Source organism: Pongo pygmaeus, chromosome 23 (assembly GCF_028885625.2).
Source record: "Pongo pygmaeus isolate AG05252 chromosome 23, NHGRI_mPonPyg2-v2.0_pri, whole genome shotgun sequence".
In the NCBI taxonomy this organism is placed as follows: domain Eukaryota; kingdom Metazoa; phylum Chordata; class Mammalia; order Primates; family Hominidae; genus Pongo; species Pongo pygmaeus.
Window position 1 is genome coordinate 55,606,056 of NC_085931.1, and position 127,990 is coordinate 55,734,045.

At 54.2% G+C, this 127,990-nt stretch overlaps 1 protein-coding gene and 1 long non-coding RNA gene across 7 annotated transcripts; one reads left to right on the forward strand and one right to left on the reverse strand.

The window, feature by feature from the left end:
- Positions 1 to 44,747: 44,747 nt before the first annotated feature.
- On the reverse strand, positions 44,748 to 50,581 carry LOC134739224 (uncharacterized). The gene is made up of 6 exons (XR_010125831.1): positions 50,427 to 50,581; positions 49,680 to 49,765; positions 48,286 to 48,367; positions 46,429 to 46,465; positions 45,310 to 45,522; positions 44,748 to 45,062 (listed from the first exon to the last, which is right to left on the reverse strand). It is a non-coding gene; the product is annotated as an uncharacterized LOC134739224 (long non-coding RNA).
- Positions 50,582 to 50,701: 120 nt separating this feature from the next.
- On the forward strand, positions 50,702 to 120,684 carry PRR5 (proline rich 5). 6 transcript variants are annotated; one of them, XM_054469728.2, is made up of 10 exons: positions 50,702 to 50,900; positions 84,922 to 85,038; positions 96,891 to 96,971; positions 106,662 to 106,710; positions 109,699 to 109,756; positions 112,474 to 112,632; positions 114,958 to 115,049; positions 115,494 to 115,634; positions 118,016 to 118,151; positions 119,776 to 120,684. In XM_054469728.2, the coding sequence occupies exons 2-10, from the start codon at positions 84,932 to 84,934 to the stop codon at positions 120,249 to 120,251; spliced, it is 1,299 nt and encodes a 432-aa protein (XP_054325703.2). In that variant the 5' UTR covers positions 50,702 to 50,900; positions 84,922 to 84,931; the 3' UTR covers positions 120,252 to 120,684. The 6 variants fall into 6 exon arrangements, with proteins under 6 accessions (XP_054325703.2, XP_054325706.2, XP_054325707.2 ...); XM_054469729.2 differs by lacking the exon at positions 50,702 to 50,900 and adding an exon at positions 58,897 to 59,004; XM_054469731.2 differs by lacking the exon at positions 112,474 to 112,632 and having other exon boundaries at positions 50,708 to 50,900.
- The last annotated feature ends 7,306 nt before the right edge of the window (positions 120,685 to 127,990 follow it).

Sequence of the window (127,990 nt, forward strand, 5' to 3'; positions counted from 1 at the left end):
CCAAAAGCCCCCTTGTTTCAGAAAACCCACCTGTGGGGACAAGCCAGGTAGGTGTGGGCACAAGGGGACCTGCGGAGTCTCTCCTGGGTCTGAGGGAATGAGAAGTGGAGCCACATCACTCAAGGCTTTCACTTTTTCAAAGCTGGGAATAATTGTATTGATTTATAGGATAATAAAAATAACATTGTAAAAAAAATTCAAACAATACAGGAAAGTATACAAACAAAAGTAAGACTCACTGGCATCTCATCTTGGTGGTATCTCCCATCATTTCTCTGTGTGGTGTATCGAGGCATAAAGGCAGACGTGATTTAACAATAGGGTCATGCTCTCCACAGCCCTGCTCCCCCTTGGCCCTGCACAGAGACAGGTTTCTGGGTCAGCGACTTCACTCCATCACGCCATCGCTGCCTGGTGTCTGGTGGTGACTCACTGAGTGTCCCCTGAACTCCTGCTCAACGCCCAGGCGGGCACTGGGCTCCTGAGATCTGAGACTCCATGCCTGTCCTTGGGAAAGTGGGGGCTCGAAGGCATCTGGACCAGGAGACATTTGACTGGCACATCCATGACCCCAACTTCAGGACTGGAGTGCTCCACTTCATGAGAAAGGGGCAGCTTCCACAGGGTGGGGTTCCAAGGAAAGAGGGAGCCTGCTCAGCCAGGGAATCAGGGCAGGCTTCCGGGAGGAGGTCTTTTTTTGGCTGAGATTAGAAAAATGAGAAAGAGGCCTGGCATGGTGGCTCACACCTGTAATCCCAGCACTTTGGGAGGCCAAGGTGGGCAGATCACCTGAGGTCAGGAGTTTGAGACCAGCCTGGCCAACATGGTGAAACCCCATCTCTACTAAAAATACAAAAATTAGCCAGGCATGGTGGCAGGTGCCTGTAATCCCAGCTGCTTGGGAAACTGAGGTGGGAGAATCACTTGAACCCAGGAGGCAACGTTTGCAGTGAGCCAAGATTGCACGACTGCACTCCAGCCTAGGCGACACAGTAAGACAGAGTGAGACACCATATATATATATATATATATATAGAGAGAGAGAGAGAGAGAGAGACAGAAAGAAAGAAAGAAAGAAAGAAAGAAAGAAAGAAAGAAAGAAAGAAAGAAAGAAAGAAAGAAAGAAAGGAAGGAAGGAAGGAAGGAAGGAAGGAAAGAAAGAAAGAAAGAGAGAAAGAAGAAAAAAAGAAAAAGAAAGAAAGAAAAAGAAAGAGAAAGAAAGAAAGAGAGAAAGATTAGGAAATGGAAATAAAGTTGGGGGACAAGAAGAAGGAAACACAAAGAAGAAAAATGGGGTGGGCAGAGGCATAGAGGTGGGACTGTGCTGTCATCAATCGAGTCTTACCAGGTGGGGGCATCAGGGTGCCCTGACCCATCCTTCACAGAGAAGGCTGGAAGGAGGGGGTCGGGGGGCTGGGCAGCAGGAAAGTGGGAACGGCACGTGCAAAGCCCAGAGGCAAGAAGGAGGTCTTTTCAAGAAACTGCAGAGGGTTCCAAATGTCAAGGTGCTGGGTGTAAGGCGGCAGCCGATGGCAGCCACGCCACCAGGGCCCAGGCTGAAGAGCATCGCGGGGCTGAGTGAAGGCGGCTGTGGAGCCCGAGCGCCACCCCTTGTCCGTCTTCACGGTGCAGAGACAGAGAGTGAGCGGTGGGGGAGAAGCTCCTGAGCCAGAGGGCCCCCGCCTGCCCTCTCTGTGTGCTGGGGGGAAGGATGGGTGCTCTCCCACCACCTGCTGGGCCATCTGGGGTGGGGGTCCCAGGCTATGGGATGGAGCACAGGGCGCTAGACCCCTGGGCCCTGGGTGAGCCCCCGGTCTGAGATCACAATGGAGTGGTCTGGGCTGGAGAGACGGAGCCCGGAGGAGGCCCAAGCCTGCCTGGTGGTCTTCGAAGGTGCCAGGAGGAGGTGAGGTTTGGGCGGAGCTTTGGTGACAACCAGGGTGTAGCAAGGGGAGGGTGATATTCAGGATATTCAGTCCCTTCGGGGTTTCCCTGGCAGGCCTCTGCTGCCAGCTCAGCACCAGGCCCAGGCTGGTGGAGGCCACCAGAGACCACTCAGTAGACCCTCCAGAGTGGGGCTGAAGAGCCCCTCCGGATGCTGATAGTGGATGACAAACACAGACGGAGAAGGGGGGCCCCCAGGACAGAGGGGCACAGGGCCAGGAGGCAGGTTGCAGGGTCTGAGCCGGTTCTGCCCTGCCTGCCTGGGGACTGCCCACGTCCTAATCCCCAGAACCTGTGAGCATGACCTTATTTGGAGACAGGATCTAATTGCATCCTGGATTTTTTCTGGTGGGCCCTAAGTCCCATCACAGTGTCCTTGTAAGAGACAGAAGAGGAGAAGACACAGAGGGAGGCCCCGTGAGGATGGAGGAAGAATGAGAGGGACACGACCACAAGCTAAGGAACTGGGACCCCCAGGAGCTGGGAGAGGCAGGAAAGATCCCCCTGAGCCCTCAGAGGAGCCTGGCTCTGCCGACACCTTGATTTCGGACCTCTGGCCTCCAGAACTGCAATTGAATAAATGTCTGTTGTTTGAAGTCCCCCAGGCTGTGGTCATCTGTGAGTCCACAGAACTGACTTGGGGACCTTGGGTGGCAGCAGCTCCCCTGCACACGGCCCCACGGGTCCAGCGCTGCCCACACTCTGTCCCTCCCAAAGGCAGCCTGGGTGATGAGGGACGGCAGGGTGCTGTGGCCAAGGCCGTGTCAGCGTGCAACATGGAGGGCCCGAGGCTGCTCTTGAACAACACCCACTGCCTGACCCCACAGGCACCGTCAGAAGTCAGGCGCCCGGCAGCAGCACCAACGTACCCTGAGCCGCTGCCCAAGGGCCTGGCCTGGGCACACACAGAGGGGCCGGCTGGGCTTGCAGGCCTCTCAGGGCCATTTCAGGCTGGCCCCCATGCTGGCAAACCACAGAGAAGGCCCAGAGAGGGTAGGGGCCCTGTGGGATTTAGGGGGCTCAGAGAGCACACACTCTTCCAAGAGCCAGAAAGAACCCCAGACCCTGTGGGAACCGCACCCTCAGCCCCTCCCGGGCTGCAGCAGGTCTGGGGTCTGGGAGCACCTGGGCGGGAGGACGGCATCGCCTGCCAGCCGCAGGGCCTCCAGACGGCTCAGATGGGGAGCCAGCCCCAGTGTCGCTTGGAAGGAGGCAGTTCTAGGTGGTCCAGGTTCCCAGTGTCATGGAAACAACAGTGGCTGTTTGTTAAAAAGACGGCATCGTTGTTTTCATCATCATCGTTACTTGCTGGATGCTGAGCGCCGGAAGCCTCACTCACCCATCCCAGGGGGTCCTCTCCACACCCCATTGGGAGGCAGATGGGCAGGGACACACCGCTGGTGGGTGGGGACCAGCCTGGGACTCTGAGGGCCAACCCCCAGCTCCTATGGCAGTGATGGTGTCTCACGAGCAGAAGGCCCGGGAGATGAAAGGGATGGGAGTTCCCAGGGAGGCCCCTTCCCCTCCCTGAGCCTCAGTTTCCTCCTCTGTAAAATGGGGATGAGGCCGGCCAGTCCCATGGCAGGCAGGGCTGCTGGGAGCCGACCAGGCAGAGGGTAAGACTTTGTGGACAGCATTTCCCCAGACATTTGGGAAGGGGACTGCAGGGAACCGGCAGAGCCCATGACCAGAGGACCCCGCGCTGGGTTGAGTGCTCTGCCATCCTGTCTTGAGATTCTTAGTCATTGGTGAAGGAGAGCCCCCATTCAGGTTCACCTTGTCTGGGCCGGCTCATTATTTGGCTGGTCCTGGATGTGGGCAGCCCCAGGATGCAGCCCTCCTCCTCAGGCTGCCCCCACACACCCCCGGCCGGGACAGGCTGGCCACCTCCCCGCTGGGCCTCCCTCCTGGGAAACCTCCCTGACCTCCATCCCCCCCTCACCCCGGGCCTCCTTCCCACAGCCTGGGCAGGGGTCAGACACAGCAGGAAGGGTTTGCTGATGGGCTACATGGTGATCCTTGGGGAACACTGAGGGGCACAGGTGTGGCTTCCCCAGCCCAGCCCTAGGAGGGCCCACAGCTGGAATTTTCATCGTCCAGAACCGTCCTGGACGGCGCCCACGGACAGACCAGGTGTGAGGCAACCCCAGGAGGGACGGTGGCTCTCCAGTCTCTGCCCACAGGCGGCCTGATGGGATCTGTGGGGCACTGCTGCCACCTAGTGGTTGATGAAGAGAAGGCGGCACACACCCACCTGGGAAGAAGAATGTTGTTAGGGTTAGGGTTAGGGTTAGAGTTAGGGTTACCTTTACGGTTAGGGTGAGATGGGGACATCCAGTCAGGATAAGCATGGGGCACCAATGCAGAGGATACGTTTCCTGGATGCTTCAGACAACCCAACTTCCTTCCCTTCCCCACCACTGTTCTCCAATTAACTACTTATCAGCTCACCCTGTGGACAAGGTAATGAAGACGGTCGTACAGCCAGTGAGTGGCAGGGATCCCAGGAACTCCACGACCACCAGGTGGACATTCAAAAGGCAAATCGCATCCCTGAGGCCCCCACACTAAAAGCCAAGCTCGAGCCAGCTCTTTCCTCCTCAGGTGAAAGCTGTGAAAGCTTTCGGCTCCGTTGCAGGCTGCGGGGAGGAAGCGGCACCACCCTCTCCCTCCTGCCCTTCCTTCCTAGTGGGTGGTCCTAGTCTTCTGTCCCAGGTTTGCAAACGCAGCTTCCAATCCCCTTTCCCACGGGGAGCCCCTCCTGTGTAGAGAGACAGGAGCCTCCCTGGGCAGAGACCCCAGTTCTGCCTCCGAGATGCCCCCAGGTGACCTTCAGAAGTGCAAATGGACCTCCAGCCTCACCTCTTCAATGTGCAGCTGGCCAGTGAGCTAGTCAGAGAAGGAAGCCGGGCAGGGGGCAGGGACACTGTGCTTAACAGGCAGCCTCGGGGCCAGGTGCAGTGGCTCACACCTGTAATCTCCAGCACTTTGAGAGGCCGAGGCGGGCGGATCACCTGAGGTCAGGAGTTTGAAACTAGCCTGACCGACATAGAGAAGCCCCGTGTGTACTAAAAATACAAAATTTTTTTGGTAGAGCTGGGCGTGGTTGCTCATGCCTGTAATCCCAACTACTCAGGAGGCTGAAGAAGGAGAATGTCTTGAACCCGGGAGGCAGAGGTTGTGGTGAGCCGAGATCTCGCCATTGCACTCCAGCCTGGGCAACAGGAGCAAAACTCCATCTGGAAAAAAAAAAAGAGAGAGAGAGAGAGGCAGCATCGGTCGTTCGGACCTAGATTCACAGCCCAGCTCTGCCGCCTTCCCAGCTCTCCCTGCTCCGTCACCTCCCTGGGCCTTGTCCCTTCACCGTAAGACTGGGGCAGTGGTGCCTCTGCCCTGGGACGACCATGTGCATTCAACAGGAAATAGTCGTAGAGCTCCTGGCCAGGCTCAGTGTCCAAGGCGAGTCCTACAGGCCCCGCAGAGCCCATGCATGTGCCTGGAGGCACCACAGCCTGTGCTGGGAAGGAGGGGGAGGAGGAACATTCCACTGCCTCATCACTGCCCCAGAGGCACCAAGTCAATGCCCCCACCTGAGGCAGGGAGGAGACAGGGCACGAGGGGAGGAGCAATGGAGAACAGCCAGACGCCGGCTTGCCAGCAAGAATGGAGGCCAGTGCCTGGTGCAGCCACACCTGAGCTTTCTGACTGTTCATCCTGGAGATCTGCAAACTGCACCCCCCACAACAGCCCTAGGAGCCCCTCCTGAACCCCCCTCCATCTGCCTCCTCCTTGCCTCCCAGAGCCCCCTCTGCAGGTCAGACCATCTTGGTCTCTGGCCTGAACTTAAAACCGTTCATCAGAGCTGCTGCACCTCCGTGTGAACATCCTCTGCTCACGTCCGGGGTCCCCGTATAGGATCTAAACTCCTCCCAGGGGCTGGGGCTGGGGCAGCCTGCCTGCCTGCTTCCTGGACTTCCTCTCCCCGTCACCCACCCATCAAGGTCCTCTGCTCCTGGTGCCCTGAACCATGCTCAGGACCTCAGCTGGGCCTTTACACGGGCTGTGCCCTCTGTGGCAGCCTCTCCCATGCACCTGCCCACCTGTTACCTTCCCTTGGCCATGACCCACTCATCCTTCAGCCATACCAGAACCTCTCTGACCCATAGCCTTGCCTCCCCCTGACACTCTAGGCGAGGCCCTCCCAGGGCAGGCCCACCGGTTTCCCAGGGACAGGCCTTGTTGGCGTTTGCCAAATGGTGGTGCCCTGGCAGGCTCCTGCCTACCTGCCTTCTCTCCACCTCCACCAGTGGCAGCCCCCACCCACCCCATGACCCTTGCTTTGGGGTCCTGAGTCTCGATGAGGGTTTTAGGGCCCACCCAGGAAGCCTAACCCCAAATCCAAGCCCTTGTCACTCCATGCACATCTGCTGAATGACCCAGGGTCACAAAGACTACTGCATCCCATAGCCCAGCCCTGGAGCCTCAAGGGGAAGAAAGGCACCTACACAAGTAATGCTGTTGAACGAAGCCAAACTGATGAGAAGCAAACAGGATGTCCTTCCACAGGGGAATGGGTGAATAAACTCAGGCACAGCCAGACAATAAGATGTGATTCAGCGATTACAAGAAATGGGCTATGAATACCGTCTGGGAAATGAGGAGCGCCTCTGCCCAGCCGCCCACCATCTGGGAAGTGAGGAGTGCCTCTGCCTGGCCACCCCACCGTCTGCGAAGTGAGGAGCACCTCTGCCTGGCTGCCCACTGTCTGGGAAGTGAGGAGCACCTCTGCTCAGCCCCCCGACCCTCTGGGCCGCTGTGTAACCTTCCAAGTGTGAAGTGACAGCCTTGTGTGGGATCTTTCTGCCTTCCCCAAGTTTCCATTTTCGACATTAAAGTTTACTTAGAAAGAAAGAAGGAAAGAAAGAAAGAAAGAAAGGGGCTATGAAGCCATGAAAAGCCATGGAAGTGGCCAGGCACAGTGGCTCACACCTGTAATCCCAGCACTTGGAAGGCTGAGGCAGGTGGATCACCTGAGGCCAGGAGTTCGAGACCAGCCTGACCAACATCGCGAAACCCTGTCTCTACTAAAAATACAACAAAATAGCCAGGTGTGGTGGTGGGCACCTGTAATCCCAGCTACTTGGGAGGCTGAGGCAGAAGAATCACTTGAACCGAGGAGGCAGAGGTTGCAGTGAGCCAAGTTCGCACCATTGCACTCCAGCCTGGGCAACAAGAGTGAAACTCCATCTCAAAAAAAAAAAAAAAAAAAAAAGGCATGGAAGCACTCAAAATGCATCTCACAAGTGGAAGAAGCCAGTCTGAAAAGGCTACAGACAGTGTGATCCCAACTACACAACCCTGTGGGGTAGGGCAAACTACGGAGATGGTGAAAGGAGTGGAGGTTGCCAGGAATGAGAGGGAGACAGGGATGAGCAGGTGGGGCACGGGGATCTCAGGGCAGTAACACTGCCCTGGATGATGCTACCATGGGGGCCCTGTCCTTGCACAATGTCTAATGCCAAGAGGGGCACCTCATGGAAACTGTGGACTGTGGGTGGCCCTGATGTAGCCATGCGGGTCCACCAGGTGCCACAGATACACCCTCTGGTGTGAACAGTGATAGAGGGGAGGGTGTGCATGGTGGGGCCACGCGGTTGTGGAAAATCTCTGCACCTTTCAATCAATTCAACTCTGAACCTAGAACTGCTCTAAAAATAAAGTCTGTTAATTTTGTTAAGGCAGATTGAGAGGTGCCATTAAGGAGATGCAAGAAGTAGGGGGCCAGGAGTGTGTAGGGGACCCATCCTGTCTGGGAGACTCAGCAGTCACCCAGCCAAGCCAAGCTCAGTGTCTGTGTCTGCAGGGGGCACCCCTGACAGAGCCCCACGAGTGTCTTGGAAAGGGGAGGTCAGGAAAGGCCTTTGTAAGTTAGGGTCCTGGGTCTAAGTGGTTTGTGGAGACGGACTGGGACTGGGTGAACCTGGTGACACAGCAGAATGGCATTGGGGACACAGTGAGGCGTGGGTTTCAAGCATGACCTGGTGAGAGAGCAGTCATTTCACGAGCAAGCAGCTCACCCAGTGAGGTGAGCTATTGTTCAGATAAATGGATTCCAGGAAGTTCCTGAAACAAGAAAGTCCTTTGCGACTGTGTCTTCCTGAGCAAGGATTTTCTAGAATGGCCTGGTCATAGTATCACGTGCAGTTGTAACTCTCGGTTGGATGAGCTGTGGGCTGGCCGTTTGTTCTTAGGCCCTAGAGGATGGACCCAGGGACTGGCGAGGGCAAAACCTGAGGCTCCAAAGAGCTCAGAGGAGAGCAGGGAGTCAATCACATGAGGCCTCAGTTTTCCCATCTATAAAATAGACGGTGGCCTGCGCGGATTCATAGGGCCCTTCCAGCTCTTCTGGATGAGTCTGTTTGAATCCAGGCTCTGGGGAGGAGGGATGGGTGGGGGCTGGGAAGTCGCCCATGGGAGATCACAGTGGAGCCGTGACAGAGGCAGAGTTGGATTCAGATGTCCCAACGTCCAGTCCAGCCTGCTCCCTGGCCCCTCTCCCTGACCAAGAAGGGTGGGGAGCCAGGAGTGGGGCTGGGCCTTCCAGAGATGCAACCACCTCATCCCTCCCTACTGCCAACCAGTCCGAGACCCTGGTTCCTCTGCCTCTCTCGGCTCCTTGTCCCATGGCCAGCCCATGGCTATCACCTCATGGCCAGCCCCTGGCTGTCACCACCTCTCCTTGCATCCCCCTCAGCCTAACCCACTCCCTCAAATCCATTCCCTGTGCTGGGAAGACCCATCTTAGCAAAACTCAAGTCTGACCCTGTCACTCACCTGCTCAAAAACCCCCATGGCTCCCCATTGCCCTGTAGACAAAGACTCTCCTCACTGTATCAGAATCCTAGCTACCTGTGTTGTGTATACTGATTCCAAAATTCACATTGAAATGCAACGGGCCCAGAAAAACCAAATGATCTTGAAAAAAAAAATAGGAGGACTCATACTTCCCAACTTCAAAACTTACTGCAAAGCTACAGCTATCAAGATGGTGTGGTACTGGCATAATTAAAGACATATAGGTCAATAGAACAGAGTAAGAGTCCAGAAATAAACCTATACATACATATATGGCCAATCGATATTCAACGAGGGTGCCAAGACAATCAAAGAAGAATCATCTTTCAACAAATGGAGCTGAGACAACTGGGTATCCACACGCAAAAGAGTAAAGCTGGACCCCTACCTCACTCCATATACAAAAACTAACTCAAAATGGATCAAAGACAGCCATGGAAGAGTTGCCACTACAAAAAGCAGAAGAGGTCAGGTGCCAATCTTCATGACTTTGAATTAGGCAAGAGTTTCTTAGTTGTGACACCAAAAGCACAAGCAATGAAAGAAAAAACATAGAAAATGGATTTCATCAAGATGAAAAATTTGTGCTTTGAAGGACATTCATAAGAAAGTGATAAAACAGCTCAAAGAATAGAAGGAACTATTTGTAAATCACATATCTAATACAGATATAGTATTTAGACTATATAAAGAACTACTACAACTCAATAATTAAAAACAAAACAAATATCCACATTAAAAAGTGACCAAAGGAGGCTGGGCACAGTGGCTTACACCTGTAATTTCAGCACTTTCGGAGGCCGAGGTGGGGGGATTACTTGAGGTCAGGAGTTCGAGACCAGCCTGGCCAACATGGCAAAACCCTGTCTCTACTAAAAATACAAAAATTAGCGGGGCATGGTGGTGGGTGCCTATAATCCCAGCTACTTGGGAGGCTGAGGCAGAAGAATCACTTGAACCCAGGAGGTGGAGGTTGCAGTGAGCTGAGATCACACCACTGCACTTCAGCCTGGGTAATAGAGTGAGACTCTGTTTCAAAAAAAAGTGACCAAAGGATTTGAAGATACACTTCTCTAGACAAGATATACTCATGGCAACAGGCACATGAATAGGGGCCCAATATCACTAGTCATCAGAAAAAATGCAAATCAAACCCACAATGTCACAGCACTTCACAATCACAATGATGGCTATACCAAAAAAAAAAATGACAATAAGAAATTGTGGCAAGGATGTAGTGAAATTAGAGCCCTCATACATTGCTGATGGGAAGGTAAAATAGTGCAGGAGGTTTGAAGAAAAGCCTGGCAGTTCCTCAGAAAATTAAACATAGAGTTACAGCAATCTCACCCCAGATATCTACTCAAGAAAACAGAAACATATGTCCACACAAAAATGTACACTTGAATGTTTACAGCAGCACTATTCACAACAGCAAAATGTGGAAACAATCCAAATTTCCATCAACAGAAAACAGGTAAACATAATGTGGTATGCACATCCAACCATAAAAAACACTGAAGTCCTGACAAGTGACACATTGTGGGTCAACCTTCAAAATATGGTGCTCAGTGAAAGAAGCCTGACATGAAACGCCACAGATTCTAGGTTTCCATGTGTATGAAATGTCCAGAATAGGGAAACCTACAGAGACAGAAAGATTGGTGATCGCCAAGTTCTGGGGGTATGGGGGAAGGGGGAGTATCTACTAATGGGAACAGAGTTTCAGGGAGATGTAAATGTTCTGGAATTAGAGTGGTGGTTGCACAATCTTGTGAATATACTAAAAACCACATTGTGTGCTTTAAGAGGGTGAATTTTGTGGTATGTGACTTGATCTCAGGTTTTATCAAAGGCCCTCCAGACTCCTTAGCTGGCATTTGGAAGCCACCCCAGCAGGTCCCACAGCCTCTCCTGCCTCATCTCTCACTCAAACCTCCTAACCACATCCTCATCCTCTACCACCCTGGGAACCCTGTGAGGTCACACCCCACCCCCACTGAACAACCCCATCACAGCACTCATCACCCAGCATTGGGGTGGTGAAGTGTCCTCCACCCCACTGTGAGCTCCCCTGGGTCAGAGACCAGGCTGGCTACCCCTGTGTCTGCAGCACTCAGCAGGGGCCCCATAGATCCACAGAGCAGACATCAGACAAGGAGCAGACGTGGATGAATGGATAGATAGATGTTTGGATGGGTGATGGATAAATGAATGGATGGATGGGTGGATAGTTGGATGGGGGGATGGAAGATGACTGGATGAATGAATGGAAAATGGGTGGGTGGATCAGTGGATGGATGGATGAATGAATGATTGAACAGATAAGTTGATGGATGGATAGATGAGTGGATGGATGATGAATGGATAAATGAATGGATGGTTGGATATAGGTGGAAGGATGATATGTGGATGGGTGGATGGATACATAGTTAGCTGTGGGGGATGAGTGATGGTTAATGAATGGATGGATAATTGAACAGATGGATGGATGGATGGATGAGTAGATGGATGATGACTGGATAGATGCATGAATAGTTGGATTGGTGGGAGGATGATGGATGGATGGATGGTTGGATGGATGGGGGGATGGATATATGTGGATGGATAGATGATGGGTGGCTACCTGGATGAATGAATGGATGGATGGATGATTGAACGGATGGATGGATGGATGGATGATTGAACAGATGGATGGATGGATGGATGGATGGATGGTTTGATGGGGGGATGGATAAGCGGCTGGATGGGGGATGGATAAGTGGATGGATGGGGGATGGATGGATGCATGGATGGATGACTGAACAGATGGACAGATGGATGGATGGGTGGGTGGGTGGGTGGGTGGGTGGATAATGAAGGGATATATGGATATATGGGGTAGATGTGTAGATGGGTTTTCAGGAGCCTAGATCGTCCGACCATTGCCCCTGTTTTGGGACAAGGGAATGGCCACCACTCCTTTCATTCCTCTATCCTCTTTCTCCCTGCTGACTCTAATGGCTCCAGATTGGCCAAGGGCTGTAGGAGGGGATGGTCAGGCCTAGCGAGCTGGGTGAAGGAGGGTAAGAGTCAGTGCTGCACTTTGCCCTGGACTTCAAGCCAAGCCTTCCTTGCTAGGAGCTCTGGCAGTGAGAACAGGACCCCTGGGAGCACCTCAGAGCAGACAGGCCACTGCCCTAAGCCAAGTGGTGACAAGGGCCCTGGCCCAGGGAGAGAAAGGGAGAGAGGGCCCAGGCTTGGCTTCTCTGCTGAGCCCCAGGAAGGTGACAACTCAGCAAGGTATGGGCAGGGGAGTAGACAGATATGCCCCAAAGTGGGCCTATGCTGGCTGGAGCCTCACGAATATACAGCATCCCCCAGCAGCCTGCACACGTGCATATGCACATTCACGCACACACCATCCAGCCAAGGGGTGCACTGGCTGGATTGGACCAAAGCCACCCCACTGCTGTCTCAGAATAGATCCCACCACCACCTTCTGATGAGGCAGAGTTCCTTGTGGCCATTTCACAGAAAGGCAAACTGAGGCAAACAGACTGACTGGCTTGGTCTGAGCCTGGTTCCCCTGACCAGTACTCCCAGTCACTGATCTACAAAAGCCAAGAGTTGTTTCAAAGGGAACCTACAGCTGTCACTGTCGTCCTGGGGGTGCAACCTCATGGGTCACATCAGTGGTGGCAAAGCTCATTTTCCATTTCCTGCCCACACTCCTTCTGCAGAGGCTTCCTGAGTACCTATTCCATGCCCAGCACTGTGCCCCTCACCGGAGGTATATGAGGAACAAAATCTGGTCTGTGGGCTTGCAGTGGGGTCCCAGGGAACAGGCCTGTCACTGAGTCCTTGCTGACTCGAAAGTCAAGGTCATCTCCTTTCCACTGCGAGGAGGCCGGAAGGGACACATGGCTGATGCCTTTGCATCAGGGCAGGACCAGGGAGGACTTCCCAGAGGAGGTGTTTAGAACCTGAAACCCAAAGATGAAAAAGGAGGCATCCAGGTAGGGGGAGAGGGGGTGTGGCAGGGAGAAGGGGAGGAGAAGGGCTGAGGAGGCAGCGTGAGCTGGAAGCCTAGAGCATGTGGCGAAGGAAAGCAAGTTCCAGGCAACTCTACAGCCAGCATGGCAACTGAGGCCAGGCCAAGCCTGGGGGGCTTAGTGTCTAAAGACAAGATGAGAATCCCAAAACACTCAGGCTTTAGGAGGCAGCTTTGAAGCAATCAGGGTACTTTTCTGGTTTTTCATTTTTTGGGATTTGGTGTAACCAGGCTGGGCGCAGTGGCTCATGCCTGTAACCCCAGCACTTTAGGAGGACGAGGTGGGCAGATCACCTGAGGCCAAGAGTTCAAGACCAGCTTGGCCAACATGGTGAAACCCTGTCTCTACTAAAAATATATACACACAAAAAAAAACTAGCCAGGCATGGTGGTGCACACCTGTAATCCCAGCTACTCTGGAGGCTGAGGCAGGATAATCGCTTGAACCTGGGAGGCGAAGTTTGCAAGTGAGCCGAGATTGCACCACTGCACTCCACCCTGGTGACAGAGTGAAACTCCATCTCAAAAAAAAAAAAAAAGATTTGATGTAACCAGGGCTTAAAAGAAAAAGAGAGATTTGGCGTGGTGGCTCATGGCTGTAATCCCAGCACTCTGGGAGGCCGGGGCGGGCAGATCACCTGAGGTCAGGAGTTTGAGACCAGCCTGACTGACATGGAGAAACCCCGTCTCTACTAAAAATATAAAATTAGCTGGGCATGGTGCCGCACACCTGTAATCCCAGCTACTCAGGAGGCTTAGGCAGGAGAATCACTTGAACCCAGGAGGTGGAGGTTGTGGTGAGCCGAGATCGCACCATTGCCCTCCAGCCTGGGCAACAAGAGAGAAACTCTGCCTCAAAAAAAAAAAGAAGAAGAAAGAAAGAAGAAGAGAAAGACCTATGGCAATATATGAATTATTTGCAACCTGCTCCCCCTGCAACCCCCACCCAGACCTCTAAGGCAGCTGCTGCACTTCCTCACCCAGCGAAATCTGCAAATTGGGATACAGAGGCAGAGAGCAGCCAGAGAGGCTGAGGCGGTGATGTCCAGGACAGAGCTGAGTGGAGTGGAAGGGCTCAGGAGGGGCCCAGATGGAATGGGGTGAGGACAGCTAGGTTTCCGGAGCTAGGAGTAAGGGAGTGAGACTCCTAGGGCACCTGCGATAGGAGCAGAGCATGAGCGATGGGGAGATCATTTGTACATGTTTGGCTGCAGATTATGAACATCCATCCACATTATGGTGCTATCCCAGGAGTCTGCAGTAGAGTCTGAAGTAGATGGATGGATGGATGGATGGATGGATGGATGGATGGATGGATGGATGGATATAGGTGGATGGATGAATATAGGTGGATGGATGGATGGATGATGGGTGGATACCTGGATGGATGGATGGATGGTTTGATGGGGGGTTGGATATAGGTGGACGGATGGATGATGGTGGATGGATAGATGGATGATGGATGGATGACTGAATGATGGATGGATGGATGGATGGATATAGGTGGATGGATGAATATAGGTGGATGGATGGATGGATGATGGGTGGATACCTGGATGGATGGATGGATGGATGGATGGTTTGATGGGGGGATGGATATAGGTGGACGGATGGATGATGGTGGATGGATAGATGGATGATGGATGGATGACTGAATGATGGATGGATGGATGGATGGATGGATGGATGGATATAGGTGGATGGATGGATGGATATAGGTGGATGGATGAATATAGGTGGATGGATGGATGGATGATGGGTGGATACCTGGATGGATGGATGGATGGATGGATGGATGGATGGATGGATGGTTTGATGGGGGGATGGATATAGGTGGATGGATGGATGATGGTGGAAGGATGGTTGGATGATGGGTGGATGATTGAACAGATGGATGGATGAGTGGGTGGGTGGATAATGAAGGGATATATGAATGTATGGGTGGACATGTGGATGAGTTTTCAGGAGCCTAGAATGTCCAACCATTGCCCCTGTTTTGGGTCAAGAGAATGGCCACCACTCCTTTCATTCCTGTATCCTCTTTCTCCCTGCTGACTCTAATAGCTCCAGATTGACCAAGGGCAGTAGGAGGGGATGGTCAGGCTTTTCAGCCAGGCTGGGTGTGATGCCAGACCAGTAGTTCTTTTCATCTGTCATGAGGTGCTCTTGGTCAATGGGGTAAATGCATTTACATGTTCTTCCACTATAAAAATAATACCCATTTATTACTGGATATTTGGAAACTGCTAATTTGGAAAACTAGAAAGAACAGATAATTTTCCATATTGTCAACATCCAAAGATTTGTATCAATAAAAATTCAGTGCATTTCTTTCTGATCTTTTCCTAATCTCTGCATTTTATGTCATCTTAATAGCTTGTAGAATGTTTTGAGCATTGGTTGTTTTTTAAAATTTAACATGATTGCATAAACATTTCCCCATGCCTTTAAAAACTTACTGTAGGCTGGGCGCAGTGGCTCAGGCTTGGAATCCCAGCACTTTGGGAGGCCGAGGCAGGAGGATTGCTTAAGCCCAGAAGTTCAAGACCAGCCTTGGCAACGTAGGGAGACTCTGTCCCTACAAAATATTTTTTTAAAATTACCTGGGTCTGGTGGCTAGCACCCATCTGTGGTCCCAGCTACTCTGGAGGCTGAGGTGGGAGGACCACTTGAGCCAGGGAGGTCAAGCCTGCAGTGAGCCGTGATGGTGCCATTGCACTCCAGCCTGGGTGACAAAGGAATGCTCTATCTCAAAATAAGAAAATTAATTAATTAATTTTAAAAAATCATCATAAACCTAATTTTTTTTTTTTTTTTTTTTTTTGAGTTGGAGTCTCGCTTTGTCGCCCAGGCTGGAATGCAGTGGCGCAATCTTGGCTCACTGCAAGCTCCTCCTCCCGGGTTCACGCCATTCTCCTGCCTCAGCCTCCCGAGTAGCTGGGACTACAGGCGCCCGCCACCATGCCTGGCTAATTTTTTGTATTTTTAGTAGAGATAGGGGTTTCACCATGTTAGCCAGGATGGTCTTGATCTTCTGATCTCGTGATCCGCCCGCCTTGGCCTCCCAAAGTGCTGGGATTACAGGCTTGAGCCACCGCACCCAGCCCGTAAACCTAATTCTAATGGGTGCATCATATTCCAAAGAGAGGACGTATGAGAATTTCATGACTCACTTTGTTGGGCATTTTCACAGTGGGTATTTCCTGCTGCTCTAAATAGTGCTCTGACAAACAGTGTGGAGATTTTCCTCAATTTCGAGAGACTCCCTGAGTGTGAGTTTCCAGAAGTGGAATCATTGAGTCGACTCACTTCCTGAATGTACAGCCAAGCTGGCCTCCAGAAGTTCTGCAGAGATTTTCCATTCCCATCAGGGGGACGAAAGCCCCTGCCGCACAGTGCCTAGTACAAGGGACCCACGCGTACTTACTCGCCTACGATGTGGCGGACTTGAGGGGCCTCTCCGTGCCCAAGAGGCATTTCTGTGGCTGTGTTTTGTGGCCAGTGTTCCTCCCACCCCTGGGAACTGTCTCGTGGGCTTGGCTGGGGCTGTGAGCCGGGGAGTGGACACTGCTTGGATTGAGAAGCCGGCAGCCCCCAGCCTTGGCTCGTGCCTTCCTCATCTGCAAATGGAGAGACCGGGAGGCCATGAGACATCAGCGTGGACAGCGGGCATGGCTGGTGACCTGCCACTGCACTCTCGCCCCTCACAGCCCGCCGTCCGCTGGCAGGGCCGCTCGGGAGCACACGCTGTTCCTGGTGCAAAGCCACTGCTGCCTGTTCCGGGAACAGCAGAAGATCAAACGCCCCGGGCTCCTGGACTTCATTAAAAACGTATTTCTTTCTCTTTGCCCGCAAAAGTTTCCATGTAACCAGGGAAACCTTTTTTAAATTACACTCTTCCTCCAACAGCCATGCAGTCTGGGGCCTGAGAATGGGCGAGGCCCAGGATCTCTCAAGATCTCAGAATCTCTTCCTCCGCTGGAGCCCAGGGCCTCATCGGGGGATGTGCAGCTCAGCTTCCAGATGGGCAGAGACGCCACATGGAAGGAGGGCAATGGCCAGAACCCAGCCAGTCAGAGGGCACCCAGACAGCCCCAGAAGCCCCCAGCCACTGCGAGCCCTGCTAGACAGCTGGGACAGCCCAGGGAAGGTGCCGGGCGTTCATTAATTGGCTCATCTGCCCACTGGCTGACACTCTGCCAGGTCCTCTGTGCTTCGACAGAGCTGGGACGGAGGAAAGAGAAATAAATCAGGCAAAAATCCTTTGGCCAAGTCACTGTCAGTCTCTGGAGGGGGAGATGGCACCTGAAACATATAATTACATGCACGTCGCTGTTGAAAACACATTTTCTGAGTACTTACTCTGGGTCACTAACTATGCTGGGAGGTTCACATCATAAACATTCTATGAGCTGGGGACTGAATGTGTCCCAGGCCATGCCTGGCTGAGGCAGACAGAAGCCCAGCGAGGGCCACAGAATCCACCTGGGGCTCCAGGCCGCCAGCAGGAGCCAAAGCCAACCCAGGGTCCCAGGCCACCAACAGGGGCCAGAGCCAACCCAGGGTCCCAGGCCACCAGCAGGGGCCAGAGCCAACACAGGGTCCCAGGCCACCAGCAGAAGCCAGAGCCAACCCAGGGTCCCAGGACACCAGCAGGGGCCAAACCAAGACTAGGCTGCTCAGCCTGCCTGGCTCCACGATACTGCAATGGGGGCAAGCAGGAGGCCCAGGAGTTCCCTCAGGGTCACAAAGCGCCCCCCCCCCCCCCGAGCACTGGGATGGGGTCAGCCAGGAAACAGGACACAGCACCTGTCCCGGGGCCGGGGACGAGGGAGGAGGGGGTTGGGCAGAGCCAGCTCCGCGGACAGCCTGTGCAGGAAACAGCTGAGGGAAGCTGGGGCAAGACGGGGGCAGTATTGCCTCCACAGCCCACCCTCCCGTGGGAGCCAGGGCCAGGGCGGCGCTGCCACTGCTGAGGTTGGAACCACAGTGGCTGAGGCCACAATCCAGCTCTGGGTCTGCCGGCTCCCACCAGCCATCACTGTCAGAGCCCAGGGACCTCTCCTGTAGTGTAGGACTGTGGATTCCCGCCCCCGAATGTCATGGAGATTCCAGGTCCCAGAGGACAAGACAAGGCCAGCAGATGTTTCTCCCAAGACTGGGGGCAATTCTCAGACCTGGAGCTGAGTCAGCCCCATTCACCTGCTCACCAAGGGGACATGGCCAACACCTGGGCAGTTGACAGTGACCAGCAAACGAGTGAATGGAGGAACATGAGAACGCTCGAGTGAATGAGAGGAGGCAGAGCCCTGACCAGACTCTGGGAGCCCCAGGTCTGGCCGGTTCATGGCCTCACTGGAGACCTGCTGCAGGCCAGGAACATGGCGAGGCAGCAGATGAGGGGTACGGAGGGCAGACAGACGGCAAACTGCTCCCGGGGGTGGCTGTGTTCCTGTGGCCAGTCCCAGAGGATGAGAGGGAGATTTCTAGACAGAAGAGATGGTGGAGGACACAAAAATACAATTCCTGCCCCATGGAAGTACTGAGGCCAGCTTCTAAAGAAAAGGGGATGAGAACTGATGGGATTTCTTTCCTAACTGACTTCTGTATGTTCCAGATTCTTTTTCCAACCTTGGTTCAATTCCGAACTGAACCCTCAATTCCCCGGCCTCCAGGAACCCAGTTCCTAGGCCAACAGACCAGGGGAGGCAGCAGAGAACAGGACAAACAAGGGTAGACATGAAAGATCTTTCTTCAACCTCAATCCCAGAATGAACACTCAGGCAACTGCTGGGAGTAGTGAGCCCACCATCTCTAGAAGCAATCAAGTTGCTCTCGGATGCACAACAGCCAAGAAGCACAGGAAAGAATCTATAAGTGAAGGGGGGTGTTATTATATCAAGGTTTACCCCAAGGCCCCTCATCGGGAAGCCCCTTAGGAATGGTGCTGTGTCCAGGGTTCAGAGCCACCCAAGTCCTCCAGACAGACCAGAGGGGGGTGCCCCAGGAGACCTCTAGGCTCCAGAGAGCAGCAAGAAAGGGCTAAGCACCTGCTATATGCTGGCCACTGTGCCAGCCAGGAGTTTTCTCTCATATTATCTCAAATCATCCCAATATGCTGCAAAGCATGTATTTCTGTACCTTTTTTTTTTTTTAGACGGAGTCTTGCTCTGTCACCCAGGCTGGAGTGCAGTGGCGTGATCTCGGCTCACTGAAACCTCCGCCTCCCGGGTTCAAGCGATTCTCCTGCCTCAGTCTCCCGAGTAGCTGGGATGACAGGTGCCCGCCACCACGCCCAGCTAATTTTTTTGTATTTTTAGTAGAGCTGTGGTTTCATCATGTTGGCCAGGCTGGTCTCAAACTCCTGGCCTCCAGTCATCCGCCCGCCTTGACCTCCCAAAGTGCTGAGATTCACAGGCGTGAGCCACGACGCCCGGCCTCTGTTCCCATTTAACAGATGAGAAAACTGAGGGTCAGGGAGGTAAAAGGCTTGCCTGAAATCACACAGCTCCCTGGGAGCAGAGCTGGGATACGGAGCTAGAGTTGGCTGGCCCACAGCCTAGGGCCAGCTCTCCCCTTCAGCTGTCATTCAACTCGTTAAGTATTTATGAATGCTTGCCATGTGCTACGTCTTGGTCTGGGGTTTGGGTCATAATCCCTGATGACTGTTTTGAGTACCATAATCCTGAATGCTGAAATCCCAAAAGATCAAAATCCCTAAAGTCTAAATCCCTGAAGTCTAAAATTCCTAACATCTAATTGACTCCTCCAGTCATGACAGATTTGGGATTAGAGGTGATTAAGGCTTCTAAAAGTGAATGAATGGCAAGGTGTTACCAATAAAGTTTGTTTTTTCGATTCAGCCTAAGGCATTTGGTGGAAAATGCAGACAACTGGATGGGCCACTTGATATAGCAATCACAAAAACTTCAGCTTAAAAACGTGTCATTTGGCCCAGCGCAGTGGCTCACGCCTGTAATCCCAGCACTTGGGGAGGCCGAGGCAGGAAGATCACCTGAGGTCAGGTGTTCAAGACTGGTCTGGCCAACGTGGTGAAATCTCATCTCTACTAAAAATCCAAAAATTAGCCAGACATGGTGGCGGACGCCTGTAATCCCAGCTACTCGGGAGGCTGAGACAGAAGAATTGCTTGAACCTGGGAGGCGGAGGTTGCAATGAGCTGAGATCACACCATTGCACTCCAGCCTAGGCGACAGAGCAAGACTCTGTCTCAGAGAAAAAAAAAAAAAATGTCATTTGCCTGCCTTGGCATTCCTTCCAGCTGACAATATTCCAGGAGCTTTTATGTATTTATTTTTTTCTATTTCTAGTTTTTCTTTCTTCCTTTTATTTTTCTTTTCTTATGCCTCCAAGAGCTTTTAAAGAAATAGAGCCACATTTGCCTGAAGAAGCCACGGAAGTTTCTGACTGGTTTGAATATAATTATGTGCACAGTAGGATAGGAAGACATGTAGGGCTGGCTGGGCGTGGTGGCTCACACCTGTAATCCCAGCATTTTGAGAGGCCAAGGCAGGCAGATCACTTGAGGTCAGAAGTTCCAGACCAGCCTGGCCAACAAGGTGAAACCTCGTCTCTACTAAAAATACAAAAATTAGCTGGTCGTGGTGTCGGGCGCCTGTCACCCCAGCTACTCAGGCGGCTGAGGCAGGAGAATCACTTGAACCCGGGAGGCGGAGGTTGCAGTGAGCTGTGATTGTGCCACTGCACTCCAGCCTGGGCAGTACTGTGAGCACCAAATCTGTGGTCTGCATGTGAGTGCACGTGGAATGATAGAATGCCCATGTCTGTGTATGTCAAATGATAGAAAAATTTCATAAAGAGCAGAGCCATGTAGAAAATGAACGTGAACATATTCTCACAGGAGAGGCATGCCCTTAAAAAAAAAACGAAAAAAAAAAAGCAGCCGGGCGTGGTGGCTCACGCCTATAAACCCCAGCACTTTGGGAGGCCAAGGCAGGTGGATCACAAGTTCAGGAGTTCAAAACCAGCCTGGCCAATATGGTGAAACCCCGTCTTTCCTAAAAATACAAGAATTAGCTGGGTGTGGTGGCGGTAGCCCGTAGTCCCAGCTGCTCGGGAGGCTGAGGCAGGAGAATCGCTCGAACTCGGGACGTGAAGGTTGCAATGAGCCAAAATCGCGCCACTGCACTCCAGCCTGGGTGACAGAATCAGACTCCATCTCAAAAGAAAAAAGAAAAAAAAAAGTGGGTACTCATCAAGATGCAAGACTTCAAACTATAGTTAATAATTATGAAAGTTGGCCAGCTCTTACGGACTATCTCTGAGTAATAGCCCATAATCTATCCAAGTAATACATTTTTTCATATTGAGTCGTCTTTTTGGTTTGTTAGCTTTCTTTTTTCTTTTCTTTTTTTTGTTTAGGTTTTCTTTTCACTCACTCTTTCAAACTAGCAGCACTGTTTTTTACAATTTGTTATGCTATGGATTTAATCGTTGCATCATTTCCAATCCTGGAAGTATAAATTGCATAGAGACTTTTAGAGAGTTCTAATTCATTTTATGCATCTTTTGCAAATTTGACTCCACAAAAGTGCATTATCACAGCGTTGACTTTGTGTGTAAGCACTGTGTGTGTGTGTGTGTGTGTGTGTGTGTTATGTAAAAATGTTGAAACTTCCTCAATGAAGTGATGTCCTTTTTGTCCATCTGCACTTGGAAAAGGTAAAGTTTCTCCAGATTTCAACTCTTTGGGTGAGTGCACAGGCACTGGTGGCCCATCACAGATTTTGAACGGTCTTATCAAAAGACTTATGTTGTTCATCCAGGTATTCCAGATGACTGCGGTTATAAAGCTGGGTGCACACAATTACCCACCATAGTATTATGCGTTAGTACATTTTCCTTTTCCTTTCTTTTTTTGAGACAGAATCTCACTCTGTCACCCAGGCTGGAGTGCAGTGGCATGATCTCAGCTCACTGCAGCCTCTGCCTCCCAGGTTCAAGAGATTCTCCTACCTCAGCCTCCCGAGTAGCTGGGATTATAGGCACACGCCACCATGGCAGGCTACTTTTTTTGTATTTTTAGTACAGACAGGGTTTCGCTATGTTGGCCAGGCTGGTGTTGAACTCCTCACCTCAAGTGATCCACTCGCCTCAGCCTCCCAAAGTGCTGGGATTACAGGTGTGAGCCACCACTCCCAGCTGAATAGCCTGCTATTGACTGAAAGCCTTACTGATAACATAAACAGTTAATTAACACATATTTTGTATGTTGTGTGTATTACACGCTGTATTCTTACAATAAAGTAACCTAGAGAGAAGTAAATGTTTTAAGAAAACCGTAAATAAAAGAAAATATATTTACAATTCATTAAGTGGAAGTGGGTCATCATAAAGGTCTTCATCCTTGTCATCTTCATGTTCAGTAGGCTGAGGAGGAGGAAGAAGAAGAGGCGTTGGTCTTGCTGTCTCAGGGGTGGCAGAGGTGGAAGAAAATGCACGTATAAGTGGATCCAAGCAGTTCAAGTCCATGTTGTTCAAGGACCAACTGTAAGGTCACCTTCAGTTTCCAGGTGGCCAGGAATTTTTGGAGGACAAAAGTCAACACAGCATAAGTAAACAGCCTGGAACTATGGAGCTACTTTTCCTCTGCAGAGTAAACGACAGGCACGCTCACCACCTGCTATAAAAGATTCAGGTTCTCTGAGCTCAAGGCTTCTCTCCTACACAATCCCCTGAGTACAAAGCTGCCATTGAGCCCTATTTGTGTTATTCTTGGAAGTGGCCCATAACAATGCAGATACTCTGGCTCCCGCTGCTGCTATGGGTCATGAACTGTTTCTTGTTTCTGACCCAGAAGTCTCGTATCTTCTGCCAGAATTTATGGAAAGGAGGCAGGCTCTTTTCTTACCTTGCAAGTAGGGTACAATCTCATGTCCTTCACAGTTCTTGGTGAGTAGGACCTGTGGCTAAGGGAATGGCTTCATGACCTACAGAGGACAGTGTGAGAATCGTGGAGGTGAAACTCTAGGAGGAAAGAGAGGACAGGCAGCGAGGAGGAGTGGCAAGAGCTGTCTGGGAGGCTCTGAGGAGGGGACGAGGTCAGGGAGGGAGACGCTAAGGGGGCGTTGTCCCTGCTGGCTGTGTGGTGGGTGTGCAGAGCCCCTCCTGGCCTGGCCCACAGATCCTCAGCAGAGCTCACCCTGCTCACTGACGCTTTGTGCAGGGGACTGGGGGTGACCCTGAGAGGGGATGGGATCTGCCACCAGGTTGGCATGGGCGTGTGGGCAGGCAAGATAAGGGTGAGTGCCAGGGCCAGGGAAGAGCTGGCATCCCGCTGACATCCCACAGCTCATCTGATGGCTCTGTTAAAACTGAGGTGGGCCCAGAGCCCTGCCTGCTCCCTCCCCCAATGCCAGGGGCCCCTTCAGGATCCCCAGAGCTCCAGAGGCATGATTAGGAGATATCCGGACCTGACGACCTCGGTCTGACCTTGATGTTGAGGTTTTGGCGGTTAACCCCCTTGGGGGCAGAAAGGGTGGCTGCTCTAAGCCCGCCTCCCCATTTCCTTACAGGCTTCATAGAGTCGTTGAGTTTGACCCCAGCCAGGCTAATGGGTGCAAAATGCTTGGACGAATGGTCAACATGGAAGATGGAAAACTGCTGCCAGGAGCAGGGATGGCTTCATGTAGAGCAAGGGCTTCACAGTCGGCAGCTGCAGGTTCTGATGCTGCCTCTGTGAACCTCAGTTACCACGCTTTTGAAATGGGTCCGTGGAGGGGCAGGGCTCAGTGGTGGAACCAGTTTTCAAAACTTAAGAAGCTGGACTGTCAGGCCAGGCATGGGGGCCCATGCCTGTAATCCCAGCACTTTGGGAGGCCAAGGTGGGCAGATCACGAGGTCAGGAGTTCAAGACTGGCCTGGCCAGCATGGTGAAACCCCGCCTCTATTAAAAATACAAAAAAATTAGCCAGGCATGATGGCACCTGCCTATAATCCCCTATAATCCCAGCTGCTCAGGAGGCTGAAGCAGGAGAATTATTTGAACCCGGCAGGCAGAGGTTGCAGTGAGCCGAGATCTCGCCATTGCACTCCAGCCTAGGCGACAGGGCGAGACTCAGTCTCAAAAAAAAAAAAAAAGAAGAAGCTAGACTGTCTAGGCCCGACCCTCTCAGCCGACAGTGCAGAGAAGGGCAGGGCTTTCTCAAGGCCAAGTGAGTTAGAAGCAGTTAGGGTTAGGTCCAGCCTGAGAGTGGCCTCCCGAGCTAATCACCAGTTTCTGCCAATCAAAGTGAGGTCAGACCAGCAGATGGGGGAGAGGGAGGGGGAGGCAGTGGCAGAGCAGGGCCCAGCAGTGCAGGTGGGGCAGGGAAATGGGGAGCAAGCTGATTTTAAGCAAGCAGCATCCTTCAGCCACCTCCCCCAGGTGTCCTGTCTGACCACAGTTGGAACTCCCAGCCTTGGAGTCTACATCATTTCCTCTGATAGATTCCCATCATAGTCAATTTTTTTTTTTTTTTTTTTTTGAGACAGAGTCTCACTCTGTCGCCCAGGCTGGAGTGGAGTGGCGCGATCTCAGCTCACTGCAACCCCTGCCCCCCAGGTTCAAGCGATTTTCCCACCTCAGCCTCCCGAGTAGCTGGGATTACAGGCACCCACCACCACGCTGGCTAATTTGGATATTTTTAGTAGAGACGGGGCTTCACCATGTTGACTAGGCTGGTCTCAAATTCCTGACCTCAAGTGATCTGCCTGCCTTGGCCTCCCAAAATGCTGGGATTACAGGTATGAGGGTATGAGCCACTGCACCTGGCCAATTTTTTTTTTTTTTTTAGAGACAGGGTCTTGGCTCTGTCTCCCAGGCTGGAGTGTAGTGGCGTTATCACAGCTCACTCCAGCCTCAAACTCCTGGACTTCAAGCAGTCCTCCCACCTCAGCCTCCTGAGTAGCTGGGACTACAGGCATGCATCGCCACTCCCAGCTTTTTTATTATTATATTATTTGTAGAGATGGGGTTTCACCATGTTGCCCAGGCTGGTCTTAAATTCCTGGCCTCAAGCCATCCTCCTGCCTTGGTTTCCCAAAGTGCTGGGATTACAGGCAGGAACCACGGCCCCCGGACCCTCATCACAGTCTTAAGTGCCGTTGTTGCCTTTAAAAACCTGTTGAAAAGGGGCTACCTCTTCAACAGCGAGGGCAGGGACCCTGTGTCTAGCTCCCTGAACTGGCACATGTGAAGCAGTATGGATTTGTGATGCTGGGCTGGTGCCAGGGCTCGCCCATTCATTCTACCTTTGCCCACCAAGTACCCACCAGGTGCCAGTCCCTGCCCCAAGGCTCTGTGGCCAGAGTCTGATTTCATCCCTGTGACAAATGTTCAGCGTAGATAACGTTAGTCTATTTTACAGGTTATCTTTTTTCTTTTTTCCAGATGGAGTCTGGCTCTGTCACCCAGGCTACAGTGCAGTGGCACGATCTCAGCTCACTGCAACCTCCGCCTCCCGGGCTCAAGCGATTCTCCCATCTCAGCCTCCTGAGTAGCTAGGATTACAGATACGCACCATCACACCAGGCTAATTTTTGTATTTTTAGTAGAGATGGGGTTTCACCACATTGGCCAGGCTGCTCTTGAACTCCTGACCTCTGATGATCCACCTGCCTTGACCTCCCAAAATTCTGGGATTACAGGCGTGAGCCACTGCGCCCGGCTTAGTCTATTTTGCAAGTAAGGAGCCCGAGGCTCAGAGAGACAGGTCTGCAACTAGAAGGTGGCCATGTAGGTAAGTGGGGAAGGAAGGAATGAAGGAAGGAGGGAGGGAAGGAGGAGACAGGCAGGGCTCCAGTCCCAGGGATGGGAAACAAGGGCAGCGTCCTCACCAGGCGCAGTCCCAGTTGCCAGAGGCTCAAGGAAGGGGAGGACCTCAGAGGGCAGGGTGGGGGCTGCAGCAAGTCACACACACAGAGGAGAAGTGCTGTGTCTGCTTTTCCAGGAGGACAGCTTCAGCCTCAGATCCCCCAATTACTCAGAGGGGCCAATCCTACCCCTGGCTCACAGAGGTGGAGACCTGGGCCCCAGACCTCAGGCTGCACCACCCCACCCTCCCCAACTTAACATCCTCCTGACTAGCTTTCTGCTGATGGCTAGGAGGTTGTTCCCATCTGAGCCCAGGTCTCTCACTAATGCTGCTGACCCAAGGTTCATGGGGGTCCCCAGCCTCTAGCCTGAGGGGACAGCCTCCAGGGCCAAGGCTGGCTGACTCAGTGTGCATCTCAGGCCAGGCCTTCCTAGTCTCTGCTGCCTCATCCAATCCTCCCAGCTTTTCAGGCAGTAAACATCATTCCTCCCACCCCAGAATCGGGGGGAAATCCTGAGCCCAGAGACGTGGCATGACTTGCTTTAGACTGCAAGGAGAGAGACAGGCAAACAAGAAGTGGACACCCATTCGTGCCCTGATTCCTCCCCCAGGAATCTTTCTGCTACTCTGCTTGGCCTTTCTTGGTAAACAACCGGGCGTGTGAGTGAGCGGCGGCGTGCATGCCAGAGACAGATGGATGCAGTGAGTGTGCTAAGCCCCAGGCAGCCCCAGCACTGAACACCCAGATAAAGCTGCCAGGCCACCTTCTTCCTTCTCCGGGAGAACAGGTGTCAGTGGCCCAGGGACAGGAGCTGGACCAGAAGGGCTTTGGAGAGCCTCTGAAGGGAGGCCAAGAAAGGATGGAGGCAGAGAAGGAAGGACCCTGTGGGGAGTGGTGCCCACAGAACACCGCCTCGATCGAGGGCTGAGTAAGGAGAAGCATGTTGTTTGAATTAGAATGCTAATATGGGACAGACGTGGTGGCTCATGCCTGTGGTTGCAGCACTTTGGGAGGCCAAGGCAGGCAGATTGCTTGAGCTCAGGAGCTCGAGACCAGCCTAGGCAACATAGAGAGACCTCATCTCTACAAAGAAAAAAATCAGCCAGGCATGGTGGCACACGCCTGTAGTCCCAGCTACTTGGGAGGCTGAGGTGAGAGGGAGGATCACTTGGGCCTGGGAGGTAGAGACAGCAGTGAGCCGTGATCATGCCACTGCACTTCAACCTGAGTGACAGAGTGAGACAATGTCTCAAAAAAAAAAATTCAACAAATGTTAGTCTTAGAAAGATAGAAGACAGGGCCAAGTGCGGTGGCTCACGCCTACAATCCCAGCACTTTGGGAGGTCAAGAGGGGTGGATCACCTGAGGTCAGGAGTTCAAGACCAGCCTGGCCAACATGGTGAAACCCCACCTTTACTAAAAATACAAAAATTAGCCAGGCATCGTGGCACATGCCTGTAATCCCAGCTACTCCGGAGGCTGAGGCAGGAGAATCACTTGAACCCAGGAGGTGGAGGTTGCAGTGAGCCAAGATCGCACCATTGCACTCCAGCCTGGGCGACAGAACAAGACTCTATCTCAAAAAAAAAAAAAAAGAAAGAAAGAAAGAAAGAAAGATAGAAGACAGAAAAACAAATGAAAAAAATGTGAAAATAATGACTAAAAATGTTTCAAATGTAATTATCCACAATGCAAGTTTGCATCTAGCAAAAACATCAGCCCATGGATGTAAGTTTAGTAAAATTCAAATAATAAATACAAAGCAACCAACATAGACATATTTTAGCTAAGCTGCTGAAAACCAAAGCTAAGGAGAAGTCTTAAAGGCAGCTAGACAGAAACAGCATGTAACATACAGGAGAATAGCAACAAAAATGACAGCTTACTACTCATCAGAAACAAGAGAATCCAGAAGACAATGGAACAATATCTTTAAAGTACTGCAGGGGGTGGGGACAGCAGGGGACTGTCAGACTGGAATTTTAGATCCAGCAAAAAAGTCCTTTAAAAATACTGGCAGCCTGGGCGCAGTGGCGCACACCTATAATCTCAGCACTCTGGGAGACTGGGGCAGGAGGATTGCTTGACGGCAGGAATTCAAGGTTACAATGAGCTATGATTGCACTGTTGCATTCCAGCCTGGGTGAAAAAGCAAGACCCTATCTCAAAAATGAATACGTTCATTAATTAAAAATAAAGGTAAACTAAAGTCATTTCTGGTTAAATACAAGCTAACTTCTTCACTACCAGATGTAAACTAAAAGAACTTCTAGAGGGGCCAGGCACGGTGGCTCATGCCTGTAATCCTAGCACTTTGAGATGCCGAGGTGGGCAGATCACTTGAGGCCAGGAGTTTGAAACCAGCCTGGCCAACACGGTGAGACACTGTCTCTACTAAAAATACAAAAATTACCCGAGCATGGTGGCACATGCCTGTAATCCCAGCTACTCAGGAAGCTGCAGCAGGAAAATCGCTTGAACCCAGGAGGTGGAGGTTACGGTGAGCAGAAATCACACCATTGCACTCCAGCCTAGGCGACAGAGGGAAAGCCTCGCTCAAAGAAAAAAATTTAAAAAAAGGAACTTCTAGAGGAACTTGAAGAACTTCTAGAGGGTTGAAGGAAAATTATGCAAGATGAAAACTCAGATATGGAAAAAGGGATGAAGAGCAATGGAAATAAGTATATGGATAGATATAGAATACTATTTTCTTCTTTTCAATTTCTTTAAAAGACAATTGACTATATAAAGCAAAATAATAACAATGTATTGTGGGGGTTATAATATATTTTCAGGTAAAATATATATCAAAACAATAACACAAAGGACGAAGGAATTAGAGGATGATGTTGTAAGGTTCTCACATTTTCTATTAATTCAAGGTAATCTGTGATGAGTTAAAAATACACATTGCCAGCCAGGCGTGGTGGCTCACACCTGTAATCCCAGCACTTTGGGAGGCCAAAGCGGGCAGATCACAAGTTCAGGAGTTCGAGACCAGCCAGGCCAACATAGTGAAACCCTGTCTCTAGTAAAAAATACAAAAAATTAGCTGGGTGTGGTGGCAGTCACCTGTAATCCCAGCTACTCGGGAGGCTGAGGCACAAGAATCACTTGAATCCAGGAGGCAGAGGTTGCAGTGAGCCAAGATAGCACCATTGCACTCCAGCCTGGGCAACCGTGCAAGACTCTGTCTCAAAAAAAAAAAAAAAAAATACACATTGCCTTCTCCCTCCACGATTTCTCTACTCTCTTGAGTTACTTGACTCTGGGGGCTCCATTTGTCTGCCTGCAAGCTACACATTTCCCAGGACCACACCGCTGGCCTCTGCCATAAGCAGACTCCTTCTGATGGCCCTACTGCACAGGCAGGAACATCCTTCCCCTATCTTCAGAAAGTTTGGAGAGTGGAGAAGAGGGGAACGTGAACATGAAGAGGAGACTCCACCTGGAGCTGAAGCACCAGACCCCACCCGCTGTTCTAAAACTTGTCTTGGACAATTGCCAATCAAGTGATGGAGAAATTGAGGGCTTTACAGTTGAATTTCTGAACTTAGAGTTCCTCCATTTAATAACTGTAGGCTTGATTTCATTTTCAAATCTCTCCTGGCTGCCTTGACAATAGAGACTTTGGAGATCTGGACATGTTAGAAACTCACATATCTAAACTTGGATGGAAATACACTGAAAGATATCAGAACTTTAGAACCTTTGAAAAAGTTGGAACATCCAAAGAGCTTGGACCTCCCAAACAGTGAGGTTACTAGCCTGAATGAAGACTGGGAGAGTGTCTTCAAGCTCCTGCCTCAGCTGACCTACCTTGATCACTATGACCAAGAGGACCAGGAAGCCCACAACTCAGATGTTGAGGGGGATGATGTAGATGACAAAGAGGAGGATGAAGAAGGAGAAAATGAGGAAAATGAGGAGGATAAGGATAGTGAAGAGGAAGAGTTTGATGGAGACGAAGATGAAGATGAAAGTGAAGATGTAGACTGTGAAGAAGGTGATGATGAAAGTGAAGATGTAGACTGTGAAGAAGGTGAATATGAAAGTGAAGATGTAGACTGTGAAGAAGGTAAGATGAAAGTGAAGATGTAGACTGTGAAGAAGGTGAAGACGAAAGTGAAGATGTAGACTGTGAAGAAGGTGACGACGAAAGTGAAGATGTAGACTGTGAAGAAGGTGACGACGAAAGTGAAGATGTAGACTGTGAAGAAGGTGACGACGAAAGTGAAGATGTAGACTGTGAAGAAGGTGACGACGAAAGTGAAGATGTAGACTGTGAAGAAGGTGACGACGAAAGTGAAGATGTAGACTGTGAAGAAGGTGACGACGAAAGTGAAGATGTAGACTGTGAAGAAGGTGACGATGAAAGTGAAGATGTAGACTGTGAAGAAGGTGACGATGAAAGTGAAGATGTAGACTGTGAAGAAGGTGACGATGAAAGTGAAGATGTACACTGTGAAGAAGGTGAGATGAAAGTGAAGATGTAGATCGTGAAGAAGGTGAATATGAAATTGAAGATGTAGACTGTGAAGAAGGTGAAGATGAAAGTGAAGATGTAGACATGAAGAAGGTGATGATGAAAGTGAAGATGTATACTGCGAAGAAGGTGACGATGAAAGTGAAGATGTAGACTGTGAAGAAGGTGACGATGAAAGTGAAGATGTAGACTGTGAAGAAGGTGACGATGAAAGTGAAGATGTAGACTGTGAAGAAGGTGAATATGAAAGTGAAAATGTAGACTGTGAAGAAGGTGAATATGAAAGTGAAGATGTAGACTGTGAAGAAGGTGACGATGAAAGTGAAGATGTAGACTGCGAAGAAGGTGATGATGAAAGTGAAGATGTAGACTGTGAAGAAGGTGACGATGAAAGTGAAGATGTAGACTGTGAAGAAGGTGAATATGAAAGTGAAGATGTGGACTGTGAAGAAGGTGACGACGAAAGTGAAGATGTAGACTGTGAAGAAGGTAAGATGAAAGTGAAGATGTAGACTGTGAAGAAGGTGACGATGAAAGTGAAGATGTAGACTGTGAAGAAGGTGAATATGAAAGTGAAGATGTGGACTGTGAAGAAGGTGACGACGAAAGTGAAGATGTAGACTGTGAAGAAGGTAAGATGAAAGTGAAGATGTAGACTGTGAAGAAGGTGAAGATAAAGTCAGTGGGAAGGAAGAAGAATTTGGACATGATGAAGGGGTTGATGACGATGAATATAAAATACATAACAGATGGTGGGCCTAAACCGAACTATATCAGTAACTACATTAAATGTAAATGGAATAAATGCTCCAATTAAAAGGTGGTAATTGACTGAGCACAGTGGCTCACACCTATAACTGCAGCACTTTGGGAGGCCAAGGCGGGTGGATCACCTGAGGCCAGAAATTTGAGACCAGCCTGGCCAACATAGTGAAACCCCATCTCTACTAAAAATACCAAAAAATTGGCTAGGCACGGTAGCTCACACCTGTAATCCCAGCACTTTGGGAGGCCAAGGCAGGTGGATCACGAAGTCAGAAGTTTGAGACCAGCCTGGCCAACGTGGTAAAATCCTGTCTCTACTAAAAATACAAAAATTAGCCAGGCGTGGTGGTACATGCCTGTAATCCCAGCTGCTTGGGAGGCTGAGACATGAGAATCACTTGAACTTGGGAGGAAGAGTTTGCAGTGAGCTGCGATCCCACCACTGCACTTCAGCCTGGGTGACAGAGCAAGACTCTGTCTGTCTCAAAAAAATATAAAAGAAGCTATAAAAATAAAATAGGTCAGGCGTGGTGGTTCACGCCTATAATCCCAGCAATTTGGGAGGCCGAGGCAGGCAGATCACGAGGTCAGGAGATCGAGACTATCCTGGCTAACACAGTGAAACCCTGTATCTACTAAAAATACAAAAAATTAGCTGGGCATGGTGGTGGGCGCCTGTAGTCCCAGCTACTTGGGAGGCTGAGGCAGGAGAATGGCGTGAACCCGGGAGGCAGAGCTTGTGCTGAGCCGAGATGGCGCCACTGCACTCCAGCCTGGGTGACAGAGCAAGACTCCATCTCAAAAATAAATAAATAAAATAAATAAAAATTAAAATAAAATTGAGGCAGGAGGATCACTTGAGCCCAGAAGCTCAAGACCAGCCTGGGCAACATAGTGGGACCCCGTTTCTACAAAAATATTAAAATATTAGCCAGGTGTGATGGGGTACACCTGTAGTCCCAGCTCTTTGGAAGGATGAGATGGGAGGATCACTTGAGCTCAGGAGGTAGAGGCTGCAATGAGCCATGACCACACCACTGGATTCCAGCCTGGGTGACAGAGTTGAGACCTTGTCTCAAAAAAATAAATAAATAAAAATAAAAATTAGGCCAGGCACAGTGGCTCACATTTATAGTCCCAGCACTTTGGGAGCTGAGGCAGCAGATTGCTTGAGCCCGGGAGTTCAAGACCAGCCTGGGGAACACAACAAAAATCTGTCTGTACCAAAAATACAAAAAAGTAGGCAGGTATGGTGGCACATGCTTATAGTCCCAGCTACTTGGGAGGCTGAGGTGGGTGGATGGCTTGAGCCCAGGAGGTTAAGGTTTCAGTGAGCTGTGATCATGCCATTGCATGCCAACCTGGGCAACAGAGCAAGATTCTGTCTCAAAAAAAAAAAAAATAAATAAATAATTTGAATGTAAATTAGATTAAATTAAACCCAGTATAAGCAGAAGGATGGAAATAAAGATAAGAGAGAAAATGAATAAAATTACAAACAAAAAGATAGAGAAAATTGTGACAAAACCATGGCCCCTCAAAGATGTCCATGTCCTAATCTCTAGAGTCTGTCAACATGTTACGATTCATGGCAAAGAGGTATTAACATTGCAGGTTAAATTAAGGCTGCTAAAATAGGGAGATTGTCCTGAATTATTCGGGTGGGCCCAATGTAATCACAAGGTTCTTAAAAGCAGAAGTAGAGGCCGGGGCGGTGGCTCATGCCTGTAAACCCGGCACTTTGAGAGGTTGAGGCAAGTGGATCATTTGAGGTCAGGAGTTTAAGACCAGCCTGGCCAACATGGTGAAACCTCGTCTCTACTAAAAATACAAAAAAAAAAAAAAAAGAAAAATAGCATGCCTGTAATCCCAGCTACTGGGGGAGACTGAGGCAGGAGAATCACTTGAACCCGGAAGATGGAGGTTGCACAGAGCTGAGATCGCGCCACTGAACACTCCAGCCTGGGCAACAAAGCAAGACTCCTTCTCAAAAAAAAAAAAAAGTAGAAGTAGAGGCAAAAGAGGGCAATGATGAGATGTAAGAAAGATTCAGCTCACCATTGCTAGCTGTGAAGATGGAGGGAAGGGCATAGGAACCAAGAAATGTGGGCAGCCTCTAAAAGCTGAAAAAGACAGGGGAGGGATTCTCTCTGAGAGCCTCCAGAAAGGGACACAGCCCTGCAAACATCTTGATTTGAGCCAGTGAGGCCCATGTTAGACTTCTAACCTTCAAAACCATAGATAATAAATTTCTGTTGATTGAAGCTATTAAGTTTGTAGTTCTGTGTTACAGCAGCAATAGTAAACTAATACAAAAATGAACAAAACCCAATTGTTGGTTCTTTGGCTTTTTGAAAAGATTAACAAAATAACTAAAAACCTGATAACATTGTCCAAGTAAAAGAGAGAAAACACAAATTAACAATACTGAGAAAGAAAGAGGGGATATCATTACAGATTCTATAGACATTAAGAAGATAATAGGGGAGGCTGGGCGCAGTGGCTCACACCTGTAATCCCAGCACTTTGGGAGGCCAAGGCAGGTGGATCACCTGAGGTCAGGAGTCCAAGACCACCCTGACCAACGTGATGAAATCCCGTCTTTACTAAAAATACCAAAACATTAGCTGGGTGTGGTGGTGGGCGCCTGTAATCCTAGCTATTCGGGAGGCTGAGGCAGGAGAATTGCTTGAACCCGGGAGGCAGAGGTTGCAGTGAGCCAAGATCACACCACTGCACTCCAGCCTGGGCAGAAGAGCGAGACTCTGTCTTAAAATAAAATAAAATAAAATAAAATAAAATAAAAATAAAAATAAATTAAAAAAAGATAATAGGGGAACATTATTAACAACTTCACAGCAATAAATTTGACAACACATGTGAAATTAATAAATTCCTTGAAAAATGTAACTTATCAAATCTGACACAGGAGAAACTAAAAAATCTGAAGAGCCTTATATTTAGTAAGGAAATTTAGATTTGTAATTAAAACTACCTCACAAAGAAAACTTCAGGTTCTAATGGCTTTTCTAGCACACATTTTTTTTTTTTTTTTTTTTTTTTTTGAGATAGAGTCTCACTCTGTCACCCATACTGGAGTACAGTGGTGTGATCTCGGCTCACTGCAGCCTTTGCCTCCTGGTTCAAGCGATTCTCCTGCCTCAGCCTCCGGAGTAGCTGGGATTACAGGTGTGCACCACCACACCTGGCTAATTTTTGTATTTTTAGTAGAGATGGGGTTTCACCATGTTGGCCAGGTTGGTCTTAAACTCCTGATGTTAAGCAATCCACTTGCCTCACCTTCCCAAAGTGCTGGGATTACAGGCATGAGCCACCACGCCCAGCCTCTAGCACATATTTAAGGAAGAAATAATGTAACCAGTCTTATGGAAACAGGAAAGCAAGAAGGAGAGAAGGAAGGAAGGGGGGAAGGAAGGAAGGAAGGAAGGAAGGAAGGAGGGAAAGGGAAGGGAGGGGAGGGGAGGGAGGAAGGGATGGAGCGGAGAGAGGGAAAGGAAGGGGAGGGAAGGGGAGGGGAGGGGAGGGGAGAGGAGGGGAGGGGAGGGGAGAAAGAAAGAAAATTACAGATCAGTATCCCTCAACATATCCTCAACACAATTGTAGCCCATGGAATCCCCCAATATATACAAAGGGTGAAGAATCCTGGCCAAATGCGATTTCTCCCAGAAATGTAAGGTTACTTGAATATTTGAAATCAATCAGTGTGATTTGCCTCATTGATAGAATAAACAATTGATTTCAGGCCAGGTGCGGTGGCTCATGCCTGTAATCCCAGCACTTTGGGAGGCCGAGGTGGGTGGATCACGAGGTCAGGAGATCTAGACTATCCTGGCTAACACGGTGAAACCCTGTCTCTACTAAAAATACAAAAAATTAGCCGGGCGTGGTGGCGGGCGCCTGTAGTCCCAGCTACTTGGGAGGCTGAGGCAGGAGAATGGCGTGACCCTGGGAGGTAGAGCTTGCAGTGAGCTGAGATTGCGCCACTGCACTCCAGCCTGGGCGACAGACAGAGCAAGACTCCGTCTCAAAAAAAAAAAAGAATTGATTTCAATAGTTGCAAAAACAATGTTTTTAATCTTTCAGCAAATTAAGAATGGAAAGGAACTTCACCAACCGGAAAGAAACCTGAAGAAAACCTACAGCTAAAGTCAGTGAATGATGAGAGACTACAGGCTTTCCGCAGGGCTCAGGAACAAGGCAGGGAGGTCAGCTCTCGTCACTTCCACTCCACCTCATTTCAGAGGCCCTAACCAGTCTCTACGCACTGACAACTTGATCATCCATGCAGAAGACGCTAAGGAGTCTACAAAACACCACCCAGGGTTTGGCTCCAGTGAGGAAGCATTGAATTGGCACAGGGGGTGTCCAGGGTAGTCCTGGGAGGCCCAGGAAGGCTGAAAGGGGAAGAGCTTCAGAAGCTGCCTCCACCCAGAAGGCCACCAAGGATGCTGAGTTATTTTAAGGCAGGCCGAGCCTGGGTTCCCTACATAAGCGAGGCTTGTTCTGGTTGGGAAACCCGAGAGCAGCAATTGAAGACAGATTGTTGGCGGGACTGCCCGGCCGCCGACCTCATGGCTAATCCCACTCCCTGGTACAGGATGTTTGGGCTGAGTGCAGGGGCTCGCTGCCAGGTTCTCGGAGTGCACACTGGAGGGGTGGGGGGCAGGGGCTGGCTGCAAGGGAAAGGCCTCATCCCAGACTCCTTTTATCCCCATGTTATACCCCCTGTGGTGTGGGAGGGGCAGCAGGACAGCCAGAGCCATTCCCACGGGGAGGGGTGAGTGACTGTCCCCAGGAAGAGGGCCTCAGGAAGTGGAATCTGGCCCACATCGCAGCAGGTCGGGTTCTGCTGAGTTCATCCTCTCCAGCACCGCTGCCTTGGCTCAGGGCCTGGACCTAAGCCACAGACCCTCACAGGCAGGCAACCCCCCCACCCGGAACACTTGAGCAAGGAGGGCCAGAGGTTCCAGGCTCAAGGGAGGCTGTGGGATGCATACTGGTCCAGGAGCCCCAAACCTGAGATCTGCTCTTTGAGGGAAGCTTCTACCGAACTACTGGGAGGAGAGGGGAGGCCTCCAGCTCCAGCTGCAGCTCCCAAGACCCTTTCTGGGCTTCCAGTATTACAACCTTTGTCACACTTGTGGGTCTGGCTCTCCTGGCCTGGAAGGTCCCCAGGGCAGATCCAACTCCCACCTGCACCCCAGCCCCACACTCAGAGCCTAGCACCCAGCAAACACTCCTCAAACTGAACCAAAGCCTCAGCCGCTGTGGCCAGTGGGATCCGGTCCAGGCTGAAGACAGAAGGCAGCCTGGCTTTCCCCTGGGACAAGTCCCGGGAGCAGATGAGTCTGTGCTGAAGCCAGAGCCAGCAGGACAAGGCCAGGAGGCTGGCAGCTCTCTACTAGAGCTCCCACTCCTCCAGCCCAGCCTGGCAAGGGTGCCCACTACCCAGGGCTGGGTCTCCTCCCCCAGCGAGCCTGCCAGGTCCTGTCACCATGGGGATAGCAGCCACAGATGGTCAGCTGGACAACAGGCACGGCCACCAGCCTGGGGCACAAGCCGCTCACTCCTCTCCTGCCCTCTTCCCCACAGTCTGGGGACAGAAGGAGAAGGCTGCCTCTTGGGGGCCCCAAGAGAGGCTCCCCACTGCCAAAACCCTCCCTCCAGGGACCACCAGGAGCAGCCCTGTGGTGGACAGCTTAGACCTATCCCTGGTTGCAGCGAGAAAGAGCCCATGGCCATTGGAAGCACGGGGCAGCTCAATAAGGGGGGCTGGGAAGGGCTTGGTAGAGGGTTTGGGCTTGTGCTGTGCGATTTGGGGAAGGTGTAAGCTTGGGGACCCACTCTGGATTGAATGCTCTCAGGAAACTGGGCTAGTTCTCTGACCCGGGTGTTTCTTTGTGTGTGTATGTGTGTGTGTGTGTGTGTGTGTTTTGTTTTTTGTTTTTTTGTTTTTTTGAGACAGAATCTTGCTCTGTTGCCCAGGCTGGAGTGCAGTGGCATGACCTCAGCTCGCTGCAACCTCCACCTCCCAAGTTCAAGTGATTCTCCCACCTCAGCCTCCCAAGTAGCTGGAACTACAGGCGCCCGCCACCATTCCCACCCAGCTAATTTTTGTATTTTAGTAGAGATGGGGTTTCACCATGTTAGCCAGGCTGGTTGCAAACTCCTGACCTCAGGTGATCTACCCACCTTGGCTTCCCAAAGTGCTGGGATTATAGGTGTGAGCCACCGTGCCCGGCCTGATCTGGGGTCTTAGCAAACCTTGTCTATGTGGCAGGGAGCCCACAGTGAGGCTAAGACTGTGATTGGCGAAGCAGCTGTCCTCACTCCTGCTTGCTGAGACCCAGGGAGTTTGGACATTCGGTGGCTTGGACGATGCTCCTGCAGTTGCCTGTGCTCAGACACGATGACAGAGGGGTCTTGCTTTTGTCCTGACCCATCACAGTCCCGGAGTGGCCTCATCTGATGTTGTTGCTCCATGATGTTGAAATCTGTGTGGTCCACAGGAAGACAAGCTGGTGTTTGGAGAGGGAGGGCTCCCCAGAGAAGGGGGAGGGCCATGGGGTGCACAATGTGGGCCCTCCCCAGGGCCCCTCCAATGTTCAGGAAAATTACCAAACACGCTCGGGCAGGAGGGCTCAGGTGTGGGTGTGGCAGAGGGGTCAAACTCTGCCCTGAGGTCTCGGGGGGCTCTGGATCTCTTGTAGGGCTCAGGGGTGAGGCAGAGGGGCTGCCTGGCAGTGTAGGAGCCGTCAGAAACCCAGAAACCTGGGGGGATGGCTGGGAGCAGGAGTGGACTCTCCCCCATGAGAGGTCTGGGTGCACCCCAGGGAAAGGCCCTCCCAACCTTGTTTGTGAGAGTGGGCTCCATTCCCGTTCTGTGACACAGGGCAGTGCCCTGTGTTAGTCTGATTGCATTACTAGGAGGGAATACCTGAGACCGGGTCATGTATAAAGAGAAGAGGTTTAATTGGCTCACAGTCCAACAGGGTGTACAGGAAGCCTGGTGCCAGCAGCTGCTTCTGGGGAGGTCTCAGGAAGCTTCCAATCATGGTGAGAGGCAAAGGGGGAGCAGGCATCTCACCTGGCAAGAGTGGAAGCAAGAAGCCAAGGAGGGGGCATCCCAGAGTTTTAAACAAGCAGATCTCCTGTGAATCAACGAAACAAGAACTCACTCATCACCAAGGGGGTGGCTCTAAACCATTCAGGAGGGATCTGCCCCCATGACCCAATCCCCTCCCACCAGCCCCCAGCTCCCGCGCTAGGGATCGCTTTTCAACATGAGATTTGGAGACAAACACTCCAACCGTATCAGCCCCCGAGGTGGAGCTGGCACTTCCAGAGTCCAAAGGAGCCCAGAACCTCCTGAGAGAGACATAGCCGAGGGGCAAGCTCCCCCACCCGGACCAGCCCTGGGCTGGGAGCAGAGGGTGGGGTCCTCAGGCCTGGCTGGAGTCCGAGTCTCTTCTAGCTCCCACAGACTACTCTCACTCCACTTGCCAACCTGAGCTCAGCACACAGGTGTGGTGCACATACGTGGTACTCAGGTGTGATGCCCAGGAGTGATGCAGAGATGGGGCACACAGGTGTGGTGGACAGATGTGGTGCATAGGTGTGGTACACAGGAGTTACACACAGATGTGGTACACAGGTGTGGTGCACAGATGTGGCGCACAGGAGTGATGCACAGATGTGGTGGACAGGTGCACAGATGTGATGCACAGATGTGGTGGAGTGATGTGGTGCCCAGGTGTGGCGCACAGATGTGACACACAGGAGTGACGCACAGATGTGATGGAGTGATGTGGTGCTCAGGTGTGGTGCACAGATGTGACACACAGGAGTGATGCACAGATGTGGTGGACAGATGTGCACAGATGTGGTGGACAGATGTGCACAGATGTGGTGGACAGATGTGCACAGATGTGATGCACAGATGTGGTGGAGTGATGTGGTGCCCAGGCGTGGCGCACAGATGTAGCACACAGGAGTGATGCACAGATGTGGTGGAGTGATGCGCAGATGTGGTGGAGTGATGTGGTGCACAGGTGTGATGCACAGATGTGGTGCTCAACTATGAGGCACAGGTGATGCACTTATATGAATCTGCAAGGTATCTTTCACTCCCCAGATGTTCACCAAGCACCTACTGTGTGCCAAGCCCTGTGCTGTATACACAGAGCTGACACAGAGCTGAGAGCCAGGATCCTTGCTTTCAAGGACTTTCCACTCTAGAAGGGAAGAGAAGGAGGTGAGGAGGGCACAGCAACAGCTGCTCCTGCTTGTTATGCTCTGGAATTCAGCCCTGCGTGGCCAGGGCTGAGCACCTCCCTCCACCCCTGCATGTGAAGTGCTGCCACCAAGCTGAGCATCTGAGACCAAAGGTCATGTCTGAGAAGCTAAAACGCAAAAGAAAAGCAGAGCACACGATGGGGAAAATACACACAAATGTCATGTCGTTATTATTCAGAAAACTTTATTTCCCCTTCAAATCACAAAATGCTACACAGACACTACCTTTCTTTTTTTTATTATTATACTTTAAGTTTTAGGGTACATGTGTACAACGTGCAGGTGTGTTACACATGTATACACGTGCCATGTTGGTGTGCTGCACCCATTAACTCGTCATTTACATTAGGTATATCTCCTAATGCTATCCCTCCCCCCTCCCCCCCACCCCACAACAGGCCCCGGTGTGTGATGTTCCCCTTCCTGCACAGACACTACCTTTCAATCACAGGTCAGATCTGCAAGTCAAGAGGAAGGGCCCTTCAGCAGCTGCAGGAGGCGCGTTGGTCAGGATGGCAGGGGTGAGGCCTGAGAGTCGAGGTAGCAGGTGTTCCAGAAGCCCCAGGCAGAGGCTGAGAGCTGCTTCCCTGTCCAGCCTGTCATCAGAAACTGGCTTCTGATGTCATTTTCACCTCTCTCAGGAGACACTGCAGCCCTGTTTGGGACAGAGTCTCCATCTTCCTTACACACCCCTGGCTGGCAAGAGTGTCCCATGAAAGGTGCCCTGTGGGCACAAACGTGCGTAAAACTAAAGCACATGCTTCAGGCGGGTAAGCACCTCCAGGAGGATGGAGCAGTGTTTGCCTGGGGAGGAGCCCATAGGGGCTTCCAGGTTCCAGTTCTGCCACTGAGTGCTGGCGACGCTGGTGAGCTTGGGTGAGGTTTTTCCACATTATTCAAGTTCTTTTATACATATAATATTCTTTGTAACATTTTAAGCACTCTATGGAAGGAAAAATAATCTCGAAGCACCCGGGCAATCTCACAGCCCGGGAGCTCTGGATGGAAGGCCGTGGAACAGGGGTCCCACCCCGGGGCAGAGAGGCTGGGTGGCAGGAGTCCCAGGCTCCAGTCACAGCCTTGCTGGGTATCCTAGTTTCTGGTGGCCGCTCTAACAAATAGCCACAAACTTAGAGGCTTAAAACAACACAAATTTTGGCCAGGCATGGTGGCTCACACCTGTAATCCCAGTACTTTGGGAGGCTGAGGCGGGTGGATCACTTGAGGTCAGGAGTTCGAGACCAGCCTGGCCAACATAGGGAAACCCCATTTCTACTAAAATACAAAAATTAGCCGGGCGTGGTAATTCCAGCTACTCAGGAGGCTGAGGCAGGAGAATTGCTTGAACCTGGGAGGCAGAGGTTGCAGTGAGCTGAGATCACACTATTGCACTCCAGCCTGGGCAACACAGCAAGACTCCATCTCGAAAAAAAAAAAAAAAAAAGAAAGAAAGAAAGAAAAAAAAAAGAAAAGAAACCCATAAATTTCTTCTCTTACAGTTCTGGAGGCTGTGGTGTGGGCAGGGCTGTGCTCCTTCAGGGGCTCTAGGAGAGAATCTGGTCACTCATTGCCCTTCTGGCTTCTAGAGGCACCTGCATTCCTTCACTTGTGGCCCTTTCCTGTAGCTTCAAAGCCACAGAGGTGGCATCTTCCAATCTCTCTCTGTTTCCATTGTCAGTTCGCCCTTTTCTCACTCTGACCCTCCTGGCCACCTCTTATAAGGACCCTTATGATGACGTCAGGCCCCCTGGGAGAATGCAGCACCTTCTCCCTATCTCAAGACCCTGATTCACATCTGCAAAGTTCCTCTCGCCATAAGGAGCGCGGGAGGCCACATATTCACAGGCTACAGGGATCAGGACACGGACTTCTTTGAGGAGAGGGCCATCATTCTGCCTAACACATGGTGTGGCCCTGGGTTAGTCACTGCGCACTGCTGGGCCTGTCTCCCTGACTATGGTGACAGGGGACAGGGTAGGGTCCAGGGGTGCCCCCCAGCGCACAGAGCCCTCAGACAAGTCAGGTTTTCACTCAGTCCTTCAATGGCACCAAAGGCCCTCTTGGCCTAGGCTGCACAGGGGCAGTGGTGGGAGGTACCCAGACTCCCCCACCAGAGAACTACATTTCATACAGGGCTTTAGATTCACAAAGCTCTTTTCTTAGGTGCAGGCTATAAACAAAGGCTCATTAACGATGTTTTAATGGCTCCATCCCCCAATGGATAGGCAAATGAAAGGATAAACTTGTGAAATTAGCAAGTGCAATGGTCCCCATTGCAGGAGCAAGGAGCCTGGGGTCCCTCAAGAAGGGACTCAGCCTTAGTATTCGAGCTGCAGAGCCTGTGCCCTCTCCCTCCGATATATTGCCACGGTGCCCCCCTCACCCTCAGGGTGTCAGGACGGTCCTGGCACGTGGTGGGTGCTGGCCACATCTGCTCACTCAGAGAAGAAGCGAAGGAAATGTGAGGTCAGGCCGCCACTGTGGTTGGGGCAGGGGCCTCGCTTGAGCCTCCCAGCAGCTTCCCACAGCCTCACGTGACTAAGCAGCAGAAACACACACAGGCTGGGTTTCCTGCCAGGCCCCAGAGACACGCTCAGCTCTCACAGGGAGGAAGAGGCCAATGGGCTCGTGGTCACTCCCAGAGCTATGACAGGCACCCGTGTGCCTTCGAGGGGGTCCAGGTCTCAGCTGCCTTCTGGGTCACCTGAGGCATCTTCATGTTGACCCCAGTCCTGGGCCCCTCAGAGGAGAAGAGCTCAAAACCCTCTGAAAGCCAGCAGCATGGGCTCCAAGCCAGGGAGCCCGGGCTCAACCCTGGCTCTGTCAGGACTTGCTGTGTGGCCCTGGGCGTGATGTATAACCTCTCTGAACCTCAGTTTCCAATTCTGTAGAGTGGCAACAATACTGTCTATCTGTTGGACGGGCGCGGTGGCTCACATCTGTAATCCCAGCACTTTGGGAGGCTGAGGCGGGCGGATCACGAGTTCAAGAGATCAAGACCATCCTGGCCAACATGGTGAAACCCCATCTCTACTAAAAATACAAAATTAGCTGGGCGTGGTGGTGCACACCTGTAGTCCCAGCTACTCGGGAGGCTGAGGCAGGAGAACCCCTTGAACTCAGGAGGCAGACGTTGCAGTGAGCTGAGATCATGCCACTGCACTCCAGCCTGGTGACAGAACGAGACTCCATCTCAATAATAATAATAATAATAATAATAATAATAATAATATCTATCTGTTGCAGTCAGGGTCCCAGCAGAAGGAAGAGCTGACCAAGTGGTTCGTGTTCATAGAGGCGTGGGCAGGTTAGGGAGAGCCAGAGGCCAGCAAAAGAGGGAAGCTGCTACCAGCCCTGGGGCTGCAGAAGGGAGGGAAGGAAATGGTGCTTCCCCTGGAAGCCAGTGGAGCTAAAGCCTGGCAGAGCATCTGGGCACGAGCTGTGGTCAGCATGCAACCCGCGGGGACTGCGAGGGTCAGCAGAGGGCAAGAGGAGAAATGCCTCATTCTCTCCAGCTGATCTCCAGCCACTGCCTCCATGGGTCAAATGCAACCAGGTGGGGGACGCCGTCCACCAAGGTCAGCCTCAGGGAGCACAGAGTAGGCAGTGAATGGATCTGGGGAGCAGGGGGTGCTGCAAATGACATGGCCAGAACCACACACCATAGGGTCATGTATTCATTTACTCACTGATTCTTTCAACAAATACCTATTAGGCACCTTCTAATACCTGCCAAACACTGTTTCCAAACACCCAGAGATACTTTGGGGAAGAAAAGAGACAACTCTCCTCTCTCAGGGAATTCATGAATTTCTGAATAAACTACACCATAAAGAAATAACCGGCTGGGCGCCGTGGCTCACGCCTGCAATGCCAACACTTTGGGAGGCCGAGGTGGGAGGATCACCTGAGGTCAGGAGTTCAAGACCAGCCTAGCTAACATGGTGAAACCCTGTCTCCACTAAAAATACAAAAAATTAGCCAGGCGTGGTGGTGCATGCCTGTTATCCCAGCTGCTGGGAAGGCTGAAGCAGGAGAATTGCTTGAACCCACGAGGCAGAGGTTGCAGTGAGCCAAGATTGCACCATTGCACTCCAGCTTGGGCAACAAGAGTGAAACTCCATCAAAAAAAAAAAAAAAAGAAAGAGAGAGAGAGAAGGAAAGAAAGAAAGAAAGAAAGAAAGAAAGAAGGAAAGAAAGAAAGAAAGAAAGAAAGAAAAAGAAAGAAAGAAAGAAAGAAAGAAAGAAAGGAAAGAAAGAAAGAAAGAAAGAAAGAAAGAAAGAAAGAAAGAAAGAAAGAAAGAAAGAAAGAAAGAAAAAGAAAAGAAAAAAGAAAGAATCAGCCAGGCATGGTGGCTCATACCTGTAATCCCAGCACTTTAGGAGGCCGAGGTGGGTGGATCACCTGAGGTCAGGATTTCGAGACCAGCCTGGCCAACATGGTGAAACCCCTTCTCTAGAAAAAATATAATAATTAGCCAGGCGTGGTGGCATGCACCCTTAGTCCCAGCTACGTGGGAGGCTGAGGCAGGAGGATCACCTGAACCCAGGAAGGTTGAGGCTGCAGTGAGCTGTGATCACACCACTGCACTCCAGCCTTGGTAACAGAGTGAGATCCTGTCTCAGAAAAAGAGCTAATCAAGTGTAGAACAGAATGCCATGCCCAAGTACTAGGAAGAGAAACACAGTGAAGGGAACAGAGAGTGTGGGGGAGACCATCTTAGACAGTCAACCCAAACAACATATAGAGAGGGGCTCTCTAAAAGAAAATGACATTTTGGGGGAAATAGGGCATTGCAATGGGAATACCCGTGCCATGGTAAAGTATATGCGTGTGTAGGGAGGTAAAGGAAGACAAAGACATTTTTTTTAAAGACAGGGTCTCACTCTGTTGCCCAGGCTGGAGTGCAATGGCATGATCATAGCTCACTACAGCCTCAAACCCCTGGGCTCAAATGATCTTCCCAACTCAGCGTCCAGAGTAGCTGGGAATATAGGCATGCACCACTATGCCTAGCTAATTTTTTTTTTTTTTTTTGAGACGGAGTTTCTCTCTTGTTGCCCAGGCTGGAGTGCAATGGCACGATCTTGGCTCACTGCAACCTTCACTTCCTGGGTTCAAATGATTCTCCTGCTTCAGCCTCCTGAGCCTCCTGAGTAGCTGGGATTACAGGTGCCCACCACCACACCCAACTAATTTTTTTTTTTTTTTTGTATTTTTAGTGGAGACAGAGTTTCACCGTATTGGCCAGGCTGGTCTCGAACTCCTGACCTCAGGAGATCCACCTGCCTCGGCCTCCCAAAGTGCTGGGATTATAGGTGTGAGCCACTGCTCCCAGCTGCCTGGATAATTTTTTAACTGTTTTGTAAAGATGGAATTTTGCTTTTGTTTCCCATGCTGATCTTGAACTCCTGGCCTCAAGCGATCCTCCTGCCTCGGCCTCCCAAAGCACTGGGACTACAGGCAGAAGCCACCGTACCAGGCCAGGAAAACAAAGATTTTTATTTTTTCAAACTTTTATTTTAGGTTCAAGGGTACATGTGCAGGTTTGTTACATAGGTAAATTCATGTCATGGGGGTTTGTTGTACAGATTATTTTGTCACTCAAGTACAAAGCCTAGTACACATGCAATAGTTACCTCTTCTGACCTGCTTCCTGCTCCCACCTCCACCCTCAAGTAGGCCCCAGTGTCTGTTGCTCCCCTCTCTGCATCCATGAGTGCTCATCATTTAGCTCCCACTCATAAGTGAGAACATGTGGTATTTGGTTTTCTGTTCCTGCATTAGTTTGCTAAGGATGATGGCCTCCAGCTCCATCCATGTTCCTGCAAAGAAACACGTTCTTTTTGGTGGCTGCATAGTATCCCACGGTGTATACATACCACATTTCCTTTTTCTCCATTTTTTTTTTTTTTTTTTTTTTTTTTTTTGAGATGAAGTTTTGCTCTTGTTGCCCAGGCTGGAGTGTAATGGCGCGATCTCAGCTCACCGCAACCTCCGCCTCCCAGGTTCAGGCGATTCTCCTGCCTCAGCCTCCCAAGTAGCTGGGATTACAGGCATGCGTCAACACACCTGGGTAATTTTGTATTTTTAGTAGAGATAGGGTTTCTCCATGTTGGTCAGGCTGGTCTCGAACTTCCAACCTCAGGTGAACCGTCCGCCTCTGCCTCCTGAAGTGCTGGGATTACAGGCGCGAGCCACCACACCTGGCACCGCATTTTCTTTATCCAGTCTATCATTGATGGGCATTTAGGTTACTCCATGTCTTTGCTATTGTGAATAGTGCTGCAATGAACATAGACGCGCATGTGTTTTTATGGTAGAACGATTTATATTCATTTGGATAGATCCAGGATATACCCAAAGGGACCGCTGGGTCGAATGGTAGTTCTATTTTCAACTCTTTGAGGAATCGCCACACTGTTTTCCACAATGGTAGAACTAATTTATACTTCCACCAACAGCGTATGAGCATTCCTTAAACAAAGGTTTTTAAAGGAAAAATGAGAAGGATTACATAATTGTTTTGAGATAATTATCCTTGGCTACAAGGATTAATAACAAGGGTGGTGCCAGTCCCAGGCTGGACAGGCAGTTGCTGGGCAGATATCCTCACAGAAGTATTTTTGGTGTAAGGTTGTGACAGCCTTTGTGCAAGGGTGAAGTTTTTGCAGAGTCCTTTGCAATAGTTCTTTTTTTTTTTTTTTTTTCCTGAGACGGAGTCTTGCTCTGTCGCCCAGGCTGCAGTGCAGTGGGGTGATCTCAGCTCACTGCAACCTCTGCCTCCCGAGTTCAAGTAATTCTCCTGCTTCAGCCTCCCAAGTAGCTGGGACTACAGGCACGCAGCACCATGCCTGGCTAATTTTTGTATTCTTAGTAGAGACAGGGTTTCACCATGTTGGCCTGGCTGGTCTTGAACTCTTGCCCTCATGATCCACCCGTCTCGGTCTCCCAAAGTGCTGGGATTACAGGCATGAGCCACCATGCCCGGCCCGCAATAGTTCTTGTTACCAGGTATTTATGCACGAGAACCCTCCCTTTATGGCCCTACCTGGCAATATCTGGCAGGGTGTTTTTTTTTTAACACAAGTGACGCCAGTTTGATTCTGACAACTTTCAACAATAGTCCATAGATCACACCTAGGGGGTCCCAGGACACAACCCGTGAGTTTCCTTTAAAAATATTCATACCTGCAAAGACCGGCATCTTAGGAACTACCAAAGCTTTCTGAAAGAAAAAAGAATGAATTGATCTTCAAATTAAGAACAAGGTGAAAAGTAAAAGCGGCCTCCCTGCCCTGCTCACTGGTATCAACCCAAAGCTCCACTGGGTTTGAGGAGTTAGGCGGGAATCTTAACCCTTAATATTCCTTAACGTGAATCCCTGAAACCTGCAGACCCATGTGTGCCCACCCAGGGAGCCCGGATCTCCTGCTATCCTGCTCCCTCTTCCTTGCAACATCTGCATTTGGACGACAAACTGTGTGTTCACCCTGGCCAGCCCCTCCCCCTCTGCAGCCCTGCCGTGGAGGCTCCAATCTTAGCTCTACCACCTATGAGCTGTGTGGACTTGAGTAAATTACTTCACCTCTCTGTGTCCCCAGACGGCTGAGCTCTTAAATGAAGATGAGGAGAGCACCCACTTCAGAGGTTCTTGCAGGAGTTAAAGGGGGCAATGCTTATGGAGCACTGCAACACCCCTGGCACATAGCAAGTGTGTGGCAGCCATCAGTGTTACCATATGGCTACAGCTAGTGTTATTCTGGGGACCTTATGCCCCAAGTTAGGAAGGAGGGGGTCTCTCCACATCTAACTATAAGCAACGCCAAATCTCTCCTTGGGAGGTTGCAGAGGGTGCCAGGGCACTGGATCCTCAAATCCCAGGTGTGCTAGGAAAGCCTGGCAAGCCGGGCCTCCCTTGGTCTCATTTCCTGCCTCAAGGGCAAGGTTTTACTGAGACAATGCCTGTAAGGCAGGTGCGCAGGCTTCTGCTTCCCTTTCCCTGCCCTTCGAGAAACAGGCTTCAGCCAGGTCTAGGATCTAGATTGCTTTTGTTCCCTGCAGAGGTCAGAGGTCAGCAGACGACACCCACATGGCCAAGTGGGGACCTGAAATGCTGGGGGCATGAGCAAAGTGTCTGGGCTACAGGCTGGGCTGCCAGCCCCTCTCAGACGGGGCTCCATCCCCCACCAGGGCAGCCTCATGTTCTGGCAGGAAATGAGAGACAGGCTTGTTCCATAGAAGGAAAAACTGATACACTGGACTCTATCAATATTAAAAACTTATGCTTCGAGAATAAACCATTAAGAGGATGAAAAGACAAGCTACAGACTGAGAAAGTATTTGCAAACCAAATCCCCTACACCATTTTTTTTTTTTTTAGACAGGGTCTCACTTCTTTCACCCAAGCTGGAGTGCAGTGGTGCAAACTTGGCTCACTGCGACCTCAACTTCCTGAGCTCAGGTGATTCTCCCACTTCAGCCGCCAGAGTAGCTGGGACTATAGGCGTGCACCACCACACCCAGCTAATTTTGTATTTTTAGTAGAGACAGGTTTTCACCGTGTTGGCCAGGCTGATCTTGAACTCCTGACCTTAGGTGATCCGCCCGCCTCGGCCTCCCAAAGTGCTGGGATTATAGGCGTGAGCCACCGTGCCAAGCCTAATTTTTGGTATGTTTAGTAAAGACAGAGTTTCTCCATGTTGCCCAGGCTGGTCTCAAACTCCTGGGCTCCAGCAATTCCCACGCCTTGGCCTTCCAAAGTGCTGGGATTACAGGTGTGAGCCACCACACCCAGCCAAGAACTCTTAAAAATCAACTTTTTCTCTGTCGACTGCTCATAGGGTAAAAAAAAAAAAAAAAAAAAAAAAAAATTAATGAACATTTTTTAAATAACCAATCCAATTAGAAAATGGGCAAAAGACATGAACAGACCTACCACTGATAGAATTTACAGATGGTAGATAAGCTCTCAAGATCGTTTTGAATCTTTAACATCAATAGCCGTTAGAGGAAGGCAAATTAAAACCATGAGATCTCACTACATACCTATCAGCATGGCAAAAATAAAACACAGGGACAAGACGAAATGCTGGTAGGGATGCGGAGAAACTGGATCACTCAAGCTTTGCTGCTGGGAAGGCAAAGTGGTACAGTCACTCTGGAAAACATTTTGGCAGTTTCTTAAAAATCTAAATATGCAACTCCCATACGACCCAGCAATTACACTCCTGGGCACTCTTCCCAGACAAATGAAAACTTATGTTCACACAAAAACCTGTACACAAATGTTTATGGCAGCTTTATTGGTAATAGCCCCAAACTGGCAATCAACCCAGATAGCCTTCAACAAATGAATGGCTAAATAAATTATGATGCACCCATTCCATGGAACGCTGACCACTCCACAATAGCAAGGAATGAACTACTGAAACACAATGCAACTTGGAAGAATCTTCATGGATTTATGCTGAGTGAAAAAAGCAATCTCAAAAGGTAACATACTGTATGACTGCATTTATATAACATGCTTGAAATGATAAAATTACAGAAATGGAGAACAGGTAAGTGCCTGCCAGGAGGGAGAAGGGAGGGAGACGAGCACATAAAAAGTCCACGGGGGGGTCCTTTGCTGATGGAATGTTCTGTACCTTGATGGCATCTATGTCAATATCCTCGTTGAGATATTGTAGTATAATTTTGCAAGATTTTACCAGTGGAGAAAACTGGGTCCAAGACATCTCTGTATTATTTCTTATAACTGCATGGGAATCCACGATTATCTCAAAATAAGAAAGTTTAGGCTGTGCGTGGTGGCTCATGCCCGTAATCCCAGGACTTTGGGAGGCCCAGGCGGGCGGATCACCTGAGGTCAGGAGTTCGAGACCAGCCTGGCCAACATAGTGAAACCCTGTCTCTACTAAAAATACAAAAATTAGTCGGGCGTGGTGGCAGGCACCTGTAGCCCCAGCTACTCAGGGGGCTGAAGCAGGACAACCACTTGAAACCAGGAGGCAGAGGTTGCAATGAGCCAAGATGGCGCCACTGCACTCCAGCCTGGGTAACAGAGTGAGACTCGGTCTCAAAAAAAAAAGAAAAGAAAAGAAAAAAAAGAAAGAAAGAAAGTTTAATTAGAAGTGGGGGAGGTCCTAGTGGTCACACACCAAGAGGCTGGATTAGATGACCTCAAAGGTCCCTCCAAGGCCAAGACATCCCTCTTGGCGGCACAGGGCTCAGAACAGCTCCACCTCCTTCTGGCACCCCTGGGGCCGTTTCCAGCCCCACCCCAGTACTCGATCCAGGCACTGTCTGCCCAGTCTAGATGCCACCCAGACACTTTAGGCCCCTCTGTCCAGATGCCCTCTCCTCCCTCTGGGATGCCCCATCCTGCCATTCAGGCAGAGCTGCTCACTCCCAGGGCCCTATGGACCCCATTAGAGTACCTGGGGTCTGGCCGGGATGCTTGCTGTCCTGGAATCTGGTCACCAGGGAGGCTGGCCATCTGATCTGTCTCATGTCAACACTGTTTCTGGGGGTTGAGTGGCTTAGCGTCAAACAAGCACAATGATGGAAGGGGAAAAAAAAAGCTTTACAACTGAATATGGACACAAATATTTGCACAATTGCATTCTAAAACACTAAAACAATTACTACACCAAAAGACAATAACCATAACCATCACCACCCGAATGCCCACAGCCTGGCCCCTGGTACAGGACTTATGGCTTCTACCGGACACTGACTGTCAATCCTGCCGGGGATTCCTGGGACAGACACCACTGCTCCCCGCCCACTGCCCCCACCACAGCCACGTATCAACGGAGAGGTACTTAAACAGGGTGAGGCTGTTTAAGTGAAGAGTGAAAAGAAACCCTTTTCGAGACACTGGGGTGTGGGATGTGGGTTGTGGGGTGCAGGATGTGGGGTGCTGGATGTTTCCACCAGGGCAGTTCTTCTCAAACTTTACTGAACTCTGGAACCACCCAGAGGGCTTGTTAAAATAGGGGGCCCAACCCCGAGTTTTGGTTCTGTAGGTCCGGGGTGAGGCCAGGGACTCTGCACTAACGGAGGCCACACTTTGAGAACCACAGCCCTGGGCTGTTTTTGGTGCCAGGCCCATTCGTCTTCCCCTCCCTCCCCGCTCCGCCCGCGGCTGGACCCCGATCCCTGGGACAGGGACTGAGTCTGACCGTCTGATTTGTCCTCCCGGCTTCTAGCGCCCCGCTCAGGTCGGGGCTTGGGGAGGGGGCGCTCTCTGGACGTTTGCGGCCCGCCGAGGGGTGGGGTGAGGGCGTCACGGGCCGATCCGGGCCGCCGGGTGACCCGGGACGCCCCCTGCCCCGGCGGGCGCCGCCCACAGCCTGCGCAGTGCTCAGGGGCGGAGGCCGGGAAGGGGCCCAAGCGCCAGCCCCCAGCTCCGGCGGACCCGGGTGGGCGTGACCGCGGACCCGCTTGCCGCACTTGGGCGAGTCTCTCCTACAGCGCCCAGAGTCCCTGGGGGCTGCGGCGGCTGCGGGCGCCCCCGCGCGGGCCCGAGGGGCGGGACGCGGCGGAGCGGGGCGGGGCGGGGCCTCCGCGGCCCCCTCCCCCGGCCCCGGGCTCGGGCTCCGGCTCTGCGCGGTGGCAGCGGCGGCGGCGGCGGCGGCGGCGACGCGGGGACCGAGGTGAGCGGCGGCTACGGGTCCGGAGGCCCGGCCGGAGAGGGGACCTGGTGGGTGGGGTTGGGGGGCGGCACGCGCGCCCCTGCGGAAGGGGGGGCCCCGGGGCGGTGCCGGCGGAGCGGCGCGCGCATGTGTGTGCGCGCGTAGGTGCGCGCGCGCGACGCCGACTGCGGGGCCCTAGGGTGGGGTAGGGGTCGGACGGAATCTGCGGGGCAGGGGCGGGCCCCTTGGGTGAGCGTCCAGCGTCTCCCACCCCAGCCTCCCGGGACCTCCCGAGCTCGTTCTCTCCCAGCCTCTCTCGCGCGCCCCCCGCCCCGCCCCCTTCCCTCTATCTCTGAGTTTGTCCGCGTCTCTGTGGGTGGGTCTCCGTCCAGCCGCCCCGTGTCCCCATCTCCTTCCCCAACACCGCTCCCTCCCCATGGCAGCTCTCCCCTCCATCGCTATTGCCCCCTTTAATAGGGCAAACAAAGATGGTCGAGGATGGGGGACCTTTCCTTTCTGAGCCCTGTCCTGGCTCAGCCTGTGGCGCCTACCCCTCCGGCCTCTGGCCTGGGCCTCCAGCCACTTCCTGGCTGGTAGCTGGCCCTGCAGAGTGGGTGGGGGCAGGTGGAGGCAGCAGGCAGACCCCGGGGCAGAGGCTCCAGGGCTGGAGCGCTTAGCTGTCTGTAAGGTCAGAGCCTGGGGAGACACCCTCACCATCCCTTGGCAGGTGGGGACACTGGGCAGGTCTGCCTGGCCACGGGTCTGCGCCTCTGACCTAATCAGATGGATTTCTAGACCCTGTTCCCATGAGCAGAGCATGACGCTTTCTAAGATTTTTTCCACCAGAGCCAAGGTAGAGGGCTGGGGGAGGGTCCCAGGTCCAAAGGTCACAGGATGTGGTCCCAGCGACTGGGTCACTTCCTCCAGGCGGCCTCCACCTCCCTACCAGTGGCATGGGTGGGAGTGACATCTGTGGACAGAGGCCATGAGGACCGTGTGGGGTGGCCTAGCTGCAAGGTGATTAGTGATGCTCTTGGTTGGAGGGTGGTGAGTCCCATTCCCTGGACTGGATCTGGAGGTGGGAGGGCGCCTCCCTGTGGCCCGTCGGGCCTTCTGCACTGGGCGCAGCCTCGAGAATCCTGGGAGTGAGCTGGGGCTCTCCAAGTGAGGTCCTGGACCCCCAGATCATCCTCCTTGATGACAGTGCTTGATAAAATGTCAATTCCTGGTCCCTGTCCTGAGCTGGTAAGGGGGCACCAGGAATCTGCATTTTGTAAGTCCCCCATCGTCATTCTAATGCACCTTCAGGTGTGAGCACCGCTGGGTGGTAACATCGGATGAGGGGGACGAAGTCATCTACCTCCCTCCGGCTGGCGGGCAGCAAAGAGGACCAAGAAGGGCCCATCCTGGGGTCGACAACTTTGCTGTGTCCCTGGGCAAGCCGCTCCCCTCTTGGAGCCCAAGTCCCCCAGCAGTCAGAGGAGGTTATGGCCTCCCCAGGGACCTTTCCTGCCAAACAGTCTGGGATTCTGAGCGCTTTGTTTAAATTGTGGGGCGGGGATTGCTGTGAAGTCCGGCAGGCCTGAGTCAGGATCCCAGCTCCAGCACTGGCTGGCTGTGTGGCCCCGGACAAGTCACTTTGCTTCTCTGGTCCTTGGGTTACTCACCTGAAAACTGGGAATCATCATATTACCCCCACTCATCCACCCACAGGGGCAGTCAGGGAGGTCCAAAGAAGTGTGGTGCCCCACATCACAAGCACACCATGGTGTGGGTGGATCGGCCGTGGGAAGGGCTGGCACTTCTGTGTCTTGGCTGTTTTAACTGGGTGGCGATGGGGTACTCGCATGGACTTAATTCCTCACCAGCAGGGAAAGCAGCCTGTGCAGAAACATTTGTGAGCTAATGGGTTGTTTCTAATGGATGGCTTAAAAGGCCTGGGGATGGTGGTAATGCAGAACCGCCTGGCAGAGGCAGGCAGCGTGGTGTGGTGCCAGCTTTCCTGCTCACGCCTAGCAAGTCAGGGGTGCAGACACCAGGAGGGGCGGGTGACGAGAAGGAAAGAGGAACACCAGCCCCTTTCCGGGTGCCCCAAGTTGTGGACGTTTGTGGATGTGAACAAAACCGTCTTCTGGGACGTGTGTGAGAAGAACAGAGCTCTCATGAGACTCCCGTAGAGGAGGAGAGTCATTCATTCATTCATTCATTTACTCATTCATGAAGACCTTCCCCAGGCCCCACAGATGGCAAGGAGGGCCCCTCAAGATAGAAAGACCCACGCAGAAACAGACAGGCTACTGATGCTGTGTGAATGTGGTGCTATCCAGGTCAGATGGCGGTGTGGGTCGCCCACAGGCTCAAACAGCAGCGTCAGGGCATCCTGCTTCAAGACCCTCATCCTGAAGCCCGGCGGGGAGGGCTGCAGGGGGCCAGCGCTGAACGGGACCAGCCATGTCTTGGATTAGAGGCAAGAAATGTGAATCAGAATCTTGGGCCATTATGAAGACATGGTTTAGCTGAACAAAGAGGTGGCTTCTTGGTGACAAGACAGCCCTCATTTTTTATTTTAACCACATCTCTTTTTTCTTGTGTCTTAAAATTGAATCTTGCTGGGGAGCACGTGGTGGCACGGGGGCTTGGAAGTCTGGTGAGCATATTTCTCAGTGACTTCAGAAACCCTCAGTCTCGGAGAGCAGCCCTGGTGCTGCTGCTACCCAGAGGCTTGGCTGCAGATCCTCGGACCCTCAGCAGGAGGAGGCTTCAGGGGCCAGGGAGAGGGGAAAGATTAGGGATCCCAGAGTCAGGGCCACCTGCCGTGGGAAAACTGCCTAAGCTCCCTGAGCTTCAGTTCTCTCGTTGCAAGGTGCAGATTGGAATAAACAGCTTAGGTGACTGAGGGGGTGGGTTCTGGAGCCAGCTGCCTGGGTTCGAATCCTGTCCCACCTCTCAGGAGGTCTTGGCAAGTTAGTTAACCTCTGTCTGCCTCCACTTCTTCATCGATGAAATAGTGATTCCTGCCACACTCTAGGCTGTAGGCTGCTGTGAGAGTTAAGCGACTTCATGTCAGGTGCTTGAACAGTCCCAGGTAGGACTGTTCCCTGTGAGTTGTGTAAAGTAGTGATGTCATTCTGTAGCCACGTGGTCTTGCTATAGTGATGTGCTCTTCTAGTGACATAGCCTTGTGGTGCATAGTCTTGTAGTGCTGTGGTCTTGTAGCGTTGTGATCCTGTGATAACCCTGCCTTGGCATCAGCCGTGGCATTGGTATTAATGTTAATATTGGGGTGGCCCTAAGGGTACAGGAAATGAGATGAATACAGTGCTCACTCTGGGTCTGGCACAAGGAAGCCCTCAACTGATGCCTGTGCCCTTCTGTCCCCTGCCCCAGAGGAGCAGGGACAGAGATGGAGTTTGCTATTGTGTTACACCAATACCCACATGCTGGGGCAAGCGGGGATGGGGCAGGGCCAAGTCCTTGTTTAAAAGATGTCAAGATGGCCGGGCACGGTGGCTCATCCCTGTAATCCCAGCAGTTTGGGAGGTTGAGGCAGATGCATCACCTGGGGTCAGGAGTTCAAGAGCAGTCTGGCCAGCATGGTGAAACCCCATCTCTATTAAAAATACAAAATTAGCCAGGCGAGGTGGCACACGCCTGTAGTCCCAGCTACTCGGGAGGCTGAGGCAGGAGAATTGCTTTAACCCAGGAGGCAGAGGCTGTAGTGAGCCGAGATCGCGTGACTGCACTCCAGCCTGGGCAAGACAGAGCGAGACACTGTCTCTAAATAAATAAAATAAAAGATGTCAAGAAAACACACGTATTTGTCTCGGCACAGAGGGCATTGCTGTCCTGAGTTCTGACTCCCAAGCGTGGGCTCCCCTCTGGAAGGGAGGGGCTGCCTGCTATCTTCTGAGCTCTTGTCCTGCCAGCCAGCCCCTGTACATAGACCTTCCCAGGCACTGTCTCACCTACTCCTCCCAGCCACCCCACGAGGTGGGCGTGGCCCTGCCCAGTTGACAGATGGGCAAACTGAGGCTCAGGGAGACCAAGTGACTGCCCAGAGCCATAGCAAGGGGGCAGGGCTGGGACTGAAACCTGGGTCTGCATGCTCCACCCCACCACACAGCACACGCGAAGGTCAGGAAATACCGCCACAGAGCCTTGCCATCAGGAACCACCATGGCGGGCTCCTCTGACCCCAGCATGAGTTCTGCTCATTTTCTGGAAGGTTCTTAAGGCTGTGCTTTCTGTGCCATCTGCTGGGTTAGTTAAAGGCCTTCACTGGGCTGCAAAAGCAGTTTCCCCAGCAAAAGCAATCCACCTAGTGCCCAGAAGAGAATCCAGGCCAGAGACATGAAAGGAGAGAGGACCTAGCCTGGGGGCATAGCCCCCACTTAGTGCCAGAAGACCCGAGTTCTGGCCCTGGTTCCACTGCTTATAGCCCCTTTGAGTCTGAGGGTGTTACTCTCCGTGCCTCAGTTTTCTCATCTGTGAAGCAGGAATTTTGATTTCTGCCCTGCATAGCTCCTGGGGTGAGTAGGATAAAGCTGCCAAATAATAATGGCCAATGCATAGGCAGCTCTTGGGAGGCACTGGACAGTGTCTTAGAAGTTTACCTACTTGCGCTCTTTTAACCTTCTGAAGGGCCTCTGAGTTCGCTGTTCTATCATCATCCCATTGTACAGAGCAGGAAGGTAGGATACAAAGATACCAGTATCTTGTCCAAGGTTACCCACTGGTAAGGCATTTGGGTCTGATTTAGATGAACAGAAAGCCATCCGTTGTGGCCACTTCTTGGTGGATAGACGTGTGGCTCCCTACTTGATTATTCTCAGTAACAGAGAGCTCACTACTCTCTAAGCCCCTATGACTGTTAGTCTAGGGCTTGGGTAGATGGCGGTGATGGTCCCTGGTAAATAGACCCCACATGGAAAGGGAAGACAGGGAGAAGATCCTGAGTGTGGCTTTGGCTTTGCTGTGGTGGAGGGGCCAGGAGATCTACCTACGGCTGGGAGGGGGTGGGCCCACGTTCTGCTTCATGCCTTCCACAGGCCAAACCTGAGGCTGAGAGAGGAGAAAAATGCCAACAAAGAGGACAGACAGTAGCTGCTCAAAAAGCCTTGGGGTGGGCAAATCCTCTTTCTAAGGGAAATTTTAAATATAAAACCAACATTGCCATATTGGACAGAGTCTGGAGAACGGGCTCTGATTCTGCCTGCAGCCTCTCTCCCTAAACCTATTAATTTCCAGTCAATTTGTTCTGAGGTAGAAGTCCTGTTGCATAGCGTCACTGCAGCACCACACCTACAGCTCTACGGTTCTGTATCCTGCTTTTTTCTTGTTTTCTTTTCTTTTTTTTTTTTTTTTAGGCAGTGCCTTGCTCTTTCGCCCAGGCTGGAGTGCAGTGGCACAATCACCGCATTCTGGGTAGCTGGGACCACAGGCACGCACCACCACACCCTGCCAATGTTTTTATTTGTTTTTTGTTTTTGGTTTTTTGGGTTTATTTTTGTTTTTTTTGTTTTTTTTGTTTTTGTAGAAATGAGGTTTTGCAGCCGGGCGCGGTGGCTCATGCCTGTAACCCCAGCACTTTGGGAGGCCGAGGTGGGTGGATCGCCTGAGGTCAAGAATTCAAGACCAGGCCGGGCGCGGTGGCTCACGCCTGTAATCCCAGCACTTTGGGAGGCTGAGGCAGGCGGATCACAAGGTCAGGAGATCGAGACCATCCTGGCTAACACGGTGAAACCCCCGTCTCCACTAAAAATACAAAAATTAGCCGGGCGTGGTGGCAGGCGCCTGTATTCCCAGCTACTAGGGAGGCTGAGGCAGGAGAATGGCGTGAACCTGGGAGGCGGAGGTTGCAGTGAGCCAAGATTGCCACTGCACTCTAGCCTGGGTGACAGAGAGAGACTCCATCTAAAAAAAAGAGTTCAAGACCAGCCTGGCCAACATGGTGAAACCCGGTCTCTACTAAAAAATACAAAAATTAGCAGGGCATGGTGGCGTACACCTGTAATCCCAGCTACTCGGGAGGCTGAGGCAGGAGAATTGCTTGAACATGGGAGGCAGAGGTTGCAGTGAGCCGAGGTCTCGCCACTGCACTCCAGCCCAGGTGACAGAGCAAGATGCTGTCTCAAAAAAAAAGAAAAAAAAGCAAGAAAGAAATGGGGTTTTGCCACGTTGCCCAGGCTGGTTTTGAACTCCTAGGCTCAAACTGTCCTCCTGCCTTGGCCTCCCAAAGTGCTGGGATTACAGGCATGACCCACCACGTCTGGCCTGTTCTGCTTTTTCCACTCGATGTAATATCGTGAGCATCTTCCCTGTCCCTAAGCAGCCCAGGAGCTCGTGAGCAGTCATGCTGAGTTTTTAGCAGCTGCACAGTATCTGTCCCATGGATGTTCCATCATTCGTCTTGGAGCCCCCCTTTCAGTGGGACCTCCATGTGCACAATGATGTGAAAAGCTGAAAAGCTGTGTGACCCCAGGCAGGGCTCTCACCCTCCCTGCATCTCAGTTTCCTGCTCTGCTGTCAAATGGGAGCAAGAAGCAACCCACATCCTAGGGGTTCTGGGAGGAGTAAACGAGGAGATGGGATGTGAAGTGTCTGGCATGTGGTGGGGCTTAAAACTCAGTGGCTATTGTTACTGTTGTTGTTGTTATTATTATTATTATTATTTAGGTCACATATCCTAAGTAAATTGTGGATCCTTGTAGACAGGAGCTAGATTCTCTGCAGTCCTGTGCCCCACTCCTAGCCACGCTCAGTCATGTTTATGATTTGATTCCTGATGTTCGGTTTCCCCCAAATAGAATGAGTCTCTGTGTGGGCGAGGTGCTGGGAGAACTTGATTGGCACAATCTCATTTTGTCCCCCATGAACAGGGATCCTTAGCTCTGATGTAGAAACTGGCTCAGATGGGCAAGTTACTGAACCTGGGAAAGTGAAAAGAAAAAGAAAAATCAAAAACAAAAAAGAAGGCTGGGCACAGTAGCTCACGTCAGTAACCCCAGCACTTTAGGAGGTCAAGGCGGGCAGATCACTTGGACCCAAGAATTTAAGCCAAACCTGGGCAACATAGCAAGACCCAGTCTCTATTAAAAGTACAAAAAAAATGAGTCAGCCGGGCATGGTGGCATGCACTTGTGGTCTTAGCTACTCGGGAGGCTGAGGTGGGAGGATCACCTGAGCCCGGGAGGTCAAGGCTACAGTGAGCTGTGATTGCGCCACTGCTTTTCAGCCTGGGCAACAGAGTGAGACCCTGTCTCAAAAAAAAAAGGAAGGAAGGAAGGAAGGAGAAGAGAAAAGAAAAGAAAAAAAAGAAAAGAAAAGAAAAGAAAGGAAAAGAAAAAACTGGTGCAGAGAGTGTGATGGGCCTTCCCACAGTCACACAACAGAAAGGGAGGATCCAGGAATGCTTCCTAAAGGAGGTGGCAATGGCCCTGGGCCAGCAGGATGGGGGGTTTGACTGGGCCAACGGGCAGAGGGTTGGTGTTCTAGGTGGGGTGAAGAGGAGGAGGGGGGCTGTCCAAGGGACATAGCAGTCAGAGCCCAGCACCCAACATAGGGCGGAGTGGAGTATGGGTGGGGCTCAGGGGCGTGTACTGAGCTGACCTGAAGTCGGCAGGGCAGGAATGAGCTGTCTGGGCTCCTGACCCCACGCTGCACCTTGGACCTGGCCAGTTCCTTCTGTCCGGGCAGGAAGGGGTGCTCTGTGGGCTTGGAGGCTGCAGGCGCCTTCCTGGGGACTGCTCTGTGAGCAGTGATAAAATATTTATCAGTCAGCAGCTGGGCTTCCCTGCACAGGGTGCAGTCGGGGGCAGCTCCCACCCGAGCCTGCAGCCTGAGTTCTGCTGAGTCATGGGGGAGCCCAGTGAGCTACCTGCCCTCAAGCTCCTGGGCCCCCTCTGCCCTTTGGCCATGTGAACACCTCGTAATGTGTAAGCCATTCGGCTGCCCCCAAGGCCAGGCATCCAGAATGCTTAGTGCTGAGCAGGGTTTCAGAGCTCACCCCCAGGAGGGTGCAGACCTCAGCCAAGGTCGCAGGGCAAAGGAGACCCGTGGGCTGGGATTCCACCTGTGCCCACCCTGGCAGCATCCCACCTCCTGAGTCCTCTCGGCACCCAGCAAGGTAGGCACTCTGCGTCTGGTTTTAGCGGTGGGGACACCTGGGTGTGGAGAGGGGGCGCGGCATGTCGGGTCTCATAGCCCTTAGCGGCCGTGCGGAGGTTTGGCCCTGGTCGGTCTGACTCCAAGACCCTGCTGTGTGCCCCTGCCCTGGAGGAACCCCACTCCGTTTCAGCCCTGAATCAGGACTGGGGTGTCTGTCCGCCCTGATGTGACACAGTGCTGTGACTTTGGGTTTGTGCTTTCGATTTTTAGAGTAGCAGCAATAACAAAAAACAGTAGCAGATGGCTTCTTCCTACTGCTGCATGGGGTGGGACGAAGGGCAGGGGGTTCAGATTCTTTTGTTCACTCATTCATAAAAAACATTCTGGGTGCCCTGGCCACGGGCCAGCGCTCAAGGCTCCAGGGACCAGCGGGGGACGTGTCAGATGGACCTACCCTAGGGGAGCTTATGCTATGGTGAGGGGAATCAGAGGGGTAGGCTCAGTGCCTGGGCCTGCTCACATGCTGTGTGACCTTGAACAGGTTGCTTCACCTCTCTGAGCCTCAGTCTCTAATTTGTGAATTCAGGATAAACTTGGCTTCTTCTCTGAGCAAGCAAGGATCACACCTGTGTCCTTATTCTTTATCACGGCCTCACATCCACCAAAGCTTGTGAGCACGGATCAGCCTTCGCACCGGCTCCAGTTTCCAGAGAGGCCCTGGTAGGCTTTGCATTGGATCGTCCAGGAAATAACCGGGAGCTGGTGCTGGGGGCCTCAAGGACCGGCTGGTTTTAAGGTGGAAGTTTTGCCTAAGGTGCTTAGAGTTCTGAAGGGAAGTGCTGGTCCCCGGAGTCACGCGTGCAGCAGCTGTGAGAGAGAGCGGGCTGCATGCAGGCTCTTGATGGGAACCCTGTGGGTGGTCGGGTCATCTCCAATGCCCAGTCCTAGGCTGGGCCCTTGTTGCACCCGCTCACCACCCGCCCGGACAGGCAGTCTCTTCCTGCTCACTCTCAGCCTTCTCTCCTCTGGGCCTTCCTTCTGCCATTCCTACGCCTAGTCTGATTTTCTTGTCGTCCTTCACCTGCTGGGCTTCTGCTGGCTCTTTTTTTTTTTTAATTTTTTTTGAAATGGAGTTTCACTCTTGTTGTTCAGGCTGGAGTGCGATGGCGCAATCTCGGCTCACTGCACCCTCTGCCTCCAGCGATTCTTCTGCCTCAGCCTCCCGAGTAGCTGGGATTACAGGCATGTGCCACCACACCTGGCTTACTTTTGTATTTTTAGTAGAGATGGAGTTTCACCATGTTGGCCAGGCTGGTCTCGAACTCTCGACCTCAGGTGATTCACCCACCTCTGCCCCCCAAAGTGCTGGGATTACAGGTGTGAGTCACCGCGCCCTGCCTGCTAGTTCTTTAAGCCGCTGCTGGAAGGCATCCTCCTCTAGAAAGCCTTCCTGGCTGCCTCCTGTTCACCGCAGGCCGGGCGGACCCAGAGCCCTCCCAGTGCCATCTCACCATGGGCTCTGCTCATGCCTTTGGGCCAGCACTTGTCATACAGAGCTTCTCTGTCCTGTTCCCAGGTCTCCCCGACAGCCTGGGGCTGCTCTGTGTGATTCATCTCTGGGTCCCAGGGCTCAGCTGAGGGCTGGCACAGAGTGGGACCCCAGCAGCATTCGATGAATGGAGAGCACAAGTGAGTGACAGACATCAGGGCACCTGCGTTAGGGGACAGGAGGAAACCTGCAGGGTGCACGCGGGTGGGGCACTCACTGCTTCTGTGAACCATCTGTGCAGGCGGGGCCTCTGGTTTCCTGGCCTTCCAGGATGATGGATGGTCAGCTGGACAGTGGAAAATTAAGATTTCTGGGGCCTTGAAAGAGACTGCCATGGGAGTCAGTGCCCTGGGGGGTCAGGAGCACTGGCCTCCGGGTCTGAGCCTCTCCCCTTGTAGCTGAGTGACCCTGAGTGACTCCCCGCTCTCCTAGGCCTCAGGAGATACCTGGGGCCACCCCAGGTCCATTCTGCAAATGCAGCATTTATTCATGCGAGGGAGGCGGGCAGGGGCAGGCTTGTGTTCTTAGGATGCTCGCAGTGGTTTCCCACAAACACACAGACAGACAGAAAAAAGACCCAGATGAAATGTACCGAGATGGGGAGTAGTAATTTCTCTGGTGGTTTGTTCCTTCTTCCATCGTTTTTGTATTTTTCAAATTTTTAGAGTCCCTTCAGTGACTTTGAGCATGCATTGAGAGCCCAGTAACACTGGGGGGCAACTGCCAAAAAGACACAGCCTCGGCCAGGCGTGGTGACTCATGCCTGTAATCCCAGCACCTTGGGAGGCCAAGGCGGGTGGATCACCTGAGGTCAGGAGTTTGAGACCAGTCAGACCAACATGGAGAAACCCCATCTCTACTAAAAATACAAAAAAATTAGCTAGGCATTGTGGCGCATGCCTGTAATCCCAGCTACTCAGGAGGCTGAGGGAGGAGAAACCCTTGAACCCAGGAGTCGCAGGTTGCAGTGAGCCGAGATCGCCCCATTGCACTCCAGCCTGGGCAACAAGAGCGAAACTCTGTCTCAAAATAATAATAATAAGGCTCAGCCTCTCCCGTCTGGGACACTCAGTCTGATGGGGCAGGCTGGTCAGAAGACATAGAGCCGTGGTGTGATTGGAACTTTCGCAGAGGGAAGCCTGGGGCTCGGGAAGCCCGGAGAAGACACCAGCCCAGCCTGAGGGGTTGTACAGGTGCCACTGTGCTGAAGGGTGGCTACAAGGGAGGCAGGTGTGTGGGCAAGGGTGAGTGCAGTGTGGCTGGAGACTTGGGGGAAGGTGAGTAGGACGGCGAGAGAACCACGGAGAGGGAGGGCTGGACCTCAGCCTGAGTGAGTGGGTTTGGTGGGGTAAGCACTGATGTCAGTCCCTCCTGGGAGCTGCTGTGATTTGGGGCTTTCTACTTTATTCACTCAACAAACATTTCTCAGAATGGAGGGTGCTCGGGACCGTAGGGCACAGATACTGATGTGGCCCTTTAGAGTCACAGGGTCCAGGGTTCAAGTCCCAGCTCCACCACTATCCAGCTGTGCAACTTTTGACAGTTTGCTCTACCTCTCTGAGTCTCAGATACTTCATCTTTGAAATGGGCAGAAGGGCACCTGCCCCGTGGCTTCTTGTGAGGATGTATAGAAAATGCTTGGCACAGCCCCTGGAATGGCATGCCCCTCCACCACCCTAAAGTGCACGTTTAGTAGAAGGAAAGGGGGGATGGGGAAGGATGGGGGATGGGGACAGAAGCGAGCATCTGAACCTAACAGGAGGGCTGGTCCCTGCCTGGTGGGGCAGCAAGGGGTCCTGCCACAGCCCAGCCAGGAGGTGGGCATCCCAGAGCCGCAGCCATGGCAGCGCTGCCTCCATGGAGGTCCCATAGCAGGGCTCGCCAGCCTTTGTCCTCCCCACCCTGGGTGCCCGACTTTCCCATGGGAGCTGCTGCGTCTTCCCATGCCTGCCCACCACAGTAGGTGGGCTGGGACGTCTCTCTGAGCCGCAGATCCCCTGGTTGGGAGGGTAGGGGATGGACATCTGGCCTGAGACCCCCCACACACACACACCAGGGCAGGTTCCTGGCTCCCTGCCAGAGCCTAGCTGCCTGCCTAGAGGCTCAGAGTCCTCAAGAACTCAAGGTGACACAGTGGTGGCAGTGTGTGACAGAGGAAGGAGCCAAGGTAGGATTTGAGAGCCTGGGGTAGGGCAGGGCAGGGCAGGGCTGGGGCACAGGCTGCGGGACCTGGACAGAGCAGGGTCGGACTACAATGTGGTCTCCACATTCATGCATCCTGGCAGCTCTCACTGGACCCTGGCATTCCTGGGCCACGATTGTCTGACAGGCTAGCACCGCCGTGGCTCTTCCTCACCCTACCGTGCTGCCAGTGGTTCCTGAGTCTCTTCTCTTGGTCCCTGCATCTGCAGAGCTGAGGTGCTGATCCTCCTCTCCTGGCCTCTATGTGAGGCTCAAATGACACCAGCCCATGAAGGGCTCAGCACCTGCCACATAGTAGGAATCCGCAGGATGGTGGCTGTTCACCCGGAGGGTCAGCCTTCCTTTGACTGGGTTCCTGGGAACTCTGGGAAGTGCTTTGCAAAATGTTAGTTAAAAAAAAAGTTTGGGAGGCCAGGCACAGTGGCTCATGCCTCTAATCCCAGAACTTTGGGAGGCCGAGGCGGGCAGATCATGAGGTCAGCACTTTGAGACCAGCCTGGCCAACATGGTGAAACCCCGTCTCTACTAAAAATACAAAAATTACCCGGGCATGATGGTGGGTGCCTGTAATCCCAGCTACTCAGGAAGCTGAGGCGGGAGAATCGCTTGAAACCGGAAGGCAGAGGTTGCAGTGAGCCAAGATCGCGCCACTGCACTCCAGCCTGGGCAACAAGAGCAAGACTTCGTCTCAAAGAAAAAAAAAAAGTTTGGGAAATATCCCTTTTTGAAGAGTCCAGCAGACAGTGCAGGCACAGCTCTGGGGAGGCGAGGATGGCTGTTGAACTTTGTTTGACTCTGTGTTTTCCAGCCTTATGGGACCAGGGGCCCTGCTGGGAAAGAGCAGCCACTGAGTCCCAGGGGGACACCTGTGCCTTGTGTGGCTGTGCAGAGGGGGCTGTGGGGCTCACAGAGGGCTGAGGCAGGAGATGATGTGGGCAAACTGCCCTGTTCAGAGGTCCCTGTGGCCACAGCCTGGAGGGCGGGCAGGAAGAGGAAGCCCAGACGCCGGGAGGCCAGTGTGGAAGGGATGCTGTGGCCAGAGCTGTGGCCTGAGAGAGCAGTGGCTGGAGGGAGGAGCCAGCAACAGTAGGAATCTGCAGGGCCTGGGAGACAGCACAGAGGAAACCTGCTCCACGTGACCATGGACCTGCCTCACCACTGACCCACTGAGTTACAGAGGGGCGTGGCCAGCAGAGCTGAGATGTCCTCAGGAGAGGAGCCAGCCCAATGAGGCAGAGAGGCCTGCATGCTAGGGTCAAGGTTAGCCACACTGCCTTGCTCTGCTGGCCCCAAAGCTGAGAGGACCCTCCAGGGAGGCCTCTGGCCACAGTGCCAGGCAGATTATGGGAAGGCAGTGTCACGGTCACTGAGCTCAGGTGCATTTCCTCCTTACATGTACTCTAACACAGGAGATGACATGGGCAGAGGGTGGAGAGAATGCGAGGAGGAGGAGGGGGAGGGGGAGGAGGCCCATCCAGGCCCCGGCCAGAGCTCTTCATCCACCTTCCTCCGTGGCTATCAGCTGCCTGGACATAGCCTCTGGTGCTGGGCTCTGGATTCCACCATGTGTCCCCGCTGGCCTCTCTGTGCCCATAGGTGAAATGAAGACCCCCTGCCCCCCACACTCTGCCTTCTCACAGAGCAATTATGAAAGCCTGGTAAAGACACGGAGGTTGGCACAGGGTGACCGATTTGGCCAAGGTAAGATTTGAATCCAGCACTTAGCTCAGGCCTGGCACATAGGAGGTTCTCAAGAAATACTTGAGTGAAAAAGAGGCTGCAGATGGCTCTCTTGACCCGGGAATGTCGCAGAGACAAGCACGGTACCTGGTGTGTGGTCAGAGCTAAGTAGCTGCTAAGCCATGTTATAATTACAGGAGCCACCTAAGGATATTGCCGCTCTCATTCTGCAGGGCCGCCCAAGGCCTCTCTGAGCCCACTAGGGAATGTGCCCACTGTAGCGGGAGGCCTGGACAGTGCTGTCCTCTAAACACAGATGTGTGTGCGGTGGGGCAGGGCTATGGAGAACACTTTGGTGGATTAGGTTACTCCAAGAAGGGTTTTGCAGGATGAATAGGAGTTGGCCAACCAGACCAGGCTTAAGGGAAGATCATCCTAGACTAAATGAAGGGTGAGCATGTGGACATCAACTGAGCCTGGCTTCCAAGGACAGAGCCTTCCACCAGGAAGCCGGCCTCTGCTTTCATTCACTCAGGAGGTTTCAAGGAGGCCCCTGCCTCTCCTCTCAGACCCTGGGAGCTGATTGCTCAGCCTCCCTGCAAGAAGCTGGGAGCTTCTAACTGCATGGCCACCCTCTGGCCTTATCCCTGCAGTGAAGCCCTGGAGAGCCCCTTCCTGTCATCTGCCCCTTGAGTCTGGGGAAATCCACATGGGCCAAGCCAGTGCTTGGGGAGCAACAGAGTTTATAGTCGAGATAGCCACCCACCTCGAGGGCCACCTGGCAGCCCCAGCTCCTGAGGAAGAGGCTTCTTGCCTTGGCCCCCACCCCATCTGCCACCCACACCCAGAACCACAAGACAGAGGGCCCAGACGTAGGTTACTCAAAACCAGAAACTGCCGAGAAGATCTGAATGAGGAGCCCCCTTGGGGCCAGGGCCAGGTGGCTGGGCAAAGCCTTCCTCCCACGCCCAGCACCCCGAAGGAGGGCAGGGGCTGGGGGGAGCCAGGAGACTGTGTCCACCCTCCCAGGCCACCCTGCCTCAGGCCCCAACAAAGGGCAACTCATAGACCCTCGGGGACCCCTGAAGGCAGGTCCTCTAATCGGCCTCAGATCCAGTCATTCTGGGGTCCCAAGCCCTGGCTGCAGAGTCACCCCCTCTCCCCTCCCCTTGGCTCATTAGCTACGTCCTGAGCCTCAGTCTCCCCATCAGTAAGATGAGAAACCTACTCGCAAGCCACCCGGGGAATGGAAGCAGCTTCCGCGGGTGAGCAACTTTGTCCACCCCTGTCATCCTTGATAGGGTTCATGGATGGCTGAAGAGGGGCCAGCCTGATCCTTTTTCAGAAGCCCTAGCCCAGGAACAGTGGCTGGGCCCCTCGCAGGGGTTGGTTTCATTGGCTTTGACTGCAGCGACAGTGGGGTGTGTCCCCCGGACTGGGTGGGGACGTCGAAACCAGGACTTCCAGAATTGATTGAGGGTCCAGGAGGGCCCAGGCCAGAGGGGTGGGCTGAGGAGGGGCCTGGGGCTTTTCAGTTAAACAAGCCACTTGTGGCCACCCCAGCCCCCGCCGCAGTGCCCACAGAGCCTGAGCTGTGAGCCCACTGAGGCAAGGCTGACCCAGCCTCAAGAGTGGTAGAAAACGTGCTGGTGATGGCCAGGCATGGTGGCTTATGCCTGTAATCCCAGCACTTTGGGAGGCTGAGGTGGGTGGATCACCTGAGGTTAGGAGTTCAAGACCAGCCTGGCCAACATGGTGAAACCCTGTCTCTACCAAAAAAAAATACAAAAATTAGCTGGGCCTGGTGGCGGCAGCTGAGTAGTCCCAGCTACTCAGGAGGCTGAAGCAGGAGAATCACTTGAACCCGGGAGGTGGAGGTTGCAGTGAGCCGAGATTGCGCCATTGTACTCCAGCCTGGGCAACGGAGCGAGACTCAAAAGAAAATGTCTGGGGATGATGAGGAAGGGCAAAGAGCACTGGGGACCAGGGTCAGGAGGCCCGAGGGTCATCTCCTGCCTGCGGTCCAACTGCCTGTGCTGCCTGGCGCTGCCCAGCGTGCACCCGCCCCCAGCCCTCCGCCCAGGGCCCTGTTGTGAGGTTAGGGGCACACAGTGGGTGTGGGTGCAGAGCACAGGGCCGGGCTGATGTCATCGTCCACAGTGGCGGAGCAGCCCCTTCCTGTCGCTCTGGTCTGTGCTCCACTTGGCCGTGCTGAGTGAGGTCATCCTTCCAGGCCCTGGTGAAATGTCATCTCTGGAGGCTCAGGCCTCCTCCCTCCTGGGGATTCTCCCTTTACTGCCCTCTTGTGGCTCTCAGGGGCAGGGAAGTGGCAGCCCGGGACTCAGGGCCTGGCACCAAGTAGGCGCTCCTGGTGGCCGCTGGGGTTACTGACCGTGGGAAGCGTGTGGCTCCAGAGTCACAGCTGGGCTCTGATCTCAGCCCTTCCACTCGCTCACCCTACAACCCGGACAAGTCAGCTTTCCCTCGGAGCCTCCGGTTCCTCTTCTGAAAAATGTGGGTGGAAATTCTGGCCTGTAGGTGGGCCCCAGGTCAGAGGGTAGATGGGCACACAGTGCCAGCACCCAGTAGGGCCTCCGTGAGTGAGCATGTGTCCTTTACCCCATGCACTGGGACAGTCCTGCTCTGCTGGTGACCCTACATATCCCACGCCTTTGCAAGGCCTCAGTCTTACCATCTGTAAAATGGACAGTGAAGGCCAGAATGGACAGAGCAAGACCCCATCTCAAAACAAACAAACAAAAAAGGATTTCTCCTCTGTCTGGAGTAGAGCCATGTGTATTTAACCACAAAAATGTTTTCCCCCCTCCACCCCAAATCTGTGGATGCTCCATAGAGAAGGGCCATGCTTGTCCCTCAGCTTCTCCTTAAGGTGGGAGTCTTGCCCTTTCAGAGAAGCCAGTGAAAGCCACACCCCTCTCGCCAGTGAAAGCCACACCCCTCTCACCAGTGAAAGCCACCCCCTCTCCCCAGTGAAAGCCACACCCATCTCCCCAGTGAAAGCCACACCCCTCTCCCCAGTGAAAGCCACACCCCTCTCCCCAGTGAAAGCCACACCCCTCTCCCCAGTGAAAGGCACACTCAACAGCCACTGTGACTCTGCCAGGCGTGGGCTGTGGTGCCTGACACCCTCTCAGACATGCCCAGGCACATGCTGGAGTTGCTCAGAACTTCTACACAGAATCCCAAGCACCAAGGGAGGGGCTGGAATCAAAGCTGAGATACATGATGCCCCTTTTGCCTAGCTTTGTCCCCTTCTAACCCAGATAGTGCCCAGAAAGATGGTTCCACTTGCAGGCCCTGTGCCCAGGGCCCTGGCTTCCATGGTACCATCCTTTCTCCCTGGGGGAGCACCGTGATGATGCCACACATCAGAAGTTCCCCTATTGGGGCCGGGCACGGTGGCTCACACCTGTAATCCCAGCACTCTGGGAGGCCAAGGCAGGCGAATCACCTGAGGTCAGGAGTTCGAGAGCAGGCTGGCCAACATGGTGAAACCCCGTTTCTACTAAAAATACAAACATTAGCCAGGTGTGGTAACACATACCTGTAATCTCAGCTACTTGGAGGCTGAGGCACAAGAATCCTTGAACCTGGGAGAAAGAGGTTGCAGTGAGCTGAGATCGCACCACTGCACTCCAGCCTGGGCGACAGAGTGAGACTGTCTCAAAACAAAAAGAAAAAAAAGAAGTTCCCCTGTTGGGCACCTGGCTTTTACAACAACTTGTTCTATTCTTGTGTTTTGTTGTTGTTGTTGTTGTTTTTATTTTTTTGAGACAGGGTCTCGCTCTGTCGCCCAGGCTGGGGTGCAGTGGCATTAACTCAGCTCACTGCAACGTCTGCCTCCTGGGATCAAAGCTTCTCCTGCCTCAGCCTCCTGAGTAGCTGGGATTACAGGTATGTGCCACCACGCCTGGCTAATTTTTTTTATTTGTTTGTTTTGTTTTGAGATGGAGTCTCGCTCTGTCACCCAGGCTAGAGTGCAGTGGCTCGATCTTGGCTCACTCACTGCAACCACCACCTCCCAGGTTCAAGCGATTCTCCTGCCTCAGCCTCCTGAGTAGCTGGGATTATAGGTGCATACCACCACGCCCAGCTAATTTTTGTATTTTTAGTAGAGACGGGGTTTCACCATGTTGGTCAGGCTGGCCTTGAACTCCTGACTTCATGATCCGCCTGCCTTGGCCTCCCAAAGTAATTTTTGTATTTTTAGTAGAGACGGGGTTTTGCCATGTTGGCCAGGCTGGTCTTGAACTCCTGATCTCATGATCTGCCCACCTCGGCCTCCCAAAGTGCTGGGATTACAGGCGTGAACTACCACACCCGGCAAATACGATATTTGATTCCTTCTTTTACATCTTTAATTATGTGAGGCAAATTTAATTTTACAGTTTCCTCCAATGGTTTCTCGGGAATTTCCTCCTGGTATGTGTGGTGTTTGCTTGTCCCTCCCTCAGGGTGGTCTGTTTCTGTGTGTTGTGTAATTTGGGATCATGAGTTTATCTCCAGCAAGGCTTTATCTGTGAGAATCCCACCTCGTGGGCATGTCTCCCAGAGCATTGTTTATTGTTGCTGATATAGAACACTTGTACATACTTTTGGGGTATGTGTGATATTTTTTGACCCCTGTACACAATGTATATTGATCAAATCCGGGTAATCGGGAAACCCATCGCTTCAAACATTTATATTGTCTTTGCATTTGAAACATTACAATTCTTCTAGCTACTTTGAAATATACGATAAATTATTGTTAATGATGATTTCCCTATCCAGAGCGTTTTTATAATTGCTCTCCCAAGCAGCCTAGGGGCTGTCACGGGCCTGGGGCCACTTTCTCATCGGTTGGGTTAGGCTTTATAAATTCAAACCTAATCCCAGGCTAGAGCAGACCCATGGCTAGAGGCCCTCAGGAGAACTGCACACTTTTTCCTACCTCAAGCTCAAGAGGAGTCAGACAAGTTTTCTTGTCATCTCTTATTGTCAGTGGGTAGATCTTTTTCTAGGCTACATTTTATTAAGGTTGCAGCCCCTCAAGCCCTCTGGTGTTCTGTGGAGAATTCAGTTTCACCTCCTAGCATCCTGCTTGCTCCGCCCCTGATCTCCTGGCTGCTATCACAGTTTAATAAACCCTCTTGTCTCAACACCCTCTCTCCACCCCCACAAGGCTGCCACACTTTCACTTAATGTCTGAGGTTTTGTTTTGTTTTGTTTTGAGATGGAGTCTCACTCCGTCGCCCAGGCTGGAGTGCAGTGGCGCGATCTCGGCTCACTGCAACCTCTGCCTCCCGGGTTCAAGCGATTCTCCTGTCTCAGCCTCCCAAGTACCTAGGACTACAGGCGCCCACCACCACACCTGGCTAATTTTTGTATTTTTAGTAGAGACGGAGTTTCACCTTGTTGGTCAGGCTGGTCTCAAACTCCTGACCTCAGGTGATCTGCCCTCCCTGGCCTCCCAAAGTGCTGGGATTACAGGCGTGAGCCACCGCGCCCAGCCTGAGTTTTTAGTTCAAAACATTTTCCTAGCCGGGTGCAGTGGCTCACACCTGTAATCCCAACACTTTAGGAGGCTGAGGCAGGCAGATCACTTGAAGTCAGGAGTTCGAGACCAGCCTGGCCAACATGGTGAAACCCCATCTCTACTAAAAATACAAAAATTAGCTGGGCGTGGTGGTGCACCCCTGTAGTCCCAGGTACTGGGGAGGCTGAGGCAGCAGAATCACTTGAACATGGGAGGCAGAGTTTGCAGTGAGCCATGATTGCAACACTGCATCCCAGCTTGGGCTACAGAGCGAGACTTCGTCTCAAAAGAAAAAAATATTTCCTGCAATGTTACTATTATACTAGTTAGAGTGCAACTAGTAGAGCATAACAGTTAAGAACACGGACTCTGACCAGACTGCTTAGGCTTGGAACCCAGCTCCGTCGGCAAGGAGGAGGCTCAGTTTCTTCATCTGTGAGATGCGGGGCAGCAACAGTCTACCATATGGGGTTGCTGCCAGGCTAGAGGGCTTGATCCATGAAGGCAGGGAGAATATCACTCCATATGTGTAACTGCGTACTTCAAGCACTATGCTGGCCTTCAGTAATATCAGTATTAAATGTGCTGTTACATGCTGTTACATCCTATATATGGCCAGGTGCAGTGGCTCACGCCTGTAATTCCAGCACTTTGGGAGGCCGAGGCGGGTGGATCGCTTGAGGTCAGGAGTTCGAGACCAGCCTGGCCCACATGGTGAAACCCTGTCTCTCCTAAAAATACAAAAATTAGCGAGGCGTAGTGGTGCACGCCTGTGATCCCAGTTACTCGGGAGGCTGAAGCAGGAGACTGGCTTGAACTCGGGAGGTGGAGGTTGCAGTGAGCCAAGATCACTCCACCGCACTCCAGCTATTACATCTTATATCTTATGTGTTATAATATAAATATATCTTAAGGAGAATTGTAATATTATCATGTTGGCCCCTGATTTTCCTCACTTTTTTACAAGCTCGATCATAGGAGATGTTTGTAATTTTTTATCTAGTATTTCTAGGACATAGGCAGGGAGGGAATTTTTAGGTTTTCTAGTTCTCTAAATTGCCCAGCTTCTTGGTCTTCATGTGATGAAGACAATATAATAATAACCCTCCCATTTATTACCACTTCTTACGGGGACCTTACCGGATCCTGCCCACCTGCGTCCAGTTATTCTGCTAAATCGCAGGTCATCTTTGGAGTTCCGAGGAATCCAGCTTAGCCACCTACCAGCTTGGTGACTCATCTTCCCATCTGTACACATCTTTCATCCCTTATCAGACACCCCCAGGGCCAGATGTGGCTTGGAAATTCCTATGGGATGACCCCTGCGGCATCTGGGCAGCAAGTGGGAACCACAGCTAGGAGAGTTTCTGTAGCCAGATTACTCGAAGAGGGTAAACAAAGGCTCTAAGTAGCCTCCCTTACGGACCAAGTGTGTTCAAGGACTGAGCTCAGTGTAGGCTGGGACTTGACCATTGGATTGTGCACCATGGAAGTCACCGGTGGCCTGGGCAGAAGGACCATGGAAAAGTGGTGGGGACAGGAGCTCACCTCAGAGTTTTGTTTTGTTTTGTTTTGTTTTGAGATGGAGTCTTGCTCTATCACCCAGGCTGGAGTGCAGTGGCGTGATCTCGGCTCACTGCAACCTCCACCTCCTGGGTTCAAGCAATTCTCCCATCTCAGCCTCCCGAGTAACTGGGACTACAGGTGCCCGCCACCACGCCTGACTAATTTTTGTATTTTTAGTAGAGATGGGGTTTCGCCATGTTGGTCAGGCTGGTCTCGAACTCCTGACCTCAAGAGATCTGCCCGCCTCGGCTTCCCAAAGTGCTGGGATTACAGGCGTGAGCCATCATGCCCGGCCTCATTCCAGAGTTTTGCTCTAAAAGGGAACAGGAGAAGGCACTGCTGGCCAAAGGTGGTTTTGTGGTCCAGAGGGAGGGGGCAGCACGGGTCTGACAGAAGAAGGTGAGACTGAGCTTACAGAGGAGGGAAGCGGCACTTGAGCACTGGGGCCCAAGGAGGATGCGGGAGGGGGCAGGCTGCAGAAGTCAGGGATGGGGGGGCAGGTGACCAGAAGGCCAGGAGGGAGAGAGAAGACCCTGTGGGCAGACAGAGCCCCCAGGAGAGGAAGCACCAGATCAGGGATCCCCAGCTCCGTGTGGGCAGATGAATGTCCACTGGGTGTTGACCTGTGCCTGAACATTGACCTGAGCACGCAGTCTGATGGAGAAGACAAGCACAGTCTGAGACCCTGACACAAGGCAGGGGGAGGGAGGAGAGCCAGGGACTGTTGGCTAAGTTGGGTGAAGGAGAAAAAGGATTGCATGGTGGGGTTGGGGGGAACCTGACAGCGGGCATGGCGGGGCCAGAGGCCGCCTTGGAGGAAGAGGCAGGCCAGCTCACTGTCACGGCCAAGGCTGAGTGAGCACCTGCAGCTATGAATATGTTTAGAGCCTGTGGTTACCCAGGGAGGGAGATGTGATGAGGATTCTCATTTCACAGATGAGGAACCTGAGGCACAGTTAAGCAGAGGGAATCAGCCCAAGGTCGACATCAATTAAGTGGTGAAGCCGCGATCCTCTGGCTGCACAGCCCATGCTCTGAATCACACTTTACTACCCATTGTTATTATTATTATTATCACTGAAAAAATAACCCAGCCGGAGGACGAGGAGCAGGGCGCCCTAGGCAGAGGGCAGAGCCTGGGTAAAGGCCCAGATCTTCCAGACAATAAGTGGGCACTTTGTCTCCTGGTTCGGGGGGTGGCGGGAGAGGGGCCTGGCAGGGCGTGGTGGGAGATGAAGCAGAATCGGAAGGAGTGGGAGACTGTGCTCAGACTGAAGGGTCTTGGATGCCAGGCTTGGAAACCTGAATTTATCGTGCAGGCAGAGGGCCTCATCCAGAGCCTCTGAGCAGCCAGGGCAGAGGCATCCTGGGTGTCCGAGTGAACGTGCTGGCAGCCTCGGGAAGGTGGATTCCCGGGACAGGGAGGCAGGAGAGTCCTGAGCCCCCGAGGGCTGTGTGCTGGAGGGGGTGGGCAGGCTGTGGGCAGGGGCTGAGAAAGAGGGCGGAGGAACAGTGAGCCTCAGCCCAGGCTTCAGGTGGGAAGATCTGGGCTGCTTCCGGGAGGATTTGGGTAGAGAAAACCGGGGTCTGGAATGGGGACTCTGAGGTTGGTCCTGGCCGTGCCCCTCACCAGCCTGTGACCCTGCAGGTGACGTCAGGACTCAGAACCTCCATGTCTATCTCGGTGGCACGGAGAGGAGGCTACCCAGCTGGAGGGGTTGTGGTGGGGAGGCCATGGCCCGGGCTGGGCACAGCACATACTCAGTGATGGGAACCCTGCCCTAGACTCAGTGCCCCTGGCACACCTGGAGCTGACTCCTCCTGCCCCTATGAAGAGCTGGGGCCCCTCCAGCGCCCCTGCCACCCACCAAGCCTTTCCAGAGGCTCTCGGCAGTGGTTTCTCCTTCATTTCAGGAGAGATTAGAATGATCCAAGCTGGCTGGGCACAGTGGCTCACGCCTGTAATCCTAGCAGTTTGGGAGGCCGAGGCGGGTAGATCAACTGAGGTCAGGAGTTCAAGACCAGCCTGGCCAACACGGCGAAACCCCGTCTCTACTAAAAACATAAAAATTAGCCAGGCATGGTGGCGCACGCCTGTAATCCCAGCTACTCAGGAGGCTGAGGAAGGAGAATCGCTTGAACCTGGGAGGTGGAGGTTGCAGTGAGCCGAGATTGCACCACTGCACTCCAGCTTGCGCGACGGGAGCGAGACTCTATCTCAAAAAAAAAAGACACTGAAATCCACCAAGTTTTTCCCAGATGAGGATTCCTTGGTAGCAGAAGTGGGGGCATGGCTGGTGAATGCCACCCTGTTTGGATGCCTCTCCTCCACGAGGGAAGCCGGGGCCTTGCCAGTGTCCAGAGGAGCCGACATCAGCTCCACAGTCGGCTCTGTGGGCTCAATTTATGCCATCAGGAATGCAGGCCAAGTTTTGATGAGCTGTTTCCTGCCTCCCTACCCTGCCGGACCTGAATTCCTGACTGGGAAGAGTCATTCCTGCCTCCTAGGGCTGTTTGGAAGAGCAATGAAAGAACGAGTGAAAAAGCACTGCCTAAGCCCCCAGATCCCACACCCCCAGATCCTACACCAAGCCCACACCCGTCTCCTCCTCCTCCCGGGGCTCCTCCTCCCGGGGCTCCTCCTCCCACGCTCCTCCACCAGGGGCTCCTCCACCTGGCGCTCCTCCACCCAGGGCTCCTCCACCCGGGGCTTCTCCTCCCACGCTCCTCCACCAGGGGCTCCTCCACCTGGCGCTCCTCCACCCGGGGGCTCCTCCACCCGGGGGCTCCTCCACCCGGGGGCTCCTCCACCCGGGGCTCCTCAACCAGGGGCTCCTCCACCTGGCGCTCCTCCACCCGGGGCTTCTCAACCAGGAGCTCCTCCACCTGGCACTTCTCCACCCAGGGCTCCTCCACCCAGGGCTCCTCCACCCGGGGCTCCTCCACCCAGGGCTCCTCCACCTGGCGCTTCTCCACCCAGGGCTCCTCCTCCCACGGCTCCTCCTCCCGCGGCTCCTCCACCTGGCGCTCCTCCACCCAAGGATCCTCCTCCTCCCGGGGGCTCCTCCTCCTCCCGGGGGCTCCTCCTCCCAGGGGCTCCTCCACCTGGCGCTCCTCCACCCAGGGGCTCCTCCACCCGGGGGCTCCTCCACCCGGGGCTCCTCAACCAGGGGCTCCTCCACCTGGCGCTCCTCCACCCGGGGCTTCTCAACCAGGAGCTCCTCCACCTGGCACTTCTCCACCCAGGGCTCCTCCACCCAGGGCTCCTCCACCCGGGGCTCCTCCACCCAGGGCTCCTCCACCTGGCGCTTCTCCACCCAGGGCTCCTCCTCCCACGGCTCCTCCTCCCGCGGCTCCTCCACCTGGCGCTCCTCCACCCAAGGATCCTCCTCCTCCCGGGGGCTCCTCCTCCCGGGGCTCCTCCACCCAGGGCTCCTCCTCCCACGGCTCCTCCTCCCGGGGGCTCTTCCACCTGGCACTCCTCCACCCAAGGATCCTCCTCCTCCCGGGGGCTCCTCCTCCCGGGGCTCCTCCACCTGGGGATCCTCCTCCTCCCAGGGGCTCCTCCACCTGGCGCTCCTCCACCCGGGGCTCCTCCTCCCAGGGCTCCTCCTCCCGGGGCTCCTCCTCCCAGGGAGGAGCTTCACATTGCAGTGTGAACTCTGACATCCCAAGCAGCATTCCTTCCATCCAAGATTCTTCGAAGAAAAGGCTGCCAGCCAAGAAGGTGCCTTGGGAAGAATACAGGTTGGGAGTGCAGCCCGGGAGTCCATCCCACTCTGCTGCCTGCCCTGAGGAGCCTCAGTCTGCAGGTCTGCAGAGCAGGGATGTTCCCCGGGCCTGCCTGACAGGGCGGCTGCAAACACGAAGGTTCAGACGTGCACGAGCTCTCAGCACGGGGCCAGGCACAGCTGGGTGGTGTTACGCTGCCAGGCTGGGATGCCTTTGCAGAGGTTACTCCTCCCAGCTCCCGGAGTTTGTGTTTTTCCCCTAAAGAAAGCAGAGCTAGAGGGAATGAGGGTGTCTCCAGTGTGCTGAGTGTCAGGGTGGGACCTTTCCCCATCTGGACATGGGGTTTCCTGGAGGTCAAAGCCAGAGCCTGGTGGGGAGTGGGCTCTGTTTGGGGAAAGGCAACGTATTTGTGTCCTGGGCCTGCCATAACTAGTGACCATAAACCAGGCAGCTTATAACAGAATCTCATTCTCTCACAGTTCTGGAGGCTGAAAGTCTGAAATCAAGGTGTCCTGGGAGGCCAAGGTGGTTGGGTTGCTTGATCCCAGGAGTTCGAGACCAGCCTTGGCAACATAGCAAGACCCTGTCTCTACCAAAAATACAAACTAGTCAGGTGTGGTGGCGTGTGCCTGTAGTCCTAGCTACCAGGGAGGCTGTGGGAGGATCACCTGAGCCCAGGATGTCAAGGCTGCAGTGAGTCATGATCACACCACTGCACTTCAGCCTGGGTGACAGAGCAAGACCCTGTCTCAAAAAAAAAAAAAAAAGTGTCAGCAGAGCCAAGAATCCTTCAGCTTCTGGTGGCTCCAAGTGTGCCTTGGCTTGTGGCCGCATCGCTCCAGTCGGCTTCCATCCTCACGCGGCCGTCTCCTCTGGGTCTCTGTACCTCTGTGCCTTCACATTTCACATGGACTTCTTTTTTTTTTTTTTTTTTTTTGAGACGGAGTCTTGCTCTGTCACCTAGGCTGGAGTGCAGGTTCAGTGGCTCACTCGGCTCACTGCAAGCTCTGCCTCTCAGGTTCATGCCATTCTCCTGCCTCAGCCTCCTACGAATAGCTGGGACTATAGGCGTGCCCGCCACCGCACCCAGCTATTTTTTTTTTTTTTTTTTGTATTTTTAGTAGAGACGGGGTTTCACCGTGTTAGCCAGGATGGTCTCGATGATCTGCCCACCTCGGCCTCCCAAAGTGCTGGGATTACAGGCATGAGCCACTGCGCCCTGCTCACATGGCCTTCTTATAAGGACATCAGTCACTGGATTTAGGGCCCACTTACTCCAGTATGACCTCATCTCAATTTGATTACATCTGCAAACACCATCTGTCCGAATACTGTCACATTCATAGGTACCAAGGGCTGGGACTTCAGTGTCTTTGGAGGGCACAATTCAGCAGTTGAGCAGTCTGAATACCCAAGGATGGCCGAGAAGGGCCAGCACGTCATTGTCAGGACAAGAAGCTTTGAGAGACAGGCACCTGTGTGGTGCTGGCCCAGCCCATCCCCTGCCTCCACACTCTATTCATAATGTTGATTAAAGAAAAGGTGACTGCTGGCCAGGCGTGGTGGCTCATGCCTGTAATCCCAGGACTTTGAGAAGCCAAGGCAGGTGGATCACTTGAGGTCAGGAGTTCGAGACCAGCCTGGCCAACATGGTGAAACCCCATCTCTACTAAAAATACAAAAATTAGCCGGGTGTGGTGGCGCGTGCCTTCCAGCTACTCGGGAGGTTGAAGTAAGAGGATCACTTGAACCTGGGAGTGGAGGTTGTAGTGAGCCGAGATCGCGCCACTGCACTCCAGCCTGGGCAATAGAGCAAGACTCCATCCATGCACGGACACTCTGTTCTGGGTCGCTGGCAGACACACGCATGGTCCTCATTAGTGTAGGGAAGACACACTGAAGTCCGCCCGCCTGCCTGAGTTTGAATCCTGGCCCAGCCATGTGACCTAGGATAAGTCACCTAACCTTTCAGAGCCCCAACTAACCCACCTGTAAACTAGGATGATGGGAGTAGCTGCCTGCCTTGGAGTGCTGTGGAATTCAAGGGTGGATACCCCATGCCTGGCCCATATTAAGTGCTCACTAACCCCAGGAGGAACGTGGTCTTATCTCCCCACTCCAAGGACAAAGAGACTGAAGCTTGACGGGGAAGGTATTGCAGATATCAACCTAAATGACAAGCAGTGGCCAGGCACCGTGACTCAACGCCTGTAATCCTAGCACTTTGAGAGGCTGAGACGGGCTGATCACTTGAGGTCCGGAGTTCAAAACCAGCCTGGCCGACACGATGAAACCCCGTGTCTACTAAAAATACAAAAATTAGCCAGGCATGGTGGCAGGCACCTGTAATCCTAGCTACTCAGGAGACTGAGACGGGAGAATCGCTTGAATCCGGGAGGCAGAGGTTGCAGTGAGCCAAGATCGTGCCACTGCACTCCATCCTGGGTGACAGAGCAAGACTCTGTCTCAAAAAATAAAATAACAAGGAGAGAGGGGCTGTCTACAAGAAAATGATATTTCTTCAGGAATCAGGCATTGCAATGGGAATTCGCATGCCATATTAAACTATGTGTATGTTCAGGGACAAAGAAAGACAAAGGTTTTTAAAGGAAAAATGAGGAGGATTACATAATTGTTTTGAGATAATTATCCCTGGCTACAAGGATCAATAACAAGGGTGGCACCAGCCCGAGGTTGGACAGGCAGTTGCTGAGCAGATGTCCTCACAGAGGTATTTTTGGTGTGTGATTGCTACGGTCTTTGTGCAAGGTTGTGGTTTTTTAGAGCCTTTTGTGATCATTCTTGTTATCAGGCATTTTTATATAAGAAGCCTCTCTTCATGGCCTTTCCTGGCTCTATTTCTCAGGGGGTTTTGTTTGTTTGTTTGTTTTTTGTTTTTGTTTTGAGACAGAGTTTTGCTCCTGCCGCCCAGGCTGGAGTGCAATGGCTCAGTCTGGGCTTACTGCAACCTCTGCCTCCCGGGTTCAAGCAATTCTCTTGCCTCGGCCTCCTCGGTATCTGGGATTACAGGTGCACACCACCATGCCCAGCTCATTTTTTTTTATTTTTAGTAGAGACGGGGTTTCACCATGTTGACTAGGCTGGTCTTGAACCCCTGACCTCAAGTCATCCGCCCATCTTGGTCTCCCAAAGTGCGCCCAGGCTGTCAGGGTTTTTTAAACACAAGTGATTCCATTTTGATTCTGACTACTTTTTTTTTTTTTTTTCTGTTACAGAGTCCCTCTCTGTCACCCAGGCTGGAGTGCAATGGCACAGTCACTGAAACCTCCACCTCCCAGCCCAGGTTTAAGCGATTTTCCTGCCTTAGCCTCCCGAGTAGCTGGGATTATAGGCACACACCACCACACCTGGCTAATTTTTGTATTTTTAGTAGAGATGGGGCTTCACCATGTTGGCCAGGCTGGTCTGGAATTCCTGACCTCAGGTGATCCACCCGCCTCAGCCTCCCAAAGTGCTGGGATAACAGGCGTGAGCCACTGCGTCCAGCCGATTCTGACAACTTTGACACAAAGAAGGTGGCAGAGCTGAGGGCAGACCCAGTTTGGGAGATTCCAAAACCTGACTGTCTCTGCAATGCCATCCTCGAGCTTGGACAGTCACCTCCTTTTACCACAGAGGCACCTATTGAGAGACTAGAATCTGGTTATAAAACACCTGCCCCGAAAGAGACTTTGGAAACTGATTGGTGTTCAAGACCTGGCTGACAGGTGGGAAGGTGGCTTGGAGAGAGAATCTCATGCAGGTGCATGTGTGACGTCTGGTGTATTAGGACAGGGACCTGCTGGCCAGAGCCGCCTCCCTGGCCCCTAGAACTGGAATCCAGAACAAAAGGAGGGCACGTGTCTTGGGTGCACAGGACCAGACCACCAGAGTGGAGAAGGGTTCAGATGGAGTCCTGGTAGCTCAGCGGGTCAAGAGAAGACTTAAGGGAAGCGGTCCGCCTTCAAACCTCAAGGCTGCTGTGGGACCAAGGAGGACATGAACTTATTTACTTATTTATTTATTTATTTATTTGAGATGCAGTCCTGCTCTGTCACCCAGGCTAGAGTGCAATGGCACGATCTTGGCTCACTGTAAACTCTGCCTCCAGGGTTGGAGCGATTCTCCTGCCTCAGCCTCCCTAGTAGCTGGGACTACAGGTGTACACCACCATATCCAGCTAATTTTTGTATTTTTAGTAGAGACAGGGTTTCACCATGTTAGCCAGGGTAGTCTCCAACTCCTGACCTCAGGTGATCCACCCACCTCGGCCTCCTAAAGTGCTGGGATTACAGGCATGAGCCACCGCACCCGGCCAGGACATGAACACATTAGATGGCAGAGCTAGTATGGGACAGTGGGCTCACCTCCTGGTAGCAGGGACCATGTCTTTCTTGTCCCTTGCTGTGTTCCCCACACAGCCTCAGTTTCCCCGTCCGTGAAATGGGAATAATAACAGTTGATCCTGGCTGTAACGCCACCAGAGGGGAACATTTCTTCCGGAGGAACTTGAGAGAGGGGCCTACCCACCTTTACTGTCGGTGCACCCACCCCAGGCTTGCCACAGGGGAGCCTCTGTTGGATTCTCCCAGAAGCAACACGTGTTGCTTCTGACGGGCCTGACACCCATCCTGCCCTGGGTGCTGACTGGCCATGTGGCCTTGGGACGGTTACTGAGAATCGGCGCACAGAGAAGGGCCACAGCCATGACAGCCTAATCCCATTTGGTGTTGGCGTCACCGTGAGTACCCTGGGCTCTCCCAGCGTAGTGGCCCTGACTCAGGAACCTCCTTCTGCCGTGCGACCACCCTAGCAGCGGTCACCAAGCCCTTGGTGTGACCCTGTGACTGTGCGTGGATTTTTTCTGTGCCCTCATAGGGCAGTGGTGTCACCCTCCTCGCCCATCTCAGGGAAGGGATGGGATGGCCCGGATGGCAGAGACTGTGGGGACAGAGCCAGGCACTCCCCATGGCTTTCCGTGCCCAGCACGTTGCCAGGTGTCTTCCCGGGTGTCTGGGACTGACCAGGCTGCTCCGCAGGGTGCAGAAGGCACTTTTGCGTCGGCTTTGAGGGAACACCAGGCTTCACCACCAGGGGGCAGACGTGCCCCTCCAGAGCAGGCAGTGCCTGGGAGAGCAGGCAGGGTGTGGGCAGCTGAGGTCAGCACCTGAGGGCCGTGCCCTGGGGAGAGTGAGCGAGTTGGAGGCTGTCTCCTCCGTTTGGCTGGCCTGTGTCCCAGAGATCATGATGTCACTTGTAGTGCTGATGGACTAGAGCTCAGAGTCCCGGGTTCATGAGCTGCCCTGACTTACCGGTGTGTTCCTGTCCCTGGGTGTCCAGCCGGGGCTGAGCCAGGCTTAGGGATTGCAGGCCCTTCAGAAGGGTAGTTCTGAGGATATCAGAGTCTCCCTTGGTGACCAAGGGGGTCCTCTACCAGCTCCCAACACCCCGCTGGCCAGGGGGAGTTTGGAATGAGTTTAGGTCCTGGGGAGGAGAGGACGTGGTTGATGCCATCGGACCTGGCACCTTCCTGGATCAGGGGTCACTCTGGTGGCTTTGGGGATGTGTGAATGAGTCCGGAGCAGGGGTGGCTCTGGTGGCTTTGAGGATGTGAATGAGTCTGGAGTGGGGGCCACTCTGGTGGCTTTGGGGATGTGTGACTGAGTCCCTTTGTCTCTCATTTCCTTAACTGAGGGGCATTTCCCTTCCCTGGTCTCAGACACAAATGAGCCCTGCCCAGGGTACCCCGCCACAATACAATTGCTGGGTCCCCCAGCCCCCTCCTCAGACCCGGAAAGCCCCATAAGTGAGAGGAGGGCCCGGTGGGCACCTGGAGCCCTCGTGCCTGCTGGCAGGGGCAGTAGCCGGGTGGGAGCTGTCACGTGGGGCTCAGGCCCAGCAAGACTGTCATCTGATGCTTCAGGGCGGCCAGAATCCGGGTTTCTGTGTCAATCTCTCCGTTGTAAAATGTTGGCCGCATGCAGTTTGGTTTATTTTCCTCTGACGCTGCAGGCCACAGAGCACACTTAGGGGCTGGACTCCGCCCTTTGTCCCCCAGTTGCCCCCTGCTCTGAGGGTTTGTGACAGCTCTGTCCCCTCGTGGCCTCTGTCTGGGGTTTCTGGCCCCAGGGGCAGCCCCGCAGCTGTACCCTGTCTGCCTGTCACAGCCCAAACTCAGAGCAGTAGCACCTTTGCTTGAGCCTCCACTGCCCTCCTGGCACTGGGCTGTTGGGTGTAGACAGATTTTACACATCTGTGGCTGGGGCCAGGGAGAGGTTATAGCTAATTCCTTAACGCTGACTAGAGACGCCTTTTTTAAAGATCTCTTTAAAATTCCTCAGCCATCCCCACCTCCGGAATTTCTGGCTGGCCGCTTCTCCCAGATGCCTGCAGCATTCCCAGCCCCCTGTTTCCCTCCTCCTGCCTCCCACCTCGGGCTGCCCATTTCTCTCTGATTTCTTATCCCAAGCAGTCAGGCCTCCCTCCCTCTCTGGAGCTGGCCCCTCCTGCCAGCCAGGCCCTGCCTGTGGTCAGCAAGCTTGGGACCAGGCTGTGCTGAGCCCACAAAGCCAGTCCTCTCCTGAGAGCCTGCCTCCGGCGTGGGAAACCATTTCATCCCGTCTGGATCCCCGGCGGTTCTGCTTTGCTGCGTTTATACCAGTGGCCGTGACGGAGATTCTCGCTCACATCTGTCCAGCCTGGGCACTTTTATGAGGCATTTTCACCAATGGGGTCCAATGTAATCCCTTTATTCTTATGAGATAAATGTTCATCCATCCGTTAAACCAAATATCTATGAAGCACCCATTCTGTGCTAGGCACGGGGACTGTAGCAGTGAACAAGTTGTTATGGTTCTTGCCCTCCTGGCTTATGGCATAGGATGGAAAAAAAGTCATCAGGTGACAAGAGGACGCCCCCTGAGCCTAATTGACAGTGAAGGCGGTCAGAGACAGGGGCAACTAACTTCCCTGAAAAACGTTCTAGGGTAGGGGAGGGACCTGCAGCTGGAGGGCAAGCAGGTCTCAAAGGCCCCTCCGAGGAGTCAAGGATCTGGGCTTTATCCTCTGTTTTCATTCTTTTCAGAGACAATTCAGTACATGCTTTAGTATTTTTATATGTTTTTTGTTGTTGTTTTTGTTTTTTTTACAGCAATAAGGTAGGAAATCCTTGTCTGGCTATGAAATTTGGTTTGGGATCTAAAAGATACAGTGTTCCCGTAAGTTTGAGAGCATGGGATGGGCACAGTAGTTCATGCCTGTAATCCTAACACTATGGGTGGCCAAAAGTGGGAGGACTCCTTGAGTCCAGAAGTTTGAGACCAGCCTGGGCAACATAGCAAGACCCTGTCTCTATTAAAAATTTTTTTAAAAAATTAGCCAGGGGGCCGGGCGCAGTGGTTCATTCTTGCAATCCCAGCACTTTGGGAGGCCGAGGTGGGAGGATCACCTGAGGTCAGGAGTTCAAGACCAGCCTGGCCAACATGGTGAAACCCCATTTCTACTAAAAATAAAAAAAAAAAATTAGCCAGGCGTGGTGGTAGGCTCCTGTAATCTCAGCTACTCACTAGATTGAGGCAGGAGAATCACTTGAACCCGGGAGGCAGAGGTTAGCAGTGAGCCATGATTGCGCCATTGCGCTCCACAGGCGACAAGAGTGAAACGCCATCACACACACACAAAATTAGCCAGGCATGGTGGCACATGCCTTGTTGTCCCAGCTATTCAGGAGGCTAACGTGGGAGGGTTTCTTGAACCCAGGAGGTAGAGGCTGCAGTGACCGCAGTGGTGCCACTGCATTCAACCTGGGCCAAAAAGTGAGACTCTGTCTCAAAAAGAAAAGAAAACGTGTACAGCACTTGACAGTTAGTTTATAAAGCACCTGTTGCTGCCTGTGGGCCCCAAGCTGCCTGTGAGATGAACCGTTCCATCCCGCTTTACTGATGAGCAAGTTTGTCTGTTTATGTCTCTGTCTCCCAAAGACGATGGTATTTATGTCTGGAACATAGGAGGTGCTCAGGAGACACTGGTTGATTTGCACTAAACAAAGACTCTTCATGAGGCTCTCTTACATTTTATTTTATTTATTATTATGATGATGATTTTTGAGACGGAGTTTCGCTCTTTTTGCCCAGGCTGGAGTGCAGTGGCACGATCTCAGCTCTCTGCAACCTCTGCCTCCCAGGTTCAAGCGATTCTCCTGCCTCAGCCTCCCGAGTAGCTGGGATTACAGGCATGCACCACCACGCCCAGCTAATTTTGTATTTTTAATAGAGATGGGGTTTCTCCATGTTGGCCGGGCTAGTCTTGAACTCCTGACCTCAGGTGATCTGCCCACCTCGGCCTCCCAAAGTGCTGGGATTACAGGCATGAGCCATCACCTCTCTCTTACATTTTATATGGGGCCCTCCCAGCTCCTGGAGCTGTGGCTGTCACCCCCCATCTGATGGAGGGGTCAGGTGAGCCCTGTGGGAATCCCAGAAGCTGGGGACTGGGAAGGGCCCTGTGCAAGGGGCTGGACGCTCCCTGTGGTGAGGCCCAACTTTGCCATTTGTTAATTGCACAATGTTGGGCAAGTTATTTCACTCTGTGAGTCTCAATGTCCTCAACTGGAAAATGGGGAGAAGAATAACCTCTACCTCACGGAAGTAGTTCATGTTAGTTCATGTGAAATCAGACATCTAAAAGTGCTTTGCAAAGCAGGCAGGAAGCACCGGCTGTGCCCTGCCTTCACTGGGATCACTCTGCCCCACCACAGGGACTTGGGAAACTGCTTGGTTTTACCATCCAAGAGACCTGGGGGTGGGGGATAAGGAGCAAACCCTCTACTTCTTCAAGCCCTCACTCCCGCAAATCCTCCAGGCAGCCAGGCAATGCTGAAGTCCCCGTCCAAGGGGGTCTAGGCTGAGCCCGGGTGGAGCGGGTTCTTGGGCCGAGGTGCCTGGAGGGGACTGAAGGCCTCTACCCAAAGTCCTCATGAGAGCTGGGTGGGGGAGCCTGTGTTCAGGGGAGGGGTACGGAGGCACCTCTGTGGCACAGCCTTTGCAAGGAGGGCTGTGGAGGGAGAGACCGCCGGGGCCGGGGTCGCTGGACATCGTGTGGGCGCGACCGCAGTGCTGGGCGGGGGGCGGACGCTTGGGCTTGGGCCCTGCGCCCTGTGCGTGTTGGTTTCCTGTGGGCATGTGGGGCCCTCGGAAGAGGGGAGGAGGGTGAGCACGTCCCCAGAGGGCAGACCCAGCGAGGCGTCGTGGCAGCTGCGGCCGCTGAGACGCCAGCTCCGCCTCTTGCACACGCCCCCTCACCTGAGGCCCCGCCCCGCCCACGATGCCCCGCCCCCCGGGGCGCCGCGACCCGCCCCTGTGCCCGCCCCCGGGCCCGCCCCCGGCCTCCGTTTGCGCCGAGTCTGTGCTGGCCGCGCGCCTGGCGCTCCACGCTGAGCCTCTCCGTGCAATGATTAACCCGGCGGGGCGGCCGGCGCGGGACCCAAGACGGAGGCGCGGGGCCGGGGCGGGAACCCGCAGGACCTCTCGGCTTCCTGCTCTCGCCGGAGTTTCCGCGTAGAGGGCGCAGCGCCGGCCCAGGGCCCTTGGCGCGGCGTGGCGCAGGGCGCGGCGTGGGGCGCGCGTGGGCGCGGCGCAGGCGGCCCGGGTCACCATGAGGACTCTCCGCAGGTTGAAGTTCATGAGTTCGCCCAGCCTCAGTGACCTGGGCAAGAGAGAGCCGGCCGCCGCCGCGGACGAGCGGGGCACGCAGCAGCGCCGGGCCTGCGCCAACGCCACCTGGAACAGGTAAGGCCGCGCCCTCCCGGCCACCCGGAGGTCCCGGAGCCGGGGGAGGGGACCCTTGAGCCGTCCGCGGGTGAGGGGCCGCCCCGAGCCAGGAACGGTGCCGAAGGCGGCGCGGCGCTTCACAGTTTGCAAAGAACTTGCCCCGCCGGAGTGGTGCGGGCCTGGAGGAAAGTTCAGTGCAGCGTGGTTCCAGAACCCAGGGAAGGGAGCGAGGCCCGCCAGCGCCCGAGGCTGGCCCAGAAGCGCCCGGCGGATGGGCGGCGGGGTGGGGTGGGCCGGGAACCCGCGTGCCCGTCTCCTACCCGGGGTCTTTCCACGTCTCCACTCCGGTGTTCGTGACAACCCGGGAGGGTAACGGAGCAGGAAGTGTTTTTCCCATTTTGCAGCTGAGCACAGGAGCCTCGGGGCTCAGTGGGTGGGTCGCGCAGGCTTCCTGTGTCTCTTTAAGGTCCCTTAGGCTTTCCCTTGAGAGGCCCCCTGTCCTCCAGCTGTCAGCAGGGGGTGCGGCAGCTGCGAGGCATTCTTTAGAGGACCCTCCTCCAGGGGTCATTCCCAGACAAGCAGGGGCCTGGGAAGCCCCTTCTCCCAGCTTTGTTTGAGGAGCAAGGCCGGGATCTGGAAAAGAGACGGTTCATTTAGTGGAACTCCCCAGCGTCTCTGCTCCCTAGGAAAATGAGAGGCAGGAGAAAATGAGGCAGGCTGTTCGGGGGAGGCAGTGGACGCTGCCCCTCTCGCCCCCACACCTGGCAGTAAAATCTTGCCAGATGCTCCACCGGCTGTGGTCTTGGCCACCAGGAACCCGGCTGTCACTTGGACACACGTTATTTTCAGTTCATTGAATGCATTGTGAGCATCATGGTGGGCTCAGGGCTGCCAGCGAGACCCTCTTCAAACGTGGTCTCTTCTGTCTCTGAGTTGCAAACTGCTAGAGGGCTGGCACATGCCTGCCTCCGTTTCCCTCTCCGTCAGTGGGTATTCGCATTCCTCCCTGTGGGGAGGGCTGATGTGGGAACGGTGAAGGAAGGACTCCTGTTGGGAAATCTCACTGACCCAACGACAGCACAGTGTCTTAAGAGCTGTGTTCTCCACCAGGCACGGCGGCTCACACCTGTAATCCTAGCACTTTGGAAGGCCAAGATGGGAGGATTACTTAAGCCAGGGAGGTCGAGGCTGTCATGAGCCGTGATGCCACCACTGCACTCCAGCCTGGGTGACAGAGCAAGACCCTATCTCAAAAAAAAAAAAAGAGCAGTGTTCTCCTCCAGTATTCAGGTGAAAGCCATCTCTCTCTCCTTGTTTCTCTGCCGTGATTTAGAGGAAAGAGTAAAACAGACTTATTTCAAATCCCAACTCTGCCTCTTCCCTACTCTGTGGTCTTGAGCAAGTCGGGTCCTCAATTTCCTTATCCATAAAACGGGCAGATAACAGTACCCACCTCATGGGACAGTTGTAGGGATGAAATTTGAACATGCAAAATGAAGCCCTCAACACAGTGCTCTGTACCTCACAGCTCAAGCCCAGACTCACACAGGGGAGCAGTGTCGGGGTGTCCCTGTAGGGATGGCATTTGGAGGGCTCCACAGGAGTCAGCCAGTTCCTGAGCACCCACTGACAGCCACTTGGTGAGCTCCCTCCCACCCCCGAGCTGGGGCGTCCTGCTGCGGGTCCCTAGACAGGTGGGGGCACTGGCTGGTTGCTGCCTCAGAGGGCTTAGACACTGCCCTCACCCCACCTTGGGTGACCCTGGCGTGGGCTCTGAGTCTCAAGTGTCTTCTCAGAGTTCAGGGAGGCCTCAGGGGAACTCTGCCTGAGGCACCCCGCCCCCCCCACTAGATTTCACTCAGCAGCCTGGCAGATTGCAGAGAAATGCCAGCCTGTCCCCGCGGCACCTGCAGGGCTCCAGGTCTCCCAGCCCTTAGGCCTGCATCAGCTCCCGCCGCCCCAGACAGCAGGGGCACGGCCATTTCCTGCACTCCTCTTATGTGCCAGGCCCTGGGCCAGCCCCGTTCACTGCCCTTAACTGACTTTGCCACTCTCCTAGCCCAGCGAGGTATTACCAGCACCCCCCACCGAGAGATGCAGAAGGGCAGAGAGAGCACCCAGGAGACCTGCCCAGCTCATCCATCACCTGCACAGGATGCAGCAGAGCCTGCGCCCCGGCTCTTCTCCCCAGCAGATGTGGGAGATGGAGCCAAGAGAAGGCAAACTGGCTTCCCCAGCCAAGTCCCTGAGTGGAAACTGCAGGGGGCAGGGCACCCCTTCTGGTCCCTGTCTGCATGCTCCAGCTTCTAGCGGTGCTCCCTGCCAGGGCCCCCCAGGACAACAGATCTGTGCAGGGTCGGGGACAGGTGTGTCATTCTGCAGGGCCTGGCTTGCCGAGCCGTGTACTCCTCATTGTGAGTCCAAGACACACCCCCTTTTATCTGTGTGACTGTATTAGCTTCCCAGAGCTGCTGTAACAAAGACCACAAACTCAGTGGCCTAAAACAGCAGAAATTTGTTCCCTCACAGTTCTGGAGCCAGAAGCTTGAAGTCCAGGTGTCACTCCCACCAGAGGCTCTAGGGGAGGAGCCTTCCCTGCTTCTTGAAGCTTCTGGTGGCTCCTTGGCTTGTGGCTGCATCACTCCAATATGTACCTCCCCGTGGCTTTCATTTCCATGTCCAAATCTCCCTCTCTTTTCTCTCTCTCTCTTTTTTTTCCTTTCTTGAGACGGAGTTTCACTCTTGTCCAGGCTGGAGTGCAATGGTGTGATCTCAGCTCACTGCAGCCTCTGCCTCCTCCTGGGTTCAAGCAATTCTCCTTCCTCAGCCTCTGGAGTAGCTGGGATTACAGGTGCCCGCCACCACGCCCAACTAATTTTTTGTACTTTTAGTAGAGACGGGGTTTTGCCATGTTGGTCAGGCTGGTCTCTAACTCCTGACCTCAGGTGATCTGCCCACCTCAGCCTCACAAAGTGCTGGGATTACAGGTGTGAGCCACCATGCCCATCCTCTTTTTTTTTTTCTTTTGAGATGGAATCTTGCTCTGTCGCCTAGGCTGGAGTGCAGTGGTGCAATCTCAGCTAACTGCAACCTCCACCTCCCGGGTTCAAGTGATTCTCCTGTCGCAGCCTCCCTAGTAGCTGGGATTACAGGCGTGCACCACCATGCCCAGCTAATTTTTGTTTTTGTTTTTGAGATGGAGTCTCACTCTGTCACCCAGGTTGGAGTGCAGTGATGCAATCTGAGCTCATTGCATTCTCCGCCCCTACAGGTTCAAGCGATTCTCCTGCCCCAGCCTCCCAAGTAGCTGGGATTATAGGCACCCACCACCATGCCCAGCTAATTTTTGTATTTTTAGTAGAGACAGGATTTCACTGTGTTGGCCAGGCTAGTCTCGAACTCCTGACCTCTGGTGATCCGCCCGCCTCGGCCTCCGGAAGTGCTGGGATTACAGGCGTGAGCCACCACACCAGGCTCCCTCTCCTTTCTCTTGTAAAAACACTAGTTATTGGATTGAGGGCCCATCCTTAGTTAAGGATCATCTCCAGGTCCTTAATTAAATACCGCTGCAAAGACCCTATTTCCATCAAGTGTAAGGCTTGCTCTGTCATGAGAACTGAGTCACTGATTGATAGATTGATTGATTCATTCATTCATTCATTGACTGTGCCAGCACTGGGCTGCTCAGGGCATAGATTCAGCAGAGAACAGCCTCCTGGAGCTTAAAGTTCTCAGAGGGAGGCATTGGTAAATAAACAAGGAGGTAAGTAAATGCAGGTGGGCTTGGTGCTGGGAGGAAAGCAAACCAGGGGCCCTGGAGTGCTGAGCATTTCGCTGGGGTCTGCCTTCCGTTCTTTCCTCCACGGATGTTGATTCTGTAGGTGTGCAAGAAATGTTTGGTTTTTCTCTTTTGAGAGAGGGTCTTGCTCTGTCACCTGGGCTGGAGTACAGTGGCACAATCATGGCTCAGGCAGCCTTGACTTCCCAGGCTCCAGCGATCCTCTCACCTCAGCCTCCCAAGTAGCTACAGGTGTGTGCCATCACACCGGCTAATTTTTTTTTTTTTTTTTTGTATTTTTGGTGGCGATGGGGTTTCGCCATGTTGCCCAGGCTGATCTCGAACTTCTAAGCTCAAGCAATCCACCTGCCGCAGTCTCCCAGAGTGCTGGGATTACAGGCGTGAGCCACTGCACTTGGGCCACCGGCTGGCCTACCGGCCGGGCCCCCCTTACAAAACATAAACCAGGACTGCAGAGGTTGTTTCCTGAGTGCCCACTCCTTATTCATTGGTCTGGTTTTGCCCCTAGCCTGTGACAGATCTGCTGCCCAGCACCAAGGCGGCAGAGATGTGTTCCCATCGGGCTCTCCCAGGCTGGTGGGGTGACAGATAAAGATATGAAGGCTGACCTGCCATACCCCTGGCACCCCCATCCTTATTCCTTTCCTTCCTTCCTCCCTCCTCAAGGGCCCCTGTCCCTGTTCCCTGCTAGTTCCCAGGCAGCTCCAGTTCAGTCCTCCCTGGGTCTGGCCCCTGTGTCCCTACAGGGCTTCCGGCCATGAAGGCCGTGCTCTTGGGCTGCGGAGCCAAGGTGTACTTTCACATCTTCCCGCTGGAGGAGGAGGAGGAGGTGGGGCAGGAGTGGCTGGCCACTGGGGCGTGCCCTGCAGGCAGAGCTGAAGTGGCTCAGGGAGGGCCTGTGTGGAGGAGGGCCTACACGCCAGCCTCAGGAGCCAGGGCATGAGGGTGCCCTGCTTGGAGGCTCTGGCAGGGTCAAGCGGCCCGATGACCTCTGACTAGGCCCCAGCTGCCAGCGTGCCCTTGGTGGGCTCTGTGCTTGTGCCCTAGGCCTGGCCGCAGCCTCTGCCTCCTGGCAGGGATGTATCTTGCCATCCCCTCCTGCCTCCCCCAGCCCCAGAGGCTCTAGAGAAACTCCCAAAAGATGTCCCAGATCCAGAGTGGGCCCCAAAATGCCATGAGGGCATGTAGGGGTACCAAGCCCTCTGAGCCAGTGCCCCACCAGTTGCCCTCACCTCTGTCTGGGGATCCCCAGCAGGGCTCACCACTGCAGAGACCCCAGCTGGGGGTGGGAGGAGATCCCCAAGCCCCACCCCTGCAGTCCACCCCAACACAGACCCCTCCATGTGTTTGGGCCAGAGGGCCTCAATCATGTTGGGACACTTCCTCCTTGCCAGGCCTGTGTCTCCCAAATGTTTGAGGCTTTAGAGAGCCAGGCCCACCTTCTGCTTGAAGTGGAGGCCCAGGCAGGCAGAAGTAGTGCGTGGCCCCAAGATGCCAGCCTCGTGCAGGGCCGGCGATGATTCACTTCTCACTCACTCTACACAAATCCACCTCCAAGGCTAGGGTGACTGTCTTCAGCCTACAAATGGGGAAACCTGGCCGGGCGTGGTGGCTCATGCCTGTAATCCCAGCTACTTTGGGATGCTGAGGCAGGAGAATCGCTTGAACCCGGGAGATGGACGTTGCAGTGAGCCGAGACTGCGCCACTGCACTCCAGCCTAGGTGACAGAGCGAGACTCTAACTCAAAAAACAAACAAACAAAAAACAAATAGGGAAACCGATGCCAGAGGAGGAAAGGCACTTGATCAAGATCCCCTGCTGATGTCAGGGTCTGGGGTCTGAATCCAGGTCTAACATGGGGCCAGGACACAGGGACACATGTGGGTTCTTGTCCCAGCTGGGGCCAGGGCGAGGTGGTGGGTGTTGGTGGCAAGAGCTGACTTCCATAGCTAGGGTTAGAGCACAAGGGCAGGGCCCTAAAGGACCTTGTCTGCACTCCCTGGTCCTGGACAGGAACCAGCTGAGGCTGTGACGACTCCAGCCACCTGCCCCAACCCTGCACCCGTGTCTCCCCCAGCAACACTGTGCTCTCCATTACACAGCAGTAGTACCACCTACACCCTGCCCTGTACTGGGCCCTATGGATGAGCTTTCATTCCCCACAGTAACCTTTAAGGTGAGCTCAATACTCCCGTTTTGCAGATGAGCAAACTGAGGCTCGGAACGGTACAGGGAGGCCAAACGCGGTAGCTCATGCCTGTAATCCCAGCACTTTGGGAGGCCGATCCAGGTGGATCATCTGAGGTCAGGAGTTCAAGACCAGCCTGGCCAACATAGTGAAACCCCGTCTCTACTAAAAATACAAAAATTAGCCCAGCGTGGTGGCGGATGCCCGTAGTCCCAGCTACTCAGGAGGCTGAGGCAGGAGAATCACTTGAACCTGGGAGGTGGAGGTTGTAGTGAGCTAAGATTGTGCTGTTGCACTCCAGCCTGGGAGACAGAGTGAGACTCTGTCTCAAAAAAAAAAAAAACGGTACAGGGACTGCCCAGGTTCATGCAGTGAGTTGGGACGGAAGCTGGGATTCAACCTAGGTTTCACCAAAAGCACGTGCTCATGAGGGTCTCTGAAGGCCAGAGGATGTTGGCTGAAGCCTTCAGGCTGGATGGGGGCCTGGGGGCCTGGGGGCAGTGAGGGGGCCTGTGTTCGGCTCCCCACCACTCCTACCTGCTTGCTCTGGGTCCCAAGCTCCCTGCCCCTCGGAAGCAGCCTGGGCAGATTTCTTGCCCTAGTTCCCAGAACCTGTGACTCTGAGGCTTTATGTGTTGAAAAGGACTTTGTAATCACAAGGGTCTGTGTGAGGGAGAGGCGGGGTAAAAGGGACAGAGATGCAGTGACAGGCACAGAGAGCTTGGAAGGTGTTACGCTGCTGGCTGTGAAGATGGAGGAAGGGGCCCCAAGCCAAAGAATGTGGGCACCTCTGGGAGCTGGAAAAGGCAGGGACAGGTATTTCTCCCCACACCTGAGCCTCCAGAAGGAACGGCCCCACCAACACCTTGATTTTAGTCCAGGGAAACTGATTTAGAACTTCCAGGCCAGGCGCAGTGGCTCACACCTGTAATCCCAGCACTTTGGAAGGCCAGCGCAGGCAGATCACCTGAGGTCAGGAGTTCGAGATCGGCCTGGCCAACATGGTGGAACCCCCATCTCTACTAAAAATACGAAAATTATCCGGGAGTGGTGGCGCGCACCTGTAATCCCAGCTCCTCTGGAGGCTGAGACAGGAGAATCGCTTGAACCCGGGAGGCAGAGGTTGCAGTGAGCTGAGATTGCACTGTTGCACTCCAGCCTAGGTGACAGAACGAGACTCCATCTCAAAAAAACAAACAGAGAAAAAGAACTTCCGACCTCAGAACTGTAAGGGAACAAATTTGAGTTGTTTTCAGCCACCGAGTTAGGGGTAATTTGTTATGGCAGCCACGGAAACCCACACTCTGAGGTGCTCTTTCCTCGTGCGCGCGGTGGTACACCACTTTGACCCCCTGCCCCCAGCTCCTGCCCGCAGCCCCTCCCCACCCAGCCTCATGCTGGGGAGGTGGAGGGTGGAGGTGGGATGTGAGGTGGGTGGGCAGGCAGCCAAAGGGAGGCCGTGGGTGCGGCACTGTCCCCACCATGGCCTGTTCTGGACAGACGGGGCCCCCAGATCAGCCCCTCGGGCCTCAGCCCTTCCTCTTCAGCCCAAGCCCCAGTGGCAGCAGGTCTCAGCACTGCCAGGCACCATGGAGCCTCCCTAAGGGTCCTCCCCTTCTCTTCCTCACCTGCACCCCCCCAGCGCTCAGGAGGGGCTGGTCCCCCTGCTGGGACTTGGCCTCAGGAGGACTTACCCTCCTGGGATGTGAGGCCCTGCCCTGGGAGGGCACTGCCTGCTGGGGCTGGGGGGGCTTCCTAGAGGAGGCGGTCCACATCTGGACAAGGGAGGTCATGGGCCGTTTCCACTCGAGCCCTCACCCAGAAGCCACGACATTTACACATGCCCCATCTGGGCCCGTCTTTGCAGGGCCCAGAGGGGCAGCTGGGGTTTCGTTTCTGTTTTGGGAGATGTCAGGTCACATGAGACCCTCCCACCCTCCTTGCCCTTCCTCTGTCCCTGAGTGGCCCGCAGCGAGGCTTTCTTGTTTACCAAACACCCTTACCCCACCTTCTCCCGAGGGTTTGGGTGGGGTGGAGAGGAGCAGAGGTCCTGGGTGTGGGGGAGGGGCCTCTGCGGGTGCCAGGCTGTGTGACTCTCTGTCTTCTCCTGTAATCTGGAGGCTGGTGGTTAGGCGACTGAGAAGCCACAGAGTAGGTGGGCCCAGGCCGGGTGTGGCCAAGGTGTGGTAGATACAAGCCTCTCCCTATAGCTTCACAGAAAAGGCGGCAGGGCAGGGCAGGGCAGGGCAGGGCAGGGCAGGGCAGGGCATGCTGACCTTACAGCACCCCGGGCGGTAGGCCCTGGACTGAGAAGTCCATTTTCCAGATGGGGACACTGAACCACTGAGTGGTTAGGTGGTAACTTGGCCGAGTTACCCAGCCCAGAAGTGTAGTTCAGAGTCCACAGAGGGAGGAGGAGGGGTGGGGAGTGTGGATGGGAGACCGCCCAGGGAGAGGAGCCCAGGAGAGGCTCTGGCCTCCGCGGAGGGAAGGGAGTGCCACGGCGTTCACGGGCAGGTGTTCGCGGGCAGGTGCTCGCTGGGCTTTGCTCTGTGCAGCCAGAGTGTGAGGCCAGGTGGGGCGTCGGGAGGTCTAACCGTAGCCAGGTAGACACTTCTCCCCCAAAAAGAAGTAGCTAGCTCTCCCACACAGCTGCGAGGAAGGACAGGTGAAGGGCGAGCCCCAGGCAGAGGGAACAGCAGGATGGAGGCCCCGGGGCAGAAAGAAGCCAGGGCAGCTCCAGCCTGGGGCCTCAAGGGGCTAGTGAGGAGGGCAGTGTGAGTGACGCCAGACCCAAGACGGCTACAGGTCAGAGGGAGAACCTTGTCCAGAGGTCCCATGGTGTAGGGTCACCTCTGGCAGGGCGACCAGAGTGCGCTGGAGGCCCCCAGGGGAGTTAATGAAAAGGAAGGAAGGACAGGCTAATCAGGGCAGGTCACTGAGGACAGCAGGGCTGAAGCCTGGGGCCCACTGCGAGCCTTGGAGGCCCTGGCTACACCGCTGCACTGTCCCCTCTGCCTGAATTGGGTCCAGCAGTGACTCCGCCGTCCGCTGTAAGGGAGGCCTGGGCTCCAGGAAAGAACTTGGGAAGGCACCTCTGAACCTCCATCCAGGGTGTGGGGACAGTGGCCAGGAGTACCTCCACACGCCATATCCCAGAGGCTCTCCCAGCAGATGCAGGGCTGGGTGGAGCTGGCCCTGGCATCTCCCCTGCCTCCAACCCACCCCAGCAGCTGGCACAGGGCTGGGAGGGTGTCTGCAGCTGCCAGGATTGTAGGGTAGCTGCCGTTGGGAGACAGCTGGTTTCCTAGCAGACTTCCCTTGGGATTTTCAACTTTTTTTAGTCTGAAAATGGGGGCGGGGGGCAGCTCTACTGTGGCATAGTTGTGGGGCTGGGGCCACCCCAGGGCTTCTCACATGGGAGCATCATCCCAGCCATGAGGGGATGACCAGCCACCAGCGTCACCCCGGGTCGGCTCATCCTTCAAACTCTCTGGAGGTGGCGCTCTCACGATTCCTGATTTACAGACAGGAAACAGAAGGTAGAGAGCCTGTGTCCCCAGACACGGGACTAAGGAGCATTCCGGTGCAGTCGGGCACCCCAGGCCAGGGATATGTATCTGGCGTGATCTCGGCCGGTGCCCGCTGAGAAGCTGATGAAACCCTGGGCAGAGCTGGATCTCAGCCTGTGGCCGGGCCAGGCCAAGCACCAGCTGTGGAACCTGGCACAGCCCCCATGCTGCTCAGAGCCTCCTCGAAGTGTGTGGGATATGAGGCCTGTGACCTGCCCTGCTCCAGGGAGGATAGGGAGACAGGAAGCCCTGGCTAGTCCCGGCTCTGTGTGGGGACGCTGCCTGGGAGAAGGAGCACAGAGGAGTTCAGGTGCACAGGGGCCGAAGATGCTGGCCGCTCTGTGACCTCCGGCAGAGAACTTAGCCACCTGGGCCTTGGTTTTCTGATCTGCAAAATGGGTGGCCAAGTCACAGGGAAGGGTAGAGTTAAAGCAGATGAGGACGTTAGGAGCATGGTGGCAGCTGCCTGGTTTGTGGTGTGGTCTGCCATAGGAGCCTTAGAGCTGCAGCCAGGTCCTGGGTGGGAGGTGGCTGTTGTACCCAGACCTGGTTCTCACCCTGAGGACCTCGTGGCCAGCAGCGGGCACTCGTGACCAGGAAAGTGAATCAGCAAAGTGCTGGTGGAGAGTCTGTATTGGGAAAGGAGGAGTTGGGTTCAGAGGGCTTCTTGAAGGTGGTGGCCTCTGAATCAAGATGAATAGCTGCTTGCCTCATGGATAGGGACGAGAAGGGCCTTCCAGACAGGAGAGTCAGTTGCTACTAAGACCCAGAGATGTGGCGCTGCCCAGAGGGTCCTGCACTCTCTGGGGTCAGAGCTCAGGATGCTCAGGAGTATTGGGAGGGGCCATGTCAGGAGGAGCCTGGATGCTGCCTGCAGGACCTCAGGCTGTGCCTGCTGGGCAAAGCCCTGGGCAGGGAAGGAACTGTGGCCTCCACAGAGGGTGGATGTGGTGGAGAGGTGGGAGGCCGGCTCGTGTCATCCAAGGTCCAGGCAAGCCAGGAAGGGATACGGGGAGGGCTCTAGGAGGTAGAAATGGGCTGGACTTCCCGACCTCAGGTGATTCGCCCACCTCAGCCTCCCAAAGTGCTGGGATTACAGGCGTGAGCCACCCCGCTTGGCGTAATTTTTGTATTTTTAGTAGAGGCAGGGTTTCGCCATGTGGGCCAGGCTGGTCTCGAACTCTTGACCTCAGGTGATCCACCCATCTTGGCCTCCCAAAGTGCTGGGATTACAGGAGTGAGCCACCGCGCCTGGCCTGTTTTTGGTTTTTGTAGAGGCACGGTCTGTGCTGCCCAGGCTGGTCTTGACCTCCCAGCCTCAAGCAATCCTCCTGCCTTGGCCTCCCAGAGTGCTGGGATTACAGGCGTGTACCACGGTACCCTGCTGCCACAGCTACCTTCACATCACAACAGTCACGTTGAGCAGTTGTAACAGAGATTGGTGACCCATGAAGCCTAAAAGATTTGCTTTCTATCTGTTCACAGAAAACGTTTGCCAGCTCCTGCCTTAGAGAGTTTTGTCTTGTTTTGTTTTGTTTTTTTTGAGACGGAGTGTCGCTCTGTCGCCGAGGCTGGAGTGCAGTGGCGCGATCTCGGCTCACTGCAAGCTCTGCCTCCCGGGTTCATGCCACTCTCCTGCCTCAGCCTCCTGAGTAGCTGGGACTACAGGCGCCCACCATCGCGCCCTGCTGATTTTTTGTATCTTTAGTAGAGACGGGGTTTCACCATGTTCGCCAGGATGATCTCGATCTCCTGACCTTGTGGTCCACCCACCTTGGCCTCCCAAAGTGCTGGGATTACAGGCGTGAGCCACCGCGCCCGGCAGCCTTAGAGAGTTTTACAAACGGGCAGGAAGCATGAGGGGGTCAGGGGCCCCACAGCTGGCTAGGGATGCAGTGATGCTGCTGAACTCGAGGTGGCCGTGGAGGCAGAGAAGGGGCAATAGTCCACAGGACTTGGATGTGTTGGGGGGTGGGAGAGGTGCAGGGATTTCCTGGTTTCTGGCCTGGGCAAGGTGGGGTTAAGAACCCAGAAAGGAAGTTGGCTGAGGTTTGGCCACATAGTGTATGCAGAGGACGTGTGAGCAAGGTCCTGGGGCAGTGACCAGAGGGCATCTGGTGATACAGGCTGGGCTCCAGCAGGGCCGGCCTGGGGGTGCAGGGCCTCGGAATTGAAGTGGGTGTGAGCAGGGTCCGGCAGGGATGGCGATCCTGCCCTTCTAGGAGAGAGGGAAAGAGGAAGGGGGCCTGATGGGCAACCAGGGGGCTCTCAGACCTCAGGACCGCAGTGTTCTCTTCCCTCTGCCCACAGCATCCACAACGGGGTGATCGCCGTCTTCCAGCGCAAGGGGCTGCCCGACCAGGAGCTCTTCAGCCTCAACGAGGGCGTCCGGTGAGTGCCTGTCCCACCTTGGGCCAGAGTCCTTGCGTGGCAGGGAGGGCTAGGCCCAGAGTCGGAGGCCCCAGCCAGGCCCCTGACCTGCCAGCCACGCCTGGGCTTCCTCCCCTAGAGGCCATCTGTCAACAGGAGAGTGAGGCCCAAGTTAGCAGTGTCCGCGGGGCCAGGACGTGGTTTCCCGAGCTGCCATGTGGGCCATGACCTCCACAAACCACTTTAGGCTTGGTGGCCCTGCGCCCCCACAGCCCCAGAGAAAGTTCTTCAAGGGGAAGCAGGGTGGGACTTGGACAGCGGCTGGAGATGACGCCGACAGCCCCCACTGGTGCTGAGTATCATGAAGGATATTTATTCTGTTAAAGAGGAAGGACCCACCTGCCTAATGACGGGAGTGTCATTCCCAGAAAAGCAATTGCAGCCCTGCCAAACACCCCTCGTTTCCTGTGAATAGCCGGGAAATGAGGATTGTGAAGCAGCAGGCTGGACACACACCCACCAAGCTGCTGCCCCAAGCCAGGTGGCAGGAGCTTCAAGGGAGTCTAGGGTTCCCGTTTGTAGTGGAGGAGGCCAAAGCTCAGAGAGGTCAAGTGACTCGCCCCAGATCACACAGCTGCTCCAAGGATGCAGTTCCCAGCTCTGTGCTATTTCCTTTGGCACTGACCCTGTTACCTTGTTCCTGTGTCAAAAGAATACTGGCAAAATAGGCAGTCACCCTTCCCCTTGTTATTCAGGAGAAGAGTCAGTGGACTGGCCAGACTTTCATACGCCGGCGCCCCCCTCACCCTGTGTGGCAAAGCTGAAGGGGCCCTTACGTGTGGGTAAACTGAGGCCCAATACATGCCACTTGTTCAGGGTGGCCTGCTTTTCTCTGGCTTATCTGGCCCACCCCTGTGTGGGGCTCCGGGAGCTCACTTTCCTGATGAGCCTCTGCTTCAGGAAATAGGAGCCTAAAGGATCTGCCAGGGGGCAGTTTGGTTTGGTTTTTGAGACGGGGTCTTGCTCTTGCCCAGGCTGGAGTGTGGTGGTGCAATCTCAGTTCACTGCAACCTCCACCCGCTGGGCTGAAGCAACCCTCCCACCTCAGCCTCCTGAGTGGCTGGGACTACAGGTATGTACCACCACACCCGGCTAATTTTTTATTTTTTGCAGAGATGGGAGTCTCACTACCCAGGCTGGTCTCGAACTCCTGGGCTCAAGCCATCCTCCCACCTCTGGCTTCTCAAAGTGTTAGAATTACAGGTGTGAGCCACCATGCCCGGCCAGCGGGGTATTTAAACAACAACAAAAGCAGTTAACTTTTAAATTTATGAATCCAGTGGCAGGCACAGTCCCCAGCTTTGGACATCCTTCTCCCCTGCCCCTCCTTGACATGGATAGCATTGGTAATTGGCTGATTCTTGCTGCTGCCTCTCCACAGGGCTGACACAGAGCAGGCGGCCTCCCCAGGAGTGTGTGCTGGGGGTGGGGGCACAGAGAAGCTGCCCTGGGCCCCAGGCTCCCCTCGCCAGCCCCAGGATTCTATCCAAGAAATGCGTAAAAATCGGGGGCTGTGTTAAACTTTGAGCCCCTGGACAGTTAGGTTATTTGGGGCAACTTCTTTTTAGCCAGTTCAGAAAGAAGTGCTGGAATGTTTAAGGAATAAGAGCAGGGTCTTTTTACTGAAGCCTTGCTCTGTGCCAGCCTCAGACCAGGAGTTTTTCACGCCAAACCCGTCCATGGCCTGGAGCAGTGGCTCATGCCTGTGATCTCAGCATGCTGGGAAGCCAAGGTAGGGGGATCGCTAGAGGCCAGGAGTTTGAGACCAGCCTGGGCTGAACATGGCAAGACACCTTCTCTATTAATATGTGTTAACGTTTTTTAAAAGTAAATTAAAAAAATACTCATCCACTCTTCACTGCAGCCCTGAGGAGTGGATGCCTTGTTATCTCCATTTTACAGGTGAGGAGTCTGAGGCACGGAGCGGTTGACGTGGGTTGCTTGAGGTCACAGGGCTAATAATGAATAGGGCTGGAGCTCAAGCCCCTGACATCGGGGCTGCTGGGTTGTTCAGCCTCCTGCCCTACCCTGGCTCTTCTGGATGGCGTGGCCACATTAAATTCAGTGGCATTAGCCTGGGCACAGTGGCTCACCCTGTAATCCCAGCACTTTGGGAGGCCGAGGCAGGAGGATTGCATGCGTTCAGGAGTTCAAAACCAGCCTGGGCAACATGGCGAAACCCTGTCTCTACCAAAAATACATAAAATTAGCTGGGCATGGTGGCAGGCGCCTGTAGTACCAGCTACTCAGGAGGCTGAGGCATGAGAACCATGTGAGCCTGGAGGAGGAGGTTGCCGTGAGCCAAGATTAGGCCACTGCGCTTCAGCCTGGGTAACTGAGTAAGACCCCGTCTCAAAAGAAAAAAAAATGAAATGACTTTAATTATACATTAAATCCACAATTGGTCACTAGCTTTGATCCCATGAGAGAGTCTGTTACTAGAGACATTGATTACACCAGCCTCCAAATGGTCCCCCCGCCTCTTTTTTTTTTTTTTTTTTTTTTTTTTGAGATGTAGTTTCACTCTTGTTACCCAGGCTGGAGTGCAGTGGTGTGATCTCAGCTCACTGCAACCTCCGCCTCCCGGGTTCAACCTCAGCCTCCCGAGTAGCTGGGATTACAGGTGTGCACGACCACGCCTGGCTAATTTTTATATTTTTAGTAGAGACAGGGTTTCACCGTGTTGGCCAGGCTGGCCTTGAACTCCTGACCTCAAGTGATCTGCCAGCCTCAGCCTCCCAAAGTGCTGGGGTTACAGGCCTGAGCCACCGCACCTGGCCTCATTTCTCTTAGGTTCGTGTACCTAGCAGTGGAATTGCTGGGTCCCATGATAACTCTGTGGTTGTCTTTTTGAGGTACTCTCGCCTTTCCCACAGTGGCTGTACCATTTCACTGTCCCACTTAGCAGCGTATAAGCAGGGCGGGAGAGTTCAATTTGTCCACACTCTCACCAACACATGTTAATTTCCACTGCTTTCCTTCCGAGAAGTGGCATCTGTTTGTGGTTTTAATTTGCATTTCCCTGATGCCTGATGATGTTGAGCATCTTTTCAGGTGTTTATTGGTCATTTAGATATCTTCTTTGGAGAACTGTCTGTTCCCATCCCTTGCCCATTTTTCAGTTGGATTATTTGTCTTTGCATTATTGAGCTATGAGAGTTCTTTATATATTGTGGATCTAGGGTCTGTTAGATACTGGTTTATAAATCTTTCCTCCCATTCTGTGAGCTGTCTTTTCACTTTCTTTCTGTGTCCTTTGAAGCACAAAAAGTTTTAATTTGTATAATGTCCAGTTGTCTAGCTATTTTATTGATCCCTTCCTTTGATTACCTTTCTTCGTCCTAAGGTACAGAAATGAACACACTTTGCATAATCATTTTTACAGGGAAAGAAAAATCTTTTTCTTTTTTTTTTTTTTAGAGAGTAGGTCTCGACCTGTTGCTGAAGAGCAGTGGCGTGAACATAGCTCACTGCCGCCTGCAACTTATGGGCTCAAGTGATGCTCCCACCTCAGCCTCCTGAGTAGCTGGGACTAAAGGCATCCAGCACCAAGCCCAGCTAATTTTTTTTATTTTTTATAGAGATGAGGTCTTGCTCTGTTGCCCAAGCTGGTCTCAAACTCCTGGGCTCGAGCAATCCTCCTGCCTCAGAGTTGGGATTATAGGCGTGAGCCACTGCACCTGGCTGAGAAAACAAGAAAAAAATCTTAACAAATAAGTCACTTTCTGTCCAGAGGGCTGCGGATTTAAGGACCCAAACGTCTTTTTATCTTAATGGCTTTGGATGACATTATCCCTGACATGTTATTATTATGTGACCCACCCTCTTAGACAGAATCTGAGGCCCCGGGTGCCCTCGTTGTGCTCGGCCATGAAGTCCGTTTCGCCTGTGCTTAGTGGCCTGGGCTGCTATGTGCCGCCTGTGTTGTCCCTGCAGAATACAGCCAGGGTGTCTGTCTGGGGCAGCCTCTCTCCTAGTGTCCCATGTGGCTCATACTGTTCTGCCTTTGACCGTAAGTAGCGTGCATCTGAGTCCTCAGGGTAGCTCAGGAGCTCATGGACAGGAGCTCGGGCCACCTGCTCCCTGCAAGGCCTCTCCTGCTGGCTCCTGGCCAAGTCGCAGATGATCTGTCCCTGCCCAACTCCAGCACCAGGTCCTGCTGGCCTAGCTGCTCCCAGGAAGCAGCAAACCCCCTGGATGGGGTGTCCCAGCCTCTGCTTTCTGGCCCTGCAGACCCTTCCCACAGCTGTCTCTCTTGAGGCTGACATCCCAGCTACACCCAGGCTGTCCCCTCTGTGGCCTGCTAGCCCCTAGGGCCTGGGATTTGCTGCAGCTTCATCCCCTGGGCTCCCCTCCTATGATTTGAGGACACCCACACCCCCTCTTCTCCGTCCCTGGCGTGGTGTCCTCTATTCCTAGCATGCATGGGGCTGGCTTGGGGTTCCCCTGAGGGAGTGGTCCCCTCCCACTGTCAGGGAGCCCAAGCTTAGCTCAGGCCAGGTGGCCATGCCCGCAGCCTGTCAGCAGCAGGTCTCACGTGCAGGCCAGTGGTGCTGTTTGGATTTAAGCTACTTGACTTTGAAGTTTCCCACAATCCCGGACTGGGCAGGCCCTCTCTTCGTGTCCTGTAGGAAGGATGCCTGTTTTTCATCTGCAGGACTAGGGCTCCAACCTTGGGTTCCCTGGTCCAGCCTTTGACTTCAACTGTGCGCTCCCAGAGCCTCAGTCTCCCCATCTCTGGAATGAACATGGTTCCCATCTTGTAGGGCTTTTGCATGGCTGGAGTTGGTGTGTGACCCCTCCCCTGCCTGGAAGGGGTCTCACAGATCAGGAATGAGGGGAACCTAGGTGCTGGCAGCTGCCAAGTGGAAATCGCCCGTCCATTTAGCCTTCATTGTGAGCACCCGCTACCTACAGGCTTGAGGGTGGACGAGGCCTTCGGCAGCATTCCTGGCCAGGGGCAGTGGGGCCCGAACTGGCCACTCATCCTCAGCCTGTGGTCAGTTCCGATCTGAGGCCGTGTCTGTGCTCTCATTGGGGTCCGGGAGAGTTGGTGGGCACCGTGCAAATGGGGGGATGCTCAGCCAGTGATGCCCCTTACCCCTGCCCAGAGAAGGAGTGCGCTGAGTTCATTCAGTGCGAGCTGCTGGGTGAGAGGAAATGTCAGAGGAGGCGAGGGGAGCCCGAGAGGTGGCCAGTGGGTTGGAGCCACCCCAGGTAGGGCTTCGTTAGGGCCTCTCCAGGATTTCCAGCCCTTGTGAGCTGAGGGGCCATTTGGTCCTGAAGGAGGTGTTCATTTATTCATTTATTCCTTGGTCAGCATTCACGCCCGCACTCATCATGGGCAGGGAGAGGGCCAGGAAAGCTTTTCTGGGCTCCAGCTGCTCCTGATCCCAGTTGACCCCCGGGACCCTCTGTTACCGGTGGAGGGTGTCCAGGTTCTTGGTGCTTTGAATAAAAAATTGAACAAAACACACAAACAAAGCAAGGAAAGAATTAAGGAACAAAAGCAGAGATTTATTGAAAACGAAAGCACACTCCCCAGGGTGGGAGCAGGCAAGCAGCTCAAGGGCCTGGTTACAGAATTTTCTGGGGTTGAAATACCCTCTAGAGGTTTCCCATTGATTACTTGGTGTACACCCTATGTAAATGAAGTAGCTGCCCGCGATCAGTGTGATTGGTTGCGGAAAGCGACCAATCAGAACCTGAAGTGAAGCACCCTATGCAAACGTCCGATTGGTTGTGGAAAGTGACCAATCAGAAGCTGAAGTTACAAAGTTATACTCCTATGCAAATGAAGACTTGGCCCAACCAATTGTGGTAGGGGACGAATCAGAGGTCCTTATAGTTTTTCATCTGCCGTGCAGAAAAGAGGGGTTGCAAAGGAAGTAGCGTCTGGTCCTTTTGTTACTTGGGCATGGAATATTGGGGTCTTCCTTTGGATTTAGTTCTAGGAAGTCAGTGTGAATTGGCCTTAGGTTCCCTGCCTCCAGACCCCACTCTCCTGCCTCACCTCCTGCTGTATGTTCACATGGATCTCAGGCCACAGACAAGGGTGCCGAGGCCCAGACAGAGGAGGGGTCTCGTCCAGAGTCACATGGCGTGCTAGCAAGCACTGGGGCCTGCCCTCCAGCCCTGACTTGCTGAGCAGACGCCCTCGGGCTCAGCCTCATGCCTTCTATGAAGACCCTCCCTTCTCACCTGGTGCCCTGCTCTCTGGCATCACCCAAAGTGGCCCTGCAAGTAATGCCTGTGGTAACTTTCAGACAGATGCTGTGTGGACGTGGGGATCACTCCATGAGGTTGAGGTCACAGCTTGGTCCTTGGAGGACCAGAGGACAGGTCCCGGGGACAGCGGGAGAAGGTTGGGGGGACTGCTGGGGCGGGGGCTGCCTGCCAAGGGTCTCTCGGGGCACCATTGTCTGTGATCACAGGGTGAACCTCAGCCCTGTTAATGCCACTGCACTGATGTCAGTGCTCCCTTTCAGTTCTGCAAGGGAGGATGTTAGGCCTCAAAGCCAGTCCTGCTACTAAGAGAAGCTGCTGGCCAGGCAGGGCCAGGCTCCAGGGCTGGAACCACTCAGCTGCGCTGTTAGCCTGAACCTCAGCTTCCCCATCCATGAAATGGGGACACTAACATCACCTGTCAGGTGGCTGTGAACGGAGGCCTGTGACTGGCCTGCCTCAGCACTGCCCACAGAGCTGTGCAGGAACGTTAGTATTTTGCCCTGTGCTTCCGTGCACCTGCAGTACTGCCCGAGCCCCAAGCTTCGGTGATGGCCAGGTGCAGGAGCAGGAGCCACCTCCATCCCAGCACCTGAGTGCCAGTTCCCTCAGCCCAGGCCACGTCTCTGGGCTTCACTTAGCTCCCAGATCCCACACCCCATGGCATGGTGGGGGCAGCCAGTCCCGAACTGGGGTCCAGCTTACAGCTTCTCCAGGAATATAAAGTACAGCCACCCCAAAAGGGACTCTGAGGACTAGAGCATGCACTCACTGTTTATGGGGGATGGTATGTTTATTGCACCTCCACCAGCCCCCCCCAGATCCATGGTTAAGAGAGCTGACCAGAGCAGGAACAGGAGACTTTGTCACCCTCCGACTCCTGGTGGCCAGGGGCATAGTGAAAAGGGTGGGCAGCTTGCAGGAAGCAAGCCTTATTTGGGCTTTTTCTCCCCAGCATGTTGCTTTTGAAAACTCCAGCCAGTCCTCTCTTTGCACCACAGTGCAGGGCTTCCAAAATGACGACACATTGAAACTGTGCGATCTTAGTAAACCACGGGGAAAATGACAGTTGTTCCATAATCTTTAAAAACTTTATTTTATTTTTTTTTTTTTTTGAGACAGAGACTCGCTCTGTCACCCAGGCTGGAGTGCAGTGGTGCGATCTCGGCCCACTACAACCTCCGCCTCCTGAGTTCAAGCAATTCTCCTGTCTCAGCCTCCCGAGGAGCTGGGATTATAGGCGCCCGCCACCACGCCCAGCTAATTTTTGCATTTTTAATAGAGACGGGGTGTCACCATGTTGGCCAGGCTGGTTTCGAACTTTGGACCTCAGGTGATCCGCCCACCTTGGCTTCCCAAAGTGATGGGATTACAGGCATGAGCTACTACACCCGGCCAAAGCTTGTCAGAACATTGAAAGCTGTTGTACTATTGGTCTATTGGTTATAAACATGACCAACATATTTTACTGTTTGGTTGTAACCATACAGAGAAATGAAAAAGATTGTACAGTAAAATGAATATTTAGTGCACTATAATTTAAAACTTTGGGGCCAGGTGTGGTGGCTCACGCCTGTAATCCCAGCACTTTGAGAGTCCGAGGCAGGTGGATCACCTCAGGTCAGGAGTTCAAGACCAGCCTGGCCAACATGGTGAAACCGTGTCTCTACTAAAAATACAAAAATTAGCTGGGCGTGATGGTATGCGCCTGTAATCCCAGCTACTGGGGAGGCTGAGGCAGGAGAATCACTTGAACCTGGGAGGTGGAGGTTGCAGTGAGCCAAGATCGCACCACTGCGCTCCAGCCTGGGTGACAGAGTGAGATTCCATCTCCAAAAATAAAAATAAAAAATAAAACAGTGGGAACATAGTATTTTGAGCAGTGTTTGCCTGTTCAGAGTATGATCATTTTTTATTGATTTGCTGTACTTCCATCTGTGTTGGCCAGTTGCTTTTTCTTGTATCCATTTTTACAGAACGCCACATGGGTTTCACACTGGCAGACAAGGAGGCAACACAGGTCACACTTTGCTGTCTGTGCATGAACTGCTGACAGATACTTAGGGACCAATCACAGACTGACTTTGAAAGAAGTGTTGCAATTGGTCAGTGATCATTTTACACATCTGTTATCTACATTTTGATTTGTGGACTGGAGAGCGGGCAGCAGAGCTTGTACTTTATGCAGTTACCCAGTTAATGTGCCGAGAACCGAAATTTGAACCGTGTGGTTGGGTGACTGCTGTTATTTAACTTAACCAGTATAACTGTAACTTGTATGTATCAGAACCATGCAAAGAGAGGACTGCCTATAATTCAGCACTGATTAGAAAGTTTTCCTAGGCCAGGTGTGGTGGCTCATACCTGTAATCCCAACACTTTGGGAGGCCAAAGCGGGTGGATCACTTGAGGTCAGGAGTTAGAGACCAGCCTGGCCAACATGGTGAAACCCCACCTCTACTAAAAATACAAAAATTAACTGGGCCTGGTGGCGTACGCCTGTAGTGCCAGCTACTTGGGAGGCTGAGGCAGGAGAATCGCTTGAACCCGGGTTCACCGCAACCTCTAGGTTGAGATTGCGCCACCGCACTCCAGCCTGGGTGACAGAGCAAAACTTCGTCTCAAAAAAAAAAAGAAAGTTTTCCTAAAGGGAATAGCAACCTAAAAAGTAAGATTTCTGATGTATTTGGTTCAGAAGACTGTTGGGAGGTCATATCTGGGGCCTCAGCGCTGACAGTGCCTGTGTGCTTTCAGCCTGGCTGGTGTGGAATGTGGTGCTCCCATTCTCTCAGGCCCTGGAGGTATGTAGGGAGGGAAGGAGGAATTGTCAGTGTTGAGTGCCAAGGAGGAGGTTCAGATCTCAACTCTGACGTGTCCCATGTGACCCTGGTCTGGTGTCTTGACCTCTGTGAGCCTCTCTTGCCTCCCCTGTAATAAAAGGGGAGCCCCGGTGAATGCCTGCGGCTGGGTTGGTGAAGACTGAATGAGCTTCTCTGGAATAAAGAGTAAACACTTGGGAAGAAGCTCTGCAGGGGGAGAGAGGAGGAGCCCATGGCATCCGGGATTTGGGCAGGTGGAAGGCAGGAGCAAACCAAGTGTTGCAGGCCCAGCCCTGCCAGGTGTCTCTCCAGAAGGTGTGAGACGCAGAGGCCACTGTCTTCCCTCTGAGGACCCCTTGGCTTCCTCTGCTGTGACATGAGTGCAGGGATCTAGTTGATGAGCTGCCACTGCGGACCATGGAGGCCCCGGTTGTGTGGCCGACCCAGCCCCTGCAGGTCTGGACAGGTGGGACTTGTCCACTACTCATGTTTTTGGGCTGAGCATGCTGGTCTCCCGCTGCCCAGGAGGCCCCACCCCAGTCCCTGGGTCCCCCATGCCAGTGCCGTGTGGTCTGGGACTCACTCTTGTCTCACCTCCCACCCACAGGCAGCTGCTGAAGACAGAGCTGGGGTCCTTCTTCACGGAGTACCTGCAGGTAGGTGGGTCTTGCTCCAGCCAGGCTGGGCCTGCCTCATGAGCCAGCCAGAAAGCACAGGGGCTCACCTGCCCCTGGGGGTGTGGAGCGCCGGCTCCCCCACTGTTTGCCTGCGGTTCCAAGGACCTGCCTCGTTCCTTATCTAGCCACAGCCACGTGGAATGTTGTGGAGGTTAAGTGATAAGACGAGGTGAATTCTTTTTTGAGATAGTCTCACTCTGTCGTCCAGGCTGGAGTACAATGGCGTGATCCCAGCTCACCGCAACCTACACCTCCCGGGTTCAAGCGATTCTCACACCTTAGCCTCCTGATTAGCTGGGATTACAGGTGCCCGCCACCACTCCTGGCTAATTTTTGTTTCTTGTCTTTTGTTTTGTGGTTGTTGTTGTTGTTGTTGTTGTTGTTGAGACGGAGTCTTGCTCTGTTGCCCAGGCTGGAGCGCAGTGGCGCGATCTCAGCTCACTGCAACCTCTGCCTCCCGGGTTCAAGCGATTCCCCTGTCTCAGCCTCCCCAGGAGCTGGGATTACAGGTACCCACCATCATGCCCAGCTAATTTTTGTATTTTTGTAGAGACAGGGTTTCACCATGTTGGCCAGGCTGGTCTCAAACTCCTGACCTTGAGGTGATCTGCCCGCCTCAGCCTCCCAAAGTGCTGGGATTACAGGAGAGCCATTGCGCCTGGTCAAGACGCGGTGAATTCTTAGCGCTGTGCCTGGCACATGATCAACTCCAAGTGTTGTCATTATCTCCCCTCAAACTCCTGGGATGTCCGTGTGGGTTTGGGGTGTGCGTGGCCCCACTGAGCTGCACAGTGGCAATGGTGGCTATGCCATCAGCATCACCCAGTGTCTGTCCCAGGTACTGCAGCATTTCACCTTTGCGGCACCCCCTCTGGCCAAGAGGCCTGCACTGTCAATGCACACACGTGCGGTATGGTGGAACCTGGCGCTCAGAGAGGTGAAACGACCTACCTGAGGTCACACCGGGAGGGAGGGCAGCCAGTGAGGCCTGGCCTAGTGCCCCTGTAGTTTCCAGGGCTGCTGCGGTGCCCAGGGCCCTGCTCAGCACAGGAGCGTCTCGTGCAGTCTCGGAGTGAGGCACCCACCTTGCCCAGTGGGTGGGTTGAGGATAAGCCCGTGGTCCCTTGCATCATATTCTTCTAGGGGCTTAAGAAAGTATTGTTATTTAACAGCTTTATTGAGGTATAATTCACATGCCATACGATTCACCCTTTTTTTTTTTTTTTTTTTTTTTTTGAGACAGAGTCTCCCTCTGTCACCCAGGCTGGAGTGCAGTGGCACGATCTCCGCTCACTGCAAGCTCCGCCTTCCGGGTTCACGCCATTCTCCTGCCTCAGCCTCTGGAGTAGCTGGGACTACAGTCGCCCACCACCACGCCCGGCTAATTTTTTTGCATTGTTAGTAGAGACGGGGTTTCACTGTGTTAGCCAGAATGGTCTCAATCTCCTGACCTCGTGATCCGCCCGCCTCGGCCTCCCAAAGTGCTGGGATTACAGGCGTGAGCCACCGCGCCCAGCCACGATTCATCCTTTTAAAGTGTACAATTTAATGATTTTTAGTCATTGTGTCTTTTGAGACAGGGTCTCACTCTGTTGCCCAGGCTGCAGTACAGTGACATGATGACGGCCCACTGCAGCCTCAACCTCCCAGGCTCAAGAGATCCTCCCATTTCAGCCTCCTGAGTAGCTGGGACCATAGGCACATGCCACCACACCTGGCTAATTTTTTAATTTTTTGTAGAGATAGGGTCTTGCTCTGTTGTCCAGAGTCTGGTCTTGAACTCCTGGGCTCAAGCAATCCTCCTGTCCCAGCCTCACAAAGTGCTGGGATTACAGGTGTGAGCCACTGTGCCCAGTGGGTTTTTAGTATATTCACAAAATTGTACAACCTCACCACATCTAATTCTGGGACTTTTTCATCATGCCAAAAAGAAACCCTGTACCCATTGGTAATCCCTACCCCTCCCCAAACCCTCCCCAGCACTTGGCAACCACTCATCCACGTTCTGTCTCCGGATTTGCCGATTCTGTACATTTCTTCTTTTTTTTTTTTTGTTTTTGTTTTTGTTTTTGTTTTCTTTTTTGAGACAGAGTTTCACTCTTGTTGCCCAGGCTGGAGTGCAGTGGCATGATCTCGGCTCACCGCAACCTCCACCTCCCGGGTTCAAGCGATTTTCCTGCCTCAGCCTCCCTAGTAGCTGGGATTACAGGCATGCGCCACCACGCCTGGCTAATTTTGTATTTTTAGTAGAGACGGGGTTTCTCCGTGTTGGTCAGGCTGGTCTCGAACTCCTGACCTCAGGTGACCTGCCCACCTCAGTCTCCCAAAGTGCTGGGATTACAGGCGTGTGAGCCACCGCGCCCAGCCGATTCTGTACATTTCATATCGGTGGCATCACACGGCGTGTGGACTTTTGTCTGGACTCTTTCTGTTAGCATCAGATTCTTTCTCGTTGGAGCACAAGCCAGTGCTTCATTTCTTTGTGTGGATGGGCCGCCTTTTGTGGTCCATGCTTTCGTTGGCGGCTGCTTGGGTTGCTGAGACCACCCAGCGTGGTTCTCAGCCGAGCCACCCCAGGCAGTGCATGCAGGGTCCCTGAGGTGGGATGGCAGCTGACAGGCCCGGCCTTTGGTCATCAGAGCCACCTCTTGCTGCAAAGTCCTTTCTTCACTGTGGGACGTGCCAGGCATCTGCCTGCCCAGCTGAGCCCAGTGCAAGGGGCTCTAGGCCCTGCCCATCTCTCGGGATGTCCGTGTAACCACCTCCTGTCTCGTGACGACCCGGGATTGGGTCAGTTGCCCCTCTGGGTGAACTGATGCTCAGGCCCTGCAGCAGGTGGACTGTGGGACCCCTTTAAGCCTCGGCTGCTCACTGGTGGATGGACTCTCGGGGGCCATCCCAAGGGATGGCCAGGACACCCCAGAGCATCCACAAGAGCGGTGACAGCCCCTCTGTGTTTACCTTCAGAACCAGCTGCTAACAAAAGGCATGGTGATCCTTCGGGACAAGATTCGCTTCTACGAGGGTGAGTGTGGGCCCCTTGGTGGCTGCTCTGGGCCATGCTGGGTGCTGGCTGGCTGCTGGACTGCTGGGCCTCGCGCCGGGGGCCTGTGGGTTAGGTGTGGCCCTCTGGTCCAGAGGGCTTGGAAGGAACACGTATAGCCTTAGGGCAGCAGGGCCGAGATCCTTACCCAGAGGGGACTCTGGGAGAGGGTCTGCCCCCCGAACTTGCTGGAGCCCAGGAGGGCTACGAGTCTTCAGGGAAAAGCCCCCTGCTTCCCCTCCCTGCCCACGAGGCTTTCTGGCCCTAGTGAGTTCTGTCCCCGCAGCTTGGGAGAGCCCCTGTCCCGGTCTTTGGGGGTCAGAGGAGAAGTGGGTTAGGGCTGAGGTCGCCAGTACTCACAGAGGAGGGGACAGGATGGGGGACTCAGCTGAATTTTCTCTGTCGAGGCTCACAACCACCCACTGGGACCTTCAGGTTATTGTTCCTGAGTGGGAGAGCACAGTGGGAGAGCACAGTGATAATAAGCGATTTGCCCAAGGCTACATCAGGGGTGGGGGTGGGACTCAAACCCAGGTCTGCCTGACTTTAGGGCACACACCCTTTGCCCTTCTCAAGGCCCTGAGGTCCCCGTCAGCCTCACTGTGCAGGTTGGGCTTCCCATGGCCGAGAGCCTCGGGCAGCAGCAGCAGTGTGCGCCTCCTTGCGGGAGCAAGCTGCCCTGGGAGCGGGGTCAGGTGAGGGGGGCCACTCAGTTCCCACGGATGCTGCTTTGCTCGGGCTGTGCTGAGTGCCCGGCCCTGTGCTGGGATTGGGCCTGCACTGTGCTCATGTGTTGAGCACCTGTGCACTGGGCACCGGGTGTGTGCGTCCCTGCCTGCTAGACTGCCCCGAGTGTTTCACATCTACTAACTCATTTGATTTCCACAACCCTGTGAAGAAGCCACCATTGTTAGCACTGAACAAATGGGGAAAGTGAGGCACGGTGTCCTGCCCAGGCCACACAGCTGCTCCGTGGCAAGGCCAGGGTGCCAAGCAGGCCACCGGCTCCCAAACCCATACTCTTCACTCTGCTGCCCCAGGCTCCTCCTCCAGGCCTCCCTCTGACCCTGGGAAAAAGAGCTATTAGCCCACTCCACAGAGGAGGACACAGGCCCAGAGGCCTGGCATGTTCCAGGGGACCTTGGAGCTGCATGTCATGGTCCTTCCTCATGTCCACTGAACGTGTTGGGTGGGGCCAGCCAAAACAGGAACACAAAGAGAGGCTATGAAAACCATCAGACCGTAGGGGAGACATGGGGGTTCTGGGAAGGCTTCCTGGAGGAGGCAGCATCTAGGCTGGCAGGACAGAGCTGTGCGCATTTGGCACCTGAGGAAGATGCCTGCCCACGCTCCTCGCTTGACGCAGCACATTCTGGCAGTGCCTGTGCCTCCCACCAGATCTGGCCCAGGGGAGCCGGGGCTCTCAGAGAAGTGAGTTTTGTGTGGCTTGAGTGGAGCTCTGCCCGGCGCAGCCAGGTCTGCCAGGCCTCCCAGCAGGGGTGCCTGCCTAGCAGAAGGGGCAGAGGGCAGCCCTGGGAGGCCCCACCTGGGGGCCCAGCATCCCCTTCCACCTCGCCAGCCCTGCCTGGCCTCCCCAGGCCTCAGGGACAGGCACTGGGCTCTAGGCTGGGAGTCTGAGGCCCTGGCCTCCAGTTCCCACATAGCTGCAGACACAGGGTTTCCTCTCCAGCCTCAGCACCCCCATCTTAGCAATGTGGGGTTGAACAGGCTCTGTCCACTTGAGTGTTCTCTGCATGTCAGGCCCAGGTGACCTCTGGGGGCCCAGAGATGGAGGAGACCCCGGCCCTGCCCTGCAGGGACTCACAGCCCAATTGGGGACACAGACACGGACCAGAGGGTGACAGTTGAGTGTGATGAATGTCATTGTGAAGGAGCGTCCTGGGGAAGGAAGGGTTCATTCCACCTTAGCAGTCAGAGAGGGCTGCATGGATGCAGTGGCCCTTGAGTAGGGCCTCAAAGTATGGTCTGTTCAGGGGAACATCTGGTCCCTTTCGGCCCCATGCAGTGGGGACATAGCCACCTCCACATCTTGATGGGTGGCCTCAGGGGCCTCCCCCTTCCTGCTTCCCACCCCTGCTTGGGTTCCACTGGGAGCTCTTCACTTTGAGCCTGCTCCTTGCAGCTGTCCCTACAGAGCCTCTACCAGAGGTGAGTGATGGTCCCCCGTGGGGAAGCCCTAGGACCTTGCCCCCTGCCCCTTCTCAGCCTCCAGGGAGGCCTTGGGCTTCAGCCCCTGGGCAGAGCCGGTCCTGGAAGCTGAGAGCCTGGAGGAGCAGCCTTGAGGTGGAGGGCTGCCTCCCTAGAAAGGGGAGGAAGGCTGGACCGCGGCCAGGGTTGTGGTTTGATGGCCTCTGTGTGCAGCTTAAGGGAATCGGCTCCAGCTGCAGCCAGGCAACTCCTTGGAAGCCAGAAACTTGGGAACTCTGGGCGGGAGCTCCTGGTCCTCTGCCGGGCCCTGGGATCCGCCGTCGCTCATCCACCAGGGAATCCAAACCCAATGTGGGTCATGTGACCCAGCTGTGCTGCCTTACACGCTTGCCTCCGTGCCTGTGCCTCGGCCGTCCCCGCGCCAGACATCTTTGACCTGGTCCACCCAGCGCGTGGCTTTTGTCACTGCCCCATGCTCCTCACTGTTCCTGGGTCTCCCAACGGGCTGAAACAGGGTTGTTCGTTTCCAGGGCCTGCACAGGGCCCTCAGCACTCGGATAAAGAAAGAAAAGACGGACACCAGCCTGCGCCCACAGTGAGAACCCCAGAGTGGGAGCCAGCGTGGAGCCAAGGCTACTGCGGGGCCACTCGCCTGCATCAGCCCCTGGTACTGCCAGGCTGGAGCCAAGGTACGGCGCGCACGCACCCGGCCCCGTCCTGCCGGCAGCAAACGCCCAGTGCTGTTTCATCTCAGCTTTCGACCTGCCCACGTGGGGACGTGTATCACGCCCCTTTCATAGAGGATGCCACTGAGTCCGCCTGGAGGAACTACTTCCTGGGGTCGCCCCATGCCTGCCTCCGACTAACCCTACTGCCCCACAGAGGGATCCCCACAGGACAGTCCCCAGCAGAGAGCCCCAACAGCCATGAGGCTGCCCTTCCTGGCCTCTTGTCACCGTGTGACTCCAGCTGGGGCCTGGATTCTGTTTTACAACATCTGCTTTCCGCAGCATTTCCGCCCCGTGGGCTGGAGAACAGCCTGCGCTGAGCAGAACGCGGGCCTGGCCGGTGCCCAGAGCCACCCCCCGGCCGGCCCGGGAACTGAGCTGCCTTTCTTCCTACCGCGGCGGAGGGGAACTGAAGGGACTTTGTGTGTGGGCACAGTTTGGCGGGGTGGTGAGCATCCGCCCGTCCGGGGCATTCCTGCTGGCCCCCGTCGCCCTCAGAGCCAGGTGTGGGCTACCCGGGAGGGCAGAGGGCTGGCCACCAGGCCGGGAGCCAAAGATGGGGCCCAGTCCAGCTCACCCCCGGCCCCTGGGGCTGCCCCTGGCCGGGTCCCACTCCTAGTGCCCTCGAACCTACATGAACTTGGGGGCTTCTGGGAGTGGGGGCAGGGCCCAGAGAGTGAGAAAAAGGCAAAGGTCCCTGTTGAGCCTCCGCATTCCCATGGAAACCTCAAAGCAGTTCTGGCCGGGGGTGCAGCCTGAGAGACAGCCGGCAACGCTTCCTTCTTCACTCAGAGGCGCCCACACCAAGATCTCTCTCGCCAGTTGCTCGTCTGGCTTCCAGGGGACAGCAGAGGCCTTGGGGACACGTCCTTGGACTGTGCATCCCTGGACCCAGCAGCCCTCATCCCAGCTCTGCTCAGTCCAGGCAGAAAGGCCAAGGGTTCTGCACGTTGCCTCTCCCGCTGGAGCCCAGAGCCAGCTTGGGCGTCTGTCCCCATCCCACAAAGGTCACTCACCCGGTGCATGGCACCGTTCCTCCCAAGGCCAGCAGAAATCCTGCAGAGCTGGTCCCGATGTCTGCTACCTACATATCTGCTTCAGAGACTCACCTGTCAAGATGTGTCCCCATACCACTAAGTCTGGCAAGCCCAGCTCCTATAGCCAGCTTGGATCGCTCCTCCTCCAGGAGGCCCTCCCTGCCTGACCCTCTGCACCCTCTTCTCCTTTGGACGTGGTGCTGCTATTGGAAGTGGTCTCTGTGGATTCCCAGACCTGACCACAGGCCGAGCTGGCCTGGCCCTGGGTCCTCTGGGTCACTGACCGTGGTGCACCCTTTCCTTGGAGGCTCAGCGTCTGTCTGCTTGATGGGGGTCGATCACCCCTGGCCACTGCCCTTATGATCCTGCTCAGTGTCCCACTTCCCTGCCATGTGATGGATGGGCGACTGTTTGGGGCTCAGCTGGGTCCCCAGTGCCCAGCATCAGGGCTAGCACAGAGTAGGTGTTCTGTGAGTGTTTGTTGGAGGGGCACATAGTGTGGGGGAAGGAGGGAGGAGGTCGGTGGATAGGTGAAATCAACTGCTTAGCTGGGTTGTTAGGAGGATCTGATGAGACTAGGATGTGAGTTGAAACTGCTGTGCCAGGCGTACCTGTGTGGGTCTCACCTGTGTAGGTCTCACCTGTGCCAGGTGTACCCATGCGGGTCTCACCTGTGCCAGGTGTGCCCGTGCGGGTCTCACCTGTGCCGGGTGTGCCCGTGCGGGTCTCACCTGTGCCGGCTGTGCCCGTGCGGGTCTCACCTGTGCCGGCTGTGCCCGTGCGGGTCTCACCTGTGCCGGGTGTGCCCGTGCAGGTCTCACCTGTGTCAGGCATACATGTAGGGGTCTCACCTGTGAACGTCTCACCTGTGCTAGGTGTATACCTGTGTGGCTCTCACTTGTGTGGGTCTGGTATGTGACAAAGGCCTGGGAATTGGCAGCTGTCATCTATCTGCTAGGAGCAGACCCTGAGCCAAGTTCCCTGTGCCTTAGTCTCATTTCATGCCCTCAGCTCTGGGAGGCCGATCCCTTTACTGCCACATTTTATAAATGGAAGACTGAGGTTAAGCAGTGGGCCCAGGGCCATAGAATAGCTGAGCTGTGGAGCTGGACGTCAACCTTGGGCAGGTGCCACCAGGGGCCTGAGCCCAGGCCCTCCACTCCCGCATCCTCCGACCACCCATCCTGGGTGAGTGGAGGTGTCTGCCAGAGCCAGTCAGGCCCAGTGGTGACGGCCCCCATGCCCACAGGACAGAAGCTGCTGGACTCACTGGCAGAGACCTGGGACTTCTTCTTCAGTGACGTGCTACCCATGCTGCAGGCCATCTTCTACCCAGTGCAGGTGGGCAGCCCAGCCCTGGGGAGGGAAGCCCAGTGCCCCTGCCATGCCCAGCCTGGCCTCACTCTACAGATGGGGGCTGCCAGGCTCGGGGACGCACATACCTGCTCTGCTCTGTGCTGCTCTGCTCTGTGCTGCTCTCCTTGGGCTACCTGAGTTGCTCAGAGCCTGTTTCCACCCCTCCAAGCTGCAGATCTGGACGCCTCCCTCCCTGTGAATCCCCCAGCAGCGAGGCACAGAGTAGGGGCTCTGTGACAGTAACCCTTTCACTGCCAGAGGAAACTGAAGGGGCCCTCTATCCTTGGGATGAGGTCATCTGAGGAGAACGGGGTGGAGGGGCCTGAGGGTCGGCAGGTCTCTTCCCCCTGTGGGGTCCCAGGGCCGGGAGAGGGGAGATGAGGACGCATGTGACCACAGCCAGTGGGGTGGGGTGCCTTCCATCCACAGGGCAAGGAGCCATCGGTGCGCCAGCTGGCCCTGCTGCACTTCCGGAACGCCATCACCCTCAGTGTGAAGCTAGAGGATGCGCTGGCCCGGGCCCACGCCCGCGTGCCCCCTGCCATCGTGCAGATGCTGCTGGTGCTGCAGGTGGGCACAGTGGGCACAGGGTCGGGCATGGGGACCGTGGGGCAGTAATTGGGCTCAGGTCCCCATAGGCAGAGCATGAGATGAGGATTTAGGGGCAGGAGACTTAAGGAAGGGCCCGATCAGAGGAGAAGCCTTTCAGGGCCAGGGACCGGGGAGCAGCCAGTCGGAGCTGTGGGTTCAGGAGAGCTCAAGCTGCAGACCTGTTCCTCCTGGGCACAGGGCTGGGCCTTTACACCCTGTGTCGGCCAGCCTGGGGCTGTGCCCACCCCCAACACACGCATGCACATGCACATACACACTACACACATACATGCGTGCATGCACACTACACACATACATGCGCGCATACACACCACACGTGCATATGCACATACACACTACACACATACATGCGCACATGCACACACACACACACACAGTGGCCCAGTCATTTCTGCCCAGAGGGCTTTCATCAGTGGGTCAGCTCTGGGGAAGACACTCTGAGAGCTGTTAGCCCCCCTCACAGCAGGTGGGGAGAGGGTGCCTGCCCCAGAAAGGAGTGGGGCCCCCAGTGGCGCAAGCCGGCGATTTCTGCACACTGCCTTTCCCAGGCACCACACTTTGCAGTTGGCCGGCTCATCGCACTGTCGCAGGACCATACAGTCACTGCCGGCCACCCCATTTTACAGGTAGGGGACCCAAGTCCTGCTTGCTGTGAGCTAACAAGGGCAGGAGCCCAGCCGCACCCCGGCTCTCACAGGTGCAAGCCCTCTTTATCATTCTGAATCCCGTGAAGATCTTTTAAAATTAGGGTCTGTGGAGACACTCGGGACCCTCACAGGGAAACCAGAGCAAGGAAGGGGTGGCCATTGTGGAGCTGTGCAGGGCGGGGGCTGCCCTGGGTGGGAGTTGAGAGATTTTAGGTCAGGCCTGGCTGGGTTGAAGCGGGGACCCTTGAGGGACTTTGCCGTCTCAGCTTCAGCTTCCCGGTCTCGAACAGAGGGAGGCCTCCTCCCTGACAGGACAGGTGAGGACTTGGTCATTCACAACCAAGTCACTGCTCCTACGGGCAGACAATTCCAGAGACACGTGGGGTCCCCTGCATTAGTGTGGGTGACCTTACTGAGGGCACCTGTGGAGTCCCACCCACTCTTTGTTAGGACACAGGCCAGGACATAGGAGCCTGCACCAGCCCCGAAACGCCGGGAGTTCAGGCGACTTTGCTCACCCCCAGGGACGTGGCCTGGACCATGCCTCCCTCCCTGCCTGGAGTGGCCTCCCACAGCCATCCCAAGAGTCCTGGGTTAGTCCTTGCCTCTGGCTGGCTGGATTGTCACTTACAGTTCTACCTGGGTGTGGCCGGGCGTGGTCACTCACGCCTGCAATCCCAGCACTTTGGGAGGCCAAGGCGGGCAGATCACAAGGTTAGGAGATTGAGACCATCCTGGCCAACATGGCGAAACCCCGTCTCTACTAAAAATACAAAAATTACCTGGGCATGGTGATGCATGCCTGTAGTCCCAGCTACTCGGGAGGCTGAGGCAGGAGAATCGCTTGAACCTGGGAGGCGGAGGTTGCAGTGAGCCAAGATCGCACCACTGCACTCCAGCCTGGTGACAGAGCGAAACTCTGTCTCAAAAAAAAAGAATTCTACCTCCGTGTATCTTGTCCCTGAACCCCCTGACCGCCCCTTGAGGCCTGCTGTCTTCATTCATTAACTCATTCATTCACTTATTTAAAGACTGCAAGCACTCGTTATAAGTCAGCTTTCTCCCAGCCCTCTTTGCTGGGTGCTGAGGTCACAGAGCTTTTGTCCCAGCTCAGGGCACAGCTGGGTGAGCAGCCTCATCTCCCAGGCATTGGCTCAAATACACCTGGAGGTAGCGGTGAGCCATTCAGAGCTCTGGATGAGGGGAGGTGGCCTGAGCCAGTGATGAGAAGAAGAGAGTGGGGCTTGTGAGGAGGTGCCTGATGGATGGGGACTCCACCTGGCCCCATGGGGCAGGGAGCCCCAGGTGAGCAGCTTGGCCCTCCCTGCGTGGGGTCAGCCAGTGTCTCTGGAGAGACTGTCCAAAGCCTCTAGGACTCTTGAGTACAGGGCCCCTCCGAGGGGTGGAAGGTGCAGAACACCCATCTCATCTGGCCACAGGGCCTTTTTCCAGGGCACACCAGGGTCTCCCAGGTCACGACGCTGCCGTGAGCAGCAGAGTGACTCAGGCCACATACTCTGAGAGGGGCTGGGAGGCCACCGTGGGCCCTGCCATGGGGACGGAGAGCCTGTGGGCATGGGGTGGCGGGAGGCAGAGGACAGGCTGTCTGGTGGGTGGGACATATGGTTGAGAGCCTGGGGCCACCAAGCTCGGGTGCGTGACCCCCCTACCCCCTACTCCACTCTCCTGCAGGGGGTACATGAGTCCAGGGGCGTGACCGAGGACTACCTGCGCCTGGAGACGCTGGTCCAGAAGGTGGTGTCGCCATACCTGGGCACCTATGGCCTCCAGTCCAGCGAGGGGCCCTTCACCCATTCCTGCATCCTGGGTAGGGGTCCGCCTGGGCCTTGGGCTGGGGCAGGGGTGACCACGGGCCACATCCGTTGTGAACAGATGGGCAAGCCGAGGCCCCACGACGGAACCAGGATCTGGCTCCAAACTGGTTCTCAGCCGGGCAGCAGCCCCCAGCCTGCCATGTGCTGGCCTGGACATGGGGATCCGTGACGGTGGGCACACACCGTGAGCGGTGATGTGGCAACACCCTGGAGAGCTCCACCAGGCCTCTGTGTTCCCCAGGAGGCCACGTTCATGTGCTGTCTTGAAAGTCAGAAGTGGGCCAGGCGGAGTGCTCGGAACATGCAAATGCTTCGCGAAGCCTGAGGACTCCTGGCTCAGTGAGGGGACCCGGGCTGGGAGGGACTCGGCCTGGGGGTGGGCAGGCTGAGCCCTGTGGGCAGCATCCCGGGACTGCCGGGCGCGTCCAGCTCAGCTGGCCACGTTGCTCTCTTGACCGAGGGCCTCTGGATTCCTTCAGCAATGTCTCTTGAGTACCTGCTGTGCACCAGCCCGAGCCCATGTCCTTCCCCTCCAGTGGGGGAGGCCGACCAGTGAGTCCCCTCCACGACCCACCATTAGCTGGAGGCTGGGAGCATCCCAGGCAGAGAGGACAGAGCTGGGGCAAGGCCCACTTGGGACTATGCCCTCCTCATCCAGAGGGGCTCCCCGTCCCCACCTGCTGGTGTAAAACCTGCTCACTGGTGTGTCTCAGCCCAGGCAGTGCCCTGGCTGCTGGAGAACTTTTGAGCCACCCAGGCTTGGTGTAGCCCTGGATGGCAGGACCCCAGTCCCTGCCTAATGGGACCCCCATCTTCTGGTCCGGGAAAGGCCCCTGAGCCGCTCGTGTGTGTCGCCTGCCATCTGGTGGCCACTCTTGGGACTGCAGGGTCCTGAATGGGAGCCTGAACCCTGCCCCCCCACCAGCCTTGGCCACCAGTGCCACTGCCTCCCGCCCAGATGACCCTACGGGCCTCCTCCCTGGGTCCCCACGTCTACTCTCGGCCCCCACAGTCTATTACTCTCCACGCAGCGGCCAGCGAGGCCCATTTACAACTGCCTGGCCGCAGGCTCCCCGCATCCCCAGGATGGAATCCCTGCCTTGACCTTACATGGAGGGCCTGTCCCCATCTGCCCCCATCACAGCCCCACAACCTGGCCCCATGGCTCGCCTCTGTGGGCTTCTTGGTCCTCCCCCCATCCCGTTGGGCACCAGCTCCAGTGGGGCAGGGGCTGCGCCTGCCTAGGAAAGTACAGGCATCCAGCAGGTGCCAAAGTCCATACACTTCCACAAGTGGGGAAACTGAGGCACGGGCGGTTAGGTAACTTACCTAGGATCAAACACAGGTCACTGGCAGGGTGCAGGTTCAAACCCAGGCATTTGACTTGAGGTCCGTGTGACCAGGCTGGGCCTAGGCTGGAGAAGAGAGACTGGAACCTGAGCTAGTGTCAGGGCTTGTGGCGGCGGGACCTGCTGAGCTGGGCCAGGGATCGGCATGGGTCGGGCCTTCTCCGCAGCTGCCCCTGCACAGGGACCCAGTGTGCAGCGAGCAGCAGGTGCCAAGGTGGGCGGGGACACAGGTGGCCTCTGGTGTGACAGTGCCCATGTCTCTCCCCAGAAAAGCGCCTCCTCCGCCGCTCCCGCTCGGGGGACGTGCTGGCCAAGAACCCCGTGGTGCGCTCCAAGAGCTACAACACGCCTCTGCTGAACCCCGTGCAGGAGCACGAGGCGGAGGGCGCTGCGGCCGGCGGCACCAGCATCCGCAGACACTCTGTGTCGGAGATGACGTCCTGCCCCGAGCCTCAGGGCTTCTCTGAGCCGCCTGGCCAGGGCCCCACTGGGACCTTCAGGTCCTCCCCGGCGCCCCACTCGGGGCCCTGTCCCAGCAGACTGTACCCCACGACCCAGCCCCCTGAGCAGGGCTTGGATCCCACCCACAGCTCCCTGCCCCGCTCCAGCCCGGAGAACCTGGTGGACCAGATCCTGGAGTCCGTGGACTCGGATTCTGAAGGGATTTTCATTGACTTTGGCCGGGGCCGGAGTTCTGGCATGTCCGACTTGGAGGGCTCTGGGGGCCGGCAGAGTGTCGTGTGAGGCCTCACAGCTGGCCTTGAGTTTTTACTGACATGTCCCCGTGTGCGGGGGTGTCCATGTGGCGTGTGTGTGAGTGAGACTTTTTTACTGTGTCCCATCCCGCCAGCCTTGTCGGCCTTGTCACTGGCCTCGGTCACTTTGTATTTCTGTCTTGGCTGGAAATACCATCAGCCTTCCTTGCTCAGCCCAGGTCTGTTTCAGGCATCTGAGTCGGCGTTACCTAGGGCCCGGGTCAGGGACAGGGGTCAGCCGCTCACTCCCATGCTCCTCCTGCCCCAGCCCTCTGGTGTCCACACCTGCCCACAGGGAATGTGAACCTGGTGGGCTCTGCCCACTCCGGGCCCCAGAGTGACCAGACTCCAGCACACCTGTCTCCTCCTGCCTGGGGTTGCCATGGGGATGGAAGGGGGTGGAATAAAACCTGTCAACCTGGCTCATGTCTGCTGTGCCTGCCCTGGGGACGCCCCTTCGGGGTGCTCACCCTCAGGCCTTCGCTCCCTTCTAGGGAGCACAGGTTCCCAGGGTCTGCGTGGAGGGGGCAGACCTGTGCCTGTTGTCCAGGCCTTCCTTCTGCTCCACCGTCCCTGTCCCTGATGGGAGGACCAGGAGGTTGTGGAAGGAAGGGCTGGGATGCTAGGGAGTGGGGCTGGCCCTGCCACACAGGAGTCTGGCCCTGACTTTGCCCCTGGCCTTAGTAGGGATGGAATCACAAGCCTTTGAAGGAGGGAAGGAGGGGTGGGGGCGGGATCTGCCAGCTCCTCCCGTGCTACAGAAGCGCCCAGGTGGCCTAGGGGGTGGGGGTGACCTGCTGAAGGCCATCTGGCCTGGGAAGGACAAGCTAACACCTGCTCTGACCTCCCCTGCAGCCTCACTATCCCCAGACAGATTTTCCCCAAGCCCTCAGGTGGTAAGGATACCCCATCAGCTGCAGCAGGCAGGGCTCTTTGTCCCTCTGTCAGTGGGGCCCGAATGTTACTGAGAGCCAAAGGCCAGCCCAGCACCACGGGCACCCCAACTTTCAGGGCAGGAGCTGAGCCTGGGGCAAGCTTCCCTGGCCACCCCTGCCCTTTTAAAGCATCGGGTCAGCGTGGCCTCCATGGGGAGGGGTGGGGGGGGTCTCTAACAGTGGGCACCTTTCCACACCCCGTTCACCTGCTGATCTGCCACCCCCGCAGCCTTCCACGCGCTCGCCTCTCATGGCGTTTTCTCGAGGTGGGGAAGGAGTGCTGAGCAAATGAAGGACAGGCCCAGGGCAGGGGAACCAGGTGTGATTGGAGGGAGCGGGTGGGTGTGAGCCAGGCGTGAGCAGCAGGAGGACATCACCTGACTCCTGAGTCATGGCCGGAGCTGGCCCAGGCTGTCTCTCGGCAGAGCCTTCTGGATGGAGGAGTTTCCCTCTCTGGTGGGAGAAGCAGACCTGGCACCCCTGCTTCAGCTCAGGGTAGGAGGGTGTAGGGGTGGGGGCAGGGGGAGCTCCGGCTTTCTGACTCTGCTGAGCCTCAGTTTTGTCATCTGTGATATGGGTGCATACCAACCCTCTGGAGCTCTCTGAAACTACTCGGAATGGGTAATGTGCCCCAGGCAGGGCTCAGCTGGGCAAGTAGGGGAGCAAGAGTAGACTCAGGACCCAGGCCTGGGGGACAGGTGGTCGTTGAACAGAAAGCCAGAACCTGGTCTGAGAACCACTCAGCCAGGCTGATGAAGCCGAGATCCCTGGACCAACCTCTTTGGCTCCCAGCTCCATCGTGGAGCCCGAGGTGGCCTGAGGTGGGGAGTAGTCGGTGACCATTAACAACATGGGCAGAAGGGTTCCCAGCAGTCACCTCAAGGCAGGAGGACAAAAGACCAGAAGCTGTGGCAGGGAGTTGCTGTCTAGGCTCTGTCCACACCAGGATGCTAGACCCTGTGTTCTGTCCCCTGAATGGTGGGGGTTCCATCGTCGGGGGTCAAGCATCCCTGGCCCCTGGATGCTGCTGGGCCTGGGGTGGCCCAGGGACTGGTGGCCCCTGATGGCTGGGACTTGGGCCCGTGGCAAGGCAGTCCCTGAGCTCTCAGTCCTCCCGCCCTGGGGCAGGAGGGGAGGCCCCTGGGCAGCAGCCAGCAGCATCCCCAACCACAGATTGGGGGGCTGCAGTCCAGGAGGGTGGGTGCTGGGCCTGGGCCCTGCAGCAGCTCAGGGGACTCAGTGGGGGCCCCAAGGAGGTGAGGAGGCTGCACTCCCACTCCCCGAAAGCAGCAGCCCGCCAAGAGGGTGTGTGTGTGTGTGTGTGTGTATGTGTGTGTGCGTGTGTTCCAGCCTTGTTCCCAAAGATGTCAGAGGTGATCTGCATTTAGACATCTTATAAATTGGTAAACACCTGTAATCCCAACAGAGTCTCGCGCTGTCACCCAGGCTGGAGTGCAGTGGTGCAATCTCATCTCACTGCAACCTCTGCCTCCTAGGTTCAAGTGATACTCCTGCCTCAGCCTCCCGAGTAGCTGGGACTATAGGCATGCATCACCATGCCCGGCTAATTTTTCTATTTTTAGTAGAGACGGGGTTTCACCATGTTGACCAGGCTGTTCTTGAACTCCTGACCTCAGGGTGATCCGCCCACTTCGGCCTCCTAAAGTGCTGGAATTACAAGCATGAGCCACTGCACCTGGCCCTTATTTATCTTTTAAGGAACAGAGTGACTCAGGGAAGAGGCGTGGGATACCGTGTGCTGCATCCTGTTTGGTCTTCAAGGCATCCTCCCGGAGAGCTGCGCCTTGTCACAGAATCAGGGCTTGATGAAATTATGTTGACAACAGAAATGAGCAGACACGGCTTCTTACATTTGCTATTCTGTCTCCCACACCCTAAGGTTTGTTAAAAGAGTGAAATCGCTGGTTAATTAGTTAGTGGTTGGTCTACCATCGCCATCACTGGGGTGGATTCCTCTGCATCTCCAGGGCTGGGGTTCTAGAAACTCCTTTATTGTTTTCGTCTTTTATGTGTTTGTTGTAAGCTTTGCACAGGATTCTCGTGAACGCTCTACCCCTTACCTCTCAAATGCACAATCTCAGGCCCTGGCCCCATCTGCTGACCCTGAATCTGCATTTCAGCCCCGCCTTGGGGTCCGTGGGCCTGCTGGGACATGTGAGCCTCACCTGCACTGTGACAGGGTCTGGGGGGAGGTGGCACTTAGGAAAACCCAGGGTGGGTCATTATAGCCTTCCCAGTGACACTGACTGCACCCCTGCTGAGAGCTCAGATTTGTTTTGGTGTCTGTGTGTGTGTGTGGATATGTGTGTGTATGTGTGTGTGTACAAGTATTTGGGTAGGTGTGTGTATGTGTGTGCGTGTGTGTGCATGTGTGTGGGTGTGTACAAGTGTTTGGGTAGGTGGGTGTATGTGTGTGTGTATGTGTGTATGTATGTGTGTATGTGGGTGCAAGTATACACCACACAGCAGCTAAGCCCTGGCAGGAGGTCTCAGAGGCAGGTCCGTTGGAGTGCTGATGCCCACCCCACGTGCCCTCTCAAGCACCCACTTTGCACCCCATGGTATTCATCTCCAGAAGGACTAGCTGCGTTTCAGGAAGGTGCTGCTGGGTGGGCTGTGGCCCAGGAATCACGAGGTAGGGGGCGAACGTGCTCTCTGGATGTGCCGGCCCTCAGGAGAGGAAGAGGAGGAGTCCCAAAGGTGGAGATGCCCTCAGCCGAAGCCCCTCCCAGAGAAGGGAAGCCTCCAGAAGAAGAGAGAGGGACTGGGAAGCGTGTAGGCCAAAGGGGTGCCCACAATAAGCGTGGGCCCATTTGTCATTTTTCCATCTGACCATGAAAGTAATAGCTTACAGCCAGGCACGGTGGCTCACACCTGTAGACCTAGCACTTTGAGAGGGCAAGGTGGGTGGATTGCTTGAGCTCAGGATTTGGAAAGCAGCCTGGACAACAGGGTGAAACTCTGTCTCTATAAAAAATATTTTAAAAAGTAGCCAAGTGTGGTGACGCGTGCCTGTAGTCCCAATACTCTGGAGGCCGATGTGGGAGGATAATTTGAGTCTGGGAGGTTGAGGCTGCAGTGAGCTGTGATCACGCCACTGCACTGCAGCCTGGCCAGCAGAGCGAGACCCTGTCCCTGCCACACACACAAAAAAAAGTTGGCCTGTAATTGAGACTTCTGGGTCTATACCCAAAAGAATTGGAAGCAGGATCTCAAAGAGATGTTTGCACACCCGTGTTCATAGCAGCATTCTTCACAACCGCCAAAAGGTGGAAGCAACCAAGTGCCCACCGTTAGCTGAATGGATATGCAATGTGGTCATCCATACAAGGGAATATTCTTCAGCCTCGGAAAAGAATGAAGTCCAAATAATAATAACAATGAAGTCCTCGGCTGGGCGCGGTGGCTCAAGCCTGTAATCTGTGGCTCAAGCCTGTAATCCCAGCACTTTGGGAGGCCAAGGCGGGTGGATCACGAGGTCAGGAGATCGAGACCATCCTGGCTAACACAGTGAAACCCTGTCTCTACTAAAAACACAAAAATTTAGCCGGGCATAGTGGCGGGCACCTGTAGTCCCAGCTACTTGGGAGGCTGAGGCAGGAGAATGGTGTGAACCCGGGAGGCAGAGCTTGCAGTAAGCCGAGATTGTGCCACTGCACTCCAGCCCGGGCAACAGAGCCAGACTCCGTCTCAAAAAAAAAAAAAAAAAAAAAAGTCCTGATACATGCTACAACATGAATAAGACTTAACCTGATGTGAGGCCGGGCGTGGTGGCTCACGCCTGTAATCCCAGCACTTTGGGAGGCAGAGGCGGGTGGATCACGAGGTCAGGAGATCGAGACCATCCTGGCCAACACAGTGAAACCCCGTCTCTACTAAAACTACAAAAAATTAGCCGGGCGTGGTGGCGGGCGCCTGTAGTCCCAGCTACTCGGGAGGCTGAGGCAGGATAATGGCCTGAACCTGGGAGGCGCAGCTTGCAGTGAGCCAAGATTGTGCCACTGCACTCCAGCCTGGGCGACAGAGCAAGACTCCGTCTCAAAAAAAAAAAAAAAAAAAAAAAAAAAAAAAAAAAAAAAAACCTGATGTGAGGTGAAAGAAGCCAGCCAGGAAAGACCACATACTGGATGATTCCATTCCAAGATGTTCAGAATAGGCAAATCCACAGGGACAGAAAGTAGAGTGGTGGTCGCCAGGCCCTGCGGGAGGGGGATTTAAGGAGTCGTTGATGTGACTCGAGTTTAGTTTTGCAAAATAAATAGAGTTCTGGAGATTGGCTGCACAGCAACATGAATGTATTTAACACTACTGAACTGCACACTCTATTATGTGTATTTTACCACAGTAAACACACAAGGAAGGGGAGAGGAGAGGAGGGGAGCAAAGCAAAGAGGGAAGGGAGGGAAGGAAGCTAGCTTCCACCTTTTGGCTGTTGGGAAGAATGTTGCTATGAACACGGGTGTACAAATACCTCTTTGAGATCCTGCTTCCAATTCTTTTAGGTATAGACTCAGAAGCTTTTATTTTATTTATTTATTTTTTTTGAGACGGAGTCTTGCTTTGTCACCCAGGCTGCTGGAATGCAGTCTCACAATCTTGGCTCACTGCAGCCTCCACCTCCCGGGTTCAAATAATTTTCCTGCCTCAGCCTCCCAAGTAGCTGGGATTACAGGCGTGCACCACCACACCCAGCTAATTTTTGTATTTTTAGTAGTGACAGGGCTTCACCATGTTGGCCAGGATGGTCTCAATCTCTTGATCTCATGATCCACCTGCCTGGGCCTCCCAAAGTGCTGGTTTCACAGGCGTGAGCCGCCGCGCCCGGCCAACCCAGAAGTCTTCATTATAGGCCAACTTTTTTTGTTTTTTGTTTTTTTTGCAGTGGGGACAGGGTCTCCCTCTGTTGCCCAGGCTACGATGCAGTGGCATAATCACAGTCACGGCTCACTGCAGCCTCAACCTCCCGACTCAAGTGATCCTCCCACCTCAGCCTCCAGAGTAGTTGGGACTACAGACACGTGCCACCACACCTGGCTAATTTTTTTTAATAAGGGAGGGAGGGAGGAAGGAAGGAAGGGAAAGCGAGAGAAGTAAGGAAAGGAAGGAAGGGAGGGATGAAGTGGGGGATGAAGGGAGTAAGGAGAAAGAAAAGAAAGAAAGGAAAGATAGAGAAGGAAGGAAAGGAGAGAGGAAAGGACTCCTTCCTTCCTTGCAGTCCCTGTAGCTGCTTTCCTCAGGGAGCGTGAACTGATCATCTTGGCCCCTCTACTGAGACTGGAGTGGAGGGACACAGCACTCCATCAGGGGACCGTGGTGCCCAACTCCAGGACTGTCCAGCGTTTGCAGGCAGTAGCCTGAGAAACGCTGGGAGGAGTAGGGAGGATGCCGAGGCACAGGAGCCTCTGCCAGGGATGCAACTGACACAGACTGGAGATGAGCCCCTAAGAATCATGATGCTCTTTCTGGTCCCCATGTAGCTGGGGGTGGCGATGTGACCAGCCCTGGCCAGTGAGTTCTGAGTGGAAGTGATGTGGGGCGCTCTAGAGCTGGAGCATGTCATTGTCAGACACAGGCCCCTCCAGGACTGTCCTTCCTTCTGCCACGGTGGTTGGCAGCGTCCTAGGCAAGCCTGCTCCAGCAGGCAGACGTGTGGCCTGGATAAAAAGGCCGGCTACGGTGGTGGAGGCGCCTGTGATTGGGAGATGCTTGTTGCTCGGCACAACCAGGTTTGACTTGACGCTACACTCCTTTTTCCCAGTAGTCTAGAATCATGTAGTCCTTGAGTTGGGAGAAGGCCAGTATGGGATATTTCATTGCATATATTTATATATGTCATACACCCCTCATGGGCAGAGCCAGGACCTCCAGGGCCCGATCCTAAATTGGGCACTGTGTGATATTGGGCAGGTCACCCTGTCCTCAGTTTCCTGATCTATAGCCAGGATCTTCCCAGCTATGAAATCAGTGACCAGCGCTGTTTCTTTGCCTGTCTATGCACCGTGGACTCACATGCAGAGCATGGCTCTTAGATTGTAAACTCCAGACACCAGACATCTCTGATAAAGGAGCTCTGTGCAGATGACAAGCATCGGGCACACGTGTACTTAATGGTTTTTGACCTGAAGGTGATAATGGCTTTATAATAAACGGATGGTTTTACCCCCAAGAACCCTTCTTCTCATTGACTGATGTGTTTGCAGAGAGCTCAGAACTGCTCTCACAGGCTGTAAAAAGCTATAAAAATGTAAACTATCATTGACATCGTCTGCAAGAGGAATTTCTCATGCTGACATTTCTCTTCTCACTATGGGGATTCATGTCAGCCTGTGATTTCTCTTCTCACTACGGGGATTCGTGTCAGCCTGTGATTTCTCTTCTCACTACGGGGATTCGTGTCAGCCTGTGATTTCTCTTCTCACTACGGGGATTCGTGTCAGCCTGTGATTTCTCTTCTCACTACGGGGATTCGTGTCAGCCTGTGATTTCTCTTCTCACTACGGGGATTCGTGTCAGCCTGTGATTTCTCTTCTCACTACGGGGATTCGTGTCAGCCTGTGATTTCTCTTCTCACTACGGGGATTCGTGTCAGCCTGTGATTTCTCTTCTCACTACGGGGATTCGTGTCAGCCTGTGATTTCTCTTCTCACTACGGGGATTCGTGTCAGCCTGTGATTTCTCTTCTCACTACGGGGATTCGTGTCAGCCTGTGATTTCTCTTCTCACTACGGGGATTCGTGTCAGCCTGTGATTTCTCTTCTCACTACGGGGATTC

What these genes read in the sequence shown, in the direction of transcription:
- PRR5 (XM_054469727.2), top strand. Translation starts at nt 84,905, where the DNA reads ATGAGGACTCTCCGCAGGTTGAAGTTCATGAGTTCGCCCAGCCTCAGT. An exon ending in AGCCTCAACGAGGGCGTCCG is followed by an intron (nt 96,972 to 106,661) that starts GTGAGTGCCTGT and finishes TCCCACCCACAG; the next exon opens with GCAGCTGCTGAAGACAGAGC. An exon ending in CACCCATTCCTGCATCCTGG is followed by an intron (nt 118,152 to 119,775) that starts GTAGGGGTCCGC and finishes GTCTCTCCCCAG; the next exon opens with AAAAGCGCCTCCTCCGCCGC.